This window comes from Acomys russatus, chromosome 28 (assembly GCF_903995435.1).
Source record: "Acomys russatus chromosome 28, mAcoRus1.1, whole genome shotgun sequence".
Classification (NCBI taxonomy): domain Eukaryota; kingdom Metazoa; phylum Chordata; class Mammalia; order Rodentia; family Muridae; genus Acomys; species Acomys russatus.
This window is the reverse complement of record NC_067164.1, coordinates 26777827-26920987: the sequence shown is the minus strand read 5'-3', so window position 1 is coordinate 26920987 and position 143161 is coordinate 26777827. Positions and strand designations below refer to the sequence as shown.

General features: G+C 45.1%; 3 protein-coding genes and 1 pseudogene across 3 annotated transcripts in view; 3 read left to right on the top strand and 1 right to left on the bottom strand.

Annotated features, from left to right (window-relative positions):
* The window catches only part of Slc35e3 (solute carrier family 35 member E3), a 13821-nt gene extending 7398 nt beyond the window's left edge, over nucleotides 1–6423 (top strand). Inside the window, exons 4-5 of the mRNA XM_051170854.1 lie at nucleotides 877–959; nucleotides 5786–6423. Of these exons, the coding sequence (XP_051026811.1) occupies nucleotides 877–959; nucleotides 5786–5972 (270 nt within the window). The 3' untranslated portion in view covers nucleotides 5973–6423. The remainder of the gene's footprint in view (nucleotides 1–876; nucleotides 960–5785) is intronic.
* Nucleotides 6424–29224: 22801 nt separating this feature from the next.
* Mdm2 (MDM2 proto-oncogene) lies at nucleotides 29225–51480 on the top strand. Its single transcript, XM_051170191.1, has 13 exons — nucleotides 29225–29272; nucleotides 29450–29590; nucleotides 29646–29713; nucleotides 29839–29923; nucleotides 34158–34232; nucleotides 37149–37282; nucleotides 37791–37837; nucleotides 40042–40100; nucleotides 40419–40515; nucleotides 41235–41386; nucleotides 47237–47392; nucleotides 48610–48687; nucleotides 50776–51480. Exons 1-13 carry the CDS (start codon nucleotides 29225–29227, stop codon nucleotides 51346–51348), a joined length of 1713 nt encoding a protein of 570 aa, XP_051026148.1. The 3' UTR covers nucleotides 51349–51480.
* A 7771-nt stretch (nucleotides 51481–59251) lies between these two features.
* Cpm (carboxypeptidase M) lies at nucleotides 59252–114979 on the bottom strand. Its single transcript, XM_051170850.1, has 9 exons — nucleotides 114896–114979; nucleotides 114528–114690; nucleotides 81888–81985; nucleotides 73772–73944; nucleotides 71778–71962; nucleotides 70491–70661; nucleotides 66473–66625; nucleotides 62288–62436; nucleotides 59252–59569 (listed from the first exon to the last, which is right to left on the bottom strand). The coding sequence occupies exons 2-9, from the start codon at nucleotides 114685–114687 to the stop codon at nucleotides 59327–59329; spliced, it is 1332 nt and encodes a 443-aa protein (XP_051026807.1). The 5' UTR covers nucleotides 114688–114690; nucleotides 114896–114979; the 3' UTR covers nucleotides 59252–59326.
* LOC127210461 (60S ribosomal protein L17-like) lies at nucleotides 86422–87189 on the top strand (annotated as a pseudogene).
* Nucleotides 114980–143161: the final 28182 nt, after the last annotated feature.

Here is a 143161-nt window from a genome sequence, read left to right as displayed (position 1 = left end):
ACAGAGAAACCCTGTCTCAAAAAACCAAAAAAGAAAAAAGAAAAAAGAAAAAAAAAAAAATGAACCTAGAAATTCACATTCAAACTATATCTTTTGTTTTATTGGTGTATTTGCTTGCTTTTTAAAGGTTTCTTTTTGCTCCCAGTGTGTGTCTGTGTCTGTGTCTCAGAGGCCAGTGGTTTCAGATCCACTGGAACTGGAGTTACAAGGTGGTTGTAAGCCTACCTGAGTGCTGAGAACAGAACTCCGGTCCTGTGAAAAGAAAAGGGAGCGTTGTAACTGCTGAGCCATCTCCTCACTCCTCGGTTCATTGCTTTGTTATTTGTTGTTTTAGATAGCATTTCATAGAGCCAGGCTGGTCTCAAACTCACCTGAGGCAAAGCTGCTTTGACCCTCCTACTTCAGCTGCCCATATGTGGGGACTACACACGTGCTCCTAATACCGCCGCAAAGCCAGGCATTGCAGTTTCCCACTGCTTGTTGGACAGTTACTTTTTGTTTTTCGAGACAGGCTTTCTCTGTAGACCAGGCTGGCCTTGAACTTACAGAGATCCACCTGCCTCTGCCTCGTGGGTGCTGGGATCAAAGGCATGCACGACCACCACCTGGCTCCAAGTTGATTTTCTAAACTCACTTTTTGTAGGGTATTTGTTTGTTGAGACATGGCCTTGCTGTGCGTCTCTGACTAGCCTGGCACTCTGTAAGCCACACAGGCCTCAAACAGACAGTAATCCTCCTGCATCTACCTCAACATATAGAGCTGGGATGACCAGCATGTGTCATCTTGTTTTTAATGGTTGAAGTTCGCATTTTTTGAAAACTCCTAATGAGATATACTTGTTCATGGTTCTAGTGATTCTTTTGGTTTATCTGCAGCTTATGGTACTGCTGTCTGGAGTCATCGCTTTCATGGTGAATTTATCGATTTATTGGATCATTGGGAACACCTCACCAGTCACGTATCCTTTCCATGTGCTTCGGGCTGTGCGTAATCCTTGTTTCCCGCTTGTTACCGTTGAGTTTAACGTCATTACATAGCCTTTGTTAGTGGGCTGGGTTATTTCAACATGTTTATTGTCATATTTCGTTTGCATACATGCATATGTGATCACACCTTTCAAGGCCAGAGAAGCCGTCAGATTCCCTGGAACTGAGGTTACAGGTAGCTGTGAGCCTCCTCATGGGTGCTGGGCATATAACTCGGGTCTTCTGGAAGAACAGCTAGCGGCCTTAAGTGCTGAGCTCCAGCCCCTTTTTTGATTTTTTTAAGAATATCTTTCCACTCTAGTCTCTATGGAATTTATCAACTAGGGAAATGAGTTTGCTTTCTATAAAGGAGTACTTTTGGGTTTTCTTAAGTAGTAGCGATCTTTTCTCTTATAAAAAACATACTTAGCACCCTGACTCGCTGATACTGGGTTAAGTGATATTTACTGAATGGATAGAAGAGCGGGGGCTTAGAGTGGAGTCACTTTTCAGTGTAGTCAACTTATGTAACGGAAGATCGTTTCACACCCTCAGCATCTGACTTTAGACTGTGTCTGCATTTATTTGGAAACAGGTGTTCTTGTTTCCAAATGAGTAAAATGTTCTTAATATTCTAAATTTACAATAGAAAACTGAAGTTATGTGTAGAAGATGAAATTCCACAGCTAGTTTTCACCAGTCTGTCTGTAATTCTCCCTGTCTTTCGTTTCGTTTCATTTGGCCCTATTCCTACTTGTAGGCAAACGTGAAGAATGAATCTTCTTATATGAAAGGGGTAGCTTAGTACTCTCTCCTTTAAAGAGCAGACTTACAGCTGACTTACAGGGTGATGGCTCATCCCTGTGGTCCCAGGACTTGGGATGCCAAGGCAGGATTCCCATGTGGTTTTTGTTTTTTAATATTTATTATGTGTACAGTGTTGTACCTGCCTGTTCACCTGCACACCAGAAGAGGGCACCAGCTCTCATTATAGATGGTTGTGAGCCACCATGTGGTTGCTGGGAATTGAACTCAGGACCTCTGGAAGAGCAGCCAGTGCTCTTAACTTCTGAGCCATCTCTCCAGCCCTCCCCTGTGTCTGAAGCCAGCCTGGGCTATAGTCTAAGACCTCATTTATAGAAACTAGAGAAGAAAAACCTATGCTGACTTACATAAACGAGTAAAGACTGAGACGACAAAAGAACAAACAGCCTATCTGCCTAGTATCCATAAGTAACAGGGATCATAGTCCTTAAAACTGATTTAGACAGCAGGTGAGGGGCCTGAGGAGCAAGGGCACCTGTGCAGCTGAAGCAGGGGTGTGGGCTGAGAGGCAGGGAGAGCTGGATGCATGAGGCTGGATGTCACGGGGTTGGGGGGGGGGGGGAGGGCTTGCAGCAGCAGAGGTGGGGTATGGCCTCGGGTCCTCATGGAAGCTCAGTAGAGACCTGTGGTGCCACAGGTGAGTTTCTCACCTTGTGGTATTCACTTTGAGGCCAAGCTGCTTTGTTTGGAAGCCTGTGCTGTCCTTGAACGGTGGACAGCAGCATGGCATGTGTCTGCCACTAGATGACAGCAGCCCCCCAGCTGCCCCCACCGCAACAGTCAGAAATGTCTACAGATGCTGCTCATGTGGCTGAAGAAATTGGACTAGAGGAGGTAGGCAGAAGGGAGTCATCAGAAAACCACTGCAGTTTCTAGTTTGTTAAGTACTGCTTTGTGGGGCTACGGAGGTGGCCCAGCAGTTAAGAGCACTGCTGTTCATCCAGAGGATCAAAGTTCGGTTCTTCGAACCCACCACAGGCAGCTCACAATTCTTTTCTTTTCCTTTTTTTTTTTTTTTTTAAGATTTATTTATTTATTATTATGTATACAGCACTTTGCCTGCATGTACATCTGCAGGCAGAGGAGGACATCAGATCACATTATAGATGGCTATGAGCCACCATGTGGTTGCTGGGAATTGAACTCAGGACCTCTGGAAGAGCAGACAGTGCTCTTAACCACTGAGCCATCTCTCCAGCCCCCACAGCTCACAATTCTTGTAGGGGATCTGATCCTCCTCTGGACCGCGCACGCACACTGCATACACTCACACAGACAGACACACGTGTAAAAATGAACATCTTCTCTTAGGGTGCCAGCTTATTACCCAGAGGGAATGGTGAGAAGCCCTGCACTGTGAACACATTTCCAGTAGCACCAACACGCTTCCTCAACAGTTGAACATGGAGCAGTGAGGTTGGGTCCCATGTATATTGCAGTGGCTGTCCAGATAGGCCAGCTTGGAGGTCTGAAATGCAGGGTTTGGGGACGAGGCCTCAGCTACAGGGATTCCAGTCGGTGTAGAGATGTGATGTGAATGGTGACTGAGACTACTCAGCAAACAAGTCAGAAAAGACCTGAAAAGACTGGACCCTGGACCCCTGCACTTTCAGGGTGAGGAGGAGGAGGAGGAGGCCCCTGAGGAGGAGAGGTGGGAACCACTGTGTCAGGGAGACTGGCAGTTTTGACCCGAGGACGTTCTGGTGAGGGGAAGCCTGCCCGGAGAAGAGAGAACTGAATTGCACTCTGTTTTCACTTCCTAAGAAGAGCCACTGAGGAGTGTCAGTCAAATTTGCCTTCCCTTTCTGTAAATGCCTTTGCCAGGCCATGAGCTGCTTAGCAAGGCGGGGAGTATCTGACGCTAACCTCTGAGATAAGGCATATCTCACTGCGGCACTGTGACAGCCATCCCCGGGGACATCTGCTGCATCTCAAGTATCAGCTCCACTGGCAAGTGCCCTGGGAGCTGCCCAAGCTCCCCTGCGGGCCGCTGCCTGGTCTCTTTTGGTTGTTGCTTTTTTTATTTCGTGGAGCACTCTCGTATAGCCCAGGCTAGCCCCCCTGCTTCAGCCTCACTGGTGCTGGGGTTACAAACCCGACTCGCCATGGCCAGGTCTACCACTTCCTGGGAGCCTTGTGTGTGTTTTGGGAGCTCGAGACTTAGGATCTCTCTGTCAGCTCATTGTCCACATCACAGCAAAGGGAGTGGGGTGTGAGAGAAGCAGAAGAGAAACCGGGGGCATCGGCAGCTCCAGTGCTCAGTGGTCCTGCCGAGCACAGGCGCTGGCTGTACAAGCTTACAGTGAGCAGGATGGTGCTTGCTGCATACCAGTCTTTGCAGATAGTAATTAATCTAATCCCCATCAACTGTAGAGGGCAGACACAAGATCATCTTACATTTAATAGACAGGAAAACTGAGGCACGAGGCAGTAGCTGCTTTTAAGTTGTTGCTAGGAAGAACACGTAGTTTTCTATCATCTGAAGAGTAATACAATATTATTTTAGATAGAAAAATAATTATGTATAAAATATAGCAGGAGAGTAATTTCTGAGGGGTATATATGTATGTGGTTTGACTTTTTTAGCCTGAACTTTGAAGCTGAATAGATCCACCTTTGTTTAGACTTGAACTGTGTCATTTGGTTATTACAGTCTGTTGAGGTGACTCAGCAGGCATACCTTCCACCAAGCTGGAGGACCTAAGTTCAATCCCTGGGGCCCACATAGTAGGTCTATAAGTTGTCCTCTGACCTCCATATCTGTGCCTTGCCATGCTCATCCGCATGGCACACACATGACTACATAAATGTAGGGGTTTTGTTTGTTTGTTTTGTTCGAGACAGAGTTTCTCTGTGTAGCCTTGGCTGTGCTGGACTCACTTTGTAGACCAGGCTGATCTCAAACTCACAGAGATCTGTCTGACTCTGCCTCCCAAGTGCTGGGATTACAGGCATGTGCCACCAGGCCTGGCTCCAAATAGTTATTTTTTAGTTATTAAAGTTTCTGAGCCTCCACAGTGGTAAGATGAGGAGGGTGAGCGCAGTGGGCCAGGGGTGCTCATGGAAGAGTGCCTAACAGCTGCCGCTGCCGCTGCTCCCTTGGGCTCCTCTCTCCCTCACCCTCCTAATCTTGGGTATACTGGAAGTTTTCATCGAGTCAGCTCCCTGGCACCTGGCACATCTCAGCTCACTACCAGTGACAGTCTATTGGAGATGCCACTTCATAGCATGACCATAAACTACTCTGAACACCCTTCCCATACGTTCCTTTTTTGGAGAGGTCACCAGGATACTTGAGGCAGTCTCTTCTCACTTTGGAGTGTATATATGTGTAGCTTAGTTCCAACCTGGAAGAATAAATACAGGAGCTAGAGAGACAGCTCAACAGTGAAGAGCACACCCTGCTGTGCCGAGGACCTGAGTTTGGCTCCCAACACTGACACCAGATGGCCACAGCTGCCTGTAATTCCAACCCCAGGGAATCCAACACCCTCTCTGGCCTCCATAGGCGTCACACTCTATACACACACACACACACACACACACACACACACACACACACACCATTTTAATGTTATATCACCATTTTCTTTTTTTTATTTGTTATTATGTATACAGTGCTCTACCTGCATATACACCTGCAGGCCAGAAGAGGGCATGAGATCACATTATAGATGGTTGTGAGCCACCATGTGGTTGCTGGGAATTGAACTCAGGACCTCTGGAAGAGCAGACAGTGCTCTTAACCTCTGAGCCATCTCTCCAGCCCCCATATGTCACCATTTTCACATCTGTAAGTTGCTAACGGCATGCCTGGAGAAAGTGTGATTAGCCCAGCATGTCACCTTTAAATGCATGGCAGCTCTTGAGTCCGTGTTGCATGACATTCTTCCAGCCACAGGTAGCCGTTGCCATGTGTGCAGTATTAATGTGCATCTGTGTGACCCTAACATCTAGCTCCTTGCGCCTTTGTCTCCTTACCTGACCCTCTCAGCTACAACATGTTCGGTCACTTCAAGTTCTGCATCACCCTGTGCGGAGGATACGTTTTATTTAAGGATCCACTCTCAGTAGCCCAAGGACTTGGCATCTTGTGTACGCTATTTGGGATCCTCACCTACACCCACTTTAAACTCAGCGAACAGGAAGGAAGTAAGAGTAAGCTGGCCCAGAGGCCCTGAGCTCTGGCAGAGAAAAGAAAGTCGCCCCAAAGAAATGAGAAATGTCAGCTGTGTAAGTCTATGGAAAGGCTGCCGTGCAAAGTCCACTCAGTGACTTTCGAAACGTATTTTCTTCACAGATAAGACATTTTGGTACCTTTTATCGATTTAATTTTTTAAAACCAATGTGATTCAGGCTTCTTTTCAAAGACTTTTCATGAGGCAAGAGCCGTCACTCAACATTAGTGTTTGCCTAGCACGTGTGAGGCCCTGGCCTCAGACGGCAGCACCTTCCCGGGATGACAGGAGCCACTGAGAAGATGGGTCTGTCCTACCAACCATAATATGGAAAGCTCGCTTCCGTAGGAACAACAACGGGGTGCACACTCCGGTACTGCAGGGGCACTGTGGCTGGTCAGTGTCCATGCTGTCCCCAGGAAAGGCATACAGGACTCGTGCATGCTCATTCAAGGTTCCCGCCGTGAACCTTGAGGTGCTCCCACCATGAGGTTTGCTAGACTGTAGTCAGTGTTTAGGGCAGTGCAGGCAACCGAAGCCAGAGTCTTGCGCTTGCTGGACAAACACCCACAGACCTCAAGTGAGAAGGAGCGGCTTTATTTCCGTGGTTTGCTTTAGCCTCCTTATCACTGGGCAGGGTGGTGGTGATGGCTGTCCTGAAACAGGGTCTCACTGAGCAGCCCTGGCTGGCCTGGAATTCTCTACATAGACCGAGCTGGCTTTGAACTCTGCCACCACGCCTGGCCTTTAGCTCCTTTATTATCTCATTATAGAATGGAAATATTTATAGAAAACAAGCATTCATAGACATGGTCATAAAACAAATTACAATGCTGGAAGTCACTTTTTTAGTAGAAAATTGATGTTAAGTTTTTCCCAGCCAGGCATAGTGGCACAGACCATTAACCCCAGCACTTGGCAGACAGAAACGGATGGATCGCTGTGAGTTTGAAGCCAACCTGATCTACAAAGTACAAAGTGAGCCCAGGACAGCGAAAGCTACACAGAGATGCCCTGTCTTGGAAAAAAAAAAAAAAAGAACAAAAAAGAAGAAGTTGTTGGACAGGGCAGGGCTTGTGCGCCTCTAGTCACCAGTGTCTGGAATGGTGGGGCAGGGCTACTGGAGCCCAAAGCCAGCTCCACGGCGTAGACTCCGCCTGTGCCAGAGTGTCTGGGCCGTAAGTAGCTGGGCTTGGGAGGAATGACAGTCTCACTGGTCGTCTTGTGGCTTTGAGCTTTCAGTGAGTTCTAGATGCTATATGAAGTTAAAAAAAACAACAAGAGTCCATGATTAAGTGGCTCAAAGAAAAGCATGTGAGGCTGGGGAGTGTAGACCAGGAGTCGGCCTGCCTAGCTTGCGGGAGGTACCATCTCCCAGCAACAGCAAAAGCAGTCTGTCCGTGGACTAGGTAGGGCTCTTTTTATCCTGCTAACTGCTTTCCCAGCTTCCTTGAATATTTCATCTTGGTGATTTCTAAACTGGCCTTCCTCCCTCCCGACACTCCCTCCCTCCCACATAACGGAGCAATGTAGGGGGAGCATTGTGGCGTTGGAACTGGATTGAATTATGCCTTTGATTTTTTACTTTATTTTATTTTTTTAGGTTTTTCAAGACAGGGTTTCTCGGTGTTATCTTGGCAGTTCTAGGCTCACTTTGTAGACCAGGCTGGCCTCAAACTCACATCAATGCGCCTGCCTCTGCCCCCAAGCGCTGGGATTAAAGGCGGGCAGGCACCATCACACCCGGCCCTTTTTTTTTTTTTGGTTTTTATGCAGCAGGTTAGAGCAAAACTATCCAAATTCTAGGCAGAAACTTGGTGGGAAATAGGAAAGACATGAAAGAAAAGTAAAAAACTGGCTAAGATTTTGCTAGTTGTGTGAAGTTTCAGAGGAATCTCGAAATAGTTGTAGTTGAGATGCAGGAAGAATACGTGATCTCCAGCAAACAGGGCGCTGGGTATTTGATTGCAAAAGTGTGCGTCTGCCTTCCAGTACCCCATCATCTCACCATTAAAAGCAGCATAGACGACCTCGCAAGAGTCACATCTCTCTTGAAATGAGAGATGTTTTCTTTCTTTCTTTTGTTTTTTTGTTTGTTTGTTTTGTTTTGTTTTTCAAGACGGTTTTCTCTGTGTCACCTTGGCTCTCCTGGACACTCTGTAAACCAGGCTGGCCTCGAACTCACAGAGATCTGCCTATTTCTGCCTCCCGAGTGCTGGGATTAAAGGATTGCACCACCACCGCCCCACTGAAATAATTTTTCCTAAACATACACTTTTTGTGAGAAAACAGCTTAAGACAAAGAACCGTATCTGTACCTACATTGTGACTTTAAATTTCATCTTAATTTTTTCTTCACAGAGAAAGGGAACTTTTAGTATCTCTTAGGTTTTTTTTTTGTTGGTGGTAGTGGTTTTTAGTGTGTTGTTTTGTTTTGTTTTTTAACCAAATAGAAGAGCCTGGGTTTTATATCCCTAGCACTGCCAAAACAAAAACAAAACCTTCAAGTAATCAGGAGACAGGTTGGCCAAGGAGGCCCTTTCCTATATCCCAGAACTAGAGGGGGAGGGGGCTGAAAGTTTCTTGGCCATGTTGGCCACACAGACTTTCAGGGCAGCCTGAATTACATGCTTAGATACTATTAAGAGGAAAGAAAATATGCCTGTTTTAGGATTTTTTTTTTCCTGGCCCATTTAAAGTACAGAGCCTCATTAAATATATATTTTGGAAAATGTCATTGTGGTGGTCTTTTGCTTTCACACTTTGATTGTTTTAAATATCTCAGTTTACAGAAGTGGGTCATTGTGCTTAGAATTGCAGCTCATGCCATCTCTACCATATGGACTTTTGGTATTATGGTCAAGAAACATTTTCTATGTATACTTAAATCAATGTATAACTATTTGGCAAAAGCTAAAAGTATCCCAGCACAGAGCTCATCTAGCCACTGTGTGTTAGGGACAACTGAGTTGGCTTGTACTGTGTACTCCTCGCTGTAAATAAAACTTGAGGACCACGGGCGATTCAAATAGGAAAGTAGCTGATGTCAGAAGGAATGAGGAACACAGTTGCAGCACGAGTGACCGCCTGATTATGTAACTGAATAAACTGATAAGCCATTCTCACCCTGGGATTAAAGGCGTGCGCCACCATGCCCGGCCTGTGCTTCGCTTTTAAAAAATACTTTAAGACTTGCTGTTTTTAAATCAATAATGTCTTGAAGTTTATTTCAGAGCAACACGAGTCACTCAAAGCATAGTAAATTTGCCTGTTTTGAAACAGGCCCCGTGTAGCCAGGCTGGCTTTGCTGTGTCACTGAGGGTGATGCAATCTTCTTGCCTTCACCTCCAGAGTGCTGGGCTAAAGGTTTGAGCCACCACACCCTGCCATGTGTGTGTGTTTAACGTCTAAGCTTCCTCTTTTCCAATCTTAGGATCCCATACCAAGCGTGTGTTTTCCAGCCCAGTGTTTTTATTGGTTAGCCAGGCATGTGTTTTCAGTTTCCTGTTTCTGCAGCTCCTCTTTCTTCAGTTAGAAATCAGACCTACATTCACTGCGGGAGAGGAGCGGATAGGTCTTACCATCGGGTCTGGGAGGCACAGAATCAGTCTGAGGCCTACTAACAGCTCTGCTAGGACTTCCTGTGACAGTGACTGGGCTCCGGGTGTGTGTCTGGCTGGAGTTCAAGAGCAAGGACAGCCCTCGCAGCCTGTGCTTCTTGGAGAATTGTGGAGAGACTTACTGATCACAGTTGTAAGAACTAAAAAGAAAAAAAAAAAAATGAGCTGGGCGTGGTGGCGCACGCCTTTAATCCCAGCACTCGGGAGGCAGAGGCAGGCGGATCGCTGTGAGTTCGAGGCCAGCCTGGTCTACAAAGCAAGTCCAGGATGGCCAAGGCTACACAGAGAAACCCTGTCTCGAAAAACCAAAAAAAAAAAAAAAAAAAAAAAAATATGTGTGGGGTTTTGCTTGCACACACCGCAAGCACAGCCAGAAGAGGGCAGTCCATGCCCTGGAACTGAAGTTAACTGAAGACATTGGTTTCTCATCCAAAGCATGTTTGGATTTGCTCACTTCTACTCTAAAAGCCTTAAGCAAGCGATTCTCTTTTTCTCTGCTGCCTTCTAGTCAGGGCTGTTCCTGTACCGTCTCGCCTGTGGAACACAAGTGCAAGTTTGACGATTTCTGGGGAATCTTTTGCTCTTTAGACCCAAGGGACAGAGGTGGCTGGTTGTGCCCCAGCCCAGCTGTTTTACAGCCCAGTTCATCTGTGGATGTCTGAAATCACTAGCGCTGTGAAGAGACCCTGGTCCGGGGTGTGGCCTCCGCAGCAGAGTCCTGGCCTCCAGGCTGCAGGCTGTCTGTTCCGGCTTGGGAAGGAAAGCCCTGTTTGGTAGGGGTGCTTTGAATTGTTACTTGGAACTTGAGGCATATCCCTGAGCATCTGGGTGTTGTGTTTGTTTTGTTTTGTTTATAGTGGGGTTTTTTTGTTGTTGTTTGGGTTTTGTTGGGTTTTTTGTTTTGGTTTGGTTTGGTTTGGTTTGGTTTGGTTTTGCGGGGTAGGGGAGTTGGTTTGTTTTGTTTGATTTTTCGAGACAGGGTTTCTCTGTGTAGCTTTGGCTGTCCTGGACTCACTTTGTAGACCAGGCTGACCTCAAACTCACAGCGATCCACCTGCCTCTGCGAGTGCTGGGATTAAAGGCATGTGCCACCACCCCTGGCTGTTTATAGTGCTTTTTATTTTTACATAAAAATTTTAAACTTTTTTATTGATGTGATTTTCATATCCTGCATCCTAATCCTACTCATTTTTTTTTCTTTCTTTCTTTTTTTTTTTGGTTTTTTTCGAGACAGGGTTTCTCTCTGTAGCCTTGGCTGTCCTGGACTCACTTTGTAGACCAGGCTGGCCTCGAACTCACAGCGATCCGCCTGCCTCTGCCTCCTGTCTTTCTTTTTCTTTACTTTTTTTTTTTGGTTTTTCAAGACAGGATTTCTCTGTGTAGCCTTGGCTGTCCTGGACTAACTTTTCAGACCAGGCTGGCCTCAAACTCAGAGATCTGCCTGCCTCTGCCTCCCGAGTGCTGGGATTAAAGGCGTGTGCCACCACACCCGGCTTCATTTTCTTATTCTACCATATCTAACTTTCAACCCTTGCAACTTTCCCCACTAAAAGGAAACAAACAAATGAAACCTCGCCGTGGAAGCTGCAGTGTGTCATGGTGTGTCCCACAGTACATACCCTTTTGTCTACACATCTTAACTTGCAGAGATGTTCACTGCAGTGAGTCGTTGGTCTGGTTCGAGGCCTCTGGCTTCTGCTGTACCATCAACACTGGATCCTCACCTGGACTCCTCTGGGATACCCTGTTGTTGCCTTGTGTCATGGAGATCCTGCAGCTTTGGATCTGCAGGACCAGCCTCGTCACATGCTCCAGCAGTTCATCGATGGGATAGATGTTGAGATGCCCCAACTCAAAGCCCTACATCTGAGCCTGCGTGGTAGCTGAGTTGGTCAGCCCGCCAGCTTTCCTGCATATCAGACATTTACACCAAGATTCATAATATAGTAGCAAAATTACAGCTACGAAGTAGCAATAAATAATTTTTTATGGGCCTGGAGAGATGGCTCAGAGGTTAAGAGCACTGTCTGATCTTCCAGAAGTCCTGAGATCAATTCCCAGCAACCACGTGGTGGCTCACAACCATCTATAATGAGATCTGATGCCCTCTTCTGGCGGGCAGATACACATGCAGGCAGAACATTGTATATGTAATAAATGTTTTTTTTTTTTAAATAATAATTTAGCTGCATGTGGTGGTACACACCTTTAATCCCAGCACTCTGGAGGCAGAGGCAGGTGGATCTCTTATTTTATTATTTTATGGTTGGGGGTCACCACAGCCTGAGGAACTGTATTAAAGGGTCGCAGCGTTAGGAAGGTTGAGAACCACTGTGTTAGAGGAAGCCTACTGTAGTAGAGCTCCAAACTCCTGTAACAGCCGAGAGGATAGAGCCGCGTGTGGAGAGGGTAGGTTTCAGCTTGGCCTAAGCAAAGCCATCTTGTGTCACAGCTACCATGATGGTCAAGTAATCCTGGTCTGCCCCTCCCACTCCACATGCATAGTTTCCCTGCATGCTATGCACAGACAACAATCAGAGTGGGATGTGGCTCTTCCTGAGCAGACCCTACTGCAGTCAACACCAGGAATGTGCATTCGGGCTTTGATGCTGACTCCAAATAAGCTGGTATACTCTGGCTTGGATGGATAAGAATCACTTTTGAGCTGGACGTGGTGGCATATGGCTTTAATGCCAGCACTTGGGAGGCGGCAGATCTCTGAGTTCGAGGCCAGCCTGGTCTACAAAGAAAGTCCAGGAGAGCCAAGGCTACACGGAGAAACCCTGTCTTGAAACCCCCCCCCCAAAAAAATTTTTTTTTTTTTGGTTTTTCGAGACAGGGTTTCTCTGTGTAGCCTTGGCCATCCTGGACTCACTTTGTAGACCAGGCTGGCCTCGAACTCACAGCGATCCGCCTGCCTCTGCCTCCCGAGTGCTGGGATTAAAGGCGTGCGCCACCACGCCCAGCTCAAAAATTTTTTTTTAAAAATCACTTTTGACCTGACTAATACAGAATCCCCCGGCTTCTAAGCAGATTCCCAGAGACTCACTGGATTTTGACTATACCTCTTTCAGTAAGAGTACAATAACCCAACCAAGTCACAATTCCTGATTTTATGTCTTATGAAAGTTTATTTCTTTTGAGGGGTGGTAGGGAGGGGGAGTCCAGTGCCTTGCCATTAAGCTATTTCCTTAAGTCCCTCCTTTTTTTTTTTTTTTTTTTAAAACAGGATCTGGCCAAGTTTCCCAGCCTAGCCTCTGACTTAGAATCCTCCTCCAATTTCCCATCCTTGGGATTCCAGGCATACACCTCATGTGAGTCAAAGTAGTATTTTATAGTATACAAAAGGTTAGAGTGAGGCACTTGCCTTCTCACACACTAGGGAGGACTGGCCCACCCACGTGGAGAGGCAGCCAAAGCTTTGAGCACAGATGCGTGGACTGGGGAGCCTCTTGGTTGACCCAGCCTGGCCCTACTTAGGAGATTTGAACTCCGGACTTCCTTTCTTAGCTACCTTGGAGTTTAATGAAAGAACACAGAGTCCAGAGAGCAAAAGTTTGGGTGGAGCCAGGCGTGGTGGCACACACCTTTAATCCCAGCACTCGGGAGGCAGAGGCAGGCGGATCGCTGTGAGTTCAAGGCCAGCCTGGTCTACAAAGTGAGTCCAGGATGGCCAAGGCTACACAGAGAAACCCTGTCTCGAAAAACCAAAAAAAAAAAAAAAAAAAAAAAAAGTTTGGGTGACTCCATGTACAACTTATTCATCCAGATGTTACTGTGAACTCCCTGTGGCCAAAACAGCTGACTAACCTTCCCCGAGACCCACTTCCCCCACGTGTGTTACCGCGCTCACAGAACGCTTCCTTCTCCTGCCTTGCTAATCGGGCAGGAAATTGAGCTGACTCTTCCAAACATCCAGAACCCCACCAATGGCCACCTGAAGGGTCTCGCCACATTCTCTCTGCTCTCTACAGCCTGCCCTCAGACCCTCAGCTCTCCACAGCCAGGGCGAGCCTGTCTATAGCCTGCCCTCAGACCCTCTCAGCTCTCCACAGCCAGGGCGAGCCTGTCAAGCCCGGCAATAGCATTTCCATCTAGCTTAGCTACATTCCCTCAGGGATGGATAATACGTTCTGTTCTTTTTCACCCAGTCCCCTCTGTCTCAAAAAAACAACCAAACAAAACAAAAACAAAGCAACCCCCACCCCCAAAATAACCTGTTGTTCTTTTACAGAGAATCCTTGTTCACTCAAACAGCTTTCAACATAGAACATTCCAAATGTTCTAGTATGTGGCGCCACCGTGCACATCCCTAATTGCAAATACCTTGTCATATTTACAAGCGTGAAGAACTTTTCATGCCTGTGGCACATACATTGTGACAACCATCTCCAGTGTGACTTACATTTATGTTATATTACAGTCACAAATCTTAGAATTTTTTAACGTGCTCTTAAAAATTCAGCCTAACAGGAGGCAGAGGCAGGTGGATCACTTTGAGTTTGAGGCCAGCCTGGTCTACAAAGTGAGTCCAGGACAGCCAAGACTACACAGAGAAACCCTGTCTTGGAAAAACTAAAAAAAAACATAAAAAAAATAAAAATTCAGCCTAAACTTTTCCTTCCTAAAGACTTTTGCTGTCCCCACAGTTTAGACAAGGCTTTCTGCCTCCTCCCTGCATTTTAAAAAAATTTTTTTTTTTTTTTTTTGGTTTTTCGAGACAGGGTTTCTCTGTGTAGCCTTGGCCATCCTGGACTCACTTTGTAGACCAGGCTGGCCTTGAACTCACAGCGATCCGCCTGCCTCTGCCTCCCGAGTGCTGGGATTAAAGGCGTGCGCCACCACGCCCGGCTAATTTTTTAAAATGTATGTGCATTGGTGTGAGGGTATCAGATCTTAGAGTTACAGACAGTTGTGAGCTGCCATGTGGGTGCTGGGAATTGAACCCGGGTTCTTTGGAAGAACAGGCAGTGCTTTTAACCACTGAGCCATTGCTCCAGCCCCCTTCTTGCATCTTTTGACTGGGCTCACTTCATACCAGCCAAGTCCTGGTCCCAGTGAATCAGTGCTCTGTCTAAGAAGTAGACATTGCTGAAGACAAGCCTTCTTTTTACAGGTCAGCAAACTACATTCCTTTAGCCTTAGGTGGAATGGAGGAAATAATTCAAGTTAGGAAAGAAGTAAGGCTTTCAAAATAACATACAGAACTTGAACAAATTTTTAGTAAAACCACAAGGCTAAAAACATGTATTTTTTTTTTAACTAGAAAAAAATTTTTTTTATATTTAGTGTGTGTGTGTGTGTGTGTGTGTGTGTGTATTTGCTTCAGAGGGGGGATTTTCTGACAGGCTCTCAGGAGGCTTGTGAGTTGGAGGCCAGCCTACTCTGTATACTGAATTCAGGCTAGTCAAAGCTACATAGTGAGACCCTAATGCAAAAACAAAACAACAACAGCAAAGTAGGAATAAAAGAGAGAGAAAACAACACAGCAAAAAGCTTTTCCTGCACGTAGCACAATGTGCCACACTCAGAGAAACGGAAGGAGTGCCTTTGGTTACTGACCAGACCAAAGCCAAACACTAAATGTTATACGGTGACACACATGAACGCATGATATTGAGTGTACCAAATGCCGTGGCTCTGAGTCATCAGGGTATCATGACTCATAGTGTCTCCACCAGAGTGTTCATTAGCCTGGCTGGGTCTCTTCCAGTTTGCGATAGGATAACAACAGTCACTTTCCCCCTCAACAACACTTCAAGCTTAAAAAACCCTACATATATTGGTCAGGCGATAATCAAATGCCTGCACTGTATCCCCCAAATACAAACTGTATGAACTAAAGGTCACGGTCAAATTCTTTCTTACAATGTCCTTCCTGGCCAGAATTGTAGTAGCCATTCTAGAACCTAGGTGAAGAGCTGGGCACAGTGGCGCATGTCTATTCCCAGCACTCAGGAGGCAGAGGCAGGTAGATGTCTGTGAGTTCGAGGCCAGCCTGGTCTACAAAGAGAGTTCCAGGACAGCCAAGGCTACACAGAGAAACCCTGTCTCAAAAAACTGAAGAAGAAGAGGAGGAGAGAAGGAGGAGACGGAGAAGACGAAACAACTAGATGAGGGTGTACTCATTACTTGACTGGCCAGATCAGACAAATGATTGCTGCCCCTTTCACAGAATAAAACTCTAATCCAGACTCTTTTTTTAACTTTATTTTCAACTATGGTAAAAATTTAAGGTGATTTTTAAAGCAGACTGCCATTTAGTAATACTTGTTCATGGGCTTTTTGGTTTTTTAGGTTTTTGTTGTTGTTGTTTTGCTTTTTGAGACAGGGTTTCTCTTTGTGGCCTTGGCTGTCCTGGACTCACTTGGTAGACTGGGCTGGCCTCCAACTCACAGACATCCACCTGCCTCTGCCTCCCGAGTGCTGGAATTAAAGGCGTGCATCACCACGACTGGCTTGTTCAGGTTTTTATGTGATGCACTTGGGTTTAAGCCTTTAAATGCCATAGATCTGACAAGACACCTCTAAGAAACATGAGTAGACCTGGTGATGACAGCGTACGCCTTTAATCCCAGCACTGGGGAGACAGAGACAGGTGGATCTCTGGCTTTGGAGCCTGTCTGGTCTGCAGAGCTTCCAGGACTACAAAGAAAAACCCTGTCTCCATAAAGACAGTGACAACAGAAATATGTGAGTGGAGACAATGAACATGTTGGTTTTCGTGAGTTATTTTTTTAATCTACGGAGATATTTTTTCAAACCACACAAAAGCCTTTAAGCTTGGAAACACACCCTTCCCCCCAGTTAAGCTTTTCTAGGCATTAGGTGGACCCACTACTTTGTAAATCTAAACCTACTGACGAATAACTTCCTCTCACTCAGTCATTTGACAACCAAAGTCTCTCCCCACTCCCTCTTTCCTTTTTAGTCAGTTCTCAGTGCATTGCCCAGGCTGGCATTGAACTCCCAGGTTCAAGCAACACCTCTGAGTTATTGAGAATACAGGTGTGCACTGCCACACCAGCTGTCTATGTTAGGAAAAAAAAAAAAAGATTAAATTTAATCAAGTTTATTCTAGCAAAGTAAAACAAAACAGCTAAAGCTGATGAACCAGGGCTCAAACACCCAGAAGCACAGCAAAGGTCTAAGACCCTCACCCAAGTGTAACTGGGCTTGTTAAGGTCAGAGCCTGGGCTGAGAAGCCCTAACAAGCTAGACTCAGCCCCTGGTCCTCAACAGGTTGAATAAAGAGACAAGAAACATTGAAACCCAGATAATTCAATATGGTTACATTCCATTCTAAATCAGGAGGCTCAGTCCCCACCCCCCCCATGTCCATCTTTGAGGTCCTGACATGAAATTTAGGTTTAAAAAGCAGGCAAAGGGACTCTCAGAACTGTGAAATCTCTTTCCAGGAGGCAAGCTCCTCCTCTGGCTGCACCAGGCTTAGATCTTAGAAGAGAGCATCATGCTGTTGTTTTACTATATACCAGTGTAATTCCTAACTATAGTCTAAAAGTTATTTTTATGCCCCAAGGTAAGAGTAGCTCTTACGTTTCGTCAAAAAAATTTTGTTAGCCGGGCGTGGTGGCGCACGCCTTTAATCCCAGCACTCGGGAGGCAGAGGCAGGTGGATCGCTATGAGTTCGAGGCCAGCCTGGTCTACAAAGTGAGTCAAAGATGGCCAAGGCTACACAGAGAAACTCTGTCTCGAAAAACCAAAAAAAAAAAAAAATTTTATTTTTGTTTTGTTTTTTGTTTGTTCGTTTTGTAGCTAATGGAGACTATTACAGAAAACCACAACAGGCCGTGATGCAGAGACCAATAGATCATATGAAGCCCAATTCCAACTGATACATCCACAACACACCTCATGTACTTAAGGCTCAGGGAACATTCTGAAGCTCACCGATAGGAGACTGTAAGAGCCACAGGACCAGGGATTCTGATGCAAGACTGTGGCTCCTAGAAATGGCAAGGAAACTACACCTATGGTATCTCAACAACATGGCTGCCTAAACAAGACCTTCACAGTGATAATATCAGTAGACATGATAACTCAGAAGAGGGAAATCCTGTCAGAGGTCCCACCCCCTAGCCAAAGAGTTATATAGGCATCTAATGACTGCTGAGCCACATAACTGATTATTCAATACAAAGTGACCAGCCCTGAAACCATACACATACAAGCCACATTAAATGGACTCAGCGATTTGTATTTATGTGTTTATGCATTTGCACCTATGTAATAATATTAACAAAAAAATAGGCCATCAATTTGAAAGGGAGTGAAGGAGTGACATAGAAGAAATTGTAGGGGGCCTGGAGAGATGGCTCAGTGGTTTAGAGTACTGCTTGCTCTTCCAAAGGTCCTGAGTTCAATCCCCAGCATCCACATGGTGGCTCACAACCGTCTATAATGAGATCTGGTGCCCTCTTCTGGTGTGCAGGTATACATGCAAGCAGAACACTATATATAATAAATAATTTAATTAATTAAAAAAAGAAGGGGTTGGGGCTGGAGAAATGGCTCAGTGGTTAAGAGGGCTGCCTGCTCTTCCAAAGGTCCTGAGTTCAATTCCCAGCAACCGCTCACAACCATCTATAATGTGATCTGATACCCTCCTCTGTAGATAAAGCACTCATATACAATAAATACATTAAAAAAAAAAAAAAAAAAAAAAAGAAGGGGTTGTAGGAAGGGGATATGGGAGGAGTTAGAGGGAGGATTAGGAAGGAAGGAAATGATGAATTATATTTTAAAATTAATGTTTGTAAAGATTTATTTATTATTAATATAGTGTTTGCCTGCATGTACACCTGCAGGCCAGAAGAGGGCACCAGATCTCACTATAGATGGTTGAGCCACCATATGGTTGCTGGGAGTTGAACTCAGAATGTTTGGAAGAGCAGACAGTACTCTTAATCTCTGAGGTTATCTCTCCAGCCCAAAATTAATTTTTTTAATTAAAAGAAATTAACAGAAACATGGAGGCTGAGTGTGGTACATGCTTTTTATATTTATTTATTTATTTGCTTATTTGGGTGGGGTTTTTTTTGTTTTGTTTTGGTATTTTCTTTTGGGGGGGTTGGTGGGTTTCAAGACAGGGTTTCTCTGTGTAGCCTTGACTATCCTGGACTTGCTCTGTAGACCAGGCTAGCCTTGAACTCATGGAGATCCACCTGCCTCTGCCTCCCTGAGTGTTGGGATTAAGAACCCCTGCCACTACACCCATTTTTTTTTTTTTTTGAGACAGGGTTTTCTGTGTAGCCTTGTCTGTCCTAGACTCACTTTGTAGACCAGGCTGGCCTCGAACTCACCTGCCTCTGCCTCCCAAGTGCTGGGATTAAAGGCGTGTGCCACCACACCCGGCTATTTTTGTATTTTTCAAGACAGAGCTTCTCTGTGTAGCCCTGGCTGTCCTGGAACTCTCTATGTAGACCAGCAGTGGTGGTGCATGCTTTTAATACGAGGGCTTGCAGGTAGGAGGGCAGGATCAAAGGATCTATTTGACTCCAGGCCAACCAGAGCAATAACAAAAACAAAATGGTGTGGGGCTGGGAGACAGCTCAGTTGGGACAGTGGTCAAGGGCTCACCACTAAAGCTTGACAACCTAAGCTCACACACACCCACATTTATAAAGAGCTAGACATGGCAGGAGCATTTCTTTTTACACTTTATTTATTTTTTGTGTATGCGTGTTGTTGCTTGTGTACGTGGGTGGGAATGTGTGCCATGGCCCCTTGTGTAGAGGTCAGAGGGCAATTCGGGGCCAACAAGATGCCTCAGTAACTAAAAGGTACCAAGTCTGAAGACGTGAAGTCCATCCGCCATCCCTAGAACCAAGAAGAGAACCATCTCCTGCAGGTTGTCCCCCCCTCCCTCCCCCCTCCTTTCTCTTACACACACACACACACACACACGTAATAAAACATTTAACATTTAATCTTATAAGCCACACTCTGAACAATGTTGCAGGGAAGATTTGGCTTTGTTTTTCTTCAGTCTTCAGAGCTGTAACTTGAGAGTCCTAATTAAGGCCCACACTCATCCCCCAGGGTGTGGGCTCCCTCTCCCTCCTTCCCTCAGCACCTTACTTTCTAATTAACCCCTGCTTAAGATCCATATTAAAAGTCTCTATGTGCCACCATGCCCAGCTCCATCCTGGAATTCTTTTCTGTGGTGAAACCACACAGCATTTTATGTGAGTGGAGGCCCTGAAGGGAGGAGGAGCCCTTTACATGCCTGAGCTGAGCCTGTGTCCCAATCTAGGCTGATAGGGTGACTCAGCAAGTCCAGATAGTGACCTCTGCCTCTCAAAGGGACTAACCCCCTCAGGAGAAGACATGTCCAGACATGTCCATCGCAGGCTTTCTCAGGGGGAAAATGGAAGTGCTGAGATGGTGGCTGAATAAACTGGCAACTGAAATGTACAGTCAGACTACAATTACGGTGTTACACATTACAAGACTGGGACAAGCATAGTGGTGGACGCCTTAAATCCCAGCATCTGAGAGGTGAAAGCTGGCAGAGCTCTGTGAGTTTAAGGCCAGCCTCGTCTACATAGCAAGTGTCAGCACATAAGCAGCTTCACAAGCCTGCCTTTAGGTTGTTTAGCAATCTCTGACGTCATCACCAGGGGCTCAGGATAAAAAAGACAAACCAGCCATATGTCGCTCTCTTACTTTGCCTTCCTTACTCTCTCTCTCCCCCACTAGGGGGCTCCCTTCCTTCTCTCCCCATGCTTCTAAAATAAATCTTATACCGTGTATGTTGTGTGACGCATATTTAACATTGGTGGCCTGTCCAAGACAGTCAGAGCTACATAGTAGAGAGAAAGAGAGTCAGAGTCAGGCCATCTGACAGACAAACCAAAATGAGACAAGTCTATACCAACCTCAATAGCTAGCAAGCATCCCATTGGAGAAACCACTATAAAATTTTATTTATGTAAAAAGAAAACAAACTGCCAATGCAGAATGAAGTGACAGTGTGACCACATAATGGGAAGGGTATTTGTTTTTGTCACCGCTTCATGTCACAGAGTAGCTAAAATCCTCGGAAACTCCAGAGTGGTGGAAGTGGTTTTCCCTCTTCATAGTGAGCCCCCTTCGATGACACTTGAGTTCATAATAAGGAAAAGGGACTTAGGCTGGGACCCCAAAATAGCTCAGGATTGGGTCCTGGCACCTGGAGACAAAGTAAGTAGGGATTAGAATCTGACCCCAAGCCCAGCTCCCAGGAGAGGGAGATTAAGCCAAGGCTACAATGAGAAATCCTGTCTCTAAAACAAAAAACAAAAATTCGTTCAATGAATCATTGATTAATTAAGCAACAGTTTGGGAATTGAGCAGGTTCAGAGGAGGCCCGGCACAAGCCAGAACGGAATCCAAAGGCATGCCCCAAACCAGCCCAGAGAGAACATCCCACTGTCTGCAGGGCGCTGGGCAGAGGGTCCTGCGGCACTGTTCCAGAACCTCGCTTACAACACTCCCACCCCAAAGTCAGGAAAGGCTTCTGTAAGATCTTGGCTTTCCTGTTATTAGCACCCAGTCTAAGACAGGGTAACTTGTCCTTCCTTGTCCTAGCTGCCCTGGAACTGGGAGAGCAAGTGTGTGGACTATTGCTTTAGTGGTGGGCGGAGACAGCGCTAGCTCCCACTAGTGCATGCAAAAACAATGCTTTAGGCGTGGGGAAAGGGGCGAGAGGGTGCTCAGTCTAAAGGCTTAATGGACGCCTGCTCTCAAGTACCTTTCTATCCCTGCTCTTGTTTAGAAGCACAATATTTGGGTCACAAAGCCAAGCTGGCCTGGAATCCCTAGATTCAAGCAATCCTTCTGCTTCAGTTTTGTGCTAGCTTTTTCTTGGGAGGTAGGTGACAAGTCAGGGTACCAATGACAGAGCAAAGTACAGTTCCACCTATTAGGACATAGGCCTGCATTTCAGGCCAGATTGTATAACCTGAAGTAGGCCACGCCTCCCCGCAGCTTTCTCCAGGCCAGAGTTAGGAGGCTGTCTGCCTGTGGCCTAAGAGCAGATTGTGATTTATGGTCTAGCCACACCTGGCCTCTGAATTCTCTTTGTGATGTGAACTACATCTTGTGCTGTGGAACTAACTCCCTGCCACCACTAAAAAGTTATTTAAAGCCGGGCGTGATGGCGCACGCCTTTAATCCCAGCACTCGGGAGGCAGAGGCAGGCGGATCGCTGTGAGTTCGAGGCCAGCCTGGTCTACAAAGTGAGTCCAGGATGGCCAAGGCTACACAGAGAAACCCTGTCTCGAAAAACAAAACAAAACAAAAAAAGTTATTTAAAAACCAGTTCTTTCCTTTGTTCTGGGGGTTGGGCAGAGACTCCTGGGTGTGTGGAGGTGGGGCTATTGGAAAGGTGCTCTGAAGAGGGTCCTCAGATCTTCTCCCACCCTTTCATGGCTCTCTCTCTCTCTCTCTCTCTCTCTCTCTCTCTCTCTCTCTCTCTCTCTCTCTCTCTCTCTCTCTCCCCTCTCTCTCTCTCTCCCTCCCTCTCACCCCTTTAATCCCAGCTCTTGGGAGGCAGAAGCAGGCGGATCTCTGTGAGTTCAAGGCCAGTATGGTCAACAGAGAGAGTTTCAGGACAGCTAGAGCTGTTACACAGAGAAACCCTGTCTTTAAAAAAAAAAAAAGAACAATGTAGGTAAAGTTAGTTTGTACAAGGAAACAGCCATGTTTGAAAACGAAGTCTAAGGCTGGAGAGATGGCTCAGAGGTTAGAAACACTGGCTGTTCTAAAAGTTCTGAGTTCAATTCCCAACAACCCAATGGTGGCTCATAACCATCTATAATGAGATCTGGTGCCCTCTTCAGGTGTTTAAGCAAATATGCAGGCAGAACACTGTGTATATTATATATATATATATATATATATATATATATATTTTTTTTTTTTTTTTGGTTTTTCGAGACAGGGTTTCTCTGTGTAGCCTTGGTCATCCTGGACTCACTTTGTAGATCAGGCTGGCCTCGAACTCACAGCGATCCGCCTGCCTCTGCCTCCCAAGTACTGGGACTAAAGGCATGCGCCACCACGCCCGGCCAATAAATAATTTTTAAAAAAGAAAAGAAAATGAAGTAAGTCTACTTGAGGGGCAGACAAGTGACAAATCAGAAAAATATTTGACAGAGAGAGAGAGAGAGAGAGTGAGAGAAGAATGAATTACTGGAAGAGTTTTACAGAGAGGTTAAAGGTTAAAGAGAGAACAAGCTAGAGACAGGTGAAGACAGAATGAGTCAGAGAATGAGAAGGAGCCAGAAGATTAGAACAGATTGCCTGAGATAGTTTCAGGTCAAGCAGAGCAATTCAGTCAGAAGCTGAGGGAGAAGCCAGACTGAATCAGTCAGTTTAGAGGGGTGTTAGGGAAGTTTTGGTTTATGATATGTAAACCTATTTTTGTTTTCATCCCAGGTGCGGCACATGGGGGCTGCTCCAGTTTGTCCACAGCTGCTAACTGCCTCATGAGAGGGCACGTGATCTTTGTCGGCTGTGAAATACCTCGTGCGGGGGCGTGGTCTTAGCCAGTAAGAATAAGTGCAGAACCCAGGGAGAGACTGGGGACTTAGAGAAAGAAGGTGTTTCCCCTGCTGCTCCTGGTACTGTTGATGGAGTGTGACAAGAGTTGGAGATAGCCTGTGCCAAGGATTGGATTTTCCTCAAGGAATCCCATGACCCTGAACAGTAGGGAAGCAGCTATGGAAAACTACGCCCCTTCTCCCCACTAACCTTCTCTCCTACCTGGTGTTGGGGTGTTAGAAGGGCCTGGGGTGGAAAAGGGGGAAAGAGATTTAAGAAACCAAAATAAAAATAGATTTTTTTTTAATTTGGTTTTTCCAGATAGGGTTTCTCTGTGTAGCCTTGGCCATCCTGGACTCACTTTGTAGACCAGGCTGGCCTTGAACTCACATTGATCCGCCTGCCTCTGCCTCCCGAGTGCTGGGATTAAAGGCGTGCGCCACTACGCCCTGCTCAAAAAAATAGATTTTTAAAAATCTGCCTACAATTGGCGTCCAGATGTAGGGCTTGGAATAATGGAAAAACTGGGTTTTAATACCTTAGAGGAGACAGCGGGGTGTGGAGAATGAATATGCTGTTGCAGGAGATGAGCAAAAGGTTCACTGTGGCTTCTGTCACTGGTTCTCTGCGGCTTTTCTCCCGGAGGGCAGTCTCTGGTTTCGCTTCATTGTCTTCCTGCATTGTGTTTTTAAAAAGGTTGGGCGAAAGGCTGAACAATTGGGAAAGTTGTGAGTGGGTGAAACAGAAAAACCAAAAGTGTCACTAAATTCTCTCCTTTTGGAAAGGACTGCGGAGTTGGCTGGGCAACTAGAGAGTTTGCGGGGAGAGGCTGAAGTGCTTGGAAAGCAGAAAGTGCGGTCGGTAAAGGGAGGACACCTGGTACCTGACAGCGGAGTTTCCCACAATTGCTGCCCTGCCCTGCTCCGTGCACTTTCTGTGTTAAGTTCCCACAGCTACTGGGTGGGCTGGGAAGCCAGGAGGCACAAAAGGCCTCACAGGGCAAACGGGTTAAAGAGGAAAAACCTGTTTCAAGAAAAAAAGGTTAACCTTGAACAGACTGAACAGCCTCAGGTTACGAGATTACCACTGTTAACTTTCCCGGTAGCTACTGAAATTCTCAGTGCTTCGATTGTAGTAAATTCGGTCATTTGAAAAGAAATTGTGACCAAACCATTAAAAGCCCCAGACCTCAAAATGGCCTGTGCATCAAGTCTGAGAAATAAGGTATGTTCTGCTAGAGAAACAAATGAACTGTTTCTGGCAATACTGGGTTCTTGGCAAGATTTTTTTTTTTTTTTTAGGTTTGCAGATGCTGTGATAAAAGAGATCATCTGACTAGTGAACTAATGGCCAAGAGACACGAGGTGCAGCTTTGGAGTCCTGGCCCGAAGCTCAGCAGCAAAAAATATGAGCCGTTCCAGACTAGAGCAGCAGAGAATTATCAGGTTATAAGAAGTGTTTGCATTGATAATCTCCTTTTAAGAAAAACAGGGAAGGCCAGGTACAATGGCACACACCTGGAATCCCAGCACTTGGGAGGCAGAGGCAGGTGGATCGCTGTGAGTTCGAGGCCAGCCTGGTCTACAAAGGGACTCCAGGACAAAACTGCACAGAGAAACCCTGTCTGGGGTGGGGTGGGGAACGGTCCCTTTTTGTAAATCTTGGAAGAGAAAGGTCATAGTCAGGTATCTGGTTGCCTGTGGGGGGTGGGGGTGGGGCGAAGGATGGTCTCCCCAGTGAGAACTGTGTGACTTCAAGGATGGGGGGGGAGGGGAGTGGGAGAAAGAGAGCACATCTGGCTAAAGTGTTGCTATTACACAGGTTGAGGTGTGTGTTACCACCTGTAGCCCTCTGATGTCCTGGAGTCTGGGAGCCCGAGCCTAAAAACTTGCTTGGGGAATTGAGAACAGCCTCTGCCCTCTCCTGTAATCCCACCTCCCAGGAGTCTGTTAGGGAGCTAGAGATTACCATCTCATCCACAGCTGCTGGAAGAAATGGGCTGCTGGAGGTGGGCATGGCCTGAGTGGCATGCTCACCATGCCAGGCAAGCTCTCTACCCACCAGCTATCTGTGCTGCCCGGTGTGCCCTTCCCTGCCCCTCCCCACTTCCCCACCCCTCCCCCCCTTAGGTTGACTTCTCATTTGCCACCGTCCTTCCTTGGGAAGTATTGATTCTGTGACTCTCTGGCCTGGGGTTGGTTGCCTTCCTAAATTGCTCCTTTCACTTTCAGTCATTCTTTTTTTGTTTTGTTTTTCGAGACAGGGTTTCTCTGTGTAGCCTTGGCTGTCCTAGACTCACTTTGTAGACCAGGCTGGCCTCGAACTCACAGCGATCTTCCTGCCTCTACGTCCCCAGTGCTGGGATTAAAGGTGTGCGCCACCACCACCGCGGCCTTTTAGTTATTCTTTTGCTGTCTGAAGCTCTGCCTCCAGTTCCTGAAGTTTCTACTCATGAGTGGTCTGCGATGTCTCCTCACTCCATACTTTACAACAAGTCAACTTTTTGTTCCTTCGGTTTTACCGATGTTATTAGTGTAATTCTTTTCTTTGGCTAGGATCCATTACTGTAGACTCTGCCTTTTCCAAGCCTACTTTATTTGGGGTTCTTTAAATGTTTATACCTCCCTTCCAACCAATCTGCCCTAGATAGGAGAGAAAGGAGGTTTATGGGAACAGGAAAAGTAGACCTTGTTGAATTCAGTTCCTGGGAGTGATTCCCCCGGCGGAGTTGGCAGGATTTCAGCAGATGAGCAATTCCGCAAAAGTTGCTGCTGGAACCTGGAACAGCAGCTGGAGCCTCGAAGCCTTCACTGGAGTGTCTGGAAGTGGAGTGATGAATGAACAGCCAAACAATACCAAGACCCAAAAGCCCAGCCTCCTGGTTTGGCCACACACACACACACACACACACACACACATCTTTTTTTTTTTTTTTTGGTTTTTCGAGACAGGGTTTCCCTGTGTAGCCTTGGCCATCCTGGACTCACTTTGTAGACCAGGCTGGCCTTGAACTCACAGCGATCCACCTGCCTCTGCCTCCCGAGTGCTGGGATTAAAGGCGTGCGCCACCACGCCCGGCTTATATATATATCTTTTCAGCGTCGGTACTAGGATGTTTTTCAGCTGGCAAAAACCAAGCCCCCCGCACCCCCACCCCAAAGTGGTTCGACTTCTAAGTGGATAAACATCACCTGTTCTCTCAGAGGTCTGTTCCCCATCACACACTTAGGATCAAAACAAAAACATGCCTACATCCACTACACATTACAGGAGGCTATTGAGTATCTTTTGTTCACCTTTCAGCCTATGGTGCTGCTACTTGGTAGTTTGTGTGAGTACTGTGGGGGAGTAGGGGCTAAATGTTTTTCCTTTTCACTCAGAAGACTCAAATAGTGGGTAGACTGAAATCTGAAACTGCAAGCAAATTCCTTTTGTACATAAGCATGGGAATCTCACAAAATGTTAAGACTCACAGGGTTCAGCAACTGAACTTGTCTAATATCCTGAACTACAGAGAGGCTTGGGGCTTCTGGAAGCAGGTGGCTGTCAGGTGAGGGGGAGGGGACAGATGCTGTGCAGACAAAGACTCTGGAATGTTAGCCCTGCCCTCAGAAGGTGGTGCCGGCCTGCGGCAGTCTCAGTATGAGTGAGCACTGTCAGTCTCTAGAACTGTGAAATGATCTCATGGCTTTAGGCAGACATGTCCTGGCAAGTGCCACTGCCTGTTGTCTGCCATACACTAACAGATAGATGTACATTATGAGGGGGATGATTTTCAGGGTGATAAGTGTGTCTGCCCTCTATCTAAAAATAGGAAATCTGTTTCAAGGAGGCACATTTTGGTGTACCCTTGTATACACCATAAACATCGAGTACCAAGTCCTTGAAAGACCGAAGTTTGAAAGACTGAACCTAGGAATTTACACGCTAAATAAGTGCGCTAGCCATACCCATGGTAATTACTAGCAACCCTTTGATGGGGATTAAACCCCCCTCCTCACAGTATTTTGTTTTGGGATGTATTTTTGATATATAGCCTAGGCTGATCTGGTGGTTTTGTGTTTTTAAGATTGATTTGTTCTATGTATCTGAGCATCCTATTTGCATGTACACTTACAGGCCAGAAGAGGGCATCAGATCACATTCTAGGTGGTTGTGAGACACCATGTGGTTGCCAGGCATTGAACTCAGACCTCTGGAGGAGCAGACAATGATGCAGCCCTGATCTCTGTTCTTTATTTGTCTTGGGCTCATCTTGAACTTGAGATCCTCTTGCCTCAGTCTCTTGAATGCTGGGATTCACTCCTGGGCCCAGAATTTATTTTCCAGAGACATGGTTGCTCTGTCTTGTTGGCTCTGTTTCTTAACAATTAAACTTTATTATACAACCCAACTAGCTTACACAGGAAGGCAGAGGCAGGCGGATCACTGTGAATTCGAGGCCAGCCTGGTCTACAAAGCGAGTTCAGGATAGTCAAGGGTACACAGAGAGAGAGAGACTGCCTCAAAAAAAAAAAAAAAAAAAAAAAAAAAAAAAAAAAAAAGCCAGTCTGTGCCACCATTCCTGGCCCAAGGATATTAAATTTAAAATGGCTGGAGAGATGGAGAGATCACTCAGAGGTTAAGAGCACTGACTGCTCTTCCAGAGGTCCTGAGTTTAATTCCCAGCAACCACATGGTGGCTCACAACCATCTAATGCCCTCATCTGGTGTGCAGGTGTGCAGGCAGAGCACTGCATACATAAATATTAAAATGAATACTCATTCAATTCCTGAGAAAAAGGTTTTGGAAAAAGCCCTTAATCACAGACAGCTGGGGGCAGGGGAGGAGGCGAGAAGAACAAAAGTACTGCTCTCTTGAGATAGGTTATCTATGTTCTCCAAATTTCCTTTAAATTGCTCATCTCAACCTATCCTGCCTCAGCTTCCTGATTGTCTTTGACTGCACAAATGTTTTTTACGGTTTTTAAGATCTGGAGGATTTTGATTTGGGTGCTGAGGACTGAATGATGCCGGACCTCCTCAAGCTCCGTACTAGTTTACTTGTAATTTGAGACAGGCTTTCTCTGTGTGGCTTTGGCTGGCCTGAACTGAGCTCTACTTGCCTCTGAGACGTGTGCCACCCTGTGTTCTTAAATGTGCCTTAAAGGGTGGACACACTAGCTGTGCTGCTCTCCCGCCTGGGACTGCAGCCACACACTACATCTGGCTTCATCAAGCTCCTTTTAGCTGGGTCAGTACCACCCTAAGTAGCAGCCACAAAGGCCCAATTCCTCTTAACTATCTTGCTATCATAAACTTTCATGCTAACCACTCACTAGAAAGTTTGTACACACTGGAGTGTATGTCTATGGCCTTTTAAAATTTTATTTTTTTAAATTATGTGTATGTGCCTTTGCACAGGAGTTGCCCATGGAGACCCGAAGCTAGTTACAGGTTGTGGTGATGAAAACATAAAAAGGAGCCGTGTGTACTCTTTACCATGGAGCCATCTCCCCAGCCCTATTTTTAAAGTCTGAAAATAACTCATTTGTATACAACTTCAGCTGATGGCGGGGTGGGCTTTAAATACTACACAGCTGTTATTCTTGCTTCCGTTTTGGTAGCAGCAGCACTTGGATACGAGCTGAATTTGTCTAGTTACCATTGCGGTTTGAGACGTAACCATGAAAAAGAAAACGAACACCAAAGCTGCAGAAGGCTGCGCGTTCACGCACCGCGCGGCCTCCGAGCCCCGCCCTCCCGCCGCCCAAGCCCGTCCTCCATTGGTCCAGGCGGCCGCGCCGTGCGTGCGTGCGCTCTCGGATGCCCGGATGGGGCAGGGCTTCCGGCGCGCTACCCGCGGCGGTTGGGGGCGCGCGCCGGGCAACTCCGCTTTGTGGCGGGGCCTCCGAGGCCTGGGGACCCGAGGAGCGACCGCGCTCTCCGTGAGGGGCCACCGTCGCTCGAGCTGCGGAGCGAAAATGGTCGCTCAGGCCCGGACTGCCAGGCCTCCACGCTCCCCATGAAGGGCCGGAAGCCGCGCCGGGAGTAGCAGCAGGTACGCGCCGGAGGGAAGGCTCCATGCTGGGCGGCGGAGAGTCCTGATGGCGCCCGACGGTCTACAGTGGCAGCCCGGGCCGGTCCCGGGCTGGGCGAGCGACCGTTTGCTGGCGCGGGGTGCGCGTGCGCCGTGAGTTCGGCAGGCCTGGGCGGGGGTGGGGTGGGGGGATGGCACGGCGGAGAGGGGGCCTCCCGGCATGCCCAGCGGCCGGACGGGGGGCGTCTTCGGGGTCGCTCTGGGCTCCTTGCAGGGGTCGTGGCGCTAACAGGTGCCCGCCGCCCGGCACTCTGTGCCACAGCTTCCGGTTCGGGGCGGGGCGAGGCGGGGCCGCGGCTCCGAGTTGGTTGACTCAGCATTTCCTGTCGGGCAGGTCAAGTTTGGACACGTCCCGCGCCGGCTGTTGGAGGAGGTACGTCCTGACTTGCCTCCAGCCGGGGCTATTTAAACCCTGCCTTGCCCCGCAGCTGTCGGCTGGCGACGCGGGGGAGACCCACACCTGTGGCCTCCCCGGTGCTTTCCTGCGTGGATCTAGGTAAGGAACTTCTCGCTAGTGTAGTTTTTGATTTTGAAAGTCTCCTTTGTTAAATGCATACTTGGCAGATCTTTTACTACTTCAAGGTTTTATCGTGTGTGTGTTTTTTTTCTCCCTATTTGTAGGCCAGTGTGCAATACCAACATGTCTGTGTCTACTGAGGGTGCTGCAAGCACCTCACAGAGTCCAGCTTCGGATCAAGAGGCTCTGGTTGGTATTTTTGTCTTGAGTGTATAAAATACCTTGTTTTCACCAAGTAATCAAGGAAACAAAATTTTCAGCCTGAATTATATAGCACAGTCCGTTGAGTGTAGCTGTGTGTTTGAGAGCTCTTAGCATTCTCGGTTGTTGATTGCATTAGAGAGTGAGATTGTGTTTCCATAGCCTGATGCAAGCTTTAAAGATGAATTTTTTGGTATGTTGTGTGGCTGCTGACGCTTTCGACATGTTTGATCACTGTTTAACTTCCTGAATGATAATCAAAGTGACAGAAGTAAAGGGTGGTTTTTTGTGAAGATTTTAGGCATTAGGTTTAAAAGTCGCTTCCTACTTTTGAGTAAAATAAATGTGATTATTCCGTAAGAAACAGGAAAATGGAAATCCTAAGTCCTGAATAGGCACATTTGATTGAAAATTGGTAACATTCAGCAAAAGGTTTTGACACTTCACTCCTGCCAGCCCTGAGTATTACCAGCTGTGTGTGTGTGTGTGTGTTTGTGTGTGTGTAGGGGGAGTGCGTGGGGGAGAGAGGGAGCTTTGTCACAGGTGGAAGCAGTCTTGGCGGGCTTTACCCTTGGGGCACCCCATGAATACCTTGTGACAGACTGAGTGGAGCCATCCTGGGCCTGGAATTCAGGAAGCAAACCTGGGAACCCCACCTGGGCTATTGTTTTTCTAACTGACCCTCAAAGGGAGAAGGAGACCGCCCTTCCCATGTGACTCAGGCAGGTGGGGAGGAGAGAACAACAAGTTCAGCCTGGGCTTGAGCGCGTGGGGACCAGCACGCAGGCCAGAGAGACACCTAAGGACCGGTCCCGTGGAACGGATACTGGAAGGTTCACTCTTTTGTCCCATTAACCTTTTTTCCTTCTTGTGTAAGCTAGTTGAGTTGTGTAATAAAGTTTAATTGTTAAGAAACAGAGCCAACATACCACCACACAGGGCTTGTTTTGTTTTTTAAATGAACTCCAATCTTGTAAGCCTTAATAAGAAACTGACTTTTGTGGGGCCTGGTGGCTCATGCCTTTAATCCCAGCACGAGGAATGCCGAAGCAGGCAGATTTCTGTGAATTTGATGGCAGCCTGGTGTACAAAGCAGGTCCAGGACAACCAGAGCTATACAGGGAAACCATGTCTCAAAAACAAAACAACAACAACAAAAAAGAAACTGGCTTTTCCATTGTAGATTTTTAATTTGAGTTAATTTATTATGTCAAATTTTAGGAGGTGCTTGCTCAGGCAGTACATATGCTAAAATTGACATAGTACAGAGAGAGTTAGCTTCACTTCTATATAAGTTACTTGAAAAAAACCATAAGGATAAAAGTAATTGTCAAATCTTCTAAAAGTGAATCATTTAATCTGAATATGAAGTTCACAAATACTCCCCGCTTCTTTTAAAATTTCTTTTAAATAACTTTTTTCTGTGGGTTGGAGAGATGGCTCAGCAGTTAAAAGCACTTGCTCTTTCAGAGGTCTTGAGTTCAATTCCCAGCAATCACATGGTGGCTCACAACCATCTATAATGAGGTCTGGTGCCCTCTTCTGGTATGCAGACTTAACATGCAGAGCTCTCATATACATTAAATCTCTAAAACATTTTCTTTTTTTTCTTAATATTTATTATTATGTGTACGGTGTTTGGCCTGCATGTACACCTACAGTCCAGAAGAGGGTACCACATCGCAGTCTAAATGGTTGTGAGCCACCATGTGGTTGCTGGGAGTTGAATTCAGGACCATTGGAAGAACAGACAATACTCTTAACTTCTGAGCTATCTCTCTAGCCCTAAAGCTTTTTCTTTTTGAGAATATAATTGACTGAAATAGTATATAAAAACAGGTTTATTGGAAGTGGCTCTCAGCTAAAGCTACCATGGGGAGAAGGAGAGAAGAAAGGGCAAACAGAGAGGAGGAGAAGGGAACGATAGATAACATAAAGAGACAGAACAAAGGAGAAAGATTGAGATAGGGAACCAAAATGTCTGGGTTATGTAGTGAAGGGCCTCTGGGAATTCTGGGTGTAGGGGGCAGGGTATGTTACCCACTCTCTGCAGCAGGTAAGGACACTAAGTATACCCCTTTCTCTCTTGCTGTTACATGCCTGCTACATATTGTATAACCTGCCCAGTCTGAATAATGCCATTAGTTTTTGTTTTTGTTTGTTTTGAGACAGGGTTTCTCTGTAATGGGTCTGGCTGTTCTATACTCTCTTTGTAGACCAGACTGTCCTTGAACTCACAGAGATCCACCTGCCTCTCTCTCCCTTGTGCTGCCTCATCCAAGTTGTTGAAACATTGTTTCATCTTTAGTTAACTCAGTGTACTTACTATCCTAGAAGCATTTAACAGTATTTTTAAATGAACTAAATGCCATCTAAAGGTGGTATTCACTTTAGTCCTGTTTTCATAGTATACCATGAGGCTCAATTCCAGGCCATGTAGAGAGAGGGCTAGCCACTGTAACAGGGGAGCCGCAGATAATAACTCCTGAAAGGAAAAAGACAGCTAAGTGGCTAGGAGCTCTGGCTACTCCTCAGAGGACTTGGCTTCCATTCTCAGCATCCTTGTGGTTACTCACAGACATCTGTAACACCAGTTCCATGGGATCCAACACTCCTTTCTGTGCTCCTTGGCAACCAGGAACACAAGAGGCGCACATATACACATCCAGGCAAAATATCCATATGCATAGAACAAAAGAAACAGGCTAATAGGAGCCATGGTCATTAAGCTGTGAAGAACAGGAGTAGTGCATGGCTGGTGGGAATAAACTTTGATTTCAGGCTTCGGTGGCAAGCCACTTTGTCATGGTGTTACTTACTGTTGCTGTGCTGGCCATGGGGACTGGCTGCGGTGGCAGTTGTCCAATCATCATCATCATCGACAGGATTTCTTTGTGTAGCTTGTCTGTCCTGGAATTCACTCTGTAGATCAGGCTGGCTCAGAACTCAGAGATCACCTGCCTCTGCCTCCTGAGTGCTGGGATAAAGGTGTGAGCACCACCACTACCTGAGTTACTTGTCTTTTAAGTTAGCTAGACAATGGAAAAAAACCCCAACCTTCTGGCTCTTCTAATCTTGTTGGCATGCACCTTAAGATTTATTTATTATGCATATGAGTACTCTGCATGTATGCCTGAAGGCCAGAAGAGGGCATCAGATTGCTGTATACAGTTGTGAGCCACCATGTAGTAGCTGGGAATTGAATCCAGTATCTTTGGAAGAGCAGACAATGCTCTTAGCTGCTGAGCCATGTCTTCGGTCTCTGGCATGCTCTAAATGTCTTGTCATGATTCTTTTGTTGTTGACCTTATCTAATCTTTTTGGGAACATTGTAAATGATCAGTAAATATAAATGGGTGTTTGACAATACTAAGCTGTGGGTGTAAGACAATACTAAGCTGTAGTTGAGGGACATAAATAATAGGTTTTTTAAACAAAGTTTTTAAAAATATTTATTGTATATGAGCACTTTACCTGCAGAAGAGGGCATCAGATCACACAGTAGATGGTTGTGAGCTACCTTGTGGTTGCTGGGAATTAGACTCAAGACCCCTGGAAGAGCAGATGGCGCTCTTAACCACTGAGCCATCTCTCCAGCCTGAATTATAGTCTTTGAATTGCGTGTTACTGTTTTGGCTTGGACTCTGTCTCTGGCAGTCACGAGTCTGGTGTATAATTGATTGGTGATAGGCTTTGTCCTAAGAGATGCTCTTTTCTCTGGCATTCTGTAAGCTCTAATAGCAGACTTATGGAACTGTACAGTCCAGTTAGCATGTAGTAGATGATAGAGCTGGAGGGAGAAAGCAGTGCTTCCTCCCCCATGCATGTGCAGTCCTTAACAGAACAGAGGCCAGGGGAGGGTGTTTCAGGCACTTGTGGGATGCTTGCCAGTGGAGTCTGGTAATGAACTTGAGTTCTGCAAAAGCTGCAACGAGTGCTTTTAATCTCTGAGCCATCTCTCTAGCCTCTTGGTAATTGTTTTTTTGATCACAACTATTAATATTTGATGACATCATGGTTAATTGCATAATAGTTTTTCTCAAAGCATTTTCCCTCCTAACTCTTTGATGTGTGCTATTCCATATATGAGTCTATTTCACTCAGTGTGAAACCCAACTTTTCTTTGCTTCCTGTATGGGCTTCTTTCTGGTCCTGTCTGCAGGGCTTACACTGTAGAGTACTCACTCCTCTGAGTGTGATGGCAACTCTTTTTCTTTTATAGGTTAGGCCAAAACCGTTGTTTTTGAAGTTGTTAAAGTCTGCCGGTGCGCAAAAAGACCTTTACACTATGAAAGAGGTGAGCAGAACTGAATGAGAACTGATGTCTTAATAGTTATATACAGCCAGCCATACGTGGAAATGTTTTCACCCTTGTGGGGACATTGGTCATATAGAAAAACTTTGTAGTAAGCAAGGATTATGACTATTTGAAGCTAAAAGTTCTAATTTGTATGATTTACTTTCTTTCCTTCTTTCCTTTCTTGTTTTTGATACAAGGTTCCTCTCTGTCTCTCTCGCTGTCCTGGAACTCACTTTGTAGATAAGACTGGCCTCAAACTCACAGAGATCCACCTGCCTCTGCCTCCCCGAATGCTGGGTTTACAGGTGTGCACCACCGTGCCTGGCATGTTTTAATTTAAAAGGCATTGGGGAAGTGAGATAGCTCAGTGGGTTAGGTGCCAGATACTCTTTGGTTCCCAGGACTGACTTGGTAGGAGATAACTAATTCCTTCAAATCCTTTGATCACCATGGTGCATGTGCACACATACATACAAAATAAATATATCTTTTAACATTAGAAAAATAAATAAAAGTATATGATCACAAATTCCCTGTTTTGATGAGTTTGAGAAGTTACTGATACAAGACTTAGCCACTCTGCCAAATGTGCTAGTTCACTGCACAAAAATGCCAAGGACTCTATAGTCGTTCTGTCTGGGTTTCTAGTTTAAAAAGTGAAATGGCTGGGTGTGGTGGCCTTTAGCCCAGTACTTGGAAGGCAGAGGCAGGCTGATTTCTGTGACTGCCAAGACAGCCAAGGCTACACAGAGAAACTCCATCTTGAAAAACAAAGATTGCAGCTGGGTGTGGTGGTGCACGCCTTTAATTCCAGCACTCAGAGGCAGGCGGATCGCTGTGAGTTTGAGGCCAGACAGAACGAGTCCAGGACAGCCAAGGCTACATAGAGAAACCCTGTCTCGAAAAAAAAAAAAAAAAAAAAAAAAAGAAAAACAAAAGATTGGCTGACTCTTGCTTAGTCCTTAAGTTCTTAAGTGTTAAGTGATGTTTTTAGGGCTATCAACTTTGGATTGACCTTTATCAAATCAGTTAAGTATGTTAATCCCAGTACTCGGGAGGCAGAGGCAGGCGGATCGCTGTGAGTTCGAGGCCAGCCTGGTCTACAAAATGAGTCCAGGACAGCCAAGGCTAACACAGGGAGGCCCTGTCTCGAAAAACCAAAAAAAAAAAAAAAGTAAGTATGGATTTAGCAGTAGATGGATGTGAGAAAATAGGTCAAGACCATCAGAAAGTTTTAAGAGTGCTTATGCTAAGCTGTGTGGAGTAGCTCAGAGATCTTCCTCTGCTTTCTGCAGGGCGTTGGTCCTACCCAGCCTGCCAAGTCCCTTACCTAAAACAGGAAACTTTGTATGTAATGTATGTACAGCATCCTTTTTATACTTTAAATTATCTCCAGATTACGTATAATACATAAAGTAAAATAGTTAATACTGTATTTAAGCAGTATTTACATGGAAAAGCATTTTTACACTCAGGACAGATGCCTGAGTGTATTAGATCCACAGCTGGGTGAATCAGGAGGTGAGACTTACAGGCTGTGTATGTGGTCGGACACTGGCCTTCAGTTACAAGATGCTTACTCTGGGGCACATGAGAAGGTACCCAACAGCGTGGGGTGGAGGAAGTGCTCTGGGATAGGCATCAAGTCCTGGGTTAGTTTCTCATTTTTCTTAATGTTTTCCCCTCCCGCATGGTGCTGGGTGCTGAATGACACTTATGACCTCCTTATTTTCATACAGTAATAACAATGCTGAGGGTGTCAGGGTGATGAGGCTCTACTTAGAAAAGTGCACCGTGCACTGTGATGTGCTCTGCTGCTGCTGCTGCTGAGTTTGTTTTAGAAGAGCAAAGTATGTTGCCCAAGCTGACTAATGGAGCACGTGGAGTATAATTTAATAGTGATGGTTGAGGCCTTGGACTGTTTAATGTAGATTGAACGAATATCTGAGAATATTCTATTGGGAAATGTCATTGGTTTCCTGTTTTCCTCTAGATGACCTCACTGTTGAAGGATGTATGTGACATTTGTCATTGATCTTAATTCATTGATGTATTTGACTTGATTTTTTTTTTTTCTTTAAATTTTTGTATTTTTGCCTCTTTTGTGTCCTAGCATAGTATGTTAGTATTTAGGTTTCTGGGCAAAATTAAAGTTTACAGCCGGGCGTAGTGGTGCACGCCTTTAATCCCAGCACTCGGGAGGCTGAGGCAGGCGGATCGCTGTGAGTTCGAGGCCAGCCTGGTGTACAAAGTGAGTCCAGGATGGCCAAGGCTACACAGAGAAACCCTGTCTCGAAACCCCCCCCCCAAAAAAAAAACCCCAGAAAAAAAGTTTACAAGAAGTGTTTTTTAAAAAGGAAAAAGAAAAACCACATTTAACTACTGGTGGGGATCTAGTTATTCTGTTTTCATCAATTTAAACTCTAGGGGCCTGGAGAGATGGCTCAGAGGTTTAAGAGCGCAGGCTGCTCTTCCAAAGGTCTCTGAGTTCATTTTCCAGCAGCCACATGGTGGCTCACAACCATCTATTGTGAGGTCTGGTGCCCTCTTCTGGCATGCAGGCTCACATGCAAGCAAAACACTGTATACATAATCTTTTTGTTTTTGTTTTGTTTTTGCTTTTCGAGACAGGGTTTCTCTGTGTAGACTTGACTGACCTAGACTTGCTTTGTAGACCAGGCTGGCCTCGAACTCACAGTAATCCACCTGCCTCTGCCTCCCGAGTTCTGGGATTAAAGGCATGTGCCACCATGTCCGGCTTGTATACGTAATCTTTAAAAGAAACTTCTAGAATACAAAATGTTTGGTTGTACCTGGTTGTGGATGTGGTTGTTAGTGTAATCTTGTACTACTAACTGTATGTGAAACTGATACGTAGTTTCTTTAATACTTAAAAACCATTTTTTTTCCCAGATTATATTTTATCTTGGCCAGTATATTATGACTAAAAGATTATATGATGAGAGGCAGCAGCATATGGTGTATTGTTCAAATGATCTTCTGGGAGATTTGTTTGGCGTGCCAAGCTTCTCTGTGAAGGATCACAGGTAAGCCTTCTGTGTGGGTTGTTATAAAGTGTTCCTGGGCAATCATTGCATTTTGCCTTGGCTTGTATCCTTTGTTGGAGAGAAGCTGTGATCATATATCTAAAATGCTAAAATTTGGTTTCATTTTTGCTGTTAACACTCCTGTCTCTAATAATTTTTTCAGTGGGGGGAAGGGAGGTGGTGTAGCATATTATTTTGTAACTTGAACTCTGGAATCTTAAAAACTTGTTTGTATGTGTGTGCACACACACATGTGCATGCACAAGTGCAGTTGTGTGCGTGCTTGTGTGCATATGCACACGCTGCTGTGAGTGTGTAGGTCAGATGACAGCCTTCAGGAGTCAGTCCTCCTTCTGCCTTGTGGGTACTGGAGATTGAACTCAGGCCACCAGGCTTGACCTATTTTGATACAAGCCCTGTTGTTAGTTGTGGGTGTGTAATTGGACCTAATTTCTCAGCTGTGGGTTCTCTATATTATTATATGTTTGCTTATATTTTTTCTTACAAGGAAAATATATGCAATGATCTACAGAAACTTGGTCGTAGGTCAGCAAGGTAAGTTAATTTTGAATACTATAAACATAACTTTTTAAAAAAAGATTTATTTATTTATTATGTATACAGTGTTCTGCCTGCTTGTGCTCCTGCAGGCCAGAAGAGGGCACCAGATCTCATAGATGGTTGTGAACAACCATGTGGTTGCTGGGAATTGAACTCAGGACCTCTGGAAGAACAGCCAGTAGTACTCTTAACCCCTGAGCCATCTCTCCAGCCCACATACTATAACTTTTAAAATAGTTATTTTTGATACAAGGTCTCATGTGTCCTAGTCTAACCTCAAACTCACTGTGTAGCTGAGGACTCTTTTGCTTTAAAAAAAAAAAAACACAAAAACTGTTGAGTAGCTTTTTGTATGTGTATATGTTATGTGTTTGTGTGAGGTGAGACACAGGTACCAGGTGTGTATGGAGGTCAGAAAACCACTTCCTGGAATTGGTTCTCCAACTTTTTATGTGGGTTCAAGAACTTGAGTTCAGGTTGTTGGGCTCACATGGCAAGCACTCTTATCTGCTGAGCCATCTGCCAGTTCCAAGAAAGGGACTTGGATGTATCCTGAGTGGTAGAGTGTCTTCCTAGCATGTGTGGAGTTCTGGCTTTAATCCTTAGCACTGTAAAAATAGAAAGGCAAACACTACAGCAACATTGTTACTGTGGGCTTGTATTTTGTGTTTCTGGATCTATTTTATTTATTTTTGGTTTTTTCGAGACAGTCTCTTTAGCTGTCCTGGACTCACTCTGTAGACGAGGCTGTCCTCGAACTCAAAGAGATCCACCTCCCTCTGCCTCCCAGAATGCTGGGGTTACAGGCATGCAGGTGAACGGCACCACGCATTGTTTTCATGAGTTAGACTCTTGGGATCCTTTAATATGTACATCCTTACATTGAGTATCAAACATCTGGTCTTTTTTGGTGGGAGGGCGGTTTTGAGACAGGGTCTCTCTGTATTAGCCTTGGCTGTCTTGGACTCACTTTGTAGACCAGGCTGGCCTTGAACTCACAGCAATCCACCTGCCTCTGCCTCCCGAGTGCTGGGATTAAAGCACCACCACACCTGGCTTCAAACACCTGGTCTTAACCAGATTTTATAGTCTGTTTTTCTCAAGTTGATTTTTTTTCACACGCTTTAATACTTTGTATTTCAAAATAGTCTGCTTGCTCCTGTGCTCTATGATTTGTTTCCCTACACTGTGCCCTGAGCCCAGGACCTCATGTGTGCTGGTTGAGGCCTCTTCACTGAAATTACCTTCAGCCCTGTTCATTTTATTTTGGCAGCCTCACAAGCTGTGTAGGCTGGCCTCAAATTTGTAATCCTCCTATCTGCCTGCTGGGGGTGATTGGTGTGTGTCATTGTGCCCAGTGAATTGTTGATGTTTGCATTTGGCTCCCCCATCCCTTTTAAAATTCCATTTTGTCAGGGTGATTTGCTGCTTCTAATCTAGGAGTTTTATGATTGCTCCCTGAGGAGAGCTAGTTCTGTAAGCTAGGAAATGAGTTTGCTTTCTTTCAGTGCTGAGGTGGCAAGATGGCCTTAGGCAAGATTGTACACCTGCTGAGAAGAGTGATGTCTGTGCTGTCACAGTGACCATGCATTGTGCTGTCTCAGGAAACATGAGTACATTTTAATTTTGTGCCACAAGAATTGTGTCTGGGTGCTCTCTCACATACTCTCTTCAGTCTGGCATGTCTTCCACACACCAGCTTCAGCTAGGCTATTGCAAAACCTGCCCTCAGACTCTTCAGCCTCCTTCCCCTACACTTACCAAACAATACTTCGGTTTCTTCCACTAGTATGTCTGAAAATCTGCTTATTTTACTTTATGATCACTCTCTTAAAGTTGAATTTTTTTTAAAGATTTACTTATCATTATGTGTACAGTGCTCTGCCTGCCTGTACACCTGCAGGCCAGAAGAGGGCATCAGATCACATTACAGATGCCTGTGAGTCACCATGTGGTTGCTGGGAATGGAACTCAGGACCTCTGGAATAGCAGTCAGTGCTCTTAGCCTCTGAGCCATCTCTCCAACCCTTAAAGTTCAATTTTTATCTCCAGCATGCAAATGACATTCGGACATCATAAGACATCATAATGTTTGCGAAAGATTAAATTTTGTACAGAGCTTATTAGACTGCTGCATGCTGAATGCACCATGTTTTCTTTGTTTTGATTCCGTTTTTACCTTTTCTTAGAATCTTCAGACACTGGCACATCAGTGAGTGAGAGCAGATGCCAGCCTGAAGGTGGGAGTGATCTGAAGGTACTACTAAACTTCTTATTCTAGAGTGTTTCTTTGTGAAGGTGTTTGTATTGGTGTGCACAGTCTGTGAGAGTGTGAGCTCGTGTTTGTATCCTCCAGCCAGAAGAGAGTGAGACCACCTGGGTCTGGAGTTCTCGGTGGTTGTGAGTTACCCCAGACATGAATGATGGGAACCAAACTCACAGGCAAGAGCAGCACATGGTGTTACTGCTGTAGCCATCTCTCCAGCTTTATGACAAGGAGTTCTGGAAGACAGAACTTAGCACAGTCAATGTTTTATGTTTGCTTTGTAGTATTTTACTTTTTCTTACGTTTTAGGACCTTGTGCAAGAGCCACAAGAAGAGAAGCCTTCATCTTCTGGTTCAGTTTCTAGACCATCTACCTCATCTAGAAGGAGAGCAGTTAGTGAGACAGGTATGTGTGAAGATGTACGTGCCATATTAAGTGGTTTGGTGTTCCTGCTCTAATGCAGCAGTTCTCAGCCTGTGGCTAGTGACTCTTTCACAGGAGTCACTTAAGACCATTGAGAAACAGACATTTACATGACAATTCAGAACAGTAACAAAAATGCATTTATGAAGTAGCAGTGAAAATAGTGTTATGGGGGGTGGGTCACCACAGCATGAGGAACTGTATTAAAGGGTTGTAGTATTAGGAGGGTTGAGAACTGCTGCTTTAGATGCCTAATTTTGTTTTAATAAAAGGAGATGAAATCTTGTTTTCTATTTTATTTTTTGATACCAGGCTGGCCTCAAACTCAGAGAATTACCTGCCTCTGGCGCCTGAGTACTGGAAGTAAAGGTTTGATCCACCACACTTAGTATAATCTTATTTTTAAAGCTTAGTGTTGACTGAAAAAATTGTATGCTATTGGATCAGTAAAAGTTGTAGATATGTTAAGCTTATTGTAACTCATGGAGGTAAAGTTTGGAAAGAAGGTTGGAAGTTTTTAAATAGAACTTGTGCTTAGTTGGACAGATAAACAGAACACTGTTGACTTTTCCAATGTTAATGGTTAGCTTTTCTGTTTAATTGAAATTTTTGGTTACAACAAATAGGTGCTGAAGACATCTTTAATTTCCCAATCAGTCACAGTACATGGATTTAACTGCCCATTTCCTCTTCCTCTACAGAAGACAGTGCAGAAGAGCTGCCTGGTGAACGACAGAGGAAGCGCCACAGATCCCTTTCCTTTGATGAAAGCTTGGCTTTGTGTGTGTTGAGAGGCATGTGCTGTGAAAGAAGCAGCAGCAGCAGCGAGTCCACAGAGACCCCCTCATATCAGGTAGTGTTTGCATTATGATTAAAAACATGTTTTTCAATATATAGGTGTCTTGTGTGCCAGAATGCGTATAGCATGCGTACAATATACTTGGAGGCCAGAAGAGGGTGTCAGACCCCCTGGAACTGGAGTTGGGATAGTTGTGAGCCACCATGTGGGTGCAGGGAATGGAGCCTGGGTCTACTGCGAGAGTAACAAATGCTCTAACTCCTGAGGCGTCATCCCTCTAGCCCTGTGTTTGGTTTTAAATAAATTAGTCCCTGTAGTCGTTATAACCCTACACACAGAATACCTGTGCTTCATGGGAGACTGTTGCTGAACCCAGGGGTAAATTGTGATGTCAGTGAGTTCCCTGCTCCCAGTGCTAGGTCAGGAGGTAAGTGGGACGGTAGAGAAGGACTGCTCCTGGCAAAATTAATACCAGTTCCATCTTTATTGATGTCACCCTTTATATCAGAGAAACTTTGGAACATTTACTACTAGTCAGTTCAGGTGTGTTGGAGCATAAAGTAATCGAAGCATTTAGAAATGAAGCTTTTTAAATATGAGAAGGAAACTGGAAATTCAGCTCAATTATATACCCTAGAAGTCTAAGCAAGTTTGTTTTGTTTGGTTGGTTATTTTCCTTGCCAGAGATCAAATCCAAGAGTTCACACATGCAGGCAAGCACTGTCCCACTGAATTATACCCCTAGCCCTTGAGTGTTTAGACAGGGATTCACTGTGTAACCCTGCCTGGTGTGGAACTTGCTGTGGAAACTCAGATTGAACTCCAAAGTGCTGGATTTAAAGGCATATGCCCCACTAAAGGCACCTTTGAGCGTTGGGAGGTTTAGCTGAGCTGGCGGTCTATATCATTGTCTCTGTGTTAGTAACCTACATTTCAAAGGGCTAATTGGTAAATAGGCCTCTGATTTCTGGATCTGTGAATGACAGATACTAACTCAGACCATGCTGACATACTTGTTGAAAGGGTGGTTTTAGTGGGGACTGTTGATGGCTCAGTGGTTAAGAACACTTGCTGCTTTTCCAGAGGACCTATGTTGTGACCACCCATCTGTAATTCCAGTTCCAGAGGATCAGATGACCTTATCTAGGCCTAGGCTCTGTAGGCAACAGGCATATACATAGTGCATGTACATACAAGCAAGCAGAACACCCGTATACGTGCACATAAACACATACAATAAAAAACAAAAAGTTTTATTTTTTATTAAGTTTTTTACGACAGGGTTTCTGTGTATCCTTGGCTGTCCTGGACTTGCTTTGTAGACCAGGTTGACCTCGAACTCAGTGATCTGCCTGCCTCTGCCTCTGCCTCCCAAGTGCTGGGATTAAAGGTTTGTACCACTATGCCCAGCTCATAGAAAAGTTTTTAAAAGGGTGATTTTGTTTTTTTATGTAGTACTAGACATTGAACTATGCCCCCAATCCAGAGCCTTCTATATATTAGCAAACCTCTATTTAAAGGCGTAAGTTGTAAGGGTGCTTGATGCTTTAAATACTAAAAGCAAAACCCTGCAACCTTGGTGTGTTAGTTTCTTTTCTGTTGCTGTAACAATGTGTAACCAAGGCAACTTACCTAAGAAGGAGCTTATTTTGGCTTACCATTCCAGATAAGGGTTCATCATGGTGGGGAGGCATGGCTGGAGGTCTGCATGGCTGCAGAACAGAGATCCGAGAACTCCTTAGTAGCAAGCATGAAGCAGGAGGCTAAGCTGGAAATTGGCAAGACTTTTTTAATCTCAGAGCTCTCCTTCAGCAGTGAACTTGCACTAAGGCTGTTCATCCCAAGCCTTCCCAGATAGTGCCACCCACTGGGCACCAAGCATTCAAATGCCCGAGGCTGTTGGGGAGATGTCCTCTAAACCACCACACTAGCTGTATGTCACTGTTCTACATATTATTACTTTCTTGTTAAAGATCTTTTAGTTCTGTGTGTGACTAGGTGTACAGGTCGAGTACAGGTGTCTTCAAGAGTTTAGAGGAGGACGTTAGGTCCCCTGGATTTGTTGAAAGCCAGCCAAAGTGGATGATGGAAACTGAACTGCAAGAGTGGTATATGCTCTTTAGCAGCTGAGCTGTTCTCCAGTTCCTTTTTTTTTTTTTTTTTTTTTTTTTTTTTTTTGTTTTTTTTGAGACAGGGTTTCTCTGTGTAGCCTTGGCCATCCTGGACTCACTTTGTAGACCAGGCTGTCCTCGAACTCACAGCGATCCGCCTGCCTCTGCCTCCTGAGTGCTGGGATTAAAGGCGTGCGCCACCACGCCCGGCCAGTTCCTTTTTTTTAAATCAAATATTTTTAATTCGTGGAGAGTTTTCATATGTGTATGCAATTGTATTTTAGCTATATTTACCTCCATCCATCCCATATCTCTCTCCAGACCCTTTGGATACAACTTGTTCAGCCATATGCGCACAGGTATAGAGTCATCCATTGAGGCCACACCCTGAAGAACAACTCCCAGCTGCCAACTCCCAGCAGCTCCTCAGTCAGCTAGGGGTTAGACCATGTAAGCTCCTGCCGCATCCATGCTGCATTATTGACTGGTGTGAGCTTTTACTGACAACCAGTTTCCCCAACCTTTAACTCTTCAGGATCTTTCTGCCCATTCCTGTAGGTTTTCTAAGGGGTGGGTGGGAGTGTGTGTGTGTGTGTGTGTGTGTGTGTGTGTGTGTGTGTGTGTGTGTTTGTGTTTTAACAGATGTATTATTTAGGGCTAAGCCCTCTGGATTAACTTTGTTTTTGTACTTTGACCACTGTCTACAAAAGTTGGAAGCTTTTTTTTTTTTTCTTTTTTCTTTTGGTTTTTCGAGACAGGGTTTCTCTGTGTAGCCTTGGCTGTCCTGGACTCACTTTGTAGACCAGGCTGGCCTCGAACTCACAGCGATCCGCCTGCCTCTGCCTCCTGAGTGCTGGGATTAAAGGCATGTGCCACCACGCCCAGCTTTCTTTTGGTTTTTCAAGACAGGGTTTCTCTGTGTAAGTCTTGGCTGTCCTGGATTTGCGCAGGCTGGCCTTGAACTCAGAGATGAGTTCTGGCCTGCCTCTATCTCCCAAGTGTGCTGGGATTAAAGGCATGAGCCAGCACCACCCCGCTAAGAACTTTCTTTAATAAAGGTTAAGAGCTGCATTATTTGTGGGTATGAAAATAAGTATTTAGACAGTCTGCCACTATGTCATTTAGAAAATGATAATAATAAACTCTTTTCTAGAACCTATTTCTTCCCTAGGCACAGCCGTTGGGCAAGGTTTACAGTCCTGTCATGTGCCTGACCCCTCCCCACAACCCCCCACTGATCCTTAAATTCAATCAGCAGTTGGTTACTCCCATAAGTCATGTGACTATAGCACTAATGGGTGTATTTAGCCTGACCAATTATTATGTGGTAAGACTATTGATAGCTTTTCTTTTCTTTTAGACAGGGTTTCTCTGTGTAGCCTTGACTGTCCTGGACTCACTTTGTAGACCAGGCTGGCCTCGAACTCAGCAATCCTGCCTATGCCTCCCAAGTGCTGAGATTAAAGGCGTGTGCCACAATCTCCTGGCCTGATGGCTTTTCTTTAGCGCCCTGGATATCACCTTGTGGCAATATGAAAGCTAGGTGATGTGCATAGTTTCAGATAATTCTTTAAGAAATAGAGAACACTGAACCAATTGTGATAGGAGCTGAGCCCTGTTTTGCCTTTTTGGTTGTTCTTATATTGTGTGTACTTTTTTCCCCCCAAAGAAGTGAGTACAGAGAGGTACCCTCTAGAGCACTGAGCAGAGCAGTGCTTATGTCATCCACTAGACGGCTCTTGAGAGCAAGTTTTTATATCTGTAGTAGGTATTAAGTCAAGTCTTTGACAGACTCTATTTATCCTTGTAGGTAAAATTGTGCTCAAGTAGATGATATTCCTGTACAGCAGACCACCAGCAGTTAAATACTGAGGACATTTAATACGTCTTATGAAAATTACAATGTTGAGTGATTACTGGTAGCCTGGAATTGCATTTAGTTAAAGTGTGATGAATATACAAATTTGAAGTTAGGTTAATTTTATTCATTACAGATGGCTTTTAAAAATAGATTTATAGCTATAGCTTTGCCTTATTTTTCAGTGCTGGAGATTGAACCCAGGGTTCTCTGCATGCTTATCAAATGTTCTGCCAGCTAACTACATCTCAATGAGTCTGTGTGCTAGCTAATTAATAGAATGTGCGTCCTTGTTATGTACTTAGAACATGGTCTGTTAACAAAATAGAAGTGCTTTTTTTTCTGTAGTTGCTACTGAAGGAACAGTGTTGACTTACTAGAGACGTGATTGTCCTAGCCTGTGTCCTTGGAGCTAGCTCTTTTTTTTTTTTTTTTTTTTTTTTTTTTTTTTTTTTTTTTTTTTTGGTTTTTCGAGACAGGGTTTCTCTGTGTAGCCTTGGCCATCCTGGACTCACTTTGTAGACCAGGCTGGCCTCGAACTCACAGCGATCCGCCTGCCTCTGCCTCCCGAGTGGGAGCTAGTTCTTGATGAGCTGCTTTTTCTGTTTTATCAACATCACTTAAAAGTCTTGACTTAAAAATTTATAAAATAATATATGTTGATTATATAGACCATTTAATTCAAACTCCTTTTATACTGCAAGCTGACTTTGTATATTCCCTACAAGTGAGATGATGCATCCGAAGTTAAGCAGCGTCTCTGGAGCAGGTTGAGAAAGCCTGGGTCCTAAATCCTAGAATGAAGTGTTTTTCTCAGCTGTACATTAGGATTTAGTTGCCGTTCAGTTTAGTGTAGGATGTTTCTTTGTTTGTTTGTTTTGAGATCGTGTCTCTATTTAGGCTTGGCTCTTGCCTGTCCGTGAACTTGCTGTGTAGACCAGGTTGGTTTTGAACTTGGGAGAGATCCTCTTGCCTCTGCCACCTGAGTGCTGGGATTAAAGACACGCACCAGCATGCCAGCGTGAGCTTGAATCTCTTGAAGAATGGCCTGTGTGTGTGACAAGGAGGTCCTGGTCCTGTGACTACTAAGTCCTTAAACGAGGAGTCAATTGAAAATATACATAATTAAAAATTTGTCTTGAAGCTTTTCAAATCAAAGTTAATCTCAGAGTTTATTTAAAAATAAATACCATTGCTGGTTTGGTGGCATAGGCTTTAGTCTCAGCTTCAGGAAGCAGACAGGCAGAACTCTCTTTTAAGTTAATGTCCAGTATGTTCTACATGTCAGGTTCAGGCCAGCCAGGGCCATGCAGTAAGAGCCTGTCCCAAAAGAAAAACCCAAAGACCAGCTTTGAATTAGTTTGTCTTAGCTAGCATTCTGCCTGCCACACTAATAGTGTGTTTGAGATAGGTCTTAGCTTTGAAGTTATGCTTCATGTGATTAATCACACAAGTAGGAAATGTCATTAAATGTGCAAGAGCTTTTATTTATAGTCTAGAACCTTAGAGCCAAAGAAAGAAGAGCAGTTTAGAAACTCAGAATAGTTTAGGAAGTTAGTGTCAGCATTGATTTAGGAAACAGGATCTGGTGCAGCGTCAGGGTTGAGTAGGGTAGAGGCTGTGTTAAGCTCAGTGCTAAAGGGCTTTGCCTTTTTCCTTCGTGCCTGCATAGCCTTGAACCCTAACTTAGCATGAAGGGTGTTGTAGTATGAGCCTGGGAAGGAAATAGTGGCACAGGATGGATTAGGAAACTCCTTGGGGGGGGGGGTGTCTGTGTGTAGCCTTGGCTGTCCTGGACTCTGTAGACCAGGCTGGCCTTGAATTCAGAGATCTGCCTGCCTCTGCCTCCCGAGTGCTGGATTTATGATTAGGGAGCTCTAAATAAATGAGGCCCAGAGGCAGTGAATTTAAGTTTACTTTATTCTTTCTCTGTAGGATTTTGATGATGGCCTAAGTGCGCATTCAGGTGATTGGTTGGATCAGGATGCAGTTTCTGATCAATTTAGTGTAGAATTTGAAGTTGAGTCTCTTGACTCGGAAGACTACAGCCTGAGTGAAGAAGGGCATGAGCTCTCGGATGATGATGATGAGGTGGGTCTCTACTGGATAACATTCTTTTTTGATTTGTTTAGAATCTTTGTGAACATGAGGTAAAATTTTAGTTTTTAATTTTACTTTTATTATAGTCTCATATTACTGTCAAAAACTTAGGAGACTCTGAACTTTTTTTTTTAAACATTTTTTTGGTGGTTTTTTGGATTGATTGGTTGGTGGGTTTTTTTGTTTTGTTGTTTTGTTTGATTTTTGTTTCTGAGACATGTTTCTCTGTGTAACAGAATTTCTCTGCCTATAATTTGCTTTGTAAACCAGGCTGGCTTCGAACTTAGACATTGCTTTGCCTCTGCCTCCTGAGTGCTGGAATTCCAACACTGCCCAACTAGCACATTCTTATAATGGTCTGTGTAGAATATTGTCCATTTGGTTCTTTCTTCTTCCCTCCCTCCCTCCCTCCCTCCTCCTCCTCCTCCTCCTCTTCCTCCTTCTCCTCCTCTTTCTTCTTCTTCTTCTTCTTTCTGTCTCTCTCTCCCTCTCTCTCTCTCTCTCTCTCTCTCTCTCTCTCTCTCTCCCCTCTTTCTTTCCGACAGAGCATCACCATGTATACCTGGCTGACCCTGAACTGCTGTAGACCAGGCTGGCCTAGAACTCTGCCTGCCTCTGCCTCTTGAGTGCTGGAGTCAAAGGCATGAGCCACCACTTCTGTTCTCCCTTCTTAATATTATTATTTCTTTTTTTTTATGCATTGGTGTTTTCCCTGCGTTGTATGTCTATGTGAGGGTGTCAGATCTTGAAGTTACAGACAGTTGTGAGCTGCCATATGTGTGCTGGGAATTGAACCCCTGTCCTTTGGAAGATCAGTCAGTGCTCTTAACCACTGAGCCCTTTCTCCAGCCCCCCTACTTGGTTTTTTTTTTTAACAAATTTAAAACATGCAACAGTTAGTGTCAAAAAATACCTATGTATCTCTTTCTTGGGAGTAACTATAGTTGTTTTCCGGCTAGCAACTCTAAATTTATAAAATAAGTTTTCTTCAGTATTTTGTTTGGTTTTTAGTATTTAACAACTCTTGTGGTGGTGGGTAAAGATTTTACTGTCCTACTTTTCCTACCTGATGTGAACTGCATTTGCCTTTGCTTTCAGAAGTTCTCATGGACAGTTAGTGGCTCAAGCTGTTTGTTTAGAATGTAATAAGAATTCAACCTTCTTGTTTGAAAGGTGGTGAATTGATGCTAATGACTTTGTCTTATTAGGTCTACCGAGTCACCGTGTATCAAACAGGAGAAAGTGATGCAGACTCCTTTGAGGGAGATCCTGAAATTTCCTTAGCTGTAAGTATGTAGATACTTCAAAGAAATAAAAAAAACACAGCACTGAGATAAGTATTAGGAAATATGTTTAGTTTACCTTTTGAAATGAGGTGATTACATATACAGTTAGAACTTTATTGTTTGTTTGTTTTTTGTTTTTCGAGACAGGGTTTCTCTGTGTAGCCTTGGCTGTCCTGGACTCACTTTGTAGACCGGGCTGCTTCGAACGCACAGCGATCCCCCTGCCTCTGCCTCCCAGGTACTGGGATTAAAGGTATGTGCCACCATACCTGGCCTCAGTTAGAACTTTAAATCTTATGGCTTAGAGCATTTCTTTCTTTGTTGTGGTAGAATCTACTGCTACACTTGTTTGGGTTTATAGGGTGGAATTTATTTATTTATTTATTTATTTATTTATTTATTTATTTTATTTTTTTTTTTTTGGTTTTTCGAGACAGTTTCTCTGTGTAGCCTTGGCCATCCTGGACTCACTTTGTAGACCAGGCTGGCCTCGAACTCACAGCGATCCGCCTGCCTCTGCCTCCCGAGTGCTGGGATTAAAGGCATGCGCCACCACGCCCGGCTATAGGGTGGAATTTAAACTTGAACATTTTGGATAAACCTTAAACCCCTTTATATTGATTTTGGAGGTGGGTGGAAGCCGCCATACATGAGAAGAATTAGCATCAGTGTGGCAGAGTGCATACACTTCACCCCCACAGCTGCTGTGTTAGCTGCCTGTTAGGCCGGGGAACCTCATATTGAGGGCACACTAGGGCGTGTCCTCAGGCAGAGCTCATCCTTCAGTTCTGCAAGGATAGTGGGATGTCTTCCCTAATGAGAATTTGCCTTTCCAGGGAGAGACACTGGGCAGTTAGGGCTCAGGAGGACATTGACCGGGATGGGGCATATATTTTGGATTGTGGCGAGAATGGTAGAGTTTAGCTCCAGTAGTTGATAAGATCTCTTATGGATGAAAATAGGTGCTAGTTAGTTGACTGTGGCCTTTAGAGCGTGTCTTAAGAATCCTGTTACTAGTGTCTTGAAATGTTTTTCTGGGAAGAGCAGGTTTCATCAGATTCACTGTCTAAGATCACCTCCAGTTATTGTTGGATTTTCTTGACCTACCAGCTGCTCAAGTAATGACACAGAGACTTTTTATTAATATAAAAGCTTGGCCTTAGCTTAGGGTTGTTCCCAACTGTGAAACTTAAATTAGCTGTTGATACTAATCTGTGGTCTGCCACATGGCTTGTCTTCGTTCTGGCCCCTGTTCCCCTGAGTCTGCCTGGCTAATCCCATCCCCCATTCTTTCCTTGCTTTACTGTCTCTGCTGGGAAGTCCCTCCTATCCTTTCGCTTTGCTGTAGGTAGGCTGCTCAGCTCTTTATTAAAACCAATCAGGAGATGATAGAGAAGATATTTACAAAGCAGAGACAGGTGAAGTCCAGCGTGTTGTCAACTCTCTGCTGGTGATGAAATCAGCACTTGAATAATACAAAGACAGCCTTTACACTGCACAGAACATCGCCGCACAGTATAGTGTCTAGATTGAGCTTTGAGGGAAATGGGTACAGGCTTTAAGTTAAATACAAAGGAAAAGGTGCCATGTCATTTACTTCAACTAAGTGGATGAGCTAATCTGTGTCCTCAGACAGGCCCAGGGAGTGATCCCAAGCCTCTATTAAACTGTAACATCTGTTTCATAGTTCCTTCATGTGTACGTAAAGGGGAAAGTTCGTAAAATCTACTTTTTAAGCTAATTTTTGGAATACAGTATTAACTACAGTCTTCATGTTCTTTTTGCCTGTTTTATTTTTTAATAAAATATGAAATGCTAGCCTGGGCGTGGTTGTACATACCTTTAATCCCAGCACTCGGGAGGCAGAGACAGGTGGATCACTGAATTTGAGGCCAACTTGGTCTACAAAGGGAGTCCCAGGACAGCCAAGGCTACACAGAGAAACCCTGTCTCCAAAAAAAAAAGAAAGAAAGAAAGAAAGAAAGAAAAGAAAATTAAACTATGTGATATGCTTTTGCTTCAGGCACACTGAAGTTAATAGCTTTGCTCTGACTACTAACTAAAGAGTTACGTCATCTTTTCTTGAAGGACAATTGGAAATGTACCTCTTGCAATGCAATGAACCCTCCTCTCCCACCACACTGCAACAGATGCTGGGCCCTTCGTGAGAATTGGCTTCCAGAAGATAAAGGGAAAGATAAAGGGGAACTCTCTGAAAAAGCCAAACTGGAAAACTCAGCAGAGGCAGAAGAAGCCTTAGATGTGCCTGATGGGAGGAAAAGTGTGGTGAATGATTCTAAAGAGTCGTGCACTGAGGAAAATGATGACAAAGTCACTTGGGCCTCCCAGTCACAAGAGAGTGAGGACTATTCCCAGCCATCAACTTCCAGTGGCAATGCTTATAGCCCCCAGGAAGATGTCAGAGAGTTGAAGGAAAGAGCACAAGCCAAAGAAGAAAGTGTAGAATCTCGCTTCTCTCTCAGTGCCATTGAGCCATGTGTGATTTGTCAAGGACGACCTAAAAATGGTTGCATTGTTCATGGCAAGACTGGACATCTCATGTCATGTTTCACATGTGCAAAGAAGCTTAAAAAAAGGAATAAGCCCTGCCCGGTCTGCAGACAGCCAATTCAAATGATCGTGCTGACTTACTTCAGCTAGTGACCTGCCCATGAAGATAGAATCTTGTATTTACAACTAATCTCCAAAACTATTTATACATTAAGGCCAGGAAAACGTCTTAGTCCATGTAAAATTCATTGTAATTTATCTTCAAGAGTAAGGATAGTGAATGTTTCATTCTTTTTAGGAACTTTTCACCTGGTTATATTTTAACATTTGGGTTTTAATGTAATTTGCATTGGCTGTGTAGCTTCCTTTTCATCTTCCTTATATTTTAAATAGTCCACACTTGGAAGGACTGTTGGAAGTGAAGTGAGTTCTTTCTATCTGCGGGTGGTGATGAACCCAAGAAGTATTTGATTCTTTATTTTTCCTCTGTTAATATAAGAACACTTAAAAAAAAAACAAAAATAAATTTAAAAAAAAGAACACCTTAGTAGCTTTCATGCAAGGAGTTAAGGCCATGTGAAGGATTGATTATTTAAGTTATTGAAATAGCTTAGTTCTTCAGCAGTTGTGAATCCGTGAGCTGGAGAGCTGGCTGGGGGGGCGGGGTGTTGGGGGGGAAAGGCCCTGGCTACCTGAGCTCAATCCCTGGAGCTCCAAAAGAGGGTACCTGCCCTAGAGTTGTTCTCTGATCTCTCAATGGGCACATGCAAACACAGTTCTTATTTAAAAGGTATGAATTTTAATATGTAAATAAAGACACACACACACTGTATTTTCCAGCTTTCTGTCATTGCTGACAGTGGGACAAGTGTTGCACTGTTCTCCCAGGTTAACTTTTGAGGCTGGTACAAGCTTCTTGGCCTCAGATCCTGGTTCCTGATGGCTGCCTAAATTTCAGGCCTGTACTTAGGCTAGGATTAGAAACCAGTCCAACAAGCATAGTGTTTTAAAATAACTTCTCCATCCACATAGACTAACCTCTTGATTAATAATAAGAAGCTTCCCCTTTGATTGAAGGACCTTGTATTTTTTTACATGTTCAAGTATAGAAAATAAAATCATCTGGACTGTTAAGTTAGAGTGACCAAAGGATAGTTTTGTATTAACATTGTTGATTTAAGCATCAAAAACAAAGCACTGCTCCCACGTGATAAAATGTTGGCATCTCAGCTCAGTGAAGTTTCATTCATTTCCAATTTACAGTTCTGAGGTTATATCCTTAGTTTCTAAATGTTTAGGTGTGATACACATACATTATTTGCAAATAAATGATTTATTAAATATTTAAAGAATTGTTTCAAGAGCGGTATTTTACATATTTTTTCTTCTTTTTTTTTTAAATTTAAATGACCTGACTGGTCTCTTTATTTTATGTTCATTGGTATTTTGCCTGCATGTATGTGTGAAGGGGTCAGAAACCCTGGAACTGAACTGGAGTTACACGTGTGAGCTGTCATGTGGGTCCTGGGAATTGAACCCAAGTCCTCTGCTCAGAGGTTATCTACTTCTGCCCTGTGAGTGCTGGGAATAAAAATGCACCGCCACCACCCTGCTGACATTTTATAAACAGATTTCCAGAGTTAGTTGAGCATGGGACTGTGACTTAGAGGCAACGTGTTGGGAGGCCCAGGGACCCATTAGCAGTGCACTCCTACTGCTGTAAGATTAGTTCAAGAGGTTGCTGGCCAGACAGCAAAGACTTTTGTCATTTAAAAAACAAAAACACTGCATTCGAGGTGCTATGCTTTCTTTTTTATTTGGTTTTTCAAGACAGGGTTTCTCTGTGTAGCCTTGACTATCATAAACTTGCTTTGCAGACCAGGCTGGCCTCGAACTCACAGCCATCCGCCTGCCTCTGCCTCCTGAGTGCTGGGATTAAAGGTGTGCACCATGGCTTACTATACTTTCTTAATAGACATAGCCCTTGGTCAGTTAAGACTTATTTTGACACAAGTTATTGAGTTGCCTTTTTCCCATTATAAGAGCAGCATGGGGGGGAGGGTGGCTGGAGAGATAGATGGCTCAGAGGTTAAGAGCACTGACTGCTCTTCCAGAGCGCCTGAGTTCAATTCCCAGCTCACAGCCATCTATAATGGGATCTGATGCCCTCTTCTGGTCTGCAGGTGTAATGCAGGCAGAGCATTTACTAAAAATAAATACTAAAAGAAAAGACTTCATCTTATAACTATGAGTAGAGTTTTTGTTACTACCAGTATGTGTTTTTTTGTTTGTTTGTTTTTTTGTTTTTGTTTTGTTTTGTTTTGTTTTTTTTTGGTTTTTCGAGACAGGGTTTCTCTGTGTAGCCTTGGCTGTCCTGGACTTGCTTTGTAGACCAGGCTGGCCTTGAATGCACAGCAATCCACCTGCCTCTGCCTCCCAAGTGCTGGGATTAAAGGCATGCGCCACCACTCCCGGCTCAGTATGTGTTATTTTAAACATTTTTGGGCTGGTGGTTCATATCCATCAGCTCATTTAAGTAATAGGTACAAATTTAGATACTTAAGTCTAGGCAAATGTGCCATGGGACTTCTGCCTAAGGGCTTCCTAATACACATTTCTAAATTGCCATAAGTTTACCTTTGAAAATGGAGAAAATGAAAAAGAAAAAAATGGAGAAACGTTTGCAACTTAATTTAAAAATGAGCTCTACCTCCATTGCTCCCTCTTACCCTTACTCTCTCTCCTTATTCTTCCTCTCTCTCTCTCTGAGGTACCCTTCCCCCCTTCCTTCTCTCCCCATACTCACTTAATAAACTTCATATAATATAAAAAAATTTGAGATAATTGGGCAGATGAGATGGCTTAGTGGTAAAAGTGCTTGCTGCAAGTCTGGTGGCAGGTGATTCCATCCCCAGAAACCATGGAATGAGCTGGAAGCAGTGGGATTCATCAGTAACCCCAGCAGACATGGGACAGTCACCTGGACGCTTGGAGGCATCACAGCAGAAACATCCACAGGGTGGAAGGCAGGAGACCGTTCCCTAAAGTTACCTTCTGACGATACACATCATGCATATGCTAATTAAATGTGCATTTATATATTTTGTTTTTTTGAGACAGGGTTTCTCTTTGTAGCCTTGGCTGTCCTGGACTTGTTTTGTAGGCCAGGCTGGCCTTGAACTCACAGAGATCCACCTGCCTCTGCCTCCCTGAGTGCTGGGATTACAGGCATGTACCACAACCAGCCAAATGTGCATGTTTAAATACATTTGCCTTTTTTCTTTCCTTTTTTTTTTTTTTTTTTTTTTTGAACTGGCAAGTATGTACCCATTTTTGATTTAGGGACTGAAGAGATGGTTTAGTGGTTATGAGTGCTGGCTGCTCTTGATTCCCAGCACACACATGGTGGCTCATAACCTATAACTCTGGTTCCACGGAATCAAATGTGTCCTCTTCTGACCTCTGTGGACACCAGACACACTAGTATACAGACTTACATGCAGACAAAACACCTATCTTCGTAAGTAAAAACCCACCTGTGGAGCAGGTTTGGAGGATAGATTACATTCAGACCAACCTGCCTTTCACCAAAAGCACAATAGCAAGATTCATACTGAGAAGGTGAGGACCCCGAAGTGTCCCAGATTCTGTGGAAGCAAATTCTTTGTTTACAAATAATGCTGTGTGTTTTCAGCAAAAGGGCTTGGGAGACTGAAACGTGAACTCAGGACAAATCTCTTTTGTTAGGATTCCCCCAAAATGTGTTTGAAAATCTAAGCATGTACTAGGCTGCACAAGCTGGAGAGATGCCGCAGAGGTTATGAGCACTGGCGTCTCTTCCAGAGGTCCTGGGTTCAATTCCCAGCAGCCACATGGGTGGCAGCGAGTTTCTTTTCTCTGTGACTTATCTATGACTACATTAATGCAAATCTTTCAAAGTGTTTTGTTCCCATGGTGCTGGAGACTGAATCCCGGCCTCAGGCATGTTTGGCAAGTATTTCTGACCAGAAGACAGCCTTACTATCTCATCCCTGGACCATGTAGCCGCATAATTCAAATTAACTAATGCCATAAACAGTATACACTGTCCTGGAAGGACCATCTGTACTTTGGAAATATTGTTGGCATATCTTGTCTAAGACCATAAATTTTGATCACTCCTAGAGTATATTTGATGGCAATCTTCTCATTTGCTTGTGTTACATTTGCAAACAAAACAGAAATGGAGGAGCTGGAGAGATGGCTCAGCGGTTAAGAGCACTGACTACTCTTCCAGAGGTCCTGGGTTCAATTCCCAGCAACCATATGACAGCCCTTGTTAACTTCAAGATCTGACACTTTCACACAGACATACATGCAGGCAAAACACAAATGCACACAAAATAAAAGTAAATAAAAACAGTAATGGAAAGAGACAGCAATCACTATATGAATATCCTTTATTGATAATCAGACAATGTAAATTTAATAAGCCCAGAGGTAGTCGTGGCCCCTCCAAAGCAAATGTTACAGTCTTAGGCAGTCTGAGAATTTTATTTTTGGTTGTTCGAGATATGGTTTCTCTGTGTAGCCCTGGCTTTCCTGGAACGCCATAGACCAGGCTAGCAAATCAGAGATTTGCCTGTTTTCTGCCTCTGAGTGCTCAGATTAAAGGCACGTGGCACCGTGTCTGGCAGCCTATACCATTTCTAGAGACAAAATTACAAGTACAAATTTGCTTCTGGAACAAAGCAAGACATTGGTTCTTGAAAGATTCTTGAGAGGTGAGTAGAGGGGGCTAAACACTTCTGACCTGCTCAGCAGTTGGAGTGGACAGGAAAGCACCAAAGCCGATGCTGCCGCGACCATATTTAGACAGTGTTTCCTTAAACGTTGCCTCACCACTCGAACTCGAGTGATTTCCCCCTGCCTCTGCCTCCCCAGCACTGGGCTTTTACCCATCTCAGTCCAATCAGGCACACAAGCTACGTCACTGTGTAAGTGACAATGACATGATTCTTGCTAAGCAGCATTTCGGTTTTCAGGTCACCTTTAATAAGGTGTACTGTCTTCAGAACAGTTACTGTGTCACCCCAGCATTGTGCTTTCTCTACCCAGAGGAACACCAAAAATGGCACCACGATGTGTCCTGTACCACCACTGTGTCCTACAGTCATGACCACGGTCTTCAGTCTACTCTATAAAAGTGTCACAGCTGGATTTAGAACATCAGAGCATATCCACTAGGTTAGCAGGCAACAGGGGCAGGTGTTGTCTCGAGGACAAGGACCATAGAATAATTTCATGGTCGTGTTTTGTCTTGGGGTTTGGGGGTAGTTAGTGGAGACTGAACACAAGACTACGCTAAGCACGTTATCACCTAGCTACAGCCCCTCACCCTGTTTAAGTGATCTTACATTGGCTTTACCACAGAGTTCTGATTTAAGTAACGCTACCGGTGGTCCAGGCCTTATAATAGCTACTCCAGAGGCCACGGCAGGCAGATTCAAAGCCAGCTTGGGTTATGATGAGCTCCAAGTCCAACCCACACAATTTAGTGAGACCCTGTGTTAAAACAGAAAGTAGCTCAGCGGCAGAGCATTTTCCCAGTGTGTGCAAAGCCCTGGGATAGTCTCTAGTCAGACATGTCTACGTGCAAGTTATTTCAGCAGCACGTTTTCTGTTAGGCCCATGAGCCAGTTCAGAAAACAGCTCATTTCCTTTAAAATCCATCCTAGGAAAGGGTAAGTCAGAACACCCAGCTGATGGCAAATCAAGTTTGCTCTTACATATTTTATTGTTTTTGTTTTTTCTAAGATGGGTCTCACCTGTAGCCCAGGCTGGCCTTGAACTTGTGCTGATTTTCCCTCGGCCTCCCAGGAGCTGGGAGAACAGGCAGTTAGCCACCACCTGGCTTAGTCTTATATACTTGAAAATGTAATATACTTAGTTCACTCTTTGAACTATTAATACATGCTTACCAGGGTATAAATTAATGCTTATTTAAATAAAATGATAACGATATCCATGTTTTTTTGTTTTTTTTGTTTTGTTTGTTTTTTGGTTTTTTGAGACAGGGTTTCTCTGTGTAGCCTTGGCCATCCTGGACTCACTTTGTAGACCAGGCTGGCCTCGAACTCACAGCGATCCGCCTGCCTCTCGAGTGCTGGGATTTAAAGGCGTGCGACACCACGCCCGGAAAGATATCCATGTTACTTTCAAATTTAAGAAGTGGTTATAAGCTACAAATACTCCTGATATTGAAAAAGGAATAATACATTTGGCACCGAAAGGAGGCACCAGGATGCCCATGTATCTCTTTACTCCTTTTGAGTCTCAGCCTTCACTGTGTGCTGTCCCCGCATGTTTTATTCTTATTTATCTGTTTTTGAGACGGCCTTGCTGTGTAGCCCAGCTGGTCAGAATCCAGAGATCCACCCACCTGTGCCTTCTGAACGCTGGGATTAAAGGTTTGTGCAAGCACACCTGTCTTTCCTTTAATTTTTAAAATGTGTTAGGAAAAGTTTCTTTTCACAGGGAGCAGCTCTACTTCAAGCTGAATTTTTTTTTCCTGTTCTAGAAGGTAGTGTGTAGTGTGGTTAACAGCTAGCAAATGCCTTTCCCTCTAGCTTTACCGTGTGTTCACTGGCGTTTATTTTGGATTTTTCTTCTTGATGTACACATGAGGTCAGTCTCTCTCTCTCTCTCTCTCTCTCTCTCTCTGTCTCTCTTTGTGTGTGTGTGTGTGTGTGTGTGTGTGTGTGTGTGTGTGTGTGTGTGTGTGTGTACAGTTGTGAACTGGATGTTGCCAAACATAAAACTTATTTTCACAAAACTGCCCAAATCCCTACAGTTCTGGAAGGGTCTGTAGCAGGTTGCTGAGACACCTCCCCCACCCATTTATTTCCTATTTTGTGCTAGGCTCTGAGGACACAGACATGAATTTTTCCAACAAGCAGACCCTGGCCTGGAAGAGCTCAGGCCGTGCTAGTGAAGGCCGACGCGAAGCAAGTGGCACCACGATGCTGTAAACTCACTATAATAAAGGCCACAAGCTCTTGTGAAGGATCCCCGAGGACTGGCCTTGAGCCCGAATTCCTGGAACTCCTTGGGACGGGACTAGCAAGGCTGGCTGGTTGGGATGGCACTTGCAATTGAGTTTTCCTGAGTAGGAAACAAGGTGTGGCACAGCTGGAATGGCATCCAGTCCTGGGACTGTGAGCGCTGTGTTGTGTTTAGGGAGCGGGAGGGCTTTTGGGCAGCCTGACTCCTTCGGTGCTGTGTGGAAGATGGACTTGGCAAAGAGCAAGAGCTGGGTCAGCAGAGAGGGGAGCTGGGTGACAAGAGACGATGGGAAGGAACGATATGTCAGCTTTCAGCGACTGGATATGCAAAACAAAGGAGCAGGAACAGCCTCGCGCGGCGCCTCAGCTGTCAGCAGGACGAGGGGATGTTCATACAGGGTCATAGTCAGGTGCGTGCATCCGGTGAGCAGCTGAACGTGTGTGCGCCTGAGGCTCAGGCAAGGAAGTAGGATTACGTATGAGGTGTCATCTTAATAGGACTGTGATAGCAGGTGCCAGAAGGCAAGGGCAGTGACACGGGGGACAGGCCACTTCATCGATTGGGTTCTGTAGACACATCAGACATGTTGCCCGCTTTTCCTCAGGACATTGGCAAAAGTAAATGTGCTTAGTCCAGAACTTTCTTCCTTTGGGGAGAAGCCCTTAGACGCAGAATTAGCTTTGCAAATAGCACTCATGGCAAAGGTCGTTACAAAGTCGGTGGTCAGGAAGTGTCCTCACTGCTGCTTTGATCGCTTGGCTCTCTATTCATTCACCCCCCCATGTCCCCCTTGTAGGGATGTCTGTTTTTGCTTCTAAAGTTTCCTACGAATGTCTGGGACTACTTCAGGATGGAGTATATGTGGGCAGCACTTGCCAGGCGGTGACCTCCATCTTACCCAGGCTGGATCGCTTCTGTCATCGCTGGCTGCTCTGTGCCAGGTTTGGAAACATCCAAGGTTTCCTCTTAAGGAAAACAGTGGTGTTGGTCCCGTTGCGGTCTCACAAGAGAAAGAGTCGCCGTGACCTGGAGTAACCAATCCCTGATTCCAGGTGGCGACGGGGGTTGAGTTTCACATTTTGTTTTATTTGAAAAACATGTGCATAAGAGTCAAGAAAAATAGGCACAGACTGGGCTTTGTTGCAGCCGAGTGGCTTGGCCTAAATTTGTACAGAGGAGTCATTGGGCACGAAGGATGCGATACGTGGATGGAATCCACCTGCCCTTGCAATGGGAGGTGAAAATCCTTTTTAAGAGCACTGAAGGTCTGGGATTTCCCTGGAACGGTCAGCTTTTTGAGGTAGGGGTCATGTCCAGGCACTGTAACCTGAGGAGGAACGAGAAACAATTGCGTGAGTGATTTCAGCTGCGTGTGCGGTCAATGATGAAGACACGATCCCCACCACTAGAACACAGCCTTTGAGCCATGCGAGCATGCGTGCACCATAGCGTGCCAGGCCAGGGAGGGCATGGCTAGCACCCAGTGTTCTCCTGATGTAGACTGCGGCTGCAAATGCTGTCGCCAAGAATTACAAAATGAAATAAGGACGCAGCATCTGGTGACGTGAAGGAGAAAGGAGGACGCGGCGACCGATTCTGCCAGTCATTTGCACAGCGTGCCAAGGTAAAGGTGCTTCTCTTTGTAGCACTCCTACAGTAACCTTGTTCGATATCAAGATTGTAAGCAGATTCTTTCCCCAATTTACGCCTATTCTCCTTGCCACTGATCTAAAGTGTACAACTCTCTCCCTCCCTCCCTCTCTCTCTCCCATTTCTGTGAAGTCACTGCTTTTAAAAAAAATATTGTTTTTAAAATTTATATCAGTGTTCTGCCTCCATGTATGTCTGTGTGAAGGTGTCAAACCCCCTGGAACTGGAATTACAGACAGCTGTGAACTTCCATATGGGTGCTGGGATTTGAACCTGGGTCCTTTGGAAGAGCAGCCAGCGCTCCTAACTGCTGAGCTGCCTCTCCAGCCCCCTTCACTGCTCTTTTTGATGGGCACTGCGTGTATTGGTGCTATAGATCCCTCAGGGTAGTGTGGTCAATCTGAGGATATATCGCCCCTTCTGGTCCACGAGCTGGGTATTTTTCCTTTTTGTGTGAATTCTCTATAATTGCTTTTATTGGTGGTTTGTAATTTTTTTTTTCCTCAAGACAGGGTCTCACTGCTGGCCTGGAACTCTGCTTCGCTAGTTATGGGGTTTTTCTTTTTCTTTTTTCTTTTGTTTTTTGATTTTTCAAGACAGGGTCTCTCTGTGTTAGCCTTGGCTGTCCTGGACTCACTTTGTAGACCAGGCTGGCCTCGAACTCATAGCGATCCGCCTACTTCTGCCTCCTGAGTGCTGGCATTAAAGGCGTGCACCACCACACCTGGCTGTTAGTTATGGGGTTAATGGCATGTGATGGCTTACAATTTTTATTGCGTCGATCTTTCGGTTAAATTTATTTCTATGCATCTTATTTTTTGGTAGCTATTTGTGAATAAGATTGCTTACTTAGTTTCTTTTTCACCAAGTGTATTACTGGTGTGTACACATGCTACTGGCTTCTTTTTACATATTGCCGTTTTCGTCTTGTAACTTCCTGGAGCTCATTCAAAGTCTCAGCTGATCTTTATGGAGGTTATCTTTCCCTAAGCATAAAACCATGACATCTGTAAAGATAACTACTGTAGCTGCTTAACTGCTTAAACTGTGTAGGCTCCTCTTTTGAGATCTATTTTAGTTTCTAGCATAACTGTAGCTCCTCTGTTTTTGTTTGTTTTTTTGTTTTTTAGTTTTTTTGAGACAGGGTTTCTTTCTGTAGCCTTGGCTGTCCTAGACTTGCTTTGTAGACCAGGCTGGCCTCGAACTCACAGCAATCCGCCTGCCTCTGCCTCCCAAGTGCTGGGATTAAAGGTCTGCGCCACCATGCCTGGCATTGTAGCCTCTCTGTTAACACCAGCTCTTAGCATATCAGGACCCATTTGTCTCCATTTTGTGAGCCACCATGTGGTTGCTGGGAATTGAACTCAGGACCTTTAGACGAGCAGACAGTGCTCTTAACCGCTGAGCCATCTCTCTAGCCCCAGGAGAGTCATTTTCAAAAGAGCTCTCTAGACTTGCCAAGGATTTAACGCTTGCCACTTTTCATTCATGGTCTCCTGTCACACTGGTGCTTGCTGGCACCTCCCTGCCTTCCTCACACAATGTCAGTTCTCCTGCAGGCCGGGCACCCAGGGCTGAGGTAACGAGGTGCTCCCCTCTTTCTTCTGGGCTCCTTTCCAGTCATCCCCGCTGCTGAGAGTGCCTGTCAATCCTTTGCTAGTCTTCTGAGTTCTCCCTCTTTCACTCCTACAGTCCAGCATCTGCTTTGTTGCCCTGCCTTCTTTGGAGGGCCCACGTGGAGGGCCTTGACCTACCTTGGCTTCCCCCTGCTCTGACTAATGAGGTTGCCTGTGTTTCTTAGAATAGCATCTTCAGCTGGTGGGATAGTTCACCAGGTGAAAACACTTGCCTAGCAAGCCCTACAACCCGGTTCAGTCTATGGAATGTATGCTAGAAAGGTTCAAACTCACCCCCCCTCCCCACCCCCAGCTGTCTTCTGACCTCTGCACGTGTGCCTTAGCACACATACACATATATAATAAATTGGGGGGAAAAAACCCTACTACTTGGCTTCTATTAAGAATCATCTGCCAGTTAGGAAAAATATGATTTTTTTTCTATCCATGACAGGGTTTCTCTGTGTAGTCGTGGCTATCCTGGAACTCACTCTGTAGACCAGGCTGGCTTTGAACTCACAGAGATCTGCCTGCCTCTGCCTCCTGAGTGCTAGGATTAAAGGGGTGCGCCCCCACTGCAAGGCTCTACATGATCCCCCCGCCCCCACTGGTTTGTTTATAGCGTCCCTAGCCCCTCCTCCTTTGCTGTTGCAGGTCTGATGTTACCCTTTCCTCCCGCCTTCCTGTCTCCACAGTTAGATTTTTCCGCTTGTGTTTGGCCATCCTAGGTGAGCACTGTGCATTCTACATGTTCACAATCGCTGGCCTTGCACACTTACATTTATCACGTAGGACCCAGGCAAGAGAAGTAGGTAATACTCTCCAAGTTTGTTGGTTCTAAATGGGCAGATGTGCTTTCTGTCTTGGACTTCCACAATTACATTTGGTAACGGATTTCCACTCTGATCAAACACTTGGCCCTTTACACCTGCAAGACAAAAAGAAAATCAAACATGAATGCCGTATTTTGGGCCAGTGAGATGGCTCATTGGTTAAAAGTACTCGATGGACAAGTCAGAGGACCTGGGTTCAATCCCTGCAACACGAAGGGGAAGGAACGAAGAGACTCCCTATAAAAGCTGTCCACTGGGGGGCTGGAGAGATGGCTCAGAGGTTAAGAGCACTGATTGCTCTTCCAAAGGTCATGAATTCAATTCCCAGCAACCACATTGTGGATCACAACCATCTATAATGAGATCTGGTGCTCTCTTCTGGTGTGCAGGCTGAATGCTGTATACATTAAAGAAAAAAAAACTATCCACTGACCTCCACATGTGTCCTGACACAACAATAATAAAAATTTTAAAGTAAATAACACCTTTTATGGCATGTGAAAGGAGTTTCCTTTAATGGTTTAATAAACACGTCCTGGGGCTGGAGAGATAGCTCAGCTGTTAGGGACACTGACTGCCTTTAGAGAGGACACAGGTTCAATTCCCAGCACCCACATGGCAGCTCACAACTGTCTGTAACTCCTATTCTAAGGTTCAAATACCCTCACACAGATATATATGCAGGCAAGACACCAATGTACAAATAAAAATAAATATTAAAAAAAACCTCACATCCCTAGTATTTTTCATCTGTCTTAACTGTTAAAGAGAGGAGATGTTGAGCTACACATCTGATTTATAGCTTACGCTGCTAGCTCGTGGCTATTCAATGTATAGCACATATTATCAAAATGGAACATGAGAAATGGCAATAGCCCATTTCCGTCATTTCCAGGTTCTTTCCTCAATCATCAAACTGGTACTGACAACATGATGGTGGTGAGCTCTGCCAGCTCCCAAACAAGAACCATGAAAAGATAGCTGTTGCTATATTAAGTATTTCAAAGGTTTGTCTTCACACCAGGCAAACTGGGGGCGGGGCAAAATGGTGACAGCAGTATTGCTTGCCTTCTGGTTACTAAGAGCAGCCAACATTTATTGAGCAGTTACTTTGTCCCGGGCAGTTTGCTGAGTGCTCTGTGTGCATGCTGAGCTCTACAAGATGGCGATGTTATCCTCAAGTTCCACAGGGCTAAGGGGATATTAAGTAGTGGAATTTCTGTCTAGCATTAGGTATGATTAAGTATGGCCCTGGGTCCAATCCCCAAGACTGCAAAACAAAGCAATACATTGCAAATGTGAAGGACAACTTTTTCCTTTTTAATGGTTCAAGGGATCAAATCCATGCCTTGCATAACCTCCTTAATTTTATAGCCAACTGTGGCCTAGCCCCTAGGTCCATGCCAGCCTCTGAGATCCACACCAAAGCCATTATATTAGACTCGTGCCACTTCAAGATGTCAATGCTCTGGGGAGCATTGGGGATTGAATCTCGGGCCTCCTGTATCCCAGGAAATTCTGTTCCCTGAACTACACCGGCCACACATCCCAATTTGTTCCTTCCAGTGACAAACCAGGCCAAAGTAATTTAAGCCTAATGACAGAAATAAACAAAATACAATGATAACAAGACCTTGGGTCAATTTCAAATAGCTATACTCAACTACTATTTATCATAAAAGAAAACCACAAGAACACATGAAACAGTGTCTTCTAGAAAAGACTGAGGGAAAAGATGGGGGTTGTGACTAGCAGCAAAGTCTTTATCTCAGCTATTAAGCAAATCTTTGAAGCAGATGACCTCTTGATGCCTTTCCGGTTCTGTCCCTGGCTCATTTGCCTGGGACTGGGTTATCAAAGGTCACGTTTCCTTTCCATGGAATCTATGGCAGTCCACTCTGCAAACTTATTTTCATGTAGTTTTTCCTTCTTTTGTCTTTTTATTCAAAGTCCCATTTATGCTTGTTCTTACTATTTATTTGGGGTGCTGAAGTTGAAACACTGGAAAAAGACAGTAGATCCAAAGATTCAGAAAGAGCTACGATAGCAGGAGAAGCAAAAACCAACAGTTGAAAAAAAAAAAAAAAAGCAAAGACCTTAAATTCTGTTGTCAAGTCTGAAGATGGTAAGGGGGGCACGACCTATGGAGCCACACAGCCTGGCTGTGGGGAAACTGGGAGCTGGGACAGTGCCCTGAAGAACGCTCCTTCAACCCTGATGATCATGTGGTACCCTGTTCTGGATCTGATGAAAGATCCATCTCTTGGCCTGACAGGATTCTGGAGCTCAGGACCTACCCAGTTTCTTAGGGCCAGGTTGCTTAGTTACCTGAGGGCCATGAGCCATTCCTCAGCCTCTAGGTGCAGGTCTGCCTTTGAGTTCAGGGGAGTGTCAGGGCAGCAGCCTGGGCTGCTTGGGCTTTGCTTCCCAAAGATGGGGACAAGTGGGACATTGTACACCTAGAATTTAGACTTCCTGTCTGCACCCACCTTAGCTTCTGAATCTATAGGTTCCAATAGAGTACAACCTCTAACACAGTTCCATGATACACGGAGCCCAAGGTTACACTGAGGACTTCTGTGAGTCCCAATAGTCCCTCTGAGGCCATAGAACAAGCTGGCGTGAGGCAGGGCAGACCTCTTACTCCAAACTCTCCGCTGACCACACTGAAGTTTAGTACTTCCTTGCACTTTCAAACATGACAGGAGACCTAAGAGTGTGACGTCTACGTCTACACTGGCTCCTGCCCTCTAGGCCAGGCCCCTGTGCTACAACGGAGGCTTTTCTTTCCCAGATGGGGCAGGTCTGAGTCCTCCAGATGAGCCACCATCTCAGACTCAGAAGCCTCCTAGCATGTGGTGAACTGAAGCAGAGACCGAACACACTGTGGCAAAGACAGGAGGTGCCAAGAAAGGGGAGTTTGCCCTAGTCACCTACAAATAAAAGTACTTTTTGACTGAAGACAGGGCACTAATGCAGGGCGAGATCTTTATGAAATAGTAGCAATCATACATCAGTGTTTTGAAAGAGTTTTTTGCCCCTGCCCCCTAATCAGAAAATAATATTGCTGGGGCTGGAGAGATGGCTCAGTGGTTAAGAGCTCTGTTTGCTTTTCCAGAGTGAGATCTGATTCTCTCCTCTGGCGTACATGCGGATAGAGCACTCCTATTCATAAAAAGAAAAAAATTCCTGTCTTAAACCACAAGGGGGCAGGGTTGATGTGCTAATAAACACATTTAAGTGAGTTCACATAGATAACAAGGGACAGGCGGATAGAAAAATATTCTGGTTTGTTTTGTTTTGGCTGTCCTGGACTCACTTTGTAGACCAGGCTGGCCTGGAACTCACAGTGATGCGCCCACCTCTGCCTCCCAAGTGTTGGGACTAAAGGCATGAGCCACCATGACCAACTTATTTTCACATTCATTTATTTATTTGGCGTTGTGTGCTATGGCGTTAAGAGTGTGGAGGTCAGAGACAGCTTGCAGGAGGCAGTTATTCCTTTCACTCTGTGGGCTCCCGGGATGAACTCAGGACACCAGGTGTGGTGTAGGCACCTGCACCTGCACTGCACCTGCACCTGCTGAGCCATCTGGGTGCTCAAACCAAACTTCTAACTGCAGAGGTATCATCCTGTTTCCTGATTTTTGTTAGATTTACATACCATTCAATATGTAAAAATTAAGAGGAACTCTGGGTTTTTGCACCATTAAATGAAGTGAATATGAGTCATTTTCTCTCTCTCTCTCTCTCTCTCTCTCTCTCTCTCTCTCTCTCTCTCTCTCTTTTACTTTTTTGAGACAGGGTTTCTCTGTGTAGTCTTGGCTGTCCTGGACTTGCTTTGTAGACCAGGCTGGCCTCAAACTCACAGAGATCCACCTGCCTCTGCCTCCCAAGTGCTCGGGATCACAGGTGCGACGCCACCACGCCCAGCTCAAGTCATCCTCGAATGAGCAGCTGGACACAGCATCTCTCACACACTACAGATAAGATGTAGAGCATTCAAACTCTTAGTCCTGGTACTGGAAATGAGATCCTGCCCTGAGCCCCCGAGAGGTTTTGTATATATATGCTCGACCCAAAGGGCTCTACGCACGCTGTGTGTGTTAACAAGAAGACTAAGGCACGGACCTAGGTGCACCTGTTTCATATATTCCATCAAGGCGGCCTTGTTGTCATTCCAGAAGAATGGTAGCTTCTCCTCCCGCGGGTATTTACAGCACGACAGCTCCAGTGTGATTTCGAAACACTGGGCCCAGATGTAGTTGTAATCTTGCATCCCACCTGAAAGGCAAGCACATTTCATTTTCGTTAAGGGCTAAAGGCTGCCAGGGAGCCAGGTATCACATGCCTAGGAGATGTGTGAATGAGTACCGAGACTCGGGAAAAGAGGCATGGCTGTTTCCACATGTCCCATTGGGGCGGCGCGTTCTACCACCACGTGACCAGACAGACGCAAAGAATCCCATGAGGTAACTGGATGGGAGCTGACGGAAGTTCAATTATGCACCAAAATTAAGCGGGAGGTGGGGAAAGATCCCTTTTTATATTTTAAAACCCTATATTTCAAACACATTTCCCCACCTAAATTGACTGCATTTTAAGTGGAAAGTACTAGGGACCTGAGGGCAGAAGTAACATTTTATATGGTACATGCTAGAGTAAGATCTTTCTTTCTTCCTTTTGGTTTTTCGAGACAGGGTGTTTTTTTTTGTTTTTTGTTTGTTTGTTTGTTTGTTTGTTTTTGTAACAGCCTTGGCTGTCCTGGAACTCTGTAGACCAGGCTGGCCTTGAACTCATAGAGATCCACCTGTCCCTGCCTCCTCCTGAGTGCTGGGATTAAAGCTGTGAGCCTCTATACCCGGCTTGTGATTTTTCTTAAGAATAGCCTATTTGGGAGAGGAAGTACTGGAGACGATGTAAATGCAGTACTTATGCTCTTAAAAACATTTTAAATTAAAAATATTGCAAAAAGAAAAAATAGTTTCTTGACTATACTGCAAAAGGGCAGTTGGATACACGGGCTGCACAAGACAGTATAATAAGATTATTTTTAGGGGGCTGGAGAGATGGCTCAGAGGTTAAGAGCAGTGACTGCTCTCCCAGAGGTCCTGAGTTCAATTCCCAGCAACCACATGGTGGCTCACAACCATCTATAATGTGATCTGATGCCCTCTTCTGGCCTGAAGGTGTACATGCAGGCAAAGCACTGTATACACAATAATAAATAAATCTTAAAAAAAAAAAAAGAGATTATTTTTAAAAAGTATTCTGTAGGGCTGGAGAGATGTTCTTGCAGCCAAATGTACATGGCACTTTACCAGAAAACCCGAGTTCAGTTCCCAGCACCCACATCAGGTGGCTCAAAACCACCTTTAACTGCAGCTCCAAGGGATCCGACCCTCCTCCTGGCTGCCCCAGACACCTGCACCCATGTGGCACACACTCACACAAACATACACACATACACATAAAAAGACAAAAACATCTTTAAAAAATATTTCTGTAAGCTATAAAATTAGTTAATTAAAACCAGCATCACTAGTTTTAGAGGAATAATAGCGTCTAATATTTACTGAATGTTCAGGGATTTTAACATCTTTCCAAAGACCTTTAGGTCACTTCATCAAACCCCGACAGCAGTTACGGCTTTTCTTTAGGGCAGCGGTCATAGATGTTAAGGCACACAGGTCCAGAGACTCCTGCCTGTGGGTGGCAGAGCCCAGCTGCTGCCATCTTGCAGGAGCCCTGTGGCTTTGGCCCTCGTTATGACGAGATGTTTCTGAGGTTCAGGGAAAGGATGCTGCTGATTCTAGGAAAGCTCGGACACAGGTTGTCACTGCTCATGTGAAATTCCTAATTTCAAAAGGTTATAATTACTGTGTATTTTGTAAGGCATGAAATTGCCTATGTGACGTCCCTGGATTTGTGTATTAATTTTTATGGCTGAAAAGCATGTGTTTGACTGAGAAGGTTTTAGAACTTTCTCTCCTGGTGGCATGTTATATTTTATGTGAATGACATCTTAGATTTGATTAATGCAGCCACTTTTCTATTTCTTCTTCTATCCCAACCCCTGTATTGTACTGAGGTCAAGTCAAAGTCTCATTATACTAGGGAAATGGTCCACGGTCCACCACGGAGCCACATCATCATACTAATGAAGTGGTCCACGGCTCATGTGCTTGATTGAGCATGTAGTCCTCAGCTGCTCCTGGCAGAGGCAGGGCCACAGTGATAGGGCTAGAGGCTGGCATCTGACCTGGGTCTGCCAAGGGCCCACTCCTGCCTCAACCTATCATGCAAGTGTCAGGTAAATGAAATCCTCCTTCCTCTAAGAAGCATCTGTCAGATATTTCATCCCAGCGATGACAATGAGAACCACTACAGTATCCGCCCGAGAGAATACTGTGTTCTCAGCTCTACCAGGTATTGGAGAGTTTAAGTTCAACAAAATGCCCAAGGGCTGGAGATAGGGCTAAGGGCATACAGCACGGTCTGCAATTACAGAGGACCCAGGGTTAGTTCCCAGCACCCACATGGCAGCTCACAACCACTGTAATTCCAGATCCAGGGGAGCTGACCCCCTCTTCTGGCCTCTGTGACACAGCACACATGTGGCTCACAGACATACACACAGGCAAAACACTCATATACACAAAATGAGTAGATAAATAAAAATCCACAAAGAAAATGCCAGAGTAATCTATATAAAAGGTTTTTCTTTATCCTTTCCATTAAAAAAATTTTTTTAATGGATTTGTATTCCTCTCTGAATCTATTTTCTTCCTCCCTCTACCTCCCCTTCCCTCCCTCTCCCCTCCCCCCCCCAATTGCAAGTAACTTGTAACAACTTTGGGAATTTCCACACATCTGGATTTTTTTTGTCTTGGTAATTACAGTGACCACGAAGGACAGTTGTGCCGCAGAACAGAAGGTTCTTTGTAGCAATGAAGATGGAGAAGGACCGGGAGGGGCTGTGCTGGAGCCCTGAGGTGAGTGGGAACAGACCCCGAGCGGCAGGATGGATTTTACGGTGCCTCCACGTCTCACTGGCCTCAACGGCCTGAACACCATCCATTGTGGGCTATGCTTATTTTACCTCATCTGGAAAGTTGGCAGTGCGCCACCCAGACACAAAAGTACCAGTTCGTGCTAGATTACTAGATGGCCTATGCACCCACAGTGACAGCTGGGGAAGGCGCCTGTGTGCAGAGACGCAGGCTGCAGCTTGCTTGCTGGCTGTTGGCGGGTCAGGCTGCCTAGTCTGGGCGGGAAGGCTGCTCATCTCTAGCGAGCTCGGAGCTCCGTTTACTCTCTCTCTCCCCAAGTTTCCAGGCTAGTCCCAGGTTCTGTGCAGCCCTGGGCTTCTGCTTGTTGACTTTACTCATTTGGCTACAAGTGAGCTAAACTCTGTGGTGCAGGTCTGTAATCCCAGCTTCTTGGGAGGCAGAGACAGGAGATTTGAAGGTTCAAGGCCAGCCTGGACAATTTAGTAAGCACCCCTGATCCCCCCCACCCCCCCCCCCAATACTGCCAATAAGACAAAACAAACCGACAAAGGACCATCCTTCCTTCTGTGTTCCCTTCCTCCCTTCACCATCACCCTTCCTCTGCCTGGCCATCTGGACTCAAGGGTGGGAAGCCAGAACCCCTTCCCCTGGTCCTGCCTGAAGAGCATTTCTTCCCGACAGCCAACTTCTTTTGTAAGCAGGAAGGAGACCAGCCACATCCCACATCGTCTCCACTATAATTGGCGGGAGCAGGAGTGGCAGCTGTCCTTGTAGGAGGGACATAAGTGCCACCTTCCTCCAGATCTGCACTGCTCCCTTTGCCTTTTCTACCCTCTTTCCACTCTGGCTCTGTAAGCCAATTCCCCATTTCCATTGTACTTGAGGGCGAGGTCTGAGCCCTGGGTCTTTCTTGGTACCGTTCCCGGGTGCAGGAAGCACCCACAGATTAAAACAAATGTGCGAGCAAATGAGGAACATGCCTGTGAATCTTACAAACTGTCCTTCACCGTGATACTGTGGGATGGAGACCTGACTGAGGGACTGCATTGGGCCTTTGCGCGTCTTTCGTCTTTCGAGACTAGCTGGTGTTCCAGGTGAAGGGCAGCAGGGGTGTATAAGGAAGAGGAGGCGCTCACCTTGCAGTGGGTACCAGGAGTAGCCGTTTGTGATTCCGTTGGGGAAGTTCCTTTTGTTTTTACACTGATCTCCTTTTGTCATGTTGGGGTTCCGTGAGGCATAGGTATACGCAAGGTGTTGAAAAACATCATCGTCGGGAGTTAAGCTTCGGGACAACAGTGTCCCTGTAGCTGTGTTAGGAAGACAGAGGGATGCATACAACACACATCAGCAGACGTGATCAACAGCACGCACGCACACGCAGCTTCCCATGTTAGCTCACAAAATAATCAGTCTGAAAATGAAGCGGCCTTTTCATCATCCTCGTCAGTCTCTGAAGTTCAGCTGCCAGGAGTTAACATATACCACTGTCATGCTTTTATGCTTGTTGTTTGTTTTTTTGGGACAGGGTCTCTCTATGTAGTCTTGGCTGTCCTGGAACTCGCTATGTACCCAGGCTGGCCTAGAACTCACAGCGATTCGTCTGTCTCTGCCTCCTAAATGCTGGGATTTTAATCTCACCAAGTCTGGCCCTTATCATTAAACACATGTCATCCTACAGAGTCTAAAGCCGTGGTTCTCAACCTTCCTAATGCTGCAACACTTTAATGCAGTTTCTCATGCTGTGGTGGTCCAAGTCATAAAATTATTTTCATTGCTACTTCATAGCTGTAATTCTGCAACTGTTGTGTTTTGTGATGGTTTTAGGAGACCCCTGCAAAAGGGTCAGTCAACCCCCAAAAGAGTCACAACTTACTGGTTGAGAACAGCTAGAAAAGTCAACACTTCAGAAAGATTAAAAAAAAAAAAAAAAAAGATAAGCCTTCTAGCCACATAACCTAAATCTGTGATTCAATCTACACCACTGTAGGATTTCACCAATGGATATCATGTTGCTGGTTGTCGCTTCAGCCACACTGCCCACCCTGTTTAAGAATTACAGGAAGAGCCGGCCATGCAGTTCATGTTGCACACGACTTGCCTGGCATGCATAAAGCCCTGGGGTTGATTCCCAGTATTTCATAAACCTGGCCTGGTGGTGTACGTCTGTGAGGCTCAGAAATTCAAGGTCACTCTCAGCTACTTGGTCTGTTTTAGGCCCCCTGGCATGCCTGGGATTCTTTATTACACACACACACACACACACACACACACACTCACACACACACACACACTCACACATGGTCGAGGAGAGTGAGGCTGTTGCTTGTGTGGTCAGAGAAGTGACGCGTGGGTGGTGGACCACTGTTCCAGAGGTGGGGTGCTGGCGGCTCGGTCTGCTGGAGCGGTGGGGCCACACCACTTACCTTGCACGCCGTTATCAAAGGGGTAGCTGGCCACCAGGGCACCGCCATGGAGATTTGCAGAGAGGACAAACGTCTCTGTTTTCAGCCACGCCATGACTGCCAGGGTCTCAGGCTGTTTCGTCACGTTATTGTTCTCAAAGGCATCTGGGAAGTTTCTGTTCAGGTCGTAATTGTTGGAGTTCTCCCTTTAAAAGAGAGGATTTTTGTAGGGTTTATTGGGTGTGTGTGGGTGTGGGTGAGGGGAGTTGTGCACAGGCCTGAGGCTTAGGTTCCAGGTGTTTCCCAGATGTGAATGCAAGAGCAGTGGATAACTGCTGTGGAGGCCTCTCGAGAATCATACCTAAAGTCCCTGGCCCCTAGTGTGTGTGATTTGGTGTCCCGATGGGACGTTAGCTACTATGACACCAGCAAATCTTGGACAACTGTGCATTCTGGGACCTTTTGTTCTTGGAACACTGCTTTTTAGACACCGAGGCACCACTGGCAGCCGCATACAGGCTCTGTAGAACAGTGAGGGACCCAGGTGACAGCCAGGATGGGGATGCCAGACACATGGCCCCAGGCTAACGGCCTCAGACCTGACCTGAGGCCCCAGGTGCAGCAGAGGTCAACATCCATCCTACTTTGCCCTTCTTAAACTTGGAAGTTAATAAAAAGACTTGGTCACCATGCTCGGCAACGGGTTCTTACACAGCATCCAAGGTCAGAAACTTCATATACTTTATACAAACATGTTTCAGGATGCTGGCATGTCTATGCCTAACTATGCTAGAAAAGCTAAGGATGAAGGGGGTCCAGTGTTGAGATATTACTTATTTATTCTTGGCAAACTCAACAAACTTACAAACTGTGCAAATATATGTGTATATTCAGCACTGGAGAAACTCTAAACTCCCTGAGGCAGTTTGAAACAAAATCCACCGTTAGACCACACTGTAAGACCCACACTACGTAGGCTATTGCATCAATAAACCAATTTTGGGTAATTTTGGAGAGTCTATGTATTATGCTTGGCCAGAGATTCTCAACCTGTGGGACGAGACTCCTTCGGGGGGGGGGGGGTGTCAAATGACCCTTTTATAGAGGTTGTGTATCAGATAATCCTGTATATCAGATATTTACATTATGATCCATAACAGCAAAATTAGAGTTGTGAAGTAGCAATGGAAATACTTTTGTGGTTGGGGAAGGGACAGCACAACACGAGGAGCTGTGTTAAGGAGTCGCATTGTTAGGAAGGTTGAGAACCGTTGTGCTGGGCAACGTGAAGCTGACAATGATGATTCACTGCCTGCAGCAGCTTGCAGTGTAGTGGAGAGAAAGACACTTAAGAAATTAGACATTAGGGGTCTGTGAGATGGCTTAGCAGGTTACCTTGATGCAAAGCCTGGTGACCTAAATTTGACTCCCAGGACCCACCCACATGGGAAAAGAGAATCAATTTCTGCAAGTTATTCTCTGACCTCTACACATCCACTGTGGCACACCCTATATCATGCCCAACAAATAAGTAAATAAACAAACATATATTTAAATTTGTACCATAAAGGTACAATGCCAGAGGATCAGAAGGCATATGGGGACTAAACACATAATCCATGATTGGGAAGGAGTTTTTGTAGGAATGCTCTTTGGGCACTTGATGGGGATGAGGAATGGTCAGTAGAGGCAGAGGGACTAGACAGGCGCCATGCTTCATCCTACAAGATGGCGGCCCGTAGAGCCTCAGTGCGCCTGTGACAGGCACAGGCTCTGGAGCGCTTCACCATGACGTAAGTCCTCTTGCCAGGGCCAATGGGTGCCTGATGGGAGACCAGCCCCTCTCTTTTTAAAATTATTTATTTATTGTATATGAGTACTTTATCTCAGAAGAGGGCACCAGATGGTTGTGAGCCACCATGTGGTTGCTGGGAATTGAACTCAGGATCTCTGGAAGAGGAGGCAGTGCTCTTAACCACTGAGCCATCTCTCCAGCCCCACCAGCCCCTCTTTACCTTCCATTACTGTAATAGCAGTCGGGTTTCTGGACAGCTTCAAACCCATCTGGGTTCATGGAAGGCATGATGTGGATCCGAGTGCTATTGATCAGACGTGTGACCTCCATGTCTTTCCCGTGACTGGTGACAAGATAGTCAATGAGGTGGAGCAGCAGTTCCCGCCCCACGGTCTGTGCAGAGGAGGAACGGGATTATTAGTAAGTCAGAAATAATAAGAAAAAGTTCCCCAAAGTGCAAATTCCCCCGTATGGATCGCCACATTTGAGATCTTACATCAAAGCTTGTTTGTGAGAACCACATTTTTCAAGCAGAGCAACAGAGGCAAGGGTCAGGCTGGAGAGATGGCTCAGAGGTTAAAAGCACCGCCTCCTCTTCCAGAGGTCCTGAGTTCAATTCCCAGCAACCACATGGTGGCTCACAACCATCTATGATGAGATCTGGTGCCCTTTTCTTGCCTGCAGGTGTACATGCAGGCAGAATATTATATACACTGTATACATAATAAATAAATAAATCTTTAAAAAAAACAGAGGCAAGGGTCAGCTCAGTGGGGGATGCTGAGAGTGCATCTGTGAGAGTTCAGGCCCTTGCTTGTAAACTACCTGCTCTCTGTACGTGTGTGAGGGAGTGGATCCAGAACCATTTAGACCTAAAAGAAGAATTCGAGGCAAAGTTCTTAACACGGTGGTCTTCATTTCCTTGTCTTCCCAGAGACAAGACCATGACTCCTATGAAACCCAGTGGCAGGCTAGACACCAGATTATAATGTGATTAATTTTAATAATTGGCCTCAGGATTTGAGCGGGTTGCAGCATTCCGTACCTTCCTCTGGCAGCTTCTGCTGTTGCACGTTCTGTGTTATTTTTCTGTATCTGTGTACTTTGGATGCCCACATTCCTACGGTCGTGGAATTTACTCATTTGCATGTCACCCAGCTTTTGCCAAAAGAATGTACAGTGCGCACACTGTTGTTTACATCTTCTTTAAATGTGTTCACTTTGTATTTGTGTTAAAAGTAAAACTTCAGGGTTGGAGAGATGGATGAGTGGGTAAGAACACTGGCTGCTCTTGCAGAGGACCCAGGTTTGATTTGCAGCACCCACATGGCAGCTCACAACCATCTGTGACTTCAGTTTTAGGAGATCCAATGCCCTTTTTTTGGTCTCTGCAGGCACCAGGCATAAATGGGATACACAGACATACATGCAGGGAAAAGACCATACAGAAAGGCATGTATGCAGGCAGAAGACCCATATATAAGCTAGAACTAATGATTAAAGAAATTAAAACAAAACCAACTGATCAGCAGGTTGTCCTCTGACCTTCACATGTGAGCCTCTGACACATGTGTGCCCAAACACAACGCCCTCTCAAGTATGTAATAAATAATAACGTATAATAAAGAGACTTTAAGAAAGATTCAGAATATCAAGCTCTCCATCTAGTTTTACTTGAGTTTTATCCCCTGGTTAATATATTAAATTTTACTAAATTAAATGGATTTTACACGTTAAATATGCCGCACATTTTATTCTAGATTATAAAACTTTTTTGTTTAATTTTAAAACTTTGTTTTATATGTATCGCTGTTTTTCCTACATGTATGTTTGTACACCAGGTACATGTCTGGTGAGGCCAGGGGAGGGCATTGGAACCCCCTGGAACTGGACTTGCAGATAGCTGTAAGCTGCCACTAGGTGCTGGAAGTTGAACGTTGGTCCTCTGGAAGAGCAGCCAGTTCTATTCATTGCTGAGCCATCTCTCCATCCTCCCCTCCGCCCGACCAGATTATTTTAATTACTCTTAGTCTCTCACCACGGGAATACATGAATGTCTAGAGAGATTTTTGAACATACTAATGACAGCCATTCTGGGTGGTAGTTACTGGAGGACTTCACTCTGCTTATTTTTCTAGTATCACTTTTTAAATGGAAAAGAACCCATATTGTGTGTGTAACCAAAGAAGCAGCTGTCTTAATATTCCAAAATAAATTCTCAGTGCTTAACTATAGAAGGTTTAAAAAAAAATCTCATTAACATGAAGAAGCAACCATGTATCATTTAGTTTTAAAAGGCCCAGGGAAACACACACAACATCTGAGAAGGAGTTAAACAAAATCCTCTTGTTATTTTCTTTATCGGGCCTTACTTCCTGCCCTGTGACTTGTGACAAATATTATTCAAATGTATTCTCTGCAGCCTGAGGATAAGTGCCTCAAGTACTCATTCATGTTTTATGTATAAACATCCTTTTCCCCCTTAAGTTTAAGGCATGGAGTATGAAGCCTCGTGGTTCTAAAACATTAAGAATATGGTGAAAGGCTCATCACCCTTCTCATTTCCACTGAGGCCTCTACAGTAGGGTCCTCACCGGTTTCCTTTTGACCCACGGACCTTCTGTACTCCCCTGTGGCGTGTACCACCACCACCACCCAGCTTGATTAAGACTATTGTAAGAAACAAGAGGACCTAAGGCGCTGAGGCTAGTCAAAAGACTTTCAGTGTTGAACAGGTTTTGCTTAGGGCAAGAACTCAGGCTATCTGGTCACATTAGCCCGAAGAGAGATGGAGCAAATGCCGATCACTTGAGCAGTCTAAGTAACACATACGTAAGCTCACTTAGACACATCACCTGCAATAATCATTAGATCTGCCTAAATCCCCAAACAAAGAATCTGATTATCCAAAGCCACATTGCCTACATGAGAATTCAGGGCAATAATAGGAAAAAAAAAAAATCTGGGAAGTGACAATTGGAAGGACAAATTTTACCTTTCGGTTTTGTTTAAATAGATGCGAAACTTTGAACATTAAACTACACCCATCCTCCAGGCTGTCTTGGTTTATTTTCTGATGCTGTGATTAAACCCCATCACCAAAAACAACTTGGGGAAGAAAGGTTTTAATTCATCTTACAGCTTGTAGTCCATTATGAAGGAAACCGGGGCAGGAATTCAAGGCAGGAACCTAGACGGAAAAGCTAAAGCAAAGGCCACAGGGGAGCCTGTTTACTGGCATGATTATAAACCCAGGACCACCTGCCCAGGGGTTGGACTATCTCAAATCGATCATTAATCACATAAATAATGCTACTAAATAGGATGGGGGTTTTCAAAGTCTCAAGCAACCAGTAAAACCAATTCATTGCTATGGATTATGGAAAGGCGAAAGATATGACATAAAGCATTAGAAGAAGAAAAACCACCTTAATGCTCTCTCCACTATAAAAAATCCTAGAGCTGTAAGAGCTGTAGTTGAGTTAAGCGATGACTATTCACCGAGGGTTTCCTTCTACAGTAATGGGGGCCTGGGCCCTGGGGTCATGGGGTCCTGGGCTCTGACTTCTTCCTTGCTGTGGGTTAGTGTGGGCGTGGCACTGGGCTCTTCAGCACAGTTCTAACTTGCCATAGAATTTCCCCCTAAGAACAAGTAGAGATGGCTTATGAAACTAGAGAGTGGATGTGTCACATTTTTTTCCTACAAAAATTTAAAGATTTCTTTCTTTCTTTCTTTCTTTCTTTTTTTTTTTAAAGATTTCTTTTTTTTTTTTTTTAAACATTTATTTATGTATTATGTACACAATGTTCTGTCTGTAAGTATGCCTGCAGGCCAGAAGAGGGCACTAGATCTCATTCTAGATGGTTGTGAGCCACCATGTGGTTGCTGGGAATAGAACTCAGGATCTTTGGAAGAGCAGTCAGTGTGCTCTTAACCTCTGAGCCATCTCTCCAGCCCTTAAAGATTTCTAAATAGACAGAAAAGGGGTACAAAACAGAGCAGGAGGAAAGCCTGTGGAAGGAACAGGGTTCCCTCTGGCAACCCCACAAGGCAGAGGATGTGAGACGTGCTAGTGTCAGGGTGTGGCTGTGGCTTCCGGTCAAGCTTGGCTTTAATTGGCTATACTTTTCTCCAAAGCAAGCTGGTAGCAGGATGAACGGGTGCAAGCACTGCATGTGCATGTGAGCCTGTGTGTGTGCTCATGTACTCACACGTGTGTGAGCATGTGTGTGCATTTATACATGTGTGTGAGCCTGTGTGTGCATTTATACATGTGTATGAGCCTGTGTGTGCATGCATGTGTTGTAAATGTGTGTGTGAGCTTATGTGTGTGTGCCTGTGTGGGTGTGTGCGCGCATTCATGCCCGTTAGCCTATGTGAGTGTGCATACATGTGTGTGTACATGTACGTGTGAGCCTGTGTGAATGTGCATGCAAGTATGTGGGCATGTGTGTGTGAGTGTGCATGCATGTGTGTGTGAGCTTGTATGTGTGAGCCTGTATATGTGTGTGTGCACATTCATGAGTATTAGCCTGTGTGAGTGTGCATGCATGTGTGTGCATGTGCATGTGAGTTCATGTGTGTATGTGCTCATGCATGTGAGTGTGTATGCGTGTGTACGTGCATGTGTGTGTGATCATACATCTACGTGTGATGGTGGTAAAAGTCCCATCTCTGATGTCTCAAGGTGCAGCAGAGTGGAGACTGGCGAAAGCTACATCAAGACTAACATCTGGCAGGGAAAACTGGAAGTCCTTCACCACCTGAGCTACATAAAAGAAACAGCATAACTCACCCTCTCCTTGTGCCCAAACAACCCCCCCCCATCATAGCAATACAAATCTTGGAGAGGCGGTTGCTGCTGTGTAATAACTCATAAAGAGTCATGAGGCGTAAGGCCCCGTGTTTTGGGGTGCATGCTTTTGCTTCAGCTCACTAGCCCACTCCTGTACTTTCCTTTTCTTAGTAAATTCTCTCTATTTCTTTTTTTTTTTCTTTTTTTTTTTTCTTTTTCTTTTTTTTTTTTGGTTTTTCGAGACAGGGTTTCTCTGTGTAGCCTTGGCCATCCTGGACTCACTTTGTAGACCAGGCTGGCCTCAAACTCACAGTGACCCGCCTACCTCTGCTTCCCAAGTACTGGGATTAAAGGCGTGCACCACCACGCCCAGCTTCTCTCTATTTCTAACCATGCCTGGGAACTTCAGCAGGTGGCCTGGGACCCAGACCCAGGCCGTGACTACCTGTGGCACAAGGGAACTTTCACACATTGTGTGCCTGCCTCACCCTCCCAGTTAAAAACTGATTAATCTTCAGGAGTATCCATTAGTAGATACATTAACACGTAACTTAAACCTAGAACGGGGTGTCTAGACTAGACTTCAGCATCAAGCTCAGGTCCTCGCCCTTTGCAGTAGTGTCTTTTACCCACTAATCCACTTCACTGATCTTTAATGTTATTATTATATTTTTTAATGTAAAAAGATATGATTTTAAAAGAAGGGACTAAAGAGGCAGAGTAGAAATTCATGGGGGTGGGGCAGAAATGGGCCCTGATGCTGCAGCTAATTTCATCAAGCCCACGGTCTCAATTATGGACACCCCCTGCCCCTGACACACAATGTCATGCTATCTATGGTACAAAAAAAAATGTTCTTTAAAAAATCATGTGGTCCACTTGGTACGCCATGCCACTCAGTGTGTATGGCTCCTACAGGTATTTACCATGAGGTTCCTATGCTTCCGAAGAGCTCAAAATCGTGGGGTCAGAGGTCCAACTTTATATCACGGTAGCAAGAAATACTTCTAACGAAGGATAAGAGCCATTGCCCCAGCACTCGGGAGGCAGAGGCAAGCGGATCGCTGTGAGTTCGAGGCCAGCCTGGTCTACAAAGCGAGTCCAGGACAGCCAAGGCTACACAGAGAAACCCTGTCTCGAAAAACAACAACAACAAAACAACAAAACAACAAAAACAAAACAACAACAACAAAAAAGAGCCATTGCCCACGATGTTAGCTACGCTGCTTTTTAGTAAAAACAAGAATTGAAGATGTTTTCTGTTTCAAAAGATCCGAGAGGAACATGCACGCTTAGACTTTATGCTCAGAGGAATTTCTCTGCCGCAGGTTAGGCCATCTCTGTCTCCAGCTCCTTGTGGCTCCAGAAGAGGAGGGCAGAGCACACAAGACCTTGAGTTCAGAATAACGGAGTTTTTCAATAGGCTCCACCACGGCCGAAGCCCAGAACTGGGATGTACAAGGCGTTCACACGTCAGAGTCCCGCATCCTCTGCCGCTCCTCCCCCCTCCCCGCAGCATCAGCTTTCAGCCTTCGCTAAAGACAGGGTGAGCCAGGGAAGCCTGAGCCTCACGGGACACAGCAGCTCCCGCAGAGCACAGAGCGGGCGGGCGGCATAGCTAGGCGGGGAGGGCAGAGATACCCGTTTCTCTCCGGAAGTTTCTGCTCTGAGGATTAATTCCTGAGTAGCAGCAGTCTCGGAATCCCCAGGAAATCAATCGGTAACTTCCTGTCTCTTATTAAAAATGGATTCCAGATAGCAAAAGGAGAAGGAAGTCTGGGCTTCTGTGTGTAAACAGACAGCTGTTTGTTAAAAGCAATTTTGGGCAGACTCACAGCTACAAAAAGTCTTTTATTTTATTTTATTTTGGTTTTTCGAGACAGGATTTCTCTGTGTAATAGCCCTGGCTGACTTGGACTTGCTTTATAGACCAAGCTGTCCTCGAACTCACAGAGATCCCTGCCTCTGCCTCCTGAGTGCATCAACATGCCCAGCTCAAAAAGCCTTTTAAAGAGACAGTCCATTATGGATCAAAACAAAACAAAACAAAAAAAATAGCTGCGTTATTCTTTACCCACCCCACATCAGGCTGCTTTCTTGCAAGCATGTATTTGCAATTAACTCAGGCTGCAGGAAGAAACATTGCTCTCAGCAGGACGGGTTGGGCAGCATGCTTGGTGAGGGCTGGCTGTGTGTGTGTCACAAAGGGTGGAGCCAGGCCCTATGGAACCAGAGCTTGAGGAGGTTAAATTGGGTCATGAGGTTCAGCGTTGACTAGAGCATCTCACCCCAGCTCCTGCAAAAGATTTGGCAACTAACAGGTGGTACTTCCCACCACATGCGCTGATTCTGAAATTCCTAAAAGCTAAAAGCACTTACTATAGGGTACTTTACACAGCCCCTATCAATAGCCTTTACTGTGGTACCTGGGGGCTACCGTTTCTTCCCCGAGTTCGAGTCCTGGCAGATAGAAAACGCTGACAGTGTCCAAGGGAAGCAAGGTTAGAAAGAGGTAGACATCTTAGCAGCCCTGCAGTATTAGTTGGTTTTCTGTCAACTTGACACAAGCTAGGGTCTCCTGGGAGGAAGGGACCTGAGTTGAGCAAGTTCTTGTGGGGAGGGGAGGAGGGGCGTTTTCTTGAGTAATGATTGACGTGAGAGGGCCCAGCCCACTGTGGGCGGTGCTAAACCCTAAGGCAGGCAGTCTTGGCAAGTGTGATAAAGGGAGCTGGCTGTTAGGAAGAAAAAGAAGCGGCTCTCCTTGATGGTCTTCATTTCCTACCCTGGGCTCCTGCCCTGATCACCTGAAATTAACCATTTCCCTTCAAGTGCTTTTGCACACGGCCTTTATCATTTCAAAAGAAAGCAAACTAGGACACCAGCCGGTAAAGTCTTAACCACTTGTGAGAGTGGTGGAAAGGTATTTTTCAGAAAAAAATAAAAACAGAGTTTATCTCCTCTGTAAGTGTGATTACCCCCAAGACAGGTTGGAAAGAACATTGTGTGCATCTATACCTGAGCCCCTGAAAGCACTGGAGCTGTGACAGACAGCTTCAAATGCCACATTCCTGGGCTGGCAGAACAGCTCAGAGACTTACCTAGAAAGCACGAGAGCTGAGGTTCAATCCCCAGCACCATAAATGAATAAGGAAAGTAAATTAAGATTAAAATTAAAACTTAAAAAACTAAAAAAAGCCAGACGCTGGGAGGCTGGACAGCTATTTGGTATCTTCTCATTGTTTTGAGTTCCAGTACAGCAGAGCTCTCACACTGGATTTCCTAAATGCTGACAGGAAACCAACTGAGAGACTGGCTGAGGGGACAGGGCTGGAGGCAGCTCAGAGAGCCCCAACACAAAAGTGGCTCTGGTTACTCTCTCAGGGGACCAAAGCCATATGGTCTGGTGCTGTAAGAACTGGCTCCCTCAGCTTCCTCCCAGGCCCCTTGCTGCTTGATACACATCCGGGTTCTCCAGTCAGTGGTGACACCAGGAGAGACACGAGGAGAAATTTCTTTCAGACCTTCATGCGGTGTACATACCTCGTCTCCGTGCATATTCGCCACGTATTTGAATTCTGGGATCCCGACTCTGTGTTCCTTTGGAGACTGCCCCACCACGAGGACCCACAGGTTTCTACCTTCACAAGGAAGAAGGAGAGAAAAATAAGTTATCTCATAAAATGACATATGAACTCTGAGAGAATGAGAAGCACACTTCTCTCTCCTGGCAGCTTTACAATATCATGGTGACTTACGTTCATGTGACACAGTTCTACGCTTCAGATGCTCAGTATTTACTGTCAGCGTGGAAGGAAACTCAACTCAGTAGAAATGTCAGTTAATCTAGAGTGTAGTTTAAAGGATCAGCATATGAGGTTACATCGAGGCTCTTTTCTCTTCTTTTCTTTTTGTCTTTACTTTACTTTTATTAGTACTAAAATCAGTATACAAAGTGGTAGATTTCCCTGTGACATGCATCTTTTGTTCTCTTTTTAAAAAAAATTTTATTAATTTATTCATAGTACATCTCAATTGTTAGGAGCTTATTTTCAAAATGGTTATACACGTGTTCTGGGATCCTAGAGCCTCGTGGAACAATCTTGCTAAAACACACAATTATACGGCGGAATCACAGTTGACGGCTGACTGGAAGGGTGCCAGCCTTATAAGGAAAGAAAGTAAAAAACAGAAAAAGTAGCAAAACTTGTAATTCAGGAGGAGGGAGGGTTTTTTTTTTCTTTTTTCTTTTTTCTAAAATAAGAAATCCCAGGTCTTGTATTCACGTCTTGTTGATGTGGCATGTGTTGTGTTGTTGTGTTGTGTGTTGTTCTGTGTTGTTTTGTTTTGCCTTGAGGTTCACTGAGCAACAGCTCCTCTTGTCCTCTCCTTGGCAATTTTTTTTAAAAAGCCTTCTTTATTTTTATGTGTATGAGTGTTTACATGCATGCATGTATGCATGTATAGCTCTTGTGTGCCTGTATGTGTATGTTTGCTTGCATGTATATATGTATACCTTTTGTGTACCTGTTTCTGTGTTTGCTTGCATGTATGTATGCTTACCCCTATGTGCCTATATGTGAATGAGTGTTTGCTTGCATGCATGTATGTGCATGTATACCTCTTGTGTGTCTTATGCCTGAGGAAGTCAGGAAGGTTTTGGGTCCCTTGGAACTGGAGTTACAGATGGTTGTGAGCTGCTATGTGGTACTGGGAATTGAGCCCTGGTCCTCTGGAAGAATAGCCAGTGTTCTTAACCACTGAACCATCTCTCTAGCCCTTTCTCTTTGGTGTTTTGAGCCCAGGCTGGCCTCAAACTAACAAGTCTTCTACCAAGGTCTCCCAAGTGCCAGGATGACAGGCATGCATGCCACGCCTGGCTTCGATTGTGCCTTTGACACTATTTGAGTTCTGTTAAGCAGGCCGGAATCCACAGCCCAACCTAACAATGCCAAGGGAAGCTTGCAAGTCCCCTTGCAGCCATAAAATCAGGCAAGCAAGGGCAGAAACAAGATTACCAAGGCTGTGCGTGTGACCGACATTACAGCCGGAGCTCCATTTTATGTAATCTTAATGCTTTCTTGCCATGAACCGCTGAGATAGGCTGCCAATCAAGCTTACAAAGGAGACAATCTTATGCAATCAGCTGTGATCACCCAGCCAGCTAGAGGCTACAGTTTGATTCCCAGAATGAAGCGATGAATCCTGGCCCATCCGACTTCAAATCTAGCACTTCTCCTACCAACAAGAAGTACTGTCTTTCAAGGGGCTCAATTTCCAGGCTGGTAATAAAGTTAAGAAGTCAATGCAGGCATGGTGATGCATGTCTGTAATCCCAGCACCCAAGAGACTGAGGTAGGAGGGTAGTTATGAGCTCAAGACCAGACTGAGTTACATAAGCAAGTACCAGGCAAGCAAAACACTGCCTTCACTCCCTCCCCCACCAATAAACCCAAATTAAGAAGTCCCTTTTGATTTTAAAATAGTCTCTTTTTAAAAAAAATTTATTATTATGTATACAGTGTTCTGCCTGCACATACACCCACAGGCCAGAAGAGGGCATCAGATCACATTATAGATGGCTGTGAGCCACCATGTGGTTTCTGGGAATTGAACTCAGGACATCTGGAGGAGCAGTCAGTACCCTTAACCCCTGAGTTGTCTCTCCAGCCCTAGTCTAGCTCTTTTAATATAGTCTCAGAGATTGATATATATATCTCCATATATGCTACATAATGTATATATATGTGTGTATGTATACACACATATGTGTATACACACACACACACACAATTCACATATCTGTGATAACTCTCTATGTGGAATTTAAGAGCCTAGGAAAGAAGTTTAACAGCAACAATGGGCTAATGCTGAGCAGGGGTCTACAGATTTTCAGATCTAGCCCTTCAGTCAGAGACACCCAGGGGCTGAGGCATGCTCATTGCCCTGAGGGACCAAGGGGAAAGGAAGCACACACTGGACTCACCGTTCTCAGGATGTACTCCCAATCAATTGGAATAGTGCCTTAGGAAGTTGGTCATGACAAGGCAACGCTTTAAACTCAGTTACTGCAAGAATTCTTAGAAAATACCCAGAACATGGTTTATCTGATTAATCCTCCCTGACCTATGAAGAGTTCTCATTCGTCCATTCATCTATCAGCTTGCTGAAGGCCACTATATCCAGTCATCCACCCTAATGCAGGCTGTACAAATAAGTTATGCTCTACATCAGCTCTTAAAAACAGGGTACCGGGAATTAAGCCCAACATCCTAAACCTGTGCTCTCCCACTGGGTAATATATGTAGTCCCTAAATTTTTGATCTAGTGAATTAAAGCAAATATGCAAACATAATCGCACCATTGTGGCATATATATTAATAGAGATGTGTGAAGGGTACTGTGGCGTGTGTAAAATGAGAGAAGAAATGGTGACTGTTCTCCCGGCAGGAAGCTGTAACACACTACAGATCGGGCGCCACACACGATGTTTCAGACTAGGGTTCTAGAACACGACGCTGGGTTTGCAGTGTGGAGAGCAACTTACTCCGGCTCATCGTTTCCCAGCATGAAATCAGCCAGAGTCCCTCCATTCCCCTCTGAGACCAGCTCTCTGGTTATCTGGAGTGTCAACCCTCCAAAGTTAAAGCATTTTTATGGGAAACCAAGTTGTTTTTTTTTTTTTTTTAATGAGCTGCTAACCATGGTTCTTTGAGTTTGTTCTGGGAGATACCTTCGCCACCGCCAAAAAAAAAAAACTATTAATGCTTTTAAAGGCAGATAAACGCAGATCTGTGTTGTATATAGTCTTGTTCCTCATGGTCAGGGGGAAAATTCAGTGTCATCCCCACAACATATGTGTCAGACATTGCTCCTAACTGCAAGTCTCCAGTTGCTGGCTTGTTACATGCACGAGAGTGAATGACAAGAAAACTCCACTTGAATTGGACACCCGATAGTATTTAGTTTAAGGGAGGGAGGAAGTCACACCAATCAAACCTAAGTGAAAAAATACTTCGGTGGGAAACTCAATCGCACTCTCAGCATGGGTGACCTCCAAGTGAACTGCAAGATAAGAAACTGACCCTGAGCCACTTCAATGGCACCGGGTCTGAATAAAAACCAACCAGTCACCTCAAGAGTGCAAAGTCCTCTTAGAACGAGGACACTCTAAAGGGGCTTTGGCCACCCTCTCTACCAACTCCAGGCCCTCTAGCTTGGACTCAAGTAAGCAAACGGAAGACCAAACACTTGTTTTTAACCACATAGCTGCCAAGGTTAAGTACTAATTTAAGCAAGACTTTTCTTTTCCCTGTAAAGTAGGAAATATTTTATTTCCCAAAGTTCTAGCTTATAAGCGGTGTGCTCAAGAGATCCGAGGCTAGGCCAGCAAGGTTCATCGAGTAAAAGTGATTGCTGGTTAACCCTGACCTAAATTCGATCCCCGGGGCCCCATGGTGGAAGGGAGGATGAGCTGTTCCTCTTTGCTGCTGAGCAAATGGAACCTGGAACCAAGGTATTTCTTGGTTTTTATTTTCTGTGTTTCCCAGGCTCTGCTCCACTTGTTGTTTGTTGTGTCCCCGGTTTCCTTTCAGTTTGGGCCCACAGGTGAGCTCACTGGGTCTTTGTTCTCAGTGGAACGTGGATGTCTGTGCAGGGTCTGGTTGATCCTATTTCCGCTTGTGTTGTTCTCGGCATAACAGTGCAACCACTCAATTGCCTCTTTTCAAAGACTGTGAATTACACACACACACACACACACACACACACACACACACACACACACACAGAGAATTCTATGAAGTCTCTTTCAAAAAATTAGCTCACAGAGATTGCACCTCAGAGTTTACAGACATGTGTACATATACGGGCACGGGCCAGGCACACAAATACACACACACACACACACACACACACACACACATACTGACACATTGACTAAACTACAGATATGAGACCAAGTTGGAAGCAGCTGCCTTGACAAAGTTAGTGAAGCTGTGGGGGGCGGGGGGTGGGGCGAGATGGGGGGCGCGCAACTCATAAATCCCAACATGAACTTTGAAATAAAATCGGATACATGTTCATCGTGCGAACAATCACCCTGCACACAGCTTCATGTTCACCTTTTATTCACGCAGCAGAAGTCTGTCGATGTCTCTCTTGAGCCTGGCATCTGGCCAGCTGAAACAAATGGCGCGTCACTAACTGACTGTACCGCTCAGCAGCACGCTCAACTCTACTTCGGACACCACCTCCATCATTCAATAAACTGATTCAGGCGTCCTCTCCCTGTCAGCGGCCAGAGGTGAACGGCAAAGACGGTGCGCTACTCACCTGACCCAGAAAACCCTACAAAATCACGCAAACCGAGAGGTTCAAATCTTCGTGTTCACTTTAAGAACAACTGCAAACTGCCCAGGCCATCAGGGGTAAGTGTCTGAAAGATGTCACTTTAAAGAAGCAGTGTGTGCCATTCCAGTGGTATAATGGTGAAGTCAGGAGGTGCGCCCAGGCCAAACAGTGGGGCTGGTCTCAGGGCCAGTGACCAAAAAAGAGGGTGGAATTTTTGCTGCACTCGCTGAAAAATGCAGAGAGTAGTGCTCAACTTAAGGGTTTAGATATAGGTTCTCTGGTCATTGAACTTGTCCACGTGAACAAGGCACCTAAGATGCACAGACGAACTCCCCGTGGCCGGATTAACCCACACATGAGCTCCCCCTGCCACATTGAGATAATCCTCACTGAAAAGGAGCAGACTGTTCCAAAGCCAGAGGAGGAGGAGGCACAGAAGAAAAAGACATTCCAGAAGAAACTGAAGAAACAAAAACTGATGGCATGGGATTAAATTCAGCATAAAATAAATGCAGATAAAAGTAAAAAAAAAAAAAAAAAAAAATTCAAAGGGTACATGATGCTTCCATGTCACTGTGACCTGGGGGAGTAGGTCCGGAGACTGGATCACACGTGCCACTTACTTTATCTGCTGTGGCCCCTGTGCCACCAAGAGAGAGCCCACATCCTTCGGCAGCACATGGGGGCTCCCAAGGTTCTGCCCCTTCCTGCCTTGAGTATCCTACTCAGTGCCACACAACAGGCTCTAGCTGGTCTTTGTTATGTGCTGCCCACCGAAGGGCCAACACTCGTGGACAGTGTGACCGCAGTGGCCAGCTTCTGCTCACTCGGAGAAAAAACAAACAAACTCCTTTTCCATCTAACCTCCTATTCCCCCCCTTCTCCCATGCCTTTTCCCTTTCCCTTCTTTCTGCCTTTTTAATCTTTTGAGACAGGCTTTCTCTGTATAGCCCTGGCTGGCCTAGAACTTGCTACGTAGACCAAGCTGATGTTGACTTTGCAGCAATTGTTCTGCCTTACCCTGAGTGCTGAGCTTAGTGGCTCGTGCCACCCTGGCCTCTAGCATCTCCCTCACTCTTCTCCTACAGAGCCACACCTTTCCCCAGCCTGGGCGGGATGCTCACTACGAACTCTCCACAGTGTACATGTAGACAAGGAGCCGTGGTTCTCTGAGCTTGCAGAATTTAGTACCGTCTTGGTGCAGAATTACACCAATAGCAGAGGATGGATAAATATTTGCTGAATAAACAGACACGCAGCTCCATCAACCAACAAGTCAGGGGAGGTCCATTAGGGCTGAGGTCACTCCTGGCCCAGGAATTTAGATGAAAGTTTTTGGCCCACCAACAAGGTGCCTTCTGAGGTTGGCCCTGGAAAGAAGTCAGTTTTCTAGATCAATTCTAGATCAATTCCAGAGTAGATGGCGCTCCTTGGAGTATTTCCACAAAAGAGTGTGCTGCGCTCCAGAGCAAACATCTGGCTTCAGGTTAGACTCTGCCAACACATCCTGAAGGAAGGATGGTGTTTTGTCTGCTCACAAGTCTGTCCCCATGGGTGGAATGTTTTCGTATCAGACCAAAGAAACATCGATGCTAATTTATATTTCTTACTGAGCAGGTTATAGGGCAGTTTGGGAGAGTTTTAGTTCCTAAATGAAAGGCCTTTTCATTTTTAATTGAAAAAGGGAAAATGTCTGGGGATGAATCAGGCCAGAGTACGTTTTCTTTTCTTGTCTGGCTTCACCATGGTTACGACTCCTTGAGAACACAGGAGTGTGTGCCATCAATGAGAAACCATCAGCAGAACATGGTCCTCTGCTGCCTTCTTGCTACCCCCCACTCCCTATGCCTCCCGCGCTATTTGCTCTCCTTCTGTGCACAGCAAACTGAAAATTATACACGGGGTGCTTGGTGAGGTTTCTCCCTTCCTAGTTAGTGTGTCTATTGGTCTTATTTAGGCAGCCATATTGTTGAGATCTCACGGGTGTTGTTTCCCTGACATTTCTAGGAGACGCATTCTCACAGCGGCCCCCTCTTCCACAGCGTGAGTAGCACTGTAGATGTATTGGTTGGGGCCAGCACCACGTGGTCACTTGCTCTCTGCATTTTGATTGGTTGTAGTTTTTTCAAATGGTCTCTGACTGTTGCAAAGAAGAGTTTCTTTGATGATATATAGCTTCCTTGGTTCAAGACCTGGCTACTTGATTGCCTGTGTTTATAGGTGGACACAGCTGCAATTTACGATTAGGTTAATTTTGGGCCACTTAATCTTCCCCTGAAAAAGTGTGTATTTGGTGTCTGCTTAACCTTATTGCTATTTATTTCTATTAGAAGAACTAATCTCATAGTCACTTACTTGCTAGTCACCCTGGAACCTAGAAGAAAGACTACTCTGCAGTCCCCTCTCCCCAAGTTCGGGCCAGAAAGTCTTTCCGCTCTGATGCCAAGCGAGGCAGAGTCCTGAATGATGGATGCTGCTCTCCCAGTACCAGCAGGGGGTCTCAAGTTACCAAAATGAGATTCCTTCGATGGCTTCACAAAGGTGGATTTATTTACGCATGTTACTTTTCTGGGTTTTGTTTGCAGTGCTGCGGGGGAGGGACCAGGGTCTCCTGCATGTTAGGCAAGCATCCTGTCACTGGCCTACCTTTCCATTCTTAGCGGTCTGTTTCTGAGACACGATCTCATCGTGCAGCCCAGGCTGGCCTGGGTCTTGGAAGCCTCATGCCCATCCCCTGCAATGCTGAGCTTACGGGCATCAACTGTCATGCCTAGCACCGTTCTGACAGTTTGATCTCCAGATGGGATGCTTGGTTGGCAAAGACATCAAACCTGCGTTTGAGTGGCAGGCTACCTGCTCCAAACAGCAGCTTTGATCTCTCAGATACTGTGCAGTTATGCACTGAAGGAAGCACACTGGCTCTAAAACTGAACTGCCAGCCTTCAGAACCTGCTCTGTCACTTGCACGAGACAAGACGTGTCATCTCCTTGATCACTTTTCTCATCCCTGTGGTGGGATTAAAAGAGCCGATACCTCACAGGGTTGTGCTATTTCACTTCATCCTCCTTAAAGTGATGCCAGTGAGCTGAGAGGTGGCTCGGTGGTATAGCATACTCAAGGCTGTGAGTTCGAGCCCTGGCACCGCAAAGCAAAGGCATGAGGCAAAACTATAGTGAGCTTGTGTTTGTTAAAGGACAGATCTCAGGCCCTCATGGATACTGCCTCATCAGAGCAATTAAAGCAACATATCAAATATAAACGTGATGGAGATGTGTGCACCAGGAAATCTGTCATTCAGTTTGAAGAGACCAACAGTCCCTGAAGTGCACAAAAAGGAAAATGGGGTGTGACTTCAGAAAATAGAAGGGGCTATTTTCTAACAGCATGGTCTCTTGAAGGCCTTAACAAAATACATGTCGCAAAAGCTCACACCACCAGGCACCAATTGAATTTACAGTTTAAACTCATTCTTAATTCCCAGGGCCTGATGTAGAGGGCAGTGCCCCAGCCTGGGAGTGGCATACACACACACACACACACACACACACACACTACTGCGAGGGCAGGGCTGGAACATAAGTCACGTTTGCTGGATGTACTGGACCATTAGCCACAAACATCTCATGCAATGCTTTCTCACCTGGCCTGCTTCTGAAGTGATTGAGGTCGCCATGCAGATGTACCTATCTCAGTGCTAATGAGGTAGAAGCCATGTTAAGCATCTCTAGTCTGGCTCCTGCAGAGAGACTACAAGGCATCATTGAATAGGGTAAGCTGAGGGCTTGTAGACAGGAGTTGGCTCATTAGGAATCAATCAATGACAGAGAGTTGGGTCCATGTGAATTGGTCAGTGTGAACACAGGGCCAAGGGGTTGTCCCAGATTGTGAGGCTGGAGAGGAGGCTCATGGGATAAGAGCCCTGGCTGTTCTTCCAGAGGACTTCCATTCTCAGGACCCACATGGCTACTCATTACTGCCTGTAACTCCAATTCCAGGGGATCCAACAGCCTCACCTGGCCTCCAGAGGCACCAGGCATGTGCATAGCGCACAGATACATATAGGCAAATTTTCCATTAAATTTTTTTAAAATTTAGAGAGAAAAAAGTTACAAAAAACACCGTTGGAGCCCCCAGGAAACCTTAATAATGCGGTACAATGTTTGCTATTCCTGAACTAATATGTTCTTAGCTTAAAGATGATATATTGTGACTAGGTGAAAGTGGTAATTGGGAGACACATGCTGAAGTACTTAGGGGGCGTGGCACACCATCTACTACTTCTAATGCCTCAGCAAAATCAACAGAACTCAGCCTCCGGAGGCAGGGGCAGGCAGATATCTGAGTCTGATGCCAGCCTGGTCTATAGAGCAAGTTCTAGGACAGTGAGGGCTACACAGAGAAACACCATCTCAGACAAGAACAACAACCCCCCCCGCCAGACAACATAATTTCCTAAGAGGCAAAGTAAATGTGACAAAAATACTAACACCAGGCGGATCTGTGTGACGTTGGGTATTTCTGCCATCTTTTTTTTTTTTTTTTTTTTTTTTTTTTCCCCCAAAGAGTTGAAACATCTCAAAACCAAAAGCTTTAGGAATCAAGATGGTGAAAAGAAAAGCTACAGGCTGGGAGGAAGTAAATGCATAAGCCACATCTGATTATCCGAGACATAGAAAGAACTCTAAAAAACTTGACATGAAAAAAGCGACATACTCCAAAGACATGGTGGTACGTACCTACACATCCCAGACTGTGGGGTCAGGGCAAGAGGATCAGGAGCTCAAGGACACTTCTCAGCTACCCAGTCAACTTTAAAGTCTGGACACCATGAGGCCACATCTCAAAAGAAACCCACTTGGCTAACAAGTGGATCAAAGATTTCACAGACACCTCACCAGAGAAATTACACAAGTGGTAACTAAGTGTATGAAGAGATGTTCCATGTGCTACGTCAGTGGAGAAGAGCAGAAGAAAACGAGGTCCCATTACCGCTATGGCCTCAGTATGAAATGTACTCCCAAGACTCACCTGCTACAGGCTCCATCTTCAGCTGCTGGGGCTACTTTGGGAGATACAGGGAACCATAGAGGGGAGGCCTAGCTGTAGGACACAGGACACTGGGGCTGTGTCCTCTGCGCTATATCTTGCCATAATATTTTGCCTCAGGATGACTGAAGCAAGTTACTACAGATTGAAACCTCTCTGAAACTGTGAGTTAAGACAAATATTTTCTCTGTTTAGTGTGATAAGCCTTCTTGGTGTGGTGATTGGAGGTAATGCAAGGCAAGCTAAAGTATATGAATGCAGGGTTATTGGAAGCAGCTGTCATACAGGAGGAGGGGAGAGATGGGAGACAGAGAGAGACAGAGACAGAGACAGGAGGAGAAGGAGGAGGAGAAGAAGAAGAAGAAGAAAAAGAAAAAGACGACGACGATGACAGGGGAACCAAACTGTCTGGATTATATAGTGAAGGGGGAGGAGATGCTCCTGCTTCTGGGCTGGAAAGCTTAGGGTAGAAGGTGAGGTATGCCACCTATGCCCTGCCACAGGTAGTGACCAAGGAATTCTGAGAGAAACTGGGAGGCCAGGTCCACTTTGGTATGTTAAATATGCACCTCAGTCACTTGTCCCGGGCCTGAAACCCAATAAAATGTTCTCTCATGTGTTTTCCATGTTAAAGAAAAGTTTGAATAATACAACTATGCATCTATTAGGATTGCCAAGATCTGGGACACTGACAACTCAAATGTTGGCGAGGCTATGGTACAACAGGCAGATATTATTGCCAGTGAGCATGCAGAACAATGTGGCGACTCTGCAAGGAGTTTCTTACCATATGGTGCAGCAATTACACTCCTTGGTATTTACCCAAATGAAATAAAAGCTATATCCATTAAAAAAAAAAAAAAAAACAACATAGACACAGGCCTGGTGAATTGGCTTAGCAGGTAAAGGTGCGTGCTGCCAAGCCTGATGACCTGAGTTCAGTCCCCAGAACCCTTGTAGATAAAAAGGACTGACTCCTATAAGCTGTCTGCTGACTACTCTCTCTCTCTCTCTCTCAAAATAAATAAATGTACAAAAAGCACATAGACACAAATGTGGTAGTTTTCTTGATAAATTGGAAGCACTCAAGACAAACGTCAGTAGATGAATGGATAAATTGTTGCACAGCCAGGCAATAGACTATGAGTGTTAAAAAAGAATGAATTATCAAGCCATGGAAAGACATAGGAGAAATTTAATGAATGTAGTTAAGTGAAAGAAGCCAACTGGAAAAGATGACCTACTATGTGATTCCAAGACTATCCTAGAAAAGGAAAAATTATGGAAGCAGTAAAAAGATCAGAGGTTGCCGTGTGTTGTTTTTAAAAACAAAATCTCTATCGTTCGATTTTACCAATGAAGACCAGAAGCTGGGGTGAAAACCTGTTGGCTCAGAGAGGTAGAGAAAGCACCCAGCTGACTTCCCAGTAGGAAAAGGCTACTTCTCCTCCTCCATGGTTTTGAGGTCTTAAAAATCCTTCACACTGAATGTCCCTGCATTCTACTTCTTGTGCGTCTCTCCATCTGTCCTCCGGACTCCTCCCACTATGTTTCTTTCCCCAAGTTCACTTCCTGTCAATCTGGTTGCTTGCTCTGCCACCAAAAATTAATTTTATTTAATCCTGTTTACAGAAAGCTCTTAGATTAAAGGTGTGTGCTAGGGCTGAGCCACACCAAACTAGAAACAGGTGTTTGCAGTTCACAATCTCGGGGTTCACAATGGGATCAAATATCCTGCAACAGTCATGTGTTAGGGAGGGAAGAGGGGTGAAAAAGTGACCCATAGGGTTTTAGGGCAGCAACAATGTTCTCTGTGGCGGTAAATCTGCAGATCTCACAGCATTTAGAATGATGTTTAGTGGGACCCCGGACTTGGCGGTTTACTCCTCGTCTGTGGACACGCTGTAAAGGGGGGACGGTATCCTGGAGAGGGATGCTGACAGGGGGGAGGCTGCAGGAGGAGGAGAGAAAGGCTTTATGAGAGATCGCTGTACTTTCCTCTCAGGTCGGCTGTGAACTTAACACTGCTGCAAAAATTTTAAGCTGTTGGGGACCAAAGTTTTAAGAGCAATAGAAGAAACCATGTCTGGACCACTGGCTTCTTAAGAAAGTGGGTCAAGAGATGTCAGGGCTGTTCAAAACCCTAGGGAGACAGAATGCCTACCCTGAAGTGAGGAATTCACAAGCTGCTTCTCTTGGTCAAAACAAAACAAAACAAAATTATACTAACAATACTGGAAAACAGTTAAAGAAACATTACTGCTATCCACCAGAAACATGGCTTTATCAACACACACACACACACACACACTCTCTCTCTCTGCCTCCCTCCCCCCTCTTCTTTTTTCTTCTCTCTTTCTCTCTGGCCCTCCACATATTTTTGGAAAGAAAATCATAGACACCAATAAGAATGTTAACTAAAGGATGGAATTAATTTTTTAAATTATAAACAGAAACGGAACAAAAGTATTTTAAAATTATGTGATTTATATGATCACTTTAATATGGTGATCATTCAGCCATTAATTTACCAGAGGCCAAGTGATTAATATGAGAACTGAGAGGCCCTGTGCAGTGGTGGTACAAGTCTGTAATCCCAGCCACTTGGGAGACTTAAGTGGGAAGATCATCTGACCCCAGGAGTTTGAGATTAGCCTGGGCAACATGGCAAGATCAAAAACGTAAAGTGCAGTAGAAAACCAACAACAAAAACAAAAATATGGAATCAGTAATTTTATAGGTGCCGGCAACTTTATCATTACTTCCTACATCTTCCTCCACATTTGGCTCTGGGTGAGAGGGACACATAAGTGGCTCTCCTTGGTAGCTGGTGCTTTCACTCTCATGTGTGACAGGGCTTCCTGTTACCACCCTAGACAGGAGTGATGTTCATGTTTCTTAGGACAAGAAACTTGAGGCTCTGGAGACAAAGCACGAGCCTCACCACTCCCTACCCCACAGAAGCAAAGACTGATGAGTTGGTGATGTCAGAGTGATCATTGAGTCACAGCTTTCTGGAGAGTTAGGAGTTTATTTTCTTTGGTGTCTGTAAGAGCTTGGGAATATTCACTCACAGCTGAAAGCCAACACCATCTGTAAAGCCAGCCTAAGCGAACTAGACCAAACCCAAATTTACTTTGGTTATGACGGATCTCCAAGCTGAAGGCTGTTAACCTCAGTGACACTCGCGTCTACCTACAATTGCAACTTTTCCTCAGTATGCCTAATGGAGCAGTGCTGCACGCTAAGGCCTTGAACTATTGGCCAGAACACCCAAGTCAACACGAGCCACCTCCACTGACATTTTAAAGTCAGGAAATCTGCCAGGCCCAGCTTGGTAGCTTCATCATATACGAGCTGTAGCTCAGACCAGCTTCCGCCTTTCCCTGTGTTGAGAGAGCTGTAGCTCAGACCAGCTTCCGCCTTTCCCTGTGTTGAGAGAGCTGTAGCTCAGACCAGCTTCCGCCTTTCCCTGTGTTGAGAGAGCTGTATCTCAGACCAGCTTCCGCCTTTCCCTGTGTTGAGAGAGCTGTATCTCAGACCAGCTTCCGCCTTTGAGAAATGCCATCTCAGCAGGAAGGTGATACAGGCGGTTTCTAGTCAGCCAGCAGAGCTTTCCCACCCACTCGGGCGATATCTTATCTTCATCTTGGCTTGTACTCATTTAATTAACAATTCACACCCGCCAGTTTCACAAAGGACAGGACACAGCTCGGTCATGCCGCACACAGCTCACTGGCAAGCTATTCTTGAGAAAGAGTGGGCCACAAGCCACACTATCCAGGGGCTCTCGACTCAATGCACAGGGTCAGGGATCTGGCATGACAAAGAAACCTTAGTAGAAAGTCCCCAAAATCTTAAGGAACCATTCCAGAGGCACCCCTAACCATATTAGATTTTTTTTGTTTTTTAATTTTCATAGTGGGCTAAGGGAGTCCTGGTTTATGTCAACACACCAGCATTATCAGAACCTGTATTATTTTGAGACAAGCAAGGTCTCGCTCTACAGCCATGGACTCACAGTGTAGACCAGGCTGGTCTTGAATTCATGATTCTTCTGACTCTGCCTCCTGAGATCACAGGTGCATGCCGCCATGCCTGGCTCACAGTCACAGCTTTGTACTGTCCCTTGAAGTACTTGGTGGCCAGTCTTTGTCCTCTCGCGGTGCCTCTTGCCTCAGTGAAGTGGAAGAAATCTGTGGGCCTGGATCACAATTAGGCTGCCATCATCTTTGTCTCAACCAAAAGGGGGTCTGAAAGGGTGAGGCGGAGTCTTGGGGTGGAGGGGCAGAGCGGAGGATCTGTTAGGGTTCTCTCATTGCTCTCCGAGTCAGCAATGGCTGGGCAACAGAGTTAGTATGTAAGGCAATGCCTGGAGAGAGACACGTCCCACCATCACACAGAAAGAGACCAGCTCTTAAAAACCAGGCAAATGGTATTGTTCAAGCCACCATCCATCAAACATGCTCCTAAGTGGGCATGAAAAGGCATGAAGAGGCCCAGAGGGAAGGCTGGAAAACAGTTTAACCACAGCGTTTGCATTTACGTGGCATGTGAGAGAGATGCAAAATGGAGGAAGGATAACGTGATAGCCATCTACGGATGATTCCCTCCAATGGAGACACAATCTGGTAGAGTAGTCAGGGCTCGCATTTATCTTCCTCCATTTAAACGATGGGAAGGCCTTAAAACATCTCTCATGGGTTGGCATGAAGAGGATGCCGAGAAGTCTGCTTGTAAGGCATTTTTATCTTCATTGTTGTGCAATTTCCCTTCGAATCATGAGTGAGAGCATAAGTGAACAGACATCCTGTACTGTGAGTTTGGCCTTGCTTGGGTAGTTCTTTCCTAACCCAGCCCTGTGCACGGCCAGGGCAAGCAGATCTGTGGTAGCTTCAGCCAGCAGCAGGCCTGTGGGGGTTATTTTATTAAGTTGGTGGTGACAGGGGAATACATTGAGGGTATTTGAGGGGAGATGGAATGATCATATTTCATGTCTAAGAATAAAGTTTAAAAACTGAAAATTCAAAAAAAATGGAGAAATGAAAATTTTAATCTACTGAGAAGTATAACACGTAAGATCTGAAATTTTACATTTTCAGATCTTATTTATTTATTGTATTTAGTATTTAATGTATACAGGCACTAGTTTTAAGAAAATAAATATAACTTACACATTAAGAAAAAAAAATTGGGGGCTAGAGAGATGGCTCAGTGGTTATGAGCACTGTCTGCTCTTCCAAAGGACCTGGGTTCAATTCCCAGCAACCACATGGCAGCTCACAACTGTCTGTAGGAGCTCCAAAACCCTCACACAAACAGACATGCAAGCAAACCACCAATGCATATAAAATAAAAGTAAATAAATTAAAAAAAAAAATTTTTTTAAAGAAAAAAAAAAAAAGAATGTTTTTAAAAAAGAAAAAAGTGAAGGCTCTAAAGCTCTTAGAGGAGGGACTGGCACACACAGCAGTGAGCCAACGTGTCGGGTAGGTCGGCTGGTGTCTCTAGACTCAGTGTCACAGACACTAAGGGTCACAAGGGTCCAGTGCTAAAGGAAGAAAGGGACTGTGGGTTGGGCAGGGGAGCCTGGAGAGTCCCACTCAGCCGCCTTTAAAGAATTATCCATTCATCCTGCCCATTTGTTATCCACACTTGTGCTGCACAGCATTGTCGTTCTAGAATCTAAAGGAAATGTTGACATGTTTAAACACTTTCAGAGCTCACCACCTTTTCAAGGCCAAATGAATAGAAGCAGACAACAGTTAATCTGGGGCTGTGATTTTTTTTTTTTTTTTTTTTTTAAGTAGGATATTATCTCAAGCTTTTTCTTTTCTTTTTTTTTTTTTGGCGTAGATGATGGATTGAAAGCTCTATTACAACACAGACTAATTCCTTCTGACTTGTCATCTGGCTCCTGTAAAGCTGTGACATTTCTTTGTTTCATGTATTTCCTGAGGCACCTTCGTTCCTGGGACACAAAGTAAGCTATGGGTGGTGTTCTGGTGTCTTGTCCTTACCTGGACCCATTACAACCTCAACTCACTCCTTAGGCCACAGCCTTGCTCCTCATCCCTAGACACCATCCCTTGCATTTCTTTGCAAAGTTCTTGTGGTTCTTTCTGCCTATGAAAGTCACAGAAACTTGAGAATTTCAACATTCATAAATATATACCACGGATGTGGAGTCTGGTGACAGATCAGTCTAAGATTCCTGATGAACCGGGCGTGGTGGCGCACACCTTTAAAACCCAGCTCTCGGGAGGCAGAGGCAAGCAGATCGATGTGAGTTCAAGGCCAGCCTGGTCTACAAAGTAAGTCTAGGACAGCCAAGGCTACACAGAGAAACCCTGTCTCAAACAACAACAACAACAACACAGAGAGGAAGGAGAGAGAGAGAGAGAGAGAGAGAGAGAGAGAGAGAGAGAGAGAGAGAGAGAGAGAGGAGAGAGAGATTGATTCCTGGTGAACTTAGGAAGGAAAATGAAACTATGGAAATAACAGACATTGTTTGTGACCTCAGCATGAAGGTGACTTCTTAAGATGACACTTACAGAGAAAGCCTGATGAATCGCAGCACCTGGTTGCAGGAGAATTGATCCTAGAGATTGTCAACTGTAGAAACCTGTCTTGTTTGGTGTGGTTGAGCACTCGCACACACCTTTAATCCAAGAGCTTTCTGAACATAGGATTTAATGATGTTAACCCTGGGTCAAGAGACAGAGCAAGAAACCAGCTGACGGGGGGTGGTGGTGGTGGTGTGTGGAATTAAAGAGTAGAAGGGACTTTGAGTTGAGGGGTATTTAAGGTGTAAGAAGGAGGGGCTCTTTAGCACCTGGCTTTTAGCTCTTGAGCTCCTCAGCTCTTCAGCTTCTTGGCCTTTGGCTTGTTGGACTTTGAGCTAGTAAGCCTTAGGCTGGCTTTCTTTCTTTCTTTCTTTCTTTTCTTTCTTTCTTTCTTTCTTTCTTTCTTTCTTTCTTTCTTTTTTCCCTCCTGGGCTGTCAGCTGAGCTAGTGAGCCTTGGGCTTATTTTTTTAATTAAAAAATTTTTTTTTCCTTTTCCTCCTGGGCTGTCAGCTAAGCTAGTGAGCCTTTTGGGGTGTTTTGAATCAGGATGTAGGCTGAGTAGGAAGGTCAGCTGGGTGCTTTCTCTGCCTCTCTGAGCTAGCAGGTTTTTTTCCACCCCCGCATCTGGCTCCTGAGTCTTTTTTGGTAAAAAAGAACATTTGGGATTCTCATTTAAAACAACAAGACCTTGTACAAATTAGAAAACTTACACAGGGCAAAATAATACTGAAAAGAAAATCCAGTAGGCAAGCCACGGAGTAGATGAAAATATCTGCTGCATTTGTAGCAGAATATATAGGAAGGCCCCTAAGTTAGTAGACAAACGGGGGCGGGGGGGGGGGAAGACACGAGAAAGTGTACAGGGTAAACAGAAGGTTAGGTCTCCCAGGGCAGCAACGGCACATGCTCACTGGTGCCCGGGCATTTCCCTCTTGTGGGATAATGAGATCACTCACTTATTCTTAATTTCAGTCATAAAAAATGGCATTTGAAGTGATGGGGTTGTTATTCCTAAGATGGGAAAAGGTTCACACGTGGGTCAGGATGTGGTAATCAGGGCTCAGGCAGCGTACCTTCATATGAAGGGTAACGGTCAGGATGTACCATGCGAGTGCACAAACGCACGTGTGGAGTGTTTGTGCAGTGCCCATCCTGGGACATTTATTAAGCATCCGTGCTTGCTCAAAGGTCCCTATCACAGCATCTATCCGAAATATTTAAAAGCTGTAAACAATCTGAATGTTCACCGTTGTGGAATAATTAAATAGGTCATGATAAAAATCATAGCACAGAGTAATTACAAAGCAGTTTAAGATGGTGAGGTTGGTATCTGCCAACCGACACCAGGTGAGAAAGGCACGCAGCACAGTGGTTCTTGCGTAGGTGATGCCTATAGGCCAGAACTGTAGACGAACATAACGCGTTCTCACCTGAGCCCTCACAATGTATTCTGGACATTGTGCCAGATCTAAATGAGATCTGCCCAACCCTTTTAATAAAAGTTTTATACTATTCCATTGGTGGGATTTTCCATAAACTTACCGATTTCCTGTTTTCACTAAAAAAATCTTTATTAAGATACATTCCACATATTACACAGTTTACTGACTTAAAGTTCCCAATTCAGTGATATATAGTGTATTACATTATTAATTTAAAAAATCATTGCAAGAAATTAGATATGACTAGTCTCTGAATACATGTGTCACATGACCCATTTGGAAAAAGTGATTTTTATTATTATTAAATGTTTTCAGTTGGGAGGCAGAGGTAGGTGGAGCACTTCGTGTTCCAGGCTAGGATGGTCTACAGAGCTATAAACTGAGACTATTCTATCAAAACCAAAAATATAAAGTAAAAAAAAAAAAGTTGGAGGTAGAGAGATTTTGTAACCTTAAAATTTCCCTTTTTTCTTTTGTTTAAAACTATATTAAATTATTCTATTATCCAGCTACTTAATATATAAACTACATTGTTATACATAAAATAAAGTAGTGTGTGTGTGTGTGTGTGTGTGTGTGTGTGTGTGTGTAAAAATGTTTTTAAAAAGACATCCATAGTACATCCAAGCCACACACTCTTTACTGGTGAGGATTAGATGGCATCCCCCAGCCTTCCTCATATGCCCTGTGTAAAACAAGGGCTAGATCGAATCTAAAGTTCACACAAGTAACTATTTAGAAGAATTTATAATAAACAGAAACAGACTTTCCTATAAGAAAATTTGAAAACAGATATGATGCCTCACTTCTCAGATTACTTTCTTATATGTTCCTTCCAAAATAGGTCCTGAAAATGATTACCGACAAAAAACAAAAAACGAAATTTGTCCTGTTACCCGTTATAGGTGTACAAGCTGGTGGTTTTAACCAGACGGCTGCATTTCTACTTTTTGCTGTTGTAATCCAGGCAGCAAATCTCCATCCCTCTTTGCAGTCTGCGCAAAGGCTTCCTTAGGGTGGAGAGCCAAGGAAGACGCTCCGTGGGGAAGAGGAAAGGTGGACAAGAAAAACGGCTCTCTTCTTCCCTAAGGAAACTATGTTATTCCTGAATGTGACATTGAGCCTTTGAGTGAGATAGTTTCCAAAGCAAGTATAAAACTGTGTCGGCACTAAAACCCGTAATGTTGATTTTCCTGTGTTTTATCCCACTGTGCGTAGCCACACAGCCAGTGAAAGAGAAGGATAGTTTGCCACCCGAAAGTGTACATGTGTACGATGGCATTTGGACTCATTTTTATTTCGTGTGTAGGAGCGCTTGTCTGAATGTATATGTGTACTGCATGCTTGCCTGGTGCTCAGGGAGGCCAGAAGAGGGACCAGGATTTCCTGGAACTGGAGTTACAGATTATTATGAGCTGCCATGTAGGTCTTGGGTCTCTGCAAGAGCAGCAAGTGCTCTTAACTACTGAGCCACCTCTCCAACCTCCCTCGGTTTTTATTTCTTTGTTTTCAACAGTTGGGCACCCCAGCCAAAGACAAGTTTTGGTATTAGATCTAGTTTCCTTTTTTTTTTTTTTTTTTTTTTTGGTTATTTGAGATAGAGTTTCCTCTGTGTAGCCCTGGCTGTCCTGGACTCCCTTTGTAGACCAGTCTGGCCTCAAACTCACAGCTATCCCCCTGCCTCTGCCTCTCTGAGTGCTGGGATTAAAGGCGTGCGCTGCCACACCTGGCTTAGCTCTAGATTCCTTTTTTTGTTTTGTTTTGTTTTTTGGTCGTTTTTTGAGACAGGTTTTCTTTGTGTAGCCTTGGCTGTCCCTAACTTTGTAGACCAGGCTGGCCTCGAACTCACATCGATCCACCTGTCTCTGCCTCCAGAGTGCTGGGATTAAAGGCGTGCGCCACCACACCTGGCTAGATCTAGTTTCCTAATCCGGATATCATAGCTTCACTCTGTGCCCTCAGGTCCCTCTCATACAGGAGAGGTGCTTGGTCAGGATGTTGTAACACGTGTGGCCCAGGTCCCAGTGTGTGCTGGCATCTGTGAGAAGGAACTAGGTCATCCTAAATCGGCAGCTATAGTGAGAGCCAAGCTCTGCAGATGTGACGCTCCAGGCCCCAAACTGCTAGGAGCTCACTTGGGGCCCAGGGCAGTTCCCTAATGCCATAGGTCAGTCCGTGAAGCTGTACAGTGGCATTTGCATCTAAGGCTGCCGTGCAGGTTCAATGAGATGAAGCAGGCCACATGTCCTTGGTGAATCCTGAGGGTCTTAAACAAGCTCTAGTCAGTGTGCCATGCTCCAGAGCTGCCAAGGAGCCGGCTCATGGAGCCGTGTTTCTGTGCTGGCTGCATTCTATGCACTTGGCGTTGACGTGTTTAGCCCTGCCAGCCCTTTATGAAGCCAGAACCATTATATCCACTTTGTAAAAGGGGCAACAGACACAGAGAGGGTAAGACAGCCAGGGCAAAATCAGTCACCCAGCTGCAGAGCCAGGATTTGAACGCAGCCAATTTATAAGGTCTGTTTTCTTAACCAGTACTAACCACCTTACTGTGGACACATATCTGTGTTTGGAGTAAACACACGACTAGGTGGTTCTCCTTGTGGATAGTCCCCCAGTTCCAATAACTGATATGAAGACCTTTTTCTAAGTTTTCAAAACTCAAACTCAGACTCGGTGGTACAGGGCTTGCCTAACACACACACACACACACACACACACAAAACAAAACAACAAAACAAAACTGACCGATGCCCAGTTACACAGGCAAGTAGTATCAAGACCACTTTGCCAGCTGTGTTCATACTCCTGCCTCTTCAGGAACCTTTCTTTCAAGGAGACTTGTCCCCTGTTTGCAAACACCACACGCTGGCCCAAATTTTGACCTCAAGAGACTCCCTGTTTTAGTTTTCCACGACCCGGAACTCCAAGCATCACTATGCCCAGTCCCTAGAAACCCATTCCCACCCCCCAACCCCCCCAAAACTACCAATTGATTCTTATTAGGTTGATGCAGAAATAAGAAGGATAAGAAAAGCCATTATAAGATGCTCACTGGTCATTTACAACCTCTGAGACCACACTGTGACCTATGAGCCTAATGTAATTTGGACCCGAAGGATTGGCAAGTTGCCGAGCTGCGACATCTGCTCCACTGGCTTTACTGTTTCCCTAGTCGCCACTTCTCATGGAACAGTTTCTCACTAAGATCACATGCACTTTTATAGTAGCTTGTAATGTGTCCTTAGAGGGAGCGGTCTGCGCGGCTGACTGAGCAAGCCTCAGTGTTTTGTCAGCAAGAGGTTATTTTGCGTTCTTTCCTTAACTTATTCCTGTCTCCACCTGTAGTACCCGGGGAAGCGCTTTCTCCCTTCCGCTAGCACCACCCTGACAGCTCTGAGAGCATAGCTATGTGTGAAAACCAGGGGCTCTGGAGGAGCTCCTGTACCCCCACTATGGCACTGGCATCTTCTCCCAGACCGGAGAGGTGTTGAGTGTCCTCTGTCCTTGCCTGTCAGGCTGCTCCGGTGGATGTCTCGGATGCCACTGGTTCCTGGTGGCTCTCTTTCTTATTCCGCCTTATCCATCAACATCGTTTGCCTAAATCTGAAGCCCAGTTACTAAACAGAAACGCTCCTGAGCCCAGGCAACTTGTAATCTGCCAAGTCAACTTATTTGGCTTAGTATAGGGCTACATTCAATATTTTCTAACCATCTTGTTTTGACCAAGTTTGGAGGGCTCCAGACCTTTGTAAAGTGTCACATGTGCATGTCTCAACAAGAATGCGGCATCTCTAAGCACAGGGGCTCATATTACCTTGGCACCCTTCAGAGCGGCTCACTCGTTGACTTCCTCTATACAACAGCGCATGCTCAATTTGCTCCTGATACGTGGCTACTGGGTGTTCGAGATAGCGCATGCTCAGTTTGCTCCTGGAAAGATACGAAGTCACTGCTTGATTTTTTCACGACACTAAGCCATGAGCGGAGTCTGTATCCCAGTAAGGTCTCTTGTGGGAACTCAATGTAGAAGTCCAAGGAGAGCTGTTCTGGCTGGGCGAGAGGAGCCTTAGGGGTTTCTGTCTCCTCACCTAGGAAGAAGCCCACCTCACGTCTACGGAAGCCTGCAGGTCCTACATACGGGGCTCTGACTCCTGACAAAACTCTGTTCCTTACTACATAAGCCACCGTCCCTGAGATTCCGTCTCTTCTCTGCAAAATGAGCACACCAGTGTCCCATCCGTTAAAAGTCGGGGTTTAAGGGCTAGTACATAGTACGCATTTAGAATGTAGGCCAGTAGCATTGCTAACCATCACATCCCTTTTCCTCCTAGGGACATAGTTTCCCAGGGGCAAAGAACAGAATGTCCAATGGAAACAGTTCCCCTGGGACCACAAATATTGCCTATGTCAGTGAGAAGTTACAGGAGTCAAAAATCCTTTCCGTACTAAACCACTGTTCTTTGGACATTTTGTTTTCAAAAATAAAGCCCGACGACAAAAACATCCCAACCTGAATTTTCCAGTGAGTGTGGGTTAAGATGCTGTGGACGCTAAGATACACTGGAATAAATCTTCATCCTGGACTGCTCGTAGAAGGGCAGTCCCACCTCTTGAGCACATCAAGATGGGCGTTGCCTCTTGCACTGCCCATCGGGGGCCCCAGTCTCCGCACTGAGCAGCTATGTATGGAAATTTCCTGTCTATGTCACCTGGAATCAATCCCTCTCCTCCTCCAAGTCCGCAGAGGAGCGGATGTCCAGGCATCAGCTTCTGTGATAAGCTTTTCTAAGCTTTACTCAGTACCCCAAGGGCCATAGTCCTTCAGCAATGTTCTTCCAACCACACCAACAGGGTTTCAGCTCCCTCAGCTGGAGTTCTGGAAGGAAGAAGCCCAGGTTTTGTTTTTTATATACTCCTGGATGGGTTCTGGTAGACAGCAGGGACTCAATGGACAAATGTTGGTTCAATAGTTTCATAAATGAATTGCTAAAAAGCAGATTTGGGTTAATGAACCAAGTCTAAGATCTAATTTGGAGTCACTGACTTCTCTCTTTATGTGTTTGTTTGCCCACACTCATAGAATATATATACATATTCTTAGCCAGGCAGTGGTGGCACACGCCTTTAATCCTAGCACTTGGGAGGCAGAGGCAGGTGGATCTCTGTGAGTCTGAGGCCAGCTTGGTCTACAAAGAGAGTTTCAGGATAGCCAGGGCTATTACACAGAGAAATCCTGTCTCGAAAAACCAAAAAACAAACAAAACAAAATCCCCAAGAATATATATATTCTTTATAAGAATATATGTATATACTTATAAAGAATTGATATGTATATGAAGAAAATATATAATTCTAAAGAATATGTATTCATATATACGGCCAACAAACTGAGTTCACACACACACACACACACATTCTTATAAAGAATATATTTTCTTATTCATATATATTTTCTTATTAAGGGCCAACAAACTGAGTTTGATCCCTAGGACCCACATGGTGGAAGGAAAGAACCAACCCTCAATGGTTGACCTCTGACCTCCACACTAACACTGTGGCACACAAAGAGTGGGGAGATAAGTATAATTTTAGGAAATAATCTATTAAATTATAAAATTGCTAGAATCTTTCCGATCAAGAAAATGATCCTGTCACCTTCCTAGCAAGCATAAATCCCCAGTTGGTTATGTCCTGCTCTGATGAAGCAAAAAGGCTTTGACAAGGCACTTAAGAGCCACCTTCTTTCTAGGCCACAGAAGCTTATTTGGTACCTACAGGCCGATGGCTCCTTCATCCCCAGGTCCTCTGTCCTGCCTTTCCTGTTCCACCTGGCTGGCTACCCTTCAGTCTTGCCTTGCTAGCCCTATCTAGTTTCCCCCACCCTGAACTAATAATGTCTGTGTTTACGAGCCATCTTGCTTTTCTTCTGTTCTCCCCAACTCTTGTCAGGGCAGGGGTCATGTCTAACTTCCTTACCTCCATATCCTTAGGCTAGCACATGACACCAAATATTTTAGGCACTGAACAACTGCAAGAGCAACTAAATCTGTCTACAAAAAAAAAAATGGAATTTCAGCCAGGCAGTGGTGGCGCATGCTTTTAATCCCAGCACTCGAGAGGCAGGGGCAGGCGGATCTCTGAGTCTGAGGTGAGCCTGGTCTACAGAGTGGGCTGTACAGGGCTACACAGAGAAACCCTGTCTTGAAAAACAAAAAAAAAAAAAAAAAAAAAAAAAAAAAAGAAAGAAAAAAAAAAAAAAAAAAAAAAAGAAAAATGAAACTTCATTAACTATAGTATGGGATATGGGATACACTAAGTTTATGGCACTCAGTTTGAACTTTCAGCAACATTTACTATTAACCATGACCTCGAGAGGAAACTGTTAACACAGCTGATCTGCCTTTCTCAGTCCTTGCTTATCTCTGGGAACACCTGTAGTCTTGGCAATGACTCCCAGCCAAACCAAACACTGCAGTCCTGAACTGCTCACTAGTTAGGCTATTTTTGTATCCTGTCCCACCCCGAGGCAGTGAGAGGGCCAGGATAAAAGCTTTGCTTAAATGAGGTGATGTGTGGCTGGTACTCAGTTAAGCCTCCTGGACTCCTGCTGGTTGGTCACACAGCTATGAAGAACTCTTGACTCCAAGGCTTGAGTGGACGTCCCTAGATGGGGGGCTTTGCATGTGTCTCTGCAGTGTACAGCTGGTAAGAAACATGCAATATATGCACTGGCTACGGAGGGGGGCAGAACCTGTGCTGACATCTCTAGCTTTTGCTATCATGGCCTCAGCCTGCTGCCTCTATCCTGTATCCTTGCTGCAAGCTCTACCTTCCAGCAAATCCTTAGTGGATAGTCATGGACCCCGGGTGCCTCCTCCTTCCTGTGGCACTACTCTTAGCTTTCCCCTGTTCAACATTGATATTTATTTCTACTTCCTTTGTTGGCTCCTTGCTCTACCAGACTGTAAATGTTGGACTAGCCTTCAGCTTTGTTGTAGCTTTTTACTTATCTCCACTCTCTTGTAAAGTTATTACTTTCAGGGATGTTGATATTGTCAGTAGTAGAATGATTGCCAAGTTCATTTTCTTTTCTTTTCTTTTCTTTTTTTCTTTTTTTTTTTTTTGGTAGCCTTGGCTGTCCTGGACTCGCTTTGTAGACCAGGCTGGCCTCGAACTCACAGCGATCCGCCTGCCTCTGCCTCCCGAGTGCTGGGATTAAAGGCGTGCACCACCACGCCCGGCTCCCCAAGTTCATTTTCATGGCCAAATTTCTTTTTAAAAAAAAAAAAAAAAATGTATTTATTGTGTCATATAGTGTTTTGCCTGCAGGTACACCTGCAGGCCAGAAGAGGGCACCAGATCTCATTATAGATGGTTATGAGCCACCATGTGGTTGCTGGGAATTGAACTCAGGATCTCTGGAAGAGCAGGTGGCACCCTTAACCTCTGAGCCATCTCTCCAGCCCCAAACTTCTCCTTTTTGTTGGCTTCCCCCATTAGCAAGTGTGAGAATTAGCCATGCAGCCTGACTCTCTACTGCTATTCTTAGCCTATTATGGGCTGTACCGAGAGGACTGGCTCTTACTTCCCATCAAGAATCAATTGGCCAAAGAGCTTTCTGTGTAAGAGGCCTGGCAGTCTCTGTAACTGCTGTGACGTGCTAATTGGTGCAACTAAACACCACCTGAAGACATTTACAAAGAAGACTTGAGATGAGGTGGGACTGTGACATTTCCTATTTTTCCTTCCTGTTTCTCACAAGTAGGAGGCAACTGGGCTGCGCTGTTAATTATCTTTACTATCATTGACTCCAAAGGAGCAAGAAGAAACAAAACAATTGTCCTCAACTGAGCAGGCCTTTTGTGAACTTTAACTCTGTGCCTTTGGTGCTATCAGTAAGGTATAAAGGAATCTTCCTTTAAAATAGAAGAAAGATCGTGACCATCACATGCCGCACATTCGTTTGTGCCTCTCATGGGACAGCTGCCTACATTCTCACAAAAGCAAATGTCTACCACTGAAAGACACTGTTTAAATTGTTACCCTGTCTTGTTCTAACACGCCTCTGGTCAGTGTTGTATGTGGGCAGGAATCAAGGACAAAAGAGGGGACAAACCACTCCAATCTCATTGGTGAATAAGTCAATTATTTCCTTTGCTGTCTGAAAGACACTAAAAGTCCTTTGGTTCCCTCCTGTATCTAACTATGGTCTCAGTCCACCAAAATTATATTCCCGTAACTTTGCTGCAGAAGCAGTGACTTGGGCCCCACCCACTGGCTCTCAGACTATTGAAACAATGGACCCCCCCAAAATTGAAATTTCTGTAGGAACCTCATGCTGAGGGGAAAAAAATGTCTGGAGCCTGCTTCAGCCAGAGGAGGACATGTGTCCAGCAGATGACGGTTCATAACCTTCTCTCTGTGCCTCAGATGCTTCACTTGTGGAGACGATTCCTCCTTTTCGGTGCCCACTATTCTGCCATGCCCCCTTTACTATGCCTGTGTATGGCTCATAACACATTTGTGTGCACAGTTTCGAGAGAATCAGTATAATGTTCAAAGTACATGTAAAGGAGAAATAAAAGAGGAATTATATAAAATATGACGCCAGGTTGTAAAACCTCTTGAGGTGACTCCCACCAAAAGGCAAGGAGAAAGTCAAATATGTACACAGGTTATAAACGGCAAAGGTTCATCTCTGTAGCCATCGGTGACAGATAGGACTTGGAGGGTGTGAAAATATCTCACAGTTGAGAGTGAAACAATGTCAATTCTCGTCACGTTATCTGCAGTTGAATTTGTGGAGAGTTCAGTATGCATTAAAACTGTGAGGGGAAAGTGCTTTGTTTTGGACATCAATCCTGTTTTGGGTTTAGATATTGGATAGGCCTGTCACCCATGGAGGACGTTAGAAAACTGAAGGGACTAATCCTTCACTGGGTATGACTGTTCTATGCTGTTTAACCAGACAAGTGTGCTGGTCACAGCCAGCCTTTCCCTTTTCCTTTTGCCTCGGAATCCAAGAATGTGGGCACTTGAGCCAGGAGAGTGGGCGAACCACCAAAAGATGGAACTCAAGGTGTGCCAGAACGGGACCAAAGACTCCACTGCAGCTCACTCTGCCCGTGAAGAATGTTAATACCCGTGTCAACTCTTTCCGAACCACAGGGTCCAGGGGCAAGCGGGGACAGGTGGAAGAGCAAAGCAGGGACAGAAAAGGAGAGCCAGGGAGACCTTACCGCAAGGCGGCTGCCTACTCAGACCTTGGCCCCAGGTAGCTTTTGGTTTTAGTCAAACGTCTGTAACAAACAATGGGGGAATTTATCTAAGCCCAATTATTTGTAAACAATTCACTGTGTGTGTGTGTGTGTGTGTGTGTGTGTGTGTGTGTGTACCCTCAGAAGCCAGAAGAGAGCATTGTAGCCATTAGAGCTGGTGTTACAGGCAGTGGGTAGCCACAGGATATGGGTGCTGGCAACTAGGCTCCAGTCTTATGGCAGAGCCACAAGTGCTCTTAATGGCTAAGCCATTTCTTCAGCTCCAATTCTTTACAAATAAATCAAGGTGGTGATAACGGCGTTATATAATCATTGTTAGAATGATTAGGACACACACACACACACACACACACACACACACACACACACACTGCCTGACAAACATAGAAGTTACTTAATGCAGGCTACTGTTGTTACTTCTTAAAGTCCTTAAAATATTTCTGTTTAAATATATTAGAGATTTGGAATGCAAGTTGACACAAGCTGTCAGTAAAAGTGAAGCAAAGTAAAATGCTGGCTTAGTCCTTGGATATTCTCTGTCTCAGTTTCCACATAAAACATCATACCAAAAATGCAGAGACTATGTAACACAGTTTCCTACATTTGAAAAAAAATGCGGTGTATTGTTAAGACCCCTGAATTAAAACAAGGCTTTATTTGCTATATCTGTTAAAAGGAAATGCTTGCTAAGCTTAGGTAACTTTAAATCTAACACGTAGACAATGAGATCTAAAATTCCAGGGTTTTATGTTCATCTTGGGGTGTAGTCCTGGGCATGTCAGTATTTTCATCACTTTATGCAGGAGCTCACCCGAGCTCGTCTTTTTGAGAGCATGTTTGGAAAATAAGCAGAATGTGATGAAAACCAACTGGGGTGCTCAAATCTTAAATACATGGCTCCTCTTCCCTCTCCCCTAAAAAACCACTAGCTAAAACCTATCCAGTCAAAGGCAGCAGAGTGTGAGAGAGAAGGCGTAAGCCTGTGGGACCAAGAACCGAAGCCATTTCTGGGGAGATTTCTGGACACCTGAGAAGTCAGACAGGCTCCAACCAACCCGTGGGAGTGAGAGGGAAACGAGAGAAAGAAAGCCTTCCTGTGCTGCTTCAGCCACAGCGAAAAGCCACTGCGGTGATTTTCCCAGTAATCATGGAAGGAGATACCGTAAACAGTGTGCTAGAGGATTTCCGCCTAAATATGCGTTTCTGGAGAAATTACAAATCGATAATATAACAGTGTAAGTTTTTTTTATTACTTTAAAAATTTTGTGTGGGCTTGGTACATGTACCCCACAGCACATGTGTGGAAGTCAAAAGACAGCTTGTGGAGGGCGGCTTTCTCCTTCCACCACGAGAGTCCCAGGAGTCAAACTCAAGTCATGGCAGGATAGGCAGCAAGTGCCTTTACCAACCGAGTCATCTCACTGGCCCGATAAATTATTATTATTTTTTTAAGATTTATTTATTATTTATACAGTATTCTGCCCACCCGTGTGCCTGTGCCTGCCCACCACAAGAAGGCACCAGATCTCATTACAGGTGGTTGTAAGCCACCATGTGGTTGCTGGGAATTGAACTCAGGACCTTTGGAAGAGCAGCTGATGCTTTTAAACCTCTGAGCCAGCTCTCCAGCCCTGATAAATTATTTTTTTTTAATAATTTATTTTTATTTGATGTGCATTGTATGTCTGTGGGTGTCAGATTTTGGAGTTACAGACAGTTGTGAGCTGCCATGTGGGTGCTGGGAACTTAACTCCGGTCCTCTGAGTTCAACCACTGAGCCATCTCTCCAGCCCCGATAAATTATTTTTAAAAGGCATTTTTGTTATTTATACAAAGCATCTGGTCATACATAGTGAATGTGTATCAAGCTCTTCTTATTTTGTTTGTAGTAAATGTGAGTGTCAGTGTCAGTACTTGCATGGTGGTCAGGCTTGGAGACCAGCACTGTTGCCCACCGAGTCATCTCACCACCCTGATGTAAATCAAATCCTTAAAACTTCCTTAGACTCAGGAACACACCCACATCAATATCTCCTACTGTTTAGGAACACGTCCGCAACAATGTTATTATTGACCAGGATCAGCACTTAAGCAGCAGTGCTTACATTGCATGAAGCCCAGGGTTGGTTCACAGCTACAAAGTTGGCTACCTACAAGTTGAACTTGGGCCCGGTGCTCCCAAAGCCTGTGCTCAACACTGCTGTCCCAGGTATCAGCATGTTCACCACAGCAGTGCACATAGTAGGAAGCGTTTCGAAATAAGCTAAATAGCCTCCAATCATTTTCATCTGTGGCAAGGTGGTTTCTCGAAAGAGAAAGGATGTGTGTTTGGAGATTAGCAAGCCTGGGTTTGAATTGCTGTGTGTGTGTGTGTGTGTGTGTGTGTGTGTGTGTGTGTGTGTGTACACAGAGGTCAGAGGTGAACACTGAGTGTCTTCCTTTACTGCTTTCCACCTTATGTTTGAGACAGGGTCTTTCACTGACGTTGGAGCTCACTTGTTTGGCGAGACTGGCTGGCAATGAGCCCCAGGGATCCTACTGCCTCTGCCTACGCAGGTGGGATTTCATGTGCAAGGCACCACACACAGTTTTTTATGTGTGTGCTGGGGATCTGAACTCAGGTCCTTACGCTGGTACAGCAAAGACTTCATGGACTAAGCCATCTCTCCAGCCCTGAGTTTGAATCTTCTAGTGCATGTTACCTATGTGATCCCCAACTTCTCCATGACCCACTGAACATATCCTGCAGGATAATGCCAACTGAGTCAGTGACATAGTCTAACACTCGGTATATGGAAGGTAGTTGGGGACAGATTTCTATCTATCCCTTTACAGGAGAAGGTTTCCAACTCAGATATTGAATAACTCATTTCAAATGGTCCTTTGGGATTTTATAGTCAATAACCAGCTCTCTTGCTGTAATCTATGGGAAGAGAGCCTTTGCTGGGCACGATGGTGCATGCTTATAATCCCAGTACTAGGGTAGCAGAGTTAGGACCATGAGATTAGGCAAGCCTGGACTCTATAGTGAGTTCAAGACCAACCCCAGCTACATTTAAAACTCTGTTTCACTCGAGGATGGGGTGGGGTGGGACGCACCTTTAATCCAGGCACTCCAGAGGTAGAGGCAGCAGGATCTCTGAGTTCAAAGCCAGCCTAACAGTTGTTCCAGGACAGCCAGGGCTATACAGTGAGATCCTGTCTCAAACAAACAAACAAACAAACAAACAAACCCACCCCAAACCAAAACCTTGTTTCAGAAAAAAAAAAAAAAAAAAAAAAAAAAAAAAAAAAAAAAGGAGGAGGAGGAGAAGGAGGAAGACACAGAGAAAACAATAGGCCTAAATTGATCTGGTGAGATATAGATAGCCAAACCTGAGAAATAATAAGAAATACATTTGTATCTGAAAGGGGATACCTGCTAGCAAGCAGCAGATAGGACACATCTTTGCTCAACAAATTATGCAATTTATGAATTTGCATATTATGCAAATTATGAACACACACACACACACACACAGTACAAACAGATAGTGAATGTTGTATTGTGCCTTTTAAAAATCTTCCAACTTGGTCATCACGTTTGAGCTGCTTTTCTCGTTTCACCTAAGATTTTTCTACACTATGTCAATAAATAGTAAGAATTCCTTCCAAGCCTGAGGTCAAATATGCTTCCTCTACCATGTCTGAATCTAGGTAAAAAGTACATGTGTGATCGAGTATTGTGTGGGTTTCAATTAAAAAAGAAAAAGAAAAAGAAAAAGAAAAAGATGAGGGCTGGAAAGATAGCTCACTGGATGCTTCTCCAGAAGATCCAAGTTCAATTCCAGCAGCCACATGGAGGCTTACTACTGCTGGGACTACAGTTTCAGGAGATAGCTAGGATGCTCTCTTTGGATTCTGTGGGTATTGCATGCATGTAGTATATATACATACATGCAGGCAGGCAAAGCTCACATACATATAGAATACAATTAAATAATATTAAACAATTATAACAGAAGTAGGTAAGATATGTACCAATGGATTTATATCATCATTTATAACAGAAAGAATCACAAAGTATTAGAGTGCCCCAAAGGTGAATAACTAACAAAACACAGAATATAAAAATTGAGAGAATTCCTATCAGTAGTCCAAATCGTATTTCCTAAAAATAAATAATAAAATAGTGTGAAATGGAGAAGGAAGTAGTAGAATTCGTAACTGTAGAAACAGAAACATGATGGACATTCACAAAACCCAAGATGCATTTGCTCCTCTGAGTGAGGATGCCCATATTGACAGCAGAAGAAAGTAAATACCAACCACTAGAGTGAATCCTGCCTGCTGAGGACACATAACCCAGACCAGAGGGCAAGGTGTCTCGGGAAAACATCTTCCACAGTGGAAAAGAGCACCACCAAGAAGCACCAAGCTTTGGTTATGACACCAAAATGCAGGGTTGCCTTAGCAGCTGGGTCTTAATCACATCTGTACAGTTTAACCGACTCTGGAACCTAATGGCAGATTTGGGATTTTTTTCTTCTTCTCCAGTTCAAGTGATTACTTTAGAGGTGCATATCAGCATAAACACGTGACTTCTGGTGCCAGGATTTATTTGTACATGATAGCCCCTCTACCCCTTAACCACAAAAGTGTGCACGAGGAGGTTAAAAAGCAAAGTAGAGCCTACCTACTGGCTTTCACTATCTCGGGGTTTGCTTTCAGGTGAGTAGGTGGCTCACAGTCAGACAGTCCCACCATCTCTCCCAAGTACCTTGTGTTTGAAAACACAAAAGCGTACAGGTCACTTAATACTTGGACTAACAGCATTCCATCAGCTTGTCGTTTCAAAATGATTGACCAATAGTAGCAAGTTAGGTGGGTTGTACATTTCTTTTATTAATATAGTTAGTATTCTTAAATCTTTTAAAATTGTTCTAACCTGGCCCTTGGGATAAATTATTTGGGCTTGTGGAGCTACTTACTACCTAACAAGTGGACACCTTTGAGTGGACATATCCCCAAAGCAGCCTTTAGTCATTAGAACTCCTTTTTCTCATTTAAAAAAAAAAAAAAAAAAAGCCATAGGGTTAGTTACACATGCGTCCAACTGTACAAAACTATGGCTCTGTCTAATTTGAAAACAACTTAAGTAAACGATAGTTAACAGTAAACAATCAGTATGTGAGGAAGCCAACAAAAAGAGAAACTGAGCTAAATTAAACAGACTTCTTAGGAAGATGTTTACCCTGAAAAGGAACGAAAATACACCTTTCAGATAAATGTCCTTCGGATCCCAAAAGGCAGACCACCAACATAGAGACTAAGTGATTCTCGGTAGAGAAGCTCTGCAAAATCCCCTCTTACTGCACAAAACTTAACAAAACAACAAACGAAAGCAGAAAAGCACCAACAGGGCAAGGTATGCTTTTACCTGCGTGGAGCGCGTTCCGGGAGCCTCACCGACAGGGAGGCTGAAGGTTGGGGACGTGCGCAGGAGGTGACTTACCTCTCACAGATTTCCCGATGCTGTGCAAGTGTGTGATCGAACTGTAGTTCTGAGCAACGCTCTTTAGGAACGCCTCCATCCCTTCCTGGTGGTGGTATCGGAAATCCAGGGCGGCCACAACTGGCAGCAGAAGCCCCAGCCACAGGCGCGCGAGGTCCATGTCCTAGAGGTGGAGGCGAAGGAAAAAGCAGCTGAGGACCACCACCCCGAGGAAGCGCCCGCATTGGCAACCCGGACTCCTCTTCGCCTTCGAGAGCACCTGAGCTCCACGCTCCCTCTTCTGAGGGGCAAGGTGAAGGTGGTCCTACCGGAGTCCCGCAGCCCGCCCGAGTCCCCGCAGCGGTACCCTTCCGCACACCCGGTCTCACCACTGCCAGGCGCGCGAGTCAGCCCGCCAGCAGTCGCCCGGCGCTCCGGGAAGTTATAGCCCGGATAGAGGGGCGGTTCCCGACACGACACGCCGCCGACACGCCCACGCCGTGCCGCGCCCGCCCCGGAGGCGGGGTCTCCACCCAGCTCTAGGGACCGCGATCCTAGTGGGGGTTTTGCGGTGTCTGGTCCCCGGCTGGTGGGCGGTGGAGTGCTACCCGTCAGCGCCGGTGTTGGATGTGTGACTTGGCTTCGGCCACGGCGTCCCAGGGACGCTGCGCAGACGGTGCCCACGGTGCGCGCGGTTGGGCCACCTGGAGTCCAAGCTGGGACCGGCTTCCAGCCCTGTCCTGCGACTGGGGACACCCGGGAGCGTTTAAGAAAGAACGTGTGTGTGAGCTTTACGCCCTAAGTGTGCAGCGCAGGAACTGGTGCAACAAAGATTAGTAGATGGGATTTGACAGCTTCAGAGTTAAGTTTGTGACCAACTTGCGGGACAAAAGCAGAGTCGCTGTCGCTACTCCGTATTCCTCAGGCCAGTTCCGGTGCTTCTACCTAAAATGCTGCGTTCTGGGAGGAGGGGGTGGGCTGTGTTTGCTTTAAACAAAACACAGACCGTGCCTGAGGAGAAGTGGTTCATGACTCGGGGCCATCCCGCTGAACACAGACCGTGACTGATGAGAAGGGCTTCGTGACACGGGCTACCGTGTTCTAGAGAGGACACCACATACACCGGCCCACTGCCCCATGGATTTACATACACTGTTAAAAGAAATACCGACTCCTGATAGGGTCTGGTGCAAACAAAACTTCGAAAGCTACCGATTTGTTACAACACTCTTGAACAGATTTTAAAAACAGGGACCATCCCAAATTGATGAGATGGAATTTCCTTCCCGGGGCACAAAAGGAGGGGGTTATTAAAAGGACCCTTGAGAGCGGGGAAAGATGGTTCAAAGGGTAAAGATGCTTAGGCTGCGCGCCTGGTTACCAGAATTCAGATCTCAGAACCCGAAGAGTAGAAGGAGAGACTAGATGCCACACAGTTGTCCTCTGACCTCCACGGGTGCCATGTGACCCTTGCTGCCCACCTCCATGTCCATACAACATAATAACGAAAGAATTGATTTTTAAAACAACAGTTCTCAACCTGAGGGTCGCGACCCCTTGGGGATCAAATGACCCTTTCACAGGGATCACATGTCAGATAGATATTTACACTAGGACTCACAACAGTAGCAAGATTACAGTGAATGGCTGGGGGGGGGGGGTCACCACAGCCCGAGGAACTGTATTAAAGGGTTGCAGCATTAGGAAAGGTGAGAACCGCTGTTTTAAAGGTTAAAAATAAAAAGGGGGCAGAGTGGAGGGTAACAGACTGCCTGTCCTCTCTTACAGCTGCAGACGGTGTTAGGGGGTGAATCCCCAGGGATCTTCAAGGCCTCCTGGGAGGCCTGGAGACAGGAAGTCCATCCTCTGACCTAGTGCTATGTGAATTCCCTGTGCTGAGTGAGCTAAGGACTCTGTAAAATGGAGGTCATTTTAGGCAAGTGTGTTGTTAGGACCACGCGGCATTTAATGAAATAAGCCCAGTTTAATTAATACATCTTTAAGGAGAATTTTCTGGAAAATTGGAAAACTGTAATACAGCAGTTGTTGTTTTTGGAATGACGCGTGCTAAATGTAACTGCCACCAGGGCTTGGAAGAGGTTCACCTCTGCCTGACCTTGGATGAACGGAGCTGAAAGGAAAGGTGGGGAACCTGGCTTGAGGACAGCCACCTGGCTAATGCAACTACTATGCGGAACAGGAAGGAGATGGGCAAAGTGAAGAATTGCCTCACTGGAGGTCACTGACTGCTGCAGAGACAAACGGAAGCAGTGTGTGACTTCCTGTAGCACAGCAGGTCTCAACCTCTACTTCGCGACCCCTTCTGGGGGCAAACAACCCTTTCACAGGGGTCATATTATCAGATAACCCGCATATCAGATATTTACATTACAATCCATAACGTAACAAAATCCCAGTTACGAAGCAGCAATGAAATAATCTTATGGTAGAGGGGGGCCTCACCACAACATGAGGAACTATATGAAAGAGTCGCAGCGGTGGTAGGAAGGTTGGGGACCGCTGCTGTGGTAGCTCTGTGACTGGAGGCTGGGAGGTGGTGGCTTTGTCCATACTGAGATGGGTGGTCCACCCTCATCCAGGAAAATGAAGAGGTGAGAAGAACATGCAGTTGCTGCCCTGGAGGTTCACACCATGTAAGTAGAACCAGGCAGGGAATCAGAGGCCTCAGGTCCTGAAGGTTAAGTCCTTAGTGACCACAGTGTGATCTAAGGACATTGATGTCACCTGGAGCATACTGAAAATTCAGGGTCTCTTATCCCATTGCAAGCCTTAACAGAGTTCCAGAGATACATACAGTGTTCAGGTTGGAGACACGCTGCTGAAGAAGAAGAAGAAGAAGAAGGAGAAGGAGAAGGAGAAGAAGAAGAAGAAGAAGAAGAAGAAGAAGAAGAAGAAGGAAGAAGGAAGAAGGAAGAAGGAGGAGGAGGAGGAGGAGGAGGAGGAGAGAAGGTTCCATGTGAGAGTATGAAAGCTGCAGAATAAAACTTTAAGCTCACAGAGGAAAAAAGAAAACTCAAACTCAGAGGCAACTTTTCTTATGATGAAATGATTAAAATAAACCATAGTTTAATGGCCCATAATTTGGCAATACAATAGCATATCGTTTCTATATGAGTAATCTGGGCAAAAAGCTTACAAGAAAAAAGACAAACCAAATGTTACGGGGTTTTGCTGCTGCTGCTGCTGCTGCTGCTGTTGCTGCTTCTGTTGTTATTTTAAAGATTTATTTATACAGTCTTCTGCCCACATGTGTGCCTGCATGCCAGAAGAGGGCACCAGATCTCATTGTAGAAGGTTGTGAGCCATAATGTGGTTGCTGGGAATTGAACTCAGGACCTTTGGAAGAACAGACAGTGCTCTTAACCTCTGAGCCATCTCTTCAGCCTAAAATGTTATGGTTTGTACATTAATGGCCGCACAGGCTCCTGTGTTGAAGGCAGGGTCCTGTGTAGCAGTGTTCAAAGTTGGGGTATTTGGAAGCTGATTGGATCATGAGGACTGACTTCATCAATGGGTCAATCCATTGGTGCATACGCAATTGATGACTTTACTTCAAAATGACGGACACTAAGAGATAGGGCCTGGTTGGAGGAAGTAGGTCATTGGGGAAATGACTTTCAAGGATGAGTCTTCTAGCCTTTTCTGCTAATTGCTCACCCTCTGTTTCCTGCCTCTCCAGAGGCGAGTGACTTCATTTGGTCATGCTCCCATGGTGACCCCCCCCCACCATAGTCTACAGTCTACAGATAGAAACCTTTGAACACAAATAACTCTTTCTTCCTATTGGTTGTTTTTCTCAGGTGTGTTCTTATAGCAACAAAGGCCAATTGGTATAGCAGGAGACCGAATTACCAGCTCTTAACAAACTCAAGAATAGGCAGTGGACATTAGTAGGATACTGTTGACAATATAAATAGCCAAGAAACATAGTGAATGTTACCGACCTGGCTAGTAAAGAGTTAACATATTTAAATGGTAAGGCGGTGCTTTGTTCTTGCTAATGAAAAAGGTTGACAGTGGCAGGAAATGGACAGGATCTGGAGAAATGATAATCTGTTCTTTTAGTTGTGTTATACACAGTTACACTTGTGTTATACACAGTTACACTTGCTGAGAGAGCTGCCTGAGAAAGGACAACGAAGTTTCGAGTGTGCCCTTTCTTCTTTAAAGGTAATTTCAAAGTGTGTTGTATCTATGTGAAAGGTTAGAGTTTCCAAACCAGTGTTGTTTTCAAATCATGACAAAGTGAGTAAAACCTAAATGTCTAACACAAGCAGGCTGCCTCCGTCAGTGATTCTCTCTGGGAGACCCTTGGCTATCCCTGGAGCTGTTTTGATGAGTGTGTCTCGAAGAAAACGGTCATGGCATCTAGTCCTGAGGCACTGGGTGGGGAGGGGGGTTGCTCTTGAAGACTTCAAAGCAGTGCTTCTCAACCTTCGCAATGCTGCAGCCCTTTAATACAGTTCCTCGTGTTTCGGTGACTCCCCCCCCCCCCAACCATAAAATTGTTTTCGTTACTACTTCATAACTGTAATTTTGTTAGTTTTAATTGTGTTGTAAATATATGTGTTTTCAGGTGGGTCTTGGGTGAGCCCTGTGAAAGGGTCTTTTAAGCCCACTCCCACCATGGGGTCATGACCTACAGGCTGAGAACTGCTGCTCTGTAGAGTACTGCATGGCCTGCCTCAGCAGGGGACCATGCAGGCGGAAGTGCCACTCATACTGGGGTTGAAACTTCCTAAGTTATTATGTTTTTCAGACATAATAATGAGGATATGGTCAAGACTTATTAACTGGTGAAGACAACTTATTCAGCGGGAACAGGCAGATGATAAAAGTAAAAAGTCGGAACTTTGGAGGTGCAACAGATAATAAGCCATTCCCAGCAAAAGGGTGGACAGTTTTCAAGCAAGCCGAATGGTAATCCTTGGTTTGCAGTGTTTTAACTTTCCTTTCTTTAAAAGGAAAACAAAAACATCTGTTTGTTTATTTGTGTATGGGTGTGTATGTATGCACATGATAGTGGAAACCACTTGTCATCCCATCCTGTGGAACCTAGGGGACTTGAACTGAGGTCATCCGTGGGCGTGGCAGCAAGCGCCTCTATCCACCTTTTGGAGTTTTTTGTTTCTGTTTTTGTTTTAATGACGTATTTTCCACACAACTTTTTTTCCTCAACAAAGTGTTACTTCTTTTTATTGACACGAGGGGCACTTCTCTATGGAATCAAAGCTGAGCAGAAAGCACAGAAGAAGCACTAGAGATGAACAGTTCTGAGTGAAGATGACATCTAAATGTCACTGGAGTGAGTCACAAGACTGGAGAGGAAGTAAAAGGTCAGTGGAAAAATGGGATAGTAAGGGACTGAAGAGCTAAGGTGTTGGAGAGTTCATGATGCAGACAATGAGGTCCCCAAAATAGTAGCAGGATTTGGAGCAGAGAGCAAAGCCACAGCCTGGGGTTAAAGCCCCCAGCAGATGCTGACAAGAGTGAAAACAACAGTGTGACCAGACTTTGTGACTTCCCGCCTTCCTTTCTCTCTTCATTTTACGGTTAATTATATTGTGTGTATGAGTGTGTGTGTGTGTGTGTGTGTGTGTGTGTGTGTGTGTGTGTGTGTGTGCAATGCAGATGACAACTTGTAGGAGTCAGTTCTCTCTCTCCTTTGATCCCGTAGGTCCTGGCGATTCAACTCATGTCACTAAGTTTGGTGACAAGCTCCCTTACCCGCTGAGCCGTCTCACTGGTGATCTTTACAGCTTTTTGAAAGTGTCACAAGAAACTATGATGAGACGTAAATAGGGGTGCTTAAAAAGTTTTTGCTTGCTTTGAATCGTTCATTCTAGAACACATGTAGATACCAACCAGCAGCCAACTGCAGGATACTTCCTGCAAGAATTTCATGATCGCACACTGATTAGCAACTGACCTCCTTGGAGAAAACTTCCTTCATGTGGAATTTCTAGGCAAAGGAGTACATACATTTTAAAGACATAAAATCTTTCGGCCAAGCTTTACTCCTATTAAATATCAAATCATTTTCAAACTGTGAGATGCTGGGGCTGGACAGAGAGGACTTGCTGCTCAACCTGGGCTTGCATCTCACCTCACTTTGGGAGGCTTACAAATGCCTGTGGCTCCAGCTCCAGGGAACCCGATGCCCACTTATGGCCTCATATACACCTGAGCAGACACAGACACACACAGCATGAGTTATTTTTCATTTCAAGGGGAACTATAACAAAAAGATGATATTAAGATGGTTCTTAATGATTGATAAACTAGACATAAACCCGATTAGTGTCCTTAGGACAGATAATGACCATGGTGCTATCCCTTTCTTATAGGACAGAAGGCATCTTCAGTGGTGCAGGGTTTGGCTTAATTATGTCTCTGTGAACAATACTTTAGTATTAACTAATAAATCAAGGTTCAATTTCCTTGCCTCAGCTGACCCCCATGGGCTTATCTCAGGCTGCACCTTGGCATGGATGCACAAAGTAAGGAATCACACAAAGCCTTCGAAGTCTGTCGCAGGTTTTTTTTTTTTTTTTTTTTTTTTAAACCAACAATCATCTCAATTTATAGTCCTTAGTCATGATATCTGGGAGTGCCTGTTAATGCTTGCCAAGCTCGTAGGCGAAAATGGAATCTCCTCATTTTAAACCGAACAATTCTCTTACTGATCATTTGTTATCCTCTCATAAAAATAGTTTGCATATTCAGAGGGCAAACTTTAATCTTGACACCACAGAGGCAAAGGCAGACATAGCTCTTTGAGCTCAAGGCCAGCCGAGGCTACATAGACCCTATCTAAAAAAAAGAAAAAAGTTTATTCAAGGTTGGCAAGACGGTTTGTATGCAAAGTCTCTTGCCCCCAGGCTTGGCAGTCTGAATTTAATCTCTGGTACGCTCATGGTGGAAGGTGACTACCGCAAGCTATCTTCTGGTTTTCCGTGTGTGCTGTGGTACATGGGTGCTCATGTGCACATGTCTAGTTTTTTTTTTTTAAATGAAAGTTTGCTTAAAATAGTTTATTTCTATTTTTTTTTTTTTTTTTGCTGACTTTTCCATTCTTCATGTTTAGCATTTTTCCTTTTAAAAATGTAATCACTTTATTTCATTTGTTTGTATACGTGTATGGGGGTGGCTTGTGTGACATGGCACAAGTGTGGAGGTGAGAAGAAAATGTGTGAAGAGTTAATTTTGGGTCCTGGGGATGGAACTCAGCCCGACAGCCCTCATAGCAAGCACCTTTCCCACCGAGCTACCTCTCAGCCTGCAAGCTTTTTTTTTTTTTTTTTTTTTTCTTCTTAAGAAACAGTTTTCTGGTCTATCCTTCATTTTTCTTCTTAACTACTCTGTATTTTCTTTTAGTTTATGTTTTTATTATTTAATTATTTTTGGTTTTTCGAAACAGGGTTTCTCTGTGTAGCCTTGGCTGTCCTGCACTTACTTTGTAGACCAGGCTGGCCTCAAACTCACAGCAATCTACCTGCCTCTGCCTGCCGAGTGCTGGGATTAAAGGTGTGCACCACCACGCCCAGCTCAGCACAGTTTTTTAAAAAATTGTTTTTTCTTTTTAAAAAAGATTTAATTATGTATTAAGTATACAGTGCTTTGCCTGGATATTAAAACAGAGCACCAGATCTCATTATAGGTGGTTGTGAGCCACCATATGGTTGCTGGGAATTGAACTCAGGACCTTTGGAAGAGCAGGCAGTATTCTTAACCTCTGAGCCACCTCTCCAGCCCTTTTTATTGTTTTTCATCTAAGTATTTATTATTTGTGTGTGTGCATGTGTGTGTGTGTGTCTGTGTGTGTGCACACGCGCACACACATGCACACGCGCACACACATGCACACGTATATATATATATATGTATGTATATATATATGTATATATATGAGCGTGCATGCATGGGCGTGCACATGCCACAGTGCATGTGTGGAGTTCATGTGACAGCCTGTGGGACTCAATTCTCTCCTTCCACTGTGTGATTTCCCAGATTCAAACTCTGACCCTCAAGCTGGAATCAAGCACTCCTCCACACACATATTCCTAAGTGCAATGCTACTTACTTATTTATTTCTGCTTCTGTTACCTGTGCTGCTAGTGTCTTTTCCAAGATGTCCTTGCCAAATCCAGTGGTTCCCTGCTTTATTCTACTTTTATGGTTTTAGGTCCTACGTTTAGTTGCCAATGACTTTGAGTAAATTTTTACACATGTTATACAGTATGAGTCTAAATTCATTCTTTTGGATGAGGAGATATGGTTTTCCCAGTGCCCCTGTGGAGGAGGGAGTCTTCGCCTCCAACACTGTGTTCCCTTGCCACAGAGAATTTGACTGTTTTGATGAGGGTTTCTTTTTTATCTCTCTGTTGGGTTCTGCTGCTCTTTGTGTCTGCATTTATGGATGTACTATGCTGCTCTTCATGTCTGCGTTTATGGCTGTGCTGTGCTGTTTTGATTACTGTAGCTTTGCAATATGTTTTGAAGCCAGCAACTCTACAGCCTTGTTTTCTTTTTTTCAAGTTCACTTTGAGTGTTTGCATTTTAGGATTTTTTTTCTATTTTTTCCTTAGGATTTTTAATAGAGATTGTATTGAGTATGTAGGTGGCTTTGGCTAGCATAGTAGGAGAGACTTTTATAGACTCCTATAGTAGTTGGTGGCTGTCTTGGTTTGCCATCTATTGCTGTAATAAACACTATGACTAAAAGCAACTCATGAAGGAAAGGGTTTATTTCGGTTTACATGTTCTGATCACAGTCCATCATGGAAAGGAGTTAGGGTAGGAGCTCAAAGCAGGAACCTGGAGGCAGGAACTGATGTAGAGGCCATGGAGGAACGCTGCTTACTGGCTTTTTCCCCATTGCTTTCTCAGCTGCCTTCTTATACAGCCCAGCCCACATGCCCCATGGGTGGCATAGTCCACAGTTGTCTGGGCCCTCCCACATCAATCATTAATCAGGAAAATGTCCCACAGACTTGCCTAGAGGCCATTGTTATAGGAGTCTCTCCTTAAATAAGAGTCCCTTTTCCCAAATGATTCTAGCTTGTGTCAAGTTGACATAAAATTAGCCAACACATCCCATATTTAATAAATTGGTAGCAAGCCACAAGTCCGTTTTCCATCTTGTTATGATTAATAAAAAGAAAATAAGATAAATAAGATGCCAGGCAATATTATATTATATGAGGTTTGTTAAGTGAGCATGGGGGGAGAAGGAAAGGAGGAAGGGGTACCCCAGAGAGAGAGAGAGAAGAAGAGGGAAAGAGAGAGAAAGTAAGAGGGTAGAGTAAGTAGAAGGGGTAGAGAGAGAGAGAAAGGGTAGAGAGAGAGACATCATGTGGAGGGTCTGTCTTTTATATGGCCCTGGGCAAGGCCACGCCCCTGTGGCAGATGAGCGATGACATCACAAGTAGGCGGGCTGAAGCAGAATGCTAACACATCTGCTGACCTGAATAGGTGAGGCGGGAATTCTACATGACTTTTACAGTCCAATGTCAGGGACATACTGGCCTAGACTATAGTAGGAAGCAAAGTTCACTTAAAGGTGCCCAGTGGTCAAACCAGACCCTCAGGGCACACTAAGGGAAGTAAGGAGAAAGAGTACCCCTCCCCCCCCAAATTTATAACCGTTTTGCTAAACATCTTTGCATCCGGTCATTGCAACAAATACCTGAAGTCTAAAATCTTTTCCTGATTTCCTTATAGTTTAATTTAGGGGAATATAACTTCCTTAAATGCCTTAGGGTTTTTGTTTGCTTTGGGTTTTTGTTTGTTTGTTTGTTTGTTTGTTTGTTTTTAATCTGTGAAGTAGGAAAAATTGTAGCTTTGGTTTTGGTTTTTCTTCAGTGCTGGGGACTGAACCCAGGGCATTCACTGAGCTGCATGCCTGGCTCCACACAATGCTACTAAACGGAAAAAGCACATGCAAGGGCACTCAAGCATCAACGTATGGAGTAAAATTTCAGCAAGTATCACCTACGAGGAGTATGCTAGTGTTGTACCCCCAGCAACTCACCAACATCACCCAGCACCTGTTCTCCATCCCTTGCTGTGCTGACTAGCAGCATCATAGCGTTCCTTTTCCTCCTCACTTTCATGTCTGCCATTGCTAACTTATTTGAAGTGTTCTCATCTCCAGGATTTTAATATGTATGACCTCCCCCCTTTAATCCTCACAGCCATGAGTCATTTGTGCTAATTTTCCCTGCTTCGTGGATAAAGAATGTTACTACAGGCAATCCCCCATAAGCCTCTGGTGTTCCTGCACATCCTGGCTGAGTATCTCAAGAATTCAACCCTGAAAGCTATTCCTTGGAGTTGTAGTGTTTGTCACCTGCAGCCTTGAAATGAAGTCATGCCTTCTTCTAGGACAAACAGCTATGTGGTTTCTGCTTTTTATGAAGCAGAGAAAAGTACTGAGGGGGCCAGCTAGATGGCTCAGCAGGTCAAGGTGCCTCCCTAGCCCGATGGCCTGGGTTCACTCTCTAGAACCTACACAGTGGAGGGAAGGGACCCATTGCCCCAGGCTGTCCTCTGACTTCCACGGGTGTTCCATAGTGTCTGGAAGGCTGACAAAACAAACACCAGAGTTCCCAAGCTCAGTTCTCTGGAGGGTGCTGTAAAGACTCCCTGCACCTGTACCACACACTTGGGTACACCCCCCCCCCCACCTCTGTACCCCAGGACTCCACAGGCTAAAGCAAACAGCTCAGGATGCCTGCAGGAAATGAGTAACTGACAGCAGTTTCTGTCTGCCATCCAGGAATCTCACACCTCTGTCACTCTGGTGAAGCAGTAAGAGGCCGGTTAATTTGTTAACTTCCAACAAAATCTCATACCCAGACAAGGAAGTAGCCTGGTCACTGCCAGCGTTTCTACAAGATTCGTGAGGTAGAGACTTGCCTGTCTTCTTTTTTTACCTGTGGAGACGGCAGCTGAGTGACCGATGCAGAGGGACCCTTTACCAAGTTTGTGCTGGGTGACCAACGACGTAATTTACAGAGCCCGAGGGATCCCCCTGCCTCTGCCTCCGGAGTGCTGGGATTAAGGGTGTGTGCTACCACTGTAAATACATAAATGTATAATTTACATTCAGCTCTCACAAGACCCTTCTGAAGAGCTTAGAAAGTAGAGGACGTTATTTCCATTTTTTTCCAAAAGAGAATGTGAAATCCTGAGCAGTTAAACAGTGTGCCCATGGTCACTTAGCCAGCAACCAGTGCAGTCAAGACTGAGTCTCCTGTTGACAAAAATCTAAAATCCATGGTTCATGAATAATTCAACCAGTATGACAAGGAAATTTTAATTGAAAGATATTTAATATATATAATTTAATGGTATATATAATTTAATTTTATAAAATATCTGTTACATATATTATAATTCAACACAATTATATAACATGTTTATAAATATATTACTTTAAGACCAGTTTTATTGAAGTTCTATACATACATGTACAGAGTCTTGGAATACCATTACTCAATGATTCTTTTTAAAAATCTATTTGTTTTTATGTGTGTGTGTGTGTGTGTGTGTGTGTGTGTGTGTGTGTGTGTGTGTGAGACATGGGTGCAGGTGCTCCCTGGAAGAAAGGGTATTGGATCCTTCGGGAGCTGGAACTCACATGGGTGCTGGGAATTGAACCCTGGTCCTCTAGGGGAGCAGGCCTTGTTCTCTGAGCCGCTCAGCTATCTCTGGCTCCTCCATAATGCTAATGCTTGCTATTTCCCAGATCATTTAGGGCTTTGGGCATTTACCTTAAGCCTACTTCTCTTGGTCTCTTTCTCATTACTGTCTATTATTTTTCAAACAAGGAATGCCCCCCCCTCCCCCCCCCCTCAAATTGGATCTTCACTTCCATCGAGACCAGATCTGTTAGTTCTCAATAGAAAGGAAAGGCAAGTGTGTGTTTATGCTGCCATAGGGTGAAATCTGGCTATTTTAAGTCAGAGACATGGAAGCTGTTAGTGAGAACTAGCAGGGCTGCCTCTCACCTGGACTTCTACAGCACTGTCTCTAATACTATGAAACAGATGCCTGAGGAACCCCACTTTAACTCAAGTCCTCTTTAAGAAAGGAACTCTAGGGCCGGGCGTAGTGGGACACGCCTTTAATCCCAGCACTTGGGAGGCAGAGGCAGGCGGATCTCTGTGAGTTCGAGGCCATCCTGGTCTACAAAGTGAGTCCAGGACAGCCAAGGCTACACAGAGAATCCCTGTCTCGAAAACCTAAAAAAAAGAAAGAAAGGAACTCAACAGCTATTGCTATATGACTATTTTTAAAAAGTTGTTCCTGTGTTTTTTACTATCTTTTCTGTATTGCTATGTGTCTTTCAGTGGATTTCCATAGGAACTGTGACCATGTTTTTTGTTTGCTGTGCAACTTGTCTGTCAAAATTTAAACAGAGCAGGTCTCCTGTTTTGGGTGAACACCTGTCAGTATGACAGCATTCCCCCAGGGCATTCCGATAGCACTTGTGTTCTGATGAACTTCCAAATCTGGGATTTTTTTGTTGGTGCACAGGAAGAAGTAAATGGCTTAACAGTACTGTCTTAAGATCCGGGTGTGTTGGCACACGCCTTTAATCCCAGCACTTGTGAGGCAGAGGCAGGTGGATCTCTGTGAGTTCAAGGCCAGCCTGGTCTATAAAGCAAGTCCAGGACAGCCAAGGCTACACAGAGAAACCCTGTCTTGAAAAACCAAAACCAAAACCAAAATAAAAACAAACCAAAAAAACTGTCTTAAGTCATAAAAAATAAAACAAAAACAAAAACAACAACAACAACAACAAAAACGCTTAGATGTGAAGGAAAATAGTAAAAATTGTAGTAGTGATGATGATGATGATGATGATGTTGCGTAGCAGCCATTGTGAAAGCATCCATTGTTACCATTGTCTTATCATTTTCCCTCAGCATTGGGTCACTGTAAGGATACATCTAGTTCTGCTCTGCCTCCCTCTTTTACTTATTATTGGTTTTTTGTGACTTTCACGTCATGTGCCCCAATTCCACTCATCTCTCCCTTCCTTTGTACCCACTCTCTACCCTTGCAAACTTCCCCCACCCCAGAGAGAAAAGTGGAAGCTGTAGTGTGTCACAGTGTGTCCCACAGTATACCCTTTTGTTCGCACTTCTTTGCGTGCCAGTGTTCACTGCAATGACTAATTGGTCTAGTATGAGGCCTCTGGTTTCTGTTACACTAACTACACTAACACCTCACTGGACTCTTCAGATATCCAATTGTTGTCCTGTGTCATGGAGATCCTGTGGTTTGGGATCTGTAGGACCAGCCCCTTTATGTAGATCCAGGGCCAATTCAAAGCCCTGGATCTGGCCCTGAGAGGTACCTGAGCTGGTCAGCCCACCAGCTTTCCTGTGCCCACACCACCCACACTAACAGGGGGTGCTCTTCTGCCCTGCCCTGGCTGGCCTACCCAATGCTGCAGCCAGCAAGGGGCAAAGCCAGCTCTCTTGCTCTCATGCTTGCAGGGCCGGCTAATCTATGCCCACATCATTAGGAGCAGCTCTACTGTGCTGCCTAGTTGAGGTGCAGAGCCTGCCTTCCCGATCTCCTCACCTCAGGGCTAGCTCACCAGAAACCTCTGCAACGAGAGCCAGCTCTACCCTGTGGTCCAGGTGAGGTACAGGGTACACTCTCCTGATTGTTGCAGCCGGTGAGGGCAAAGGCCAGTTCTCCCACTCTCAGGACCTCAGGACCAGCTCTTCCACTTGCCATAGGTCAAAAGGGGCAAGGGAAGGGAGAGCACCTCTCTCTTGTCTGCACAGCAGACAATTGGCAGGGCCAGGCTCTCCCCTACTCATTCCCTGGGGCACTCACACCCTTGGGACCTACTCACCCACTTTCCCTACCACCAGGGTCAGGTCTACTGTGCTGCCCAGGTAAGGTGAAGGGCCTCGATCTAGCAGGTGAGGGGCAGGAACAGCTCTCCTGCTCTCGTGACCCCACCGGGACCAGCTTTCGTGCCTGTCACAGGCGTCAAGGGCCTGAGGGGCGGCTCAGTAGCAACCCCCACATCCAGGGCCAGCATTATTATGCTGCTGAGGGAAAGCACAGGGTGTGTGCTCCTGAGTGCTGCAGTAAGTGAGGGGCAGGGACAGCTCTTCTGCTCTGATGAACTCATGGTCAGCTTTCCTGCCTGCTGTAGGTGGCAAAGCAGCCCAACTTAATAATACTCATTCACCCACTAATTATTTATTACTTACTCTGTGCCAGGTACTTTTCTAGCTCTCAGGGAGCACAACAGGCAGAATCCCTTGCCCTCGTGTTGCTTACAGTCTATAGGAGGCAAGGCTTCCCTTAGGTTACCCTGGTCTTTCTTGGGTGACTCTGTTGGCCTAACATTACTTTCTGCCTCTACATCTACCCTCCCTACTTTGTACTGCATTTGATACTTTATGGGGTGACCTAGATGCGACATTTTATCTACTGACAGTGGAGCAAAATTCATGTTTAATCACTGTCTGATCTGCTTATCAGCTGAAAAACTCTTTTAATTATAGAGGTTGCTCAAATAAAGAGAGCATGGATGCCAGGCGTGGTGGCCCACGCCTTTAATCCCAGCACTCGGGAGGCAGAGGCAGGCGGATCGCTGTGAGTTCGAGGCCAGCCTGGTTTACAAAGTGAGTCCAGGACAGCCAAGGCTACACAAAGAAACCCCGTCTCGAAAAAACAAAAACAAAAAAAGCAACTGAATTGCTTCATTTCTTCTATAGCCTCTCTGTCAGAGGTTGCTTGAGAAAGGATACAGAATTATACATAGTAACTGAATGGTTCATTGTTAAAACCTTTGCTGCTTATGAGAGACACATCAATAGATTATACATAGTAACAAAAATAGTTCCTTGTGAAAAGTGAAGCATATGGAAATACCTTGCCGTAGGTTAAATCCCAGCCTGTCTCTGACTGCTTGCCTTCAAATAAGTAATTTAATTTCTGTGTTTTCAAACATTTATCTATAGGATGGGGTGAATTGTGATATTGACTTTATAGGACTTAGAAATCATAGAAGATTGAAGATATTAAGTGAGTTTATGTATGCAAAGAGTTTAGCAGGCCCAGTCTGACATACTATCTCACAGATGCCAAACTGTTGCTATGTTGCCACATAGTGAAAATGAATTATTTGGTAAGAGGGAACCTCAACTCAAATTTCATTGTCTCCTAATGATTGATCACTGATTCATTCAAGCTGCTGATAAGTATTCATTGAATACCAGGTAGTATGCTGTTACAGTTGTTGGTATATTGTTGTGAAAACACACCATGATCAAGGCAACTCTTATGAAACAAAGAATTTAATTGGGGGCTTGTTTACAGTTTCAGAGAGCTAGCCTATTGTCATCATGGCAGGAAGTGTGACAGCACACAGACAAGTACACAGACCTACAGGAGAGAGAGAGAAAGAGAGAGAGAGAGAGAGAGAGAGAGAGAGAGAGAGAGAAAGGGAGGGAGAAGAAGAAGGGGAAGGGGGAGAGGGAGAGAGAGGGGAGGAGAGGGAAGGAGGTGGAGAGAGGGAGGAGGGGGAAAGGGAGGGAAAGAGAGAATGAGAGAGAGAGAGAGAGAGAGAGAGAGAGAGAGAGAGAGAGAGAGAGAGAGAGAGACTGGAGCCTGGCATGTGCTTTTGAAACCTCAAACCCACTCAAAGTGACAATCCTCAGCTATCTATCAGCCCCCATACATTTTTTTCCAAGATAATACTTATACAGAACAACAGCAGCAAAACTTAAAAATATACAGGAAAAAAAAAAAAAAAAAAAAAGGAAACACCACAAGTAGCCCATGTTATAGCTCTTCACGCCATACCTACTCCACACATCTCCTAATCCTTCCCAGAAACCTCTCTTGACTAGGGGCCAGGCATTCAAATGCACGAGCCTACGGGAACCATTCTCACTCATGCCACCAATGTGCTGGATCCTACGGATGCTATGCTGGGAAAGAGCTCAGCCCTCACTTTAAGAGAGTTCAAAATCTCCCGGGGGAGCCACGGAGATAACAAGTGCTCGGTTACCATTTTGACAGAATGCGAGTTTCCAGGCTTAATGCGGGCATCCCTCCAAGATGCCCAGCAGGTGGTGGCCTAATGTGGGCTTCTGAAGGTGCTTCTGCTTGAGCTGAAACTTGAAGGATGGAGAGGTACAGGGTCCAAGTAGAGGGAGAACCACGTGCTCTCTTTTCTGTACCTCATGAAGCTTTTATTGTCTCTCTTCACTCACATTAGAAAGGAGACTGAGATGACTCATTTCATATCCTGATAGGTTTATGCTACCGTTATAAATTTAATCCATGTTTAGTATTTCCTTCCCCCTAGCAACTTTCATGTCCGTCCTTTGTCCCAAAGAAACTTAGAAGGCCCCCAAGGAAGGTCTAACAGACGAGTGGTGCCAAGCCTCCATGGATGCTGAGGATCCCCAAGGTAGGCAGGTCTTTACCAGCTGCTCCTGGGTTCGACCTTTAGATTCAGCCAGCAGATTTCATCTTTGACCTCCTAGGATCAACAGAAACTTTGAAACTTCAGTCTCATGAGTGAGAAGCCATTGAGCTGTACTCACAAGCATTGCTTGTCTTATCAACTCTATGATAGCTGGAATATAGGGGTCAAATAAATACTGCCAGTAATTTACTTTCTAGAGTTTACACTGAAAGTGTGAAAGATTTTCATATGACTTCAACCAGTCCTTCATCTTGGGCTAACGGACCAAGGAGGAGGCAGGGAGTAAGAGTAGGGAGATCAAAAGTGACTGATGGACAGTTTAGTGGGCCTTTGGGAGAGGAAGAGTTTTGAAATGAAAGGCTAACACAGAGAGGGAACTGAAGATGCTCAGGGTAAAGAGCACTTGCTGCCTTTCCTGGAGACCCAACTTAGGCTCTCAGAACTCACCTCAGGCAGCTCACAGTGCCTGTAACGGAAGCTCCTGGCTGGGGTTACTCATACAAATACAGATACAAATATATGTGCACAAATAATAAAAAAATCTTTAGAAAGAAACTGGAAAATAGTCACAGTATAGTGATTTAGTGCTGGGGCCATACCTCAGTGGTAGAGTCTTGGCCAAGCACGAATAAGGTTCTGGGGAGAGGTCCTTCTACCTAGTTCACTACTTTTTTTCTGGAACTCCAAACTTAGGTTTTGAAATATGAGAAAGTGTCATCTGTGCCAGTCATTTGTCAACTTGACACAAACTAGAGTCATTGGGGGACAAGGGAACCTCATTTGAAAAAAAATGCCTCCATTAGATTGGCCTGTGGGGGACATTTTCTTAATTAATGATTGATATGGGAGGGCCTAGTCCCCTCGGAGCACTACCACCCTTGGGCAGGCGGTGGAAAGCAAACCGAGCAACCCATGGGGAGCAAGCCACTAAGCAGAATTTCCTCATGGTCTCTGCTTTGTTTCCTGCCTTCAGGTTCTTGCCCTGTATGAGTTCCTGCCTTGGCTTCACTTAGTCATGGACTATGACTGAGATGTAGAAGCCAAATTAAATCCCTTCCTCTCCAGGCTTGCTTCTCGTCCTGTTTGTCACAGCGACAGAAAGCAAACTAGGACACATGCCCATTCTGAACGAAGTTGTTGTGACTCGGGTCTTAGCATCTCCCTAAGAGGAAGGAGTTACCCTACGAGTAACTACATTAGGACTGAGAGCCTATTGTGGCTACAGAAGTAAGATGGCCTTCGCCAGTTGGTTTGGGGGAACCGCCTAGAACTGAGTACATGTGATGCTCTTACCTTGTTGCCACTGCTGAGCAGCAGAGGCAGATGAGAGGTTGGAGGTGAAAGACCTCTTACCTGGTGCTCCACAGCTGTTATAATTTGAATATAGAAATGCCTCATGGAGGCTGGAGAGATGGTTCAGCGGTTAAGAGCACTGACTACTCTTCCAGAGGTTATGAGTTCAATTCCCAGCAACCACAGCCTGCAGGTATACTTGTGGGCAGAGCTCTGTATACATAACAATAAATAAAAAATAAAATAAAATTTAAAAAAAAAAAAAAAAAGAAAGAAATGCCTCATGGAAACTCATGAGCTAGAGGGGCTTCCTGGCCAGCTGATGTGCTGTTTGGAAGTGACTGGGTTGTGGGCACTCTGACTTAATCAATGCATTGATCATGGGATGGATTTATAATATCGCCTTAGTTTCTTTTTCTGTTGTGGTAAAATATGACAGATAACTGTAAAAGCAACTTTTATTCGCCTGCCTCAGTTGTTGTCTGGGAGGCTTTCTGCTTCTTTCTGCTAACCTAGGCCTAGGCCTGGAAGCTTCTAGCCTTCGTACAATCTAACGTAGGCCTAGAATGTTTTCAGTCTCTGAGACTTACTGCTTAATAAGCTCACCCTTACTTGATCTTTCTGAGCTCTGGGCTGGCTGCTTCAACTCAGCTATTCTGGCCCAAACTCCCCTCCTAGCTGACTTATTTAATCTGGCTTCTCTCTTGGCCCAGAATTGCTCTGCTTGGTCTCAAACTAACTTAGCAATCTGCTCTAATCTTCTGGCTTCTTCTCATTTTCTGGCTCATTCCATCTTCATCTGAGTTCTCTCTCTGCAACCCGTCTCCCTATTACTGTCCTGGTAAAACTGCCTCTTCTCTCTGTAAAACTGCCTCTTTAAGTAGCTTCCCTTTCCTCTTTTCTCATGAGAGTTGGGCATATCCTAGTCTGTCAAATCTTCTCTGATTCATCACCTTTTCTGGCACTCAATTAGACATCACTTTCAAACGTTGGTGCTTTCTTCTACAAACTAACTACCTTCGATTGGGATTAAAGGCATGCACCACCATGCCTGGATCTAAGCTTTCCTTTACCTGATATTTGATCTATACCAGGCTGGACTTGAACTCAGATCTGTTTGCTTCTGTCTCTTGGATTAAAAGAGTGTTTGTATTTCAACCAGCTGACCCAGACCTAGAAGATCTTTGGATATGATCTCTTGCCAGAACAGCCATGTTCTGAATTAATATTCCTCTACAGACAACTTAAAGGTCAAAAAGTTTATTTGGGCCTGTAGTTTTAGGTTACAGTTCATCTCATCCTGGCAAGGGTGGCACTGGACAGAAGCTTGAGGAAGCTGGCTACATTGTATCCACAGTTCAGAAGCAGAGAGCCCTAAATGCCTGCTGTTACTCAGGGTCTCATGACTAGGAAACAGCTTCATTCACAAATAAGATGGGTCTTCTCACATCAGTTAACATTGTAACTGGACAAGATTGTTCAGTGGTTCCTCTGTCTTGTAACCTTGCTACAAGGTCTAACTACAATTTGTTCTCTTTGATTGTAAACCGGTGAAAAATTACTCAACTCTATTCCAGGAACTGGAGGTCAGAGTGTCCCAGATAACTTATCTTCTGTTAAACTGTCTGTTTGTTCAGAAACCCCCTCCAGCTAACTGCCTATCTTAGCTGCAGTTAAATGCTTGCTTGCACAAAACCTCCCCAGCAGCTGCCAAAAGAGACACCAGGATGAGATTTTTACCTTCAGAAACTCCCTACTCTAAGTGCACAGGGATACACTTGGGTTCCCAACACCTTAGCACAGTCCCATCAGCTAGAATAAAGACTTTCAACGGGCTATAATCTGTGTCTGAATGGCCATGTCTGGTGAGCTCCCCATAAGGCACGGAGACAAACCCCCATCGACACACCCCAGAAGCCCAGCGCTCAGGGTGGTTCTAGACTCTTTCAAGTTGACATCATTAACCATCACAAATATGATGGTGTGGTTGAGAGGTGGTGACCATTGGGTGGGGGTAAATTGGAGGATGTAGGTCTCTAGGGGGCTTGGCAGTACCTTGGCACCTTCCTGTATCCCTTAGCTCTGCCTTCTGTTCACCATGATATGGGTTGTTCCATCACCCACTTCCCACCATGGTAGGGTGAAATTGTGAGCAGAAGAAATTCTTTCTCCCTTAAGTTATCTGTCAGGTATTGGTCTCAGCTACGATAAAACAGATGAAGGTAGCAATTGTTTGTGGGCACACATCCCTCTAGTAATCGTAAGCCACCAGAGGCAGGAAACAGACTATTAATCTCCTTATCTTCCATCAGGCCAACACATTATTTTGCACATAATGGAAGCCATTCTGGTTTTGAGAACAGGTTGTAGAGTTAAATAGATAAGAATTCAAAACACCAGAGCCGGAAGTGACCATGGGTTTGGTATGCAGAGCCATAATTATGAATTCACCACTTGGCATATATCTGAACTTGTAATGTCGCTGTTAGTCTGGTGTCAGTTCATCCTTTCAAAGTGGGGGGCGACTGGCAGCATCTATATCATACGGATACTTCGGGGCTTAAATGCATTTGCCATGTAAAGCACTCAACAATGTGTTCCGCCTTTAGGAAATGTTATTAGTGGGTTGTGCAGCAGGTAGGTGCTTAGAGAAGTGTGTTAAGTTCTTGGCTTATTTTCGTGCTGCGGGTCCTCAGGTAAGAAAACACGCGTGAGCAACCACAACTGTGAATTCTAAGGGGAAGCTGGCTTCAGGATGAGCCCGCTGGGGTTAGCTCCATGCTCAGGCAGGCTGACTTTTCTAGGTTCAAGCCCCAGAAGCAGCTCAAATCGGAGCTCCAGAGTGAGCCTCACTGGATGCTTCAGATGTGGCTCCTGAGAACCCCTCACCCATTTCCACCCACTGCTGTGGCCGTGGGTGATGTGGACTCACTGGCTCAGGACTTGTTAACTTCTAGGACAGAAAAGAGGTAGCTACTTTCAAACAAAGAATGGACTAAAATTGGAGGAAGAGCTGCTGCCTCAGAAAGAAACCGAGGCACATGCTTCAGAAAGCGAATGTCTTGTGTGTAGGGGGGGAAAATATCAGTGCCTGTCACACTCTCTTACATCCCTCCAAATGGTCAACATTCCAGAATCTCAGTTTGGTGCCTTTTGATGAAGTCCGGGTTCTGGAGGACACAGAGGGGTCTTGTTTGCTTCAGGCTGTTCAGCTGAACCAAACTGCAACTACAGTTTCCTGGGGGTGGGGGTCCCTAGAAAAACCAAACATAAGAAAACCGACCTAGGTCAAATCCTGCCCCTTTCAGAATTATTATGGGGAGCAGCTGCTCATGGACTTAGTTACTGAGGAGATTAACACATCATTAAGACACTGTCTCAATGGTATAAACATTAGGTGTCAGGAAGAGGAAAACTTGTTTGCTGTTGGTGTCGTTGCAGAGGAATGTTAATTCAGAACATGGCTGCCCCAGCAAGAGATCACATCCAAGGGCCTAGGTCTGTGTGATCTGGCTGGAATACAGGCACATGCTTAGTGCCAGGAGACAGAGGCAAGCAGATCTGAGTTCAAGGCCAGCCTGGTATAGAGCAAGTATCAGGTTAAAAAAAAAAAGAAAAGAAAAGAAAAGAAAAGCTTAGGTCCAGGTGTGATGGGACATGCTTTTCATCCCAGCACTCAGGAGACAGAAGCTTGCAGATCTCCAAGTGGTAGTCAGCTCTGCTCAGGCATTTCCGGTTGAGAGTGAGTTGAGTTTGTGGCAGTTTGTTTCGTGGAACTCAGAGGCAGTTTTTACCAGGAGAGTTTTACAGAGAGAAGTTGAAAAGAGAACAAGCCAGACACAGGTGAAGACAGATGAGACAGAGAATGAGAAGGATCCAGAAGATTAGAACGGATTGCTAGAGTTAGTTTAAGGCCACGCACAGCAATTCAGTGAGAAGCAGAGAGAAGCCAGATTGAATCAGTCAAGTTGGAGAGACATTTGAGCCAGAACATCTAAGTTGAGCCAGCCAGGCCAGAGCTCAGAACAGACAAGAAAGGGTGAGTTTATTCAGAGTAAGTCTCAGAGGCTGAAAACATTCTAGGCCTAGGTTAGATTGTATGGAGGCTAGAAGCTTCCAGGACTAGGCCTAGGTTAGCAGATGGAGGCAATAGGCCTCAGAGACCACAACTAATTCAGGCAAATAAGTGATACATTTGTTTTGTTTTTTGAGAGAGCATTTCTCTGTGTATCCCTGGCAGTCCTGGAACTCATTCTGTGAACTAGGCTGGCCTTGAACTCACAGAGATCCACCTGCCTCTGTCTCCAGAGTGGTGGAATTAATGGTGTGCACCACCACCACCTGGTAGAAATCTTGTTTTAAGGTGTAAGAGTAAAGAAACTATGAAAGGGAAGCTGGGCATGGAGGCACATGCCTTTAATCCCAGCATCACTCAGAGGCTGAGGCAGGCAGCTAGCAGGTCATGTAGCGAGCCCATGTCTCAACAAAACAACAACAACAACACAAAACCACCTAGAGAAGGGAACAAAGTAAGTTTACATGGCATCTATTTAGCTAATGGGAACTATGGGTACTCTGTAAAGTTGTGTGTTTGCTTCACAAGAACCACTGTGCTCAGGATTTGGGATGTGGGAGTACAGTGTTAACTTTTTTTTTTTTTTTAAAGTCAGGAAGGTCAGTTCAGGGCATTGGGTCTATGACAACCGGGCCACTGACATTTCTGTGTTGCCTCACCTGGTTGGTGTGGGGTGGCAATCCCTGTAGATCCGACCAGCCTTCCTTCAGCATCTGCCATGCTGGGACGAGGTGTGTTTGCTCCTGACAAAGTGGCCTGTCGCTCCTGGAAGTTGGAGATGAGGAGATGCCGACATGGTTCCCAGCATGCTATGGTGTGCTCCAGCTCATCCCTGTGGCTCTGGTTTCTCTTTGAGTTTACCTCATGTCCAGATTCCCTTGCCAGTTACATGTTGGGTGACTGTAGGCTTCGGTAGCACACAAAGAAGCAATAGACTTGCATAGAGCATTTAAGCAATTCCTACCGTGACACAAGGTCTAGTCCTTAAAACAAATCACTTTGAATCATCCCTGGTTGGCTTTGCCTCTTGGGTTAAAGTCCCAACGGAGCAGGGAGCTAAGCATATGGAATTTAAAGCTGATAACTGGGATGCATCTCTTCCCACTGTGTGACCCTGGGTAACATCTCTAAGCACCAGACTGTGTTTCTTCTAGGAATACTGTGATGCAACAAAGGAAAAAGTACTTGGCGATGGCCAGTCTCCAAGAGGAGAATTGCTTCTGTTTTCTGGCTGCCAGGTTTGGGGATTCCAGTGGCAAACAGTGCGAGAAATCTCCCATTCTCATCCTACACAGGCTTAGTAGGGAGACACAAGCAAGTTAACAGGAATGTGGATAATGACCTCTGGGCAATGTGGCCAGAAGATAGAAAGGGTGGCTTTGTCTTGGTGCTGTGTGGGAGAACGCTACCATGCTGAGTTTCAATAAGATAATATCTTAGCTTGAATCTGAAATAGTCCTCCCAGGTTTTAAGTACCTGCTCTCCAGGTGTTGGTGAGATTTGGGGAGCCCAAAGAACCTTCAAGAAGCAAGGGTGCTGGGGACTCTAGTACTTTGTCTCCCATTCCTGCTGTTCTCTGCTTCGTGGTCCTTGCATCACCACGCTCTTGCTGCCACAGACTGAGCTACTCTGTATGTCTCTCTGCTATGATGGGTGCATATCCTCTGAAACAGACAAGATGAACCTTTCCCAGACAGGGTTATTTCTGTGAGATATTCCTGTCACAGTGGCACAGCAGTAACCACTAACAATACAGAGGACCAGAGGCAATGGTAGTCACACTGAGATCTGGGACCAGGCAGCCAAGGTGCTTCCAGATCTCTACAAGAAAGGACCCGGTGTGTGTAAACCCAGGAGGTCGGAACCTGATGCTTCTCATCCTTGCTGGGGTTCAGATCACAGCTGCCAAGTGCTGGCCGCATTCCTGACACGGGTGGATCTTGTGTCCAAAGTGGGAAGTGTAGGAATGGAGGAGAGCTGAAGAAGGTCAGAGTCCAGGCAAGCAAAGCATGGAGGCCAGCCAGGCAAGGAGGCTGAATCAGAAGCCAACGAGGCTCCCAAGACAGAGTCCAGGCTGGAGTAGAAAGGAAGCGTTGTTTTCCCCCAATAGGGAAGGAAGAAAACAAAGAACAGACCTTCCGTGTTGTTAGGTGTGAGCCCGTGAAGGCCCTGTGAGGGGAGAGGAGGCTGTGGGCCCACGGTGGGCTTCTGTGGAGCTGGTGTGTCCTCTCTGCACTAGAGTACATGCATTCCCCTCCCTCCCCCAAGCGCTGTGGTGCCTGAGGGTATCTGGAGGGACAAAACTCTTTCTATCCCAGTTATAACCAATGTCTTCAGGAGGCATGGTGTTACTTGAAGACTGCTGGGGGACGGGGGTGGGGTGGGGACGGGGGTGGAGAGGTTATCCTATTTTTAAAATGTGCCTGACAGACCAGGGAACAGAACACACATATGATTTCTCGTTGGTTTGCTTTTTGAGACAAAACTTCGCCATGCAGTTCAAAATGGCTCGGAAACTATTCTGTGGCCTGTTCTGGCCTCAAACTCAGATTTCTCCTGCTTCTGCCTCAGGCATGCTGGCGATTATATGTATGGAGCACACCACGTCTGCCCTTACATCGTGTTTTTGTTAATGTTCTTGTTTGTTTGCTTGAGCCTAGGGCCTTAGGAATGCTAGGCAAACACTGGGTCACTTAGTCAAACCCCCAGCCCCGTGATGTTTTCCTAAAGGATACAATCTAAGTTTTCAGAGCTCCCTGCTCCTCCCTCCCGCCCAAGTCAGACCGTCCTAAAACTGGGCATACTTGAGAAGAAAGGGTCAAGACCACGTAGAGGCCAGTGCTAGGCGGGGACCTGAAGGTCTGTTCTTGCCAGCCTCTAGTTCCAGAGTGTGTGAAGCAAAGTGACGTTGAGAATTTGACTGGGTGGAGGAGGGGCTGCTGCAGAGACTGATGTACCAATCAAGGACCATACATGGTGAGGACTTAGACCCCCTGCTCAGATGTAGTAGGTAGGCAGCACGGTCTCCTTGTGGGTCTCATAACATGGGGTGTAGGGGCTGCTTCTGACATGGACTCTGGCCCCCACACATTGATCACTTCCCTCTGGCTGAGCGTCCTTGCCAGGCCACAGAGGAAGAGGATACAGGCAGTCCAGATGAGACTTGATAGGTTGGGGTCAGATGTGAGGGGAAGAGGGCTCCCCTTTCTGAGGACTAGAGGAGGGAGGGAGGAGGGGGAGGGTGGAACCGGGAGGCGATGAGGGAGGGGGTTACAATTGGGATATAAAGTGAACAAGCAGGCTACCAAGATGAGACTTGCTAGCCTATGACCATATAGTGGGGGAGGAGGTCCTCCTCGGTCGTAGACCTAGGGGAGGGGAATAGGGTGAAAGCGGGAGGGAGGGAGGAATGGGAGGATACAAGTGATGGCATAATAATTGAGTTGTAATCTGAATAAATTAATTTTTAAAAAGTAAAAAAAAAAAAAAAAAAAAAAAAAAAGAAGAATTTCAGCAGACCATTGAAACAAATACACACTCTTTTGGATCCAGGTCCCTGAGTTCCATGTGACTAGTACAACCCCTTGGCCTATCTTTCTCCATCCTTCCTATGCATGGGGACATTTCTGAGGCAGAGTACCAGCTGAGGGCAGGAGACAAATGATCTTCCTCTGTTTTTTTTTTTCTGCTCTTCTTATGCCTCCCTCCGTCTCTGCCTTCTCTGAAAAGATCTTTGTGAAGCTGCCTTCTCATCACTTAGGATGCAGGTGTGCTTGGCGCCTAGGTTTTCCCTTGAAAGTACACAGGGAGGCCGGGGGTGTGGCGTGGTGGTAGAGCACTCGCCCAGCACATGGGGGCCTCAGGTTGGACCCTTAGCACCGCAAAACTAACCAACCAACAGACCAAGGTAGGATGGGAGGGAAGCCGTCTGTGGTACACCGTGAGCATTTCCTCTGTGTTCACAGCAAGTCAAAAGAACACGGGCCTTGTTATTGCTTGTGTCATAGCCTGGTCTACTGCAGGACTCTTGCTGAGGCTGGCTCCAGAACATTCTCGTATGAAATTTCCAGGGAACCCAACCCAATGTGCTCTTTCTCAAGAAGATAATGTCAGTCGAAGGAAGAATGGAGTAGAGCCCCGCCCCAACCCCCACCCAACTCCTCACTTCACCCCTCCACCCCATGCCCTCTCTCCCCTGCAGGCCAAGCTGGGCATACAAACTCATGTCCCTGTAGAATACTTGGCTCAGTGGTATGAAATGAACTCTTTCTACCTGTTGAGAGTCTATCAAGCCGTCAAGGCCACAATTATTCAATATATATATTTTTTTTACAGTATTCATTCTATGGCCCTTTGCTTATATTTTCCTGTTTATTCCAACATATTCTAAAATGTCCATTTACTTATTTTTCATTTTCTTAGCCATGTGCTCAATATGCTCATTACCTTCATTTTGAGTCTATTCACACAATTCTTTAACACTCACTGCCTTTTGCCTCCACGTGTGGATTACACTAACCCAGACAGACAAGAGTCACTGTCCTTATGACTGTGGCAGCCAGCGTGGTGGTGCAGAGACTTCTTGCTAGCTCTGAAGACACAGATTGCTTGTGACTCATCTCTGTCTCCTTCAGCAGCGAGCACCGCCCCCTCCTATCTGCTCAGTAAAAACATTTGTGGAAGGAAATGGAACATGATACAAGTTTAGTAGCAAGTTGTGGACAAGTGGCGTAGAAGTAGGGTACAATTCTAGACAAGTGTTTTGCAAGTTACGGGGTTTGCCATAGTAGGGGTTTGGAAACCACAGACGTCATCGCCCCGTGTTTATGGTTGTTTCCTTAGCATTACAACATAGATAGTCACCAGACGTGAGTTGTTCCCAGCCAGCTTTTCTATTTTTGTTCAGCTTTTTACAATTGTTTTTACTAGTTATTCTTTCAGGATGTCTTGGAGAGCTGCTCCATAAAATTATTAATGCTGGTCATTGAGGAGCTCTTTCATGGCTTTTCGGTTTATGAGATGCGTGGGTGGCAATGAAATTTTTCATAGCATCTTTTTGTTGTTTGTGTATCTGTTCTAAGTGCCATTTTGGTTTGGGAGGAAAAAAAAAAAAAAAAAAAAGGACCGCTTCTAAGAACATCCTGCAGCCCAGGTCTGGCACAGGACTGGGGGCATCCCCCTTGCCTGGTAGAGGATGGTTTCTAACCACGCCTTCAGTCCCCTCACTCTGTTCCCATGGCAGTGAAACTGTCCCAGTGACAGTTGCTGAATATCTCCAAGGCCATACCCATCTGTCTGCCTCTGCTGTGGCTCTCACTGGTACTGGGCTCAGCTCCTCCTCTCCCGTCTTTAAGCACTATCTCTTTTGTCCTCTGAGTCACACACACACACACACACATACACACATACACACACACACACACACACAGAAGCACAGTCTGGATTTTCATCCTTCTCAGATGGTGGCATCTCAGGGTTCCCTTGCTGATTTGTTGATTAGGGAAAGGCGTCTTTTAATCTCCTGCCCTTCCTTTGTCCCTTTAGAAAAGGGCTGGATGCCAGGACACTCACACTTGCATGTTTTATTTCTGACTTCTCTGTGCTTTAGACTCACATATTTGGATGTGCACAGGACAGTTTGACCCAGATATCTTCTGGCCAGCTCAGAAGCAACATTTTTTTTAATTAAAAAAAAAAAAAAAGATAATTCTTAAGGTTTTTTCTCTTAAAAACTGTTCTACTCAATTTTCCCAATCCTGGCTTGAGAAGTGACCCTGCCTTGTGTTCAGTCACTCAACCCCAAACCCTAGGAGTTATCTAAGACTTCCCTTGCTGTCGAGACCTGGCTTACTCCGAGTTTTGCCCTGATGTATTAAGAAGGAACACAGCTCCCTCTCTAAAACCAGGAACATGTTTGGCAGAGCCAGTGATGGCCTAGGAAGCTATGGCTTCCGATCCTGAGGGTCCAATTCTTCTTACCACCAGGGGCTATGGCTATCAGTCCCAAGGCCACTGAGTGCTCAGTCCGCAGAGTTCTTGAGATATCCTGTGCTCTCCTTGTGCAACATTGTTTGATTAGCTTCCTATTGACTCCGTCCCGTGTTGGTTTCCTCTGACCTTGCCCCGTTTCTTCCCTGGAAATAGTATATAAGATGCTGGATCTTCCTCCTCAGGGCGCTGTCACCAGTCTGGGTCAGACTGGCACCTAAGTACAGAAGAAAGAGTAAGTACAGCATAAGAAAAGTCAAGCCAGGAGGACCACCTGAAGACAAAATTTGTTAAGAATCGGGAGCAAACCATGGAACAGCTGGATTCTGAAGAGCATTTATATCTCTTTAGATGCTTCGTTCTCCTCCTCCTCCCCCTCTTCCTCCTCCTCTTCTTCTTCTGTGTGTTTGGTTTGGTTTGATTTTTTGAGACGGGGCTCTCTGTGTCGCCTTGTTCATTCGCTTCTTAATTCTTGCTCTTGTAGTGTATTGCTAAAGTGCTGGGAAAAACCGTTTACCTTTATTAAGAAACTCTCCCCTAAAATCTGGTTCTAAAAAAGGTTCTGTAGATGTAAAAACATGGAAAAGTGTAGATAAACATTTAAAAACAGAATACCACCTACAAGGGCCAAGTGGTTTTCCTGTTGATGGGTTTGCACTGTAAAAGTGGATTAGAGGTTGTTTAGATCCACAGCATAAAGTTGATTCAATTGGGATTAAACAGCCCCATAAATATGGTCGGTCTAGTGCAAAACAGATTCAGGGATCAAAGCCAAAAAATAGAGATAAAAGGTGCGGAGGA

What these genes read in the sequence shown, in the direction of transcription:
- Cpm (XM_051170850.1), bottom strand. Translation starts at nt 114,687, where the DNA reads ATGGACCTCGCGCGCCTGTGGCTGGGGCTTCTGCTGCCAGTTGTGGCC. An exon ending in CGAATATGCACGGAGACGAG is followed by an intron (nt 73,945 to 81,887) that starts GTATGTACACCG and finishes TCCTCTGCACAG; the next exon opens with ACCGTGGGGCGGGAACTGCT. An exon ending in CTTTGATAACGGCGTGCAAG is followed by an intron (nt 70,662 to 71,777) that starts GTAAGTGGTGTG and finishes TTCCTAACACAG; the next exon opens with CTACAGGGACACTGTTGTCC.
- Mdm2 (XM_051170191.1), top strand. Translation starts at nt 29,225, where the DNA reads ATGGCGCCCGACGGTCTACAGTGGCAGCCCGGGCCGGTCCCGGGCTGG. An exon ending in AAGGTGGGAGTGATCTGAAG is followed by an intron (nt 40,101 to 40,418) that starts GTACTACTAAAC and finishes CTTACGTTTTAG; the next exon opens with GACCTTGTGCAAGAGCCACA. An exon ending in ATCCTGAAATTTCCTTAGCT is followed by an intron (nt 48,688 to 50,775) that starts GTAAGTATGTAG and finishes CTTTTCTTGAAG; the next exon opens with GACAATTGGAAATGTACCTC.